The sequence below is a fragment of the Hetaerina americana genome, unplaced genomic scaffold (assembly GCF_022747635.1).
Source record: "Hetaerina americana unplaced genomic scaffold, ioHetAmer1.1.p SCAF_3, whole genome shotgun sequence".
Lineage (NCBI taxonomy): Eukaryota > Metazoa > Arthropoda > Insecta > Odonata > Calopterygidae > Hetaerina > Hetaerina americana.
In genome coordinates, this window is record NW_027286874.1 from 39,761,860 (window position 1) to 39,906,038 (window position 144,179).

The 144,179-nt window shown below is 36.7% G+C and overlaps 3 protein-coding genes across 5 annotated transcripts; 2 read left to right on the forward strand and 1 right to left on the reverse strand.

The window, feature by feature from the left end:
• The first annotated feature begins 3,426 nt into the window (after positions 1–3,426).
• On the forward strand, positions 3,427–8,764 carry LOC139690703 (ubiquitin-conjugating enzyme E2 Z-like). The gene is made up of 5 exons (XM_071588212.1): positions 3,427–3,591; positions 3,789–4,049; positions 4,125–4,236; positions 4,404–4,613; positions 5,500–8,764. The coding sequence occupies exons 1-5, from the start codon at positions 3,488–3,490 to the stop codon at positions 5,701–5,703; spliced, it is 891 nt and encodes a 296-aa protein (XP_071444313.1). The 5' UTR covers positions 3,427–3,487; the 3' UTR covers positions 5,704–8,764.
• Positions 8,765–11,664: 2,900 nt separating this feature from the next.
• On the forward strand, positions 11,665–27,714 carry Tsp97E (Tetraspanin 97E). 2 transcript variants are annotated; one of them, XR_011701486.1, is made up of 7 exons: positions 11,665–11,904; positions 12,126–12,293; positions 12,475–12,573; positions 19,300–19,392; positions 23,551–23,664; positions 24,872–24,997; positions 27,568–27,714. XR_011701486.1 is itself a non-coding variant. In XM_071588099.1 (7 exons), the coding sequence occupies exons 1-6, from the start codon at positions 11,845–11,847 to the stop codon at positions 24,944–24,946; spliced, it is 609 nt and encodes a 202-aa protein (XP_071444200.1). In that variant the 5' UTR covers positions 11,665–11,844; the 3' UTR covers positions 24,947–24,993; positions 27,568–27,714. The 2 variants fall into 2 exon arrangements, 1 of the variants encoding a protein (XP_071444200.1); XM_071588099.1 differs by having other exon boundaries at positions 24,872–24,993.
• A 3,435-nt stretch (positions 27,715–31,149) lies between these two features.
• LOC139690535 (uncharacterized) lies at positions 31,150–115,038 on the reverse strand. 2 transcript variants are annotated; one of them, XM_071588000.1, is made up of 3 exons: positions 114,817–115,038; positions 45,128–45,514; positions 31,150–32,302 (listed from the first exon to the last, which is right to left on the reverse strand). In XM_071588000.1, exons 2-3 carry the CDS (start codon positions 45,183–45,185, stop codon positions 32,148–32,150), a joined length of 213 nt encoding a protein of 70 aa, XP_071444101.1. In that variant the 5' UTR covers positions 45,186–45,514; positions 114,817–115,038; the 3' UTR covers positions 31,150–32,147. The 2 variants fall into 2 exon arrangements, with proteins under 2 accessions (XP_071444101.1, XP_071444100.1); XM_071587999.1 differs by having other exon boundaries at positions 45,034–45,514.
• Between the last annotated feature and the right edge of the window lie 29,141 nt (positions 115,039–144,179).

A 144,179-nucleotide genomic window follows, 5' to 3' on the forward strand; every position in this document is an offset into this window, starting at 1 on the left:
TCAGTGATGATGTCACATTAAAAACCCTATTGAGGATGGTAAAAGAAAACCACCCTAATTATTTGTTCCACAACTTTATGATAGACTTGGTTACAAGAATGAATTCTAGCAACTTTAGGACCAGGCCCATTAGGCCATGAGTCATACTTAGCTGCAGGAGATACATTTGCATGCATTATTTCAATATCTTCATCCTCATTTGTTGATGTTGGCATATGAACTTGTTTTATCACTAGGTCCTTTGGTAATGTTCTCATCCTTCAAGTTATTATTCCATCATGTCCATACATTATTTACCTACCTTGTGTTTTTGTGTCATTTCTCATCATTATTCCTACACATTTTTTTGCTTTATTGATTACCGAGTAAAGTATGATTACTCTCCCACTTCTCATTTCCCTGTCCCTCCCAATTTACTTGAGTCACCCCTATCACATCTATTTTATTTTCCTTTAGTTTTTGTTATTTATTTTTACTTTAGTTAACCCTATCACATCTATTTTATTTTCCCCCATTTCAGTATTAAGGGTTTCCAATTTTGCAGCCTGTTGATACTTCTCTCATTGTTTATCCTGGAGATTCTAGATGGAAGTCATTTTATCTTCAGATAATTTAGCAAAAGAAGATCTATTTGTGTACCTGAGAAAAAAATCTCTTGGGTTTCCTACTGAGTTAATTTATCCATGAAGTTTTGATGTGCAACTTGCCCATTTTCTTCAGGGTTCCCAGATATCTGAAGATAATGGACAAGTTACACCTTGAAGTTTCAGAGGAGGAAATGGAAGAAATTGACTTGGTTGAAAACCATAGAGATTTTCTCCAACAAAATTTGCCTAGGAATCATGAGATCATATTCCATAATGCCTCTCTAGAAATTTGCCCAAGGTCTTTAATAGAGTGGTTTTCCATTCGCTTCTGTGTTCTAATAAGGTGACCTCCATTAGAAGTTCCTCTGCTTCTGAGGCAATCACCCATCTCAAGGGCAATGGAGTACCCTGCCCTTGCTTGTCCATCCTCCCTGGAGTCTATTGGCACTTTGTAATGGGGAGGCCCCTTATTCCAGGGAGACATTTGGTCACTGTGGCCTCACGTAGCAGGGTGCACCAATTGAAGGTGGGGTTGGCATTTGTGAAGGAGGGGTTATCAAAAATGTATCCCTCCCCTTAAACTCCTAATTTCTAATTTACATGTAGACAATGTGATAAGCAAAGTTTTAAAAATGCATTATTTTTTCAATATAACAATTACTTTGAGTTTTAAGCAAATTTAATCCTTTTAACAACTTTATATTACGTCAGCCTCATGTCGAATATGCTCAACATTTGGTCACCTCTTTATTATGTTCTCACTAATGTAATTTGAAAGGATTCAATTTGTAAATGTTGTTTGATAAGATTTGGTAACTAAGCTCTTCACTTAAACTGTCATACCAATGCATTTATTCCAAATTGTTTAAATTTTAGGTGCATATTCTGAACTTGTGAGTTATTCATATAACTACAGTATCTGTTATAATATTTTACTGTAATTAAATTGCTTTGAATCAAAATTAATTTTAGGGGCTTCCACCAGGATATCAAAAAAATTCATTTCACTTATTTCACGCACCATAATCCAATATATTTTTATTGCTGCAATATTTTGAACTTTTCAGCCATAGAATATGAAAAGATTGGACCAAAAGCAAGAGAGAAGATAGTCTCACTATTGATAAATTAATTTCTCTCATCATGCACTAACTGTGATTAGGGTATTTTCCATGGTAATTACTAATTAGGTAATAATGAGGGAGCGCATAAGAGGAAGATTCATTTGGAAGTCACAATACTTTTCTGGTATTACAAAATGAGAGAGTGTGTTCAAATCAAATCGATCTTTATTCATCAAAGAGCAGCACTTGTCAGTATAGATGTTGTCAAAAGAAAAACGTATTAAAACATTCGTTTATTACTGTGGTGAAGAGATACATATGCATCATTATTTCACTCTTTAGAAGCCCAGTTTAAAATATTCACTTGAAGAATACAAGGGGTTTGAAATCAACCAATCCTCAGTTGCATTTTTGAACCTATTATAGCTAGTATGTCTTGCAGTATGGGGAAGTATATTATAGAATTTAAGGCAAGGTTATCCAACTGATTTAAGGTTTTGGATAATCTGCATTGGGTAATGTCTAACATATTTTTTCACCTTGTATCATGGCTGTGTGTATTGCTTGTTAATACATAGTTATTTACACTATCTTTTACATGAATTAAGCTCTGGCTAATGTATATGTTAAAAACCATCATCACTCTTAGCCTGATAAGTAGTGGACGATGGTGATCATCATAGGCCACAGCTTGTGCTAATCCTAACTGCTTTCTTTTGTAATATAAGCAGAGCTTTTGTGTTACTTGCATGTCCCCAAAGCCTTAGGCCATAACTTAGGTGACTTTGGAAAAATGCAAAATAGTTAGGTCTCAAATTTTCTTCAGGAATACAGCTTTGAAGTATCCTGATTAGGAAGAGATTCTTCGAAGTTTTTTGGAGATTGCAGTTACATGACCTTCCCAGGAAAGATTAGAGATTTAAAAAACCTAAGAGCTTGACAGAGCTTTGAGCTTTAACAGCACTTCTAAGATCACAAAGAAGATATTGTGCTCTTTTCACAATTTAAAAATAGATCATTAGCTGAGACCCATTAACTAGCTTGCCGTTGCAATTCTTTCAGTTCTTCATGGGCGTGATCAGGATATTTAAATTTATTTATGAAAGAGTGTTATCTGCATTCAAGATACAATTAGCTGGTATGTTACTTGGTAAGCCATTGATAAGCAGAAATAGCAGAGGATCATAAATTTTAGAATAGGACCATATATTTACACTAGAATTTTGACTTAGGCTATAACTTCTATCGTTTATTTACGGTTTTTTTAATATAACGTCATGAGTTTTAGTTTAGATCCTTGGTTGCCATAATCCTGCAGTTTTTCAATGAGGATTTGGTGATCTAAACAATCGAACGCTGGTTCTTCCCCTAACATCAAATGTTGATCTAACTTTGAAAATATTAGACACTACGCAAAAGCAATCCAGGATCAAGAAAAATATTTTATTCTCTTCGGCATGGTTCCTCGTAGAAAATATCTTTTGACTAGATAGTACCATCGCCTAACCATAAATAGTGCCCCACATTACAAAAATAAGGGAAAACTATATTACAACCTCACTATTAACATACAATTACTGCCCTAGGTTATGAGAAACAAGCGTACTTTAATCATTTCAGCGTCAAATACGGGAAAAAATTGCTTAAGAAAAGAAATATCAGCAATAATTTGAAGTAGTTTTCTTTCACATATTTTAATACTCGTTGCCTCCCGGTATGCTTATGAGACGAAGACGTGGTGCGTAACGCGCTTCATTTGATGATGGAATCTTGTAACTATATTCACAACAGAGATAACGGTGAACGCGATAACAGTCGTCGACGGAAGAGCGAAAAATGTCAGAGACAGCCTATATGAGCGCTTCAGACTGGGATCCTGTGACAAATAATGAAAAGACGAAAGAAACACCAAGTCCTCAGTGTAAAATGCGTATTAAAGGGTGAGGGTTCGTTCAGCGTGTACTTACTTGTTCGTATTATATTGTAGTGTTAGTCCTAGCCTATACACCACACTGCTGTTACTATCAAAGGATATCAGTTAATGTTTCTTCCAGTTGAAAGTAGTAATATGACTGGCAGCAAGTAATTTGGGCGTGTTTATTTTTAAAATATAAGTCCTTGTCAAATTGACTTTCAGAGATTTGATGTCAATCTATAAGGAACCGCCGCCAGGCCTTTTCGTTGTTCCGGATGATAGTGACATGACCATCATTCATGCCTTAATCACTGGACCATTTGATACGCCATATGAAGGCGGTTTCTTTTACTTTTTCATTCGAATCCCACCAGATTATCCATTGCGTCCACCTCGAGTGAAGCTAATGACCACAGGTGCTGGCACAGTTCGTTTCAATCCGAACTTGTACAAATGCGGAAAAATTTGTTTAAGTATATTGGGGTAAGTAGTTTTATGGTCAAATAATGGCGAAATACAATTTAAAGTATAATGGTTACAAGTAGTGTTCCGCTGCAGGACGTTCACGGGACCATGTTGGAGCCCTGCTCAAAATCTCTCTAGCGTACTAATATCAATCCAAAGCCTGATGAACGAAAAGCCCTATCACAATGAACCCGGTTTTGAACGAGTAAGTATTTTTTACTCTTACTTAACTTTCAATATAGACGCTAGCGTGAATGTTACATTTCGCAAAGCATGCGAATCTGATGCGTATATTTTAAATGCGAATGTGTCATGACATTGGATTAATCATTAATAAATAACGGTAAAAAATGCATTCATTATGTATTCTAGGAGAAGTCCCGAGGAGATATTGCAAGATATAATGACATAATTCAACACGAAACCATTCGTGTAGCAGTCATTGGGATGCTGGAGAATGATACATTACTCAACATACCCAAACCGCTAGTTGATTTCATGGAAAAGTATTTCTTTGAATTTTATGAAAATTATGAAAGTATTATTCAAAAAAACATTCATCTTCATGGACACCCAATGCAAGTAAGTCACTTTAACTATGCCCTATTTTAAATAGTTCTGCTCGATCAATCGTAAGATCAATGCTATTTAACTTATGAGAAAGAAAGTTGTGCTGTAGTAGTAATCGAGGTTTTAGCAAGGAGAATTTGGATGAAATGATAAGTATTAATATATCTGAATCATTTGAGATTTTTAAAGTGATGAACGTTGAGAGATTAGGCATGTCGACTTAACTTTCTCCAATATCGAATTAGATGAACATATCATGTGATCTCTCAATTTCCTTTATCCACTTTCATAGCCTTTTTATATTTCTTCTTGCGAGTAATTGTCTTCACCCACCATGCCTAAAACCTTGGTGTTTATCTTCTTTTCTATCCAACTAAATTAATTGAAACATATTAATAAATGCTTACAAAAAAAGTTATCTAAAGATTTCTAAAATTTGTATGTACTGTTTTGACAAGAGTACCCATTTATTTTTTTCTCATATTTTGTTAACTTGTTTTTTTAATGTTCTCTTCCCTGATTGAATTTATTTTGTTTTGTTTGCTTAATTTTCAGTTAGTTTGAAGTCCCATGTGCTATAGCTTTTACAGGGATCAGTTGAGATAACTGAAGGTGTTATTTAAATGAATAAGAAAATAGAAGTTTTGCTCATAATAACAGCATTGTTCAGTTATTAGGCATTTTTGTGAATTAGGGCAAAGCTATGCAATTTCAATACTTGGTGGAAGTAAATTTATAATGCTTCAGAGCTAATTTTAAACATGCATGGATGCACATTAAGCATTTTTTGTCAGAAAAACCTGGAAAAGTTGGGGAATAACTAGGCAGAAGTAGCAGTCCTGCTGCTTCATTTTGGAGCTAATGCTTTATTACATAATGCATTCATTTATATTCCTAGGATCCTTTTGGAGAGGAAAGAGGAGTGTTCATGTACAAAGACCTACTGATTAGACTTAAGAATTTGCATCTAAGGCTGAAAGAGAAAATAACCTCAAAAAAAGAAAATCAGAGGAAGGATGAGTGTTCTAGTCAAGAATCTGATCTAGAAGATGAAGAGACTGCTAGTTGGTATGGCAAAGTGACAAAAATGAACTTGGATTGATTCCAATTCATTGATTTCAACTCACAGGCTGCCTTGCCAATTTCTTTAGGGAATACATTTTCATGTGGACCAAGTTTACTTTTTTTCTTTCACATTCAGACGGTAAATTTGTTAATGATAATTGAATTGATCTGTTTTAAAATGTGTTATTTTATGATCACAACAGTGGCGTCAATGCATACCTCACCTCTTATTTCCTGTTGTGATTTCAATTGTGTACTGTTTATTTCTCTTTTACATATTCAAGGTTAAATATGTCACTCTATTTTTAGCCATATGGTACAATTTTATTAATACAATGAAATGATAGTTAGCTTATTTAATATTTAAATAAGTATAATATATTGATTCCTTTAAAATTGTCGCATTGAGACCAATTATACAATACCATTTTAATTGTCATGATTCAGCTTATCTTGCTTTGCTGATATTTTTCTATGGTTGATTCAGAGTGTTCTTGAATTCTGTTTAAAAGCTGATCCTATTCATATATTACTGACTGCAATTTGTTTTTTTTTTTTGTGTATTCGTTCAGTTGTGGATAAATGATATGATAGTGAAAAGGAGAATAAAAAATGGACTGTTAAAATTGAATGTGTAGATATGGTCATAAGGATGTTTTGTGTAAGTGTACTTTAATTTATTTAAAACAAATTATAGCATTGAATGAATGTTTTGTTGTATTTCTGAATTGATTTTAAGTATTAGAATTTTTAGGATGGGTTTAATTTAGCCCAACTCAGTCTTAACAGTTCTTCTTGAAATCTACAATTTCTTTCAGTATTTTCTACCTTGGTTTATGGCAATTGGTAAATAATATATCTGTTGCTGTTGGTAGCTAGCTTTAAACTCTTCTCATAATTGTGTCTGTGTTGTAAAAAGTACTATGGTATAGTTAATTGAAAAATGAAATCTAAAGAAAACTTATGCAACAAAATATCTAAAAAATTGATGAATCTGTTGATTCAGCACTTGAATTCCAATGTAATCATAAAGATCTTTATATTGAGTTGTCAAATTATATTTTTCAACAGAGTAACAGAACTAAATTTGATTACTGAATAATGGAGTTAGAAATTATACCTGTAGGAAGGCCTTATGTACTATATTTGAATATGGATATGTTTTTAATAGCCATTATAAATGTTCACTTTAGTGCAAAAGGTTCTGTTGACATTTTTGTACCGGTCTGTTATAATTAATTGCCATCTTTTGAGATAAATATGGGTTACCAAATGGATGATAAATATTTAATAAAATAATATTTTTATGAGAAAATTAATGGAAAAATATTAACATGCTTAATAATCATCATGCTTTGCATTTGAAATACAATCCATGAACGAAGTACATAATTTCATTTTATATATTGACCACTGGCCTTGTGCATGAAGCAGTATTACCAGCTCTTTAAATATTCATGAAAGTGATTCACATGAAACTATGTGAGATTGATTAGAAATGTAAATTCGTGAATTCATTTCATTGGGTAATCTGTATTAATAAATTTTGGCCATGTCATAACAAAAGTTGCTGGGGGTTGCTTCATTTTATTTCAAAGTAGATTACTGGCAAACCTATAGGGGTGCTTCCCACCAATAAAGTATGTTTCCCTGTCATATGTGCATGTTTTTGCAAATCACATGGCTGAAACTAGGATGACAGTTAAAAAAATCAAGTAAGTTAATCAAGCCTTGTCTTCTGCTGACAAAGAGGTGCTGAAACCTGTTGCAATTCTGAATAAAATTATGATAGTGTAATACTCACCAATTGTGACCTTAGTCACTATTTTAATTTGTATCTTAGGAAATTGGAGACCAGGGCTTCAATGATAGTGTCATATGTGGTCATAATTTCATTTTGATTAGCATCCAAATAAGAATTCATTCACTTTACAGACTATATGGAGTGAATGAGTAGTTAGTGGATATTATAAAAACTAGGTATAAAAGTAAAGATATAAAGTGATTAAGGCCTTGAGTGACTTCAATGAAGTATTGTGTGAAACAAGGATGCATAGTGTCTCCATGACTTGTCTTTTTGAATTAATGTGTGTCATGTGGATGCAAAGATAAATGTTTGGAGTTTGTCCTTTGGTATGCCTGAGCAGCGTTATTGGCGGAAAACCATGGTTAGCTATACTGAGGTAGTTCAGAAAATAAAATTGAGGATAAATGCAACCAAAAAATGCAGTCATATGCAATAAGGCGGATACGAAGGAAGATTGCAGTGAGAGTATGAAACAAATGAACTAATTAAGGATTGTTTATGAGAGGGTGGTCAGAAGAGCTCTCAGCCTCGTCCATGGATGGCATCACTACTTGCATTATTTTTTTCTCCTGTTGGCACAATTGTTCCTCGGAGATGTGTGAAATTGCTAGCCAATCTACCCAGCAGTTCACTGTAGGCAGTCATTTCAATCAGTCGAGGTATGTGTGTTGTTAGAAATGGAAAAAATCAAATAGCATGCAATGATAAAATTCTCCGTTAAAGGTTACATGCCAACCAAAATTCATTCGAGGATTGTAAATGCATAAGGGGACTCTTTTCCTGCAATTTCCAATGTAAAGAATTGGGAGGCCAAGTTTAAACATGGCCATGATAAGATGACCCACATGTGGGATATTTGAAAAGTCCAACCACGCCAGAAATCAGTGAAAACGTGCACAGTATAATTTTGGAAGATCCTTAAACAAAGGTACATGAAATTGCTAATACTGTAAGGATATCAAGAGAGTGCATCAGTGACATTTTGCATGAGGAATTTTTTGTGCATAAGTAGCTTGCACTTGACGAAGCTTGGTGCAGCAGTCCTCACTATGGATCAAAAGCGCATTCGGATGACAATTTCCAAACGGTGCTTTGTGTGCTTCACAAAAAACAAGATTGATTTCTGCATCTATATGCGGCAATTCATAAAACATGGATACACCATTACATGACTAATTTAGACTAACAAGGGTTTTTTGTTTTTGCCTATCCTATTAGGAAATGGTATGTAATGGCACTCAAATGTGATTAAAGTATGTTGAATGATGTGAATGGCATATTTAGAAGGCAATTTAAGAAGAGGGATAATATTAAAAAATGTTCCAATAATGAAAATTTTTTTTTATATGAGTGAGTTAGATCTATGAAAGAGTACTACTATAATGTATAAAAAAAAGTATTAAGTTAAATGTTAATGAAAATAATTAATTATAGAAAGCAAATTTTTGGATGCCTTGTCTCGAGGTGTTAAGGCATTAGAATACCAAGCAGTATTGAAAAGGTGTTAATTAGTGTATTAAACATCATTATGAATGCTTTATCTTAACTTAAGGACCTCTTTGCATTCTTAAAACTTAAATGATAAACAGCAAGTCAAAGATAACTAGTAATGGATGACTCGGGATCCAGTTATATGCTAGTACTTTTACACTTGGAGAAAAAAATGTTACCAGTTTTTAAATAATATCAAAGCAAAAAGCTGATTCTTTTTGTTGAAACCCCATAATTTACAGAAAAAAATGAGCCATCATACTTTCAAGCAACTCGCACAAATTTCTTTAATAGTTCATTGAATAAATCGTGGAATCTAAATTTTTTTTAAAATTCACAGTACTACCATTTCTAAAATAAAAAGTAAACCTTTGGCTACATGCTAGGAGTTGTTCAAATTAGGTGGTTACCTTTGTAAAATGCATGCTTGTCACTAAAACGTTTGGAAAATACACTGAAAAACCTAGCAATTATGAACCATGCTTGGGAAATGAATTAATGAAAGAAGTGGGGAGGAAGTAATATTTCCTATCACTGATAGAGGTCACAGTTGGGGTATTGGCTCAAGATTTTCTCAAAATATGAAGAAAGATTAACCACTTTGCAAAAGACACTTTCAAAATAATGTGAAAAATCATGCAATTATTACAAATTATGATGAGAGAAAAAAACGGCTTACTGTTAACATCCTTTTTCCTATGTTGTGCAAGTAATTGAATCCCCTAACTACAGTGTCAGAATATTAGGTGGGACTGACCTAAGGATAGATTTAAGGATTTGTTTTTTCCACCAACATGTTATGACCACAATACAGAATTAAGGAAACTTAGGGATGGGGCATGGCAATTGTTAAAGAGAATGTAAGGGCAATATCGATATTGTATGTTTATCTATGAGAGGATCATGAAAGAGAACAGAAAAGTGTCGGAATTGTGGGAAAATTTGTGCTACTTAAAAATCGAACATGAGAATGATTGAATGTATTTTTCCACAAAGCTCCATATTATAAATATTACTCTTCCTGGTGAATTCAAATGATGTTGTAAAAGCTATACCTTTAGCAGAGAGAAGGAACAGTATGTTACTTTATGCAGATGATGTTATCATAATAGCCACCTAAATCATTTCAATTGAAGGTTGATATGAATACGAAGGTGAAATGTGATGCACAGTGACTGTGTCAGAACAATCTTAAAAGGAACTTATGTGTGTCATGTGGATGACTCTGGTGATTGGTGAGCATGAACACATTCTTAGGTCAAATGATTGATGGGCTAAGAAGAAAGGGCATTAAAACAAGTTATGCTGGGTAAAAGTAAACGAAGTGGAGGGAGTTGGCCGTATGGACTTCAAGGGAAGTTGAAACTTTGGTGAGGATAGTTTTTCTTTGCCTGGATTTGTTCATTGAGGCTAGGGAATGGTAAATACATGTCGGTGTATAGTAGAGAAGTTTGTAATGTAGAGGAGAATGGTACAAGTGAAATGAAAGGGAAAATGAGGCCATAGGGAGAGCCTTATGATGTTTCATGAAAATATTCAAGTAGCAAAATTAAATTTGGAGTTTATTGATTGACATTGGAATGTTGCAGATAAATAGAGATTTGAATATTTGGTGAAAAGGAAAACAGTAGGAATTTTGGATGGTATTAAGGGAGTTCGAAAGTTTTTGATTTTAATTTGTAGCTGAAATTTTTTTTAATGAAGGGTGTCAGGTATCTTATATAGCAATGCGGAGTCTCACCATAAAGTTTCAATGAATGCGCCAATAGAGAAATATTCCCCAATGAACATTACCATAAAGCCCTTTAAGGATAAAAACTTCTGCACAGGAAACCCTCTAGGGATTTATTATTCCCATTTGTCATCATCGAGGCATAGCATAACCTGTCTTCTAGGAAGAATTCTAAGCCCTATTGTTATGTTCAATGGGTAGTTTTTAAAATGGCAGGATTCTTAAAAAACCTGAGTACCTTGACCAGTTGATGACTTAAGTAGTGATTGTTAATTAAATTAATTCTAAATAGAAACCAGAGCAACAACAATTGTAGTAATATGTTGCATTTCCATTCAAATAATAAATTTTTGCGATATATTATTTGTGACAATAGGAACATTTTTGAATATTACAGAGGACTAAATTTCAAAGTCCATGTATTTAGCATGAAGGGATGTGTCATATTTCATAAGTGATAGCTTTGGTGTTGGAACACAGATCACCTGATGTAAGTCTTATGCCAATTAATATTTCACAAATATTTTAATACAGATATAATGAAAATAACAATTGAAATTAAATAAAAATGTATGTTTTGCGTGAAGTTTAACTACTGTCTCGTTATAAGTATAAATATTTTTTATCAGATTCAGTGTTTTGTCGAAAAAATAAATAAGGAGCTCCATTGTTTCGGTAACAATTAACAGTATGTACGATTTCTATCAACTTAAAAGTTATTAAAAGATCTAGTCCATTTCAGTGCGAATAATATACTTATTAAGCTGGCTCGATTGAGAAATTGTCAGTAGCGAAATATCTATTGATATTTGATCGATGGCTCGTGAAATTTCATGCCAGCCTATCTTTATTTGCAATATGTGGACCAATCAATAAAAAATATCAACCAACCAACCAATGAAAAATAAATTTCAATATTCGCGCCAAATCTGCTCCAAACTGGACATGTGCAGACAGATTTGCGCCGTTCCACTTCTGCTCATCAGGATAATTTAACGTTCCAACTGTTTCAGCAGTCTAGTCACATCTTTTGACAGGAGCCATCCGGTCACACGTTGCGAAGATATTATCAACTGTTGTTTAAGTTAATTTAAAACTCGAAGTTTTGCTGTGCATTTTGTGACTTCCCGGATTTTCATGTGATAACCATGTGTGGGGGATTTACGTGTTCCAAGAATGCATTGACAGCTTTGAACATCTTATATGTCGTATGTATTAAAAAATGTTGCGATTATTTAGCAAATAACTGCGAAATATGTAATATGGCTGGAACTTCAAGTTCTCTATCACCCAAATTTTATAAACGGATCAATATTACACAACCGTATCGTGTGATTGAATTATAACTCCACTTCCACTGATTTTATTGTGAGCTGTAAGGCGTAGCTGGTATTTATTCTTTTGCGTGAGTATTGTATTGTTTTTACAGCTCGTCGCATCTATTCTCATCGGAGTTGCGGTTTATGGAAGAGCATCTGCATTGGTTACCAACCTACCTATAATCGGAGGAATTTTAGCATGTGGCATCATTCTCATCATTATATCAATACTTGGTTTGATTGGGGCAATAAAACACCACCAAGTGATTTTATTTTTTGTATCCTTTCGGCGATAATTTGCCAGATGAGACTTTTAATTACTGGATCAATATTGTGTATTCTGAATGTTGTGGTTTTAATGGTTTCCCAATCTTTGTGATTCTGTATTGGTGTGCGTATGTGCAATTTCAGCATTTCATAGAATTTCTTCCAGGGTCTGATCCTTAACCTAGTGACCAGTATATGCTTATTTTATTTTTACTGTTTTTGGTGCAATTCAGTGTTGCCTGTGCCTGCCTGGCTGTAAATAGGGACCAACAACGCCAGCTAGCAGAAAGAGTAAGTAATATCACAATATGGGTAATTATTGTTTTTAATAAGAAAATTAAAGAGATGTTTTGGTTAGCCCAGAATACCCTTAGTTTCCAACTTTCTTTCCACTGTCAGTGAAGTTGGAAACGTAGGGTATTCTGAGATTATGCTTGGATAAATTAAATTAGGTGTGGCGTATTGGGATAGTCATATTAACTGAATCCCATTCGAAAAATTCTCAGTATTTATAAATTTTTGAATCAACAACTTCAAGTATAAGTCATTTAGCGAACTTATTTTGACTCTCAATGATTAAGTGCATTTCAATCACGATCAATTTAATGACAATATCAATTTAAATGTAATTAATTTAAATTGTGCACCAATATTTCGGAACTTCAATTTTAATTTAATCAATATTGTATTCTTTGTTACCCCATATTAGTATCACGTAGTTATTCTTAACCTAGAATTAATAGTTATAGTGTAAAGGAAACAATTCTATGTAGTAGTTGTTTGAAGTTAAATATTCAATATAGGTTTATAGCCGTCTTCATTTGTGCTCTCCTAGGATTAAAAAAAACACAGAAATTTTATGAAGAACAAAAGTTAGCCGCCTGCAACCATCCCCAAACTTTCATTTTTGATTGCTAGGTATACATCGCCAAAATATTGGATTTCCTTAGGAAATATTTATTTGGTGATCCAATTACAGTTTGACTATTATAGAATTCCATTTTCGTGGTAAATGTTCTGGTTTTCATTCAGTTTGTAAATAATAGCAATGTATGGTTTCATATTGGAGTAGTCTTTTAAGATATATTATGACCAAGTTAGCGATTAGTATTGTTCTGAAAGTAAATTGTGTTGAATTCCATTTTTCAGTACCAACTTCCTTAAAAGATAATTAATTAAGAGCATTTTCGAGCTTGTCTGTGTTAATTCATTTTTTCTCTGCAACTTTGCTTTCTATGCTGGATAAATGATAACGAAGAGATCACTTTCTGATCGAAGTGACCATTATGAAAAAGAGAAAAAATGAATTGGAACTGAGAGCAAAATTAATTAAATTGTTTTGTTACCTCTCTTTATTTAGTAATCTGCCTAGGTTGCAAATGAAACCAAACATTTGACTAATGTTTATTTTATAAACATAGGGTCAAAGTAGCCTAAAACCGTTATTCTGTAATAAACGCAATTCTGATGTTTTCAATGAATTAATTGAAAACTTCAGCATTTTTAGATTTTCTTGCCATGTTCATTGACATTGATTAACTCCTAAATTTGTAAACATCTTTTTGTGAAAAATAGAGAATTTTCAAGATGTTAACTTAAATAACAGAAATAGATGTAACTTTTCAGCCACGTTCATTTAATTTTAAATAAAATTTCTGGGGAGACTAAGGGAGGTAAAACCCCATTGTACATAAGATAGCCATTTATGAAAACAGTAAATTATTGTGTGAAAACTTTTCACCCAATGAATAGCAAGCTAATTACTTAATAATGCAGTTTCTTAGACTATGGTACAAGGTGCCCATTTTAGTTGGTTTTGAATGACAATTTGTGTCACAATAATTTATACATGACAATAGTTCGCTGAACAGTGAATGCAAAATTATAAGAGTAAAGATAAAAATAATATACTTCTTTCCAAGGCACTTATGTGTTCATTTCTCATTCAGTAAAGTAGTGCTATAACCTAAAGAAAATATATTGCCTATAAAAAAAATACAGGGTTTTAAATTTTTGCTGCTCTTAGATCAGCATCTAAGGTCAAGGTAAATACATATTTGGTGTTAATATCTGGGAACCTTTCACAAAATGATAAATATAATCTTTAGTTTGGTTGCCGACTTTGGTTTTGATTGTTTGAAGTTAAGCTCAGCGGAAGGGATCTCTAAATGATTAATCATTTGCTGAGATTATTTTGCTCTGACATGTAAGAAATCTATTTCACTGCTCACGTATGAATGTTTTAGACATACTATATAAAATGAAATACAAGGGTGTTTTATGAGACAGGTGAATAACTTTTGTGGGTGAAGGAAAAAATGATTTTGTTGATTTTTTATTTGGTTGCCTTAACAGAAAGAATGAAATACTACCTTGATCAAAAAGTTCCCGGAATAACCACCGTGTGGCGCTCCCATCGTTCCGATTTGAGTTCTGTTTTTTTGTTAAATTGGTACATCTGTTGTTGATATTCCCTTTAAATCTTAGTGTCATAACTTGACATTTGCAAAAGTTACGTAGCCAAGAGTACATCTATCTCTCTGTGTGTTGGCGATTTTTTACAATTTCAGAAATGGATTTAAATTTGCAACAACGAACTTGTATTAAATTTTGCGTAAAAAACGGATTTAGTGGCGCACGGACGTTGGAAATGTTGGAAAAGTGTTTCAGCAACGATTCTCTAAAAAAAACGGTCGTTTACCAGTGGCACGAGCGGTTCAGAAGTGGTGGTGAGTCAATCGAAGATGATGAACGCAGTGGCAGACCATCGACATCGAAAGTCGGTGAAAAAATTGATAAAGTTAAAGAAATGTTGGTCAATAACCGCAAATTAACCATCAGAGAAATAGCGGAGGACTTGAACATTGCCTATGGATCCGCCCAAGACATTGTGGTTAATGATTTGGGTTTCCGTCGTGTAGCAGCAAAGTTGGTGCCAAAAGACCTCAATTTCATGCAAAAAAGAGACCGTGTTGACGTCGCAAAAGACATGATTTGCGAGGCTGAATCCGATCCCACATTCATCAAAAGGATCATTACTGGAGACGAGACGTGGGTTTATGAGTACGACACGCAATCCAGACATCAGGCAAGTGAATGGCGTTCACCAAATGAGCCGAGACCAAAAAAACCACGTCGTTTTCAGTCAAAAAAGAAGGCAATGCTGACGGTTTTCATGGATTACAACGGTGTAGTGCATCATGAATTTTTGCCAGAAGGCCAGACAGTAAACAAAGAGTATTATTTGGGCGTTATGAGACGTTTGCGTGAAGCAATTCGCCGAAAGAGACCAGAAATGTGGGCAGAAAACTCGTGGATTTTGCACCAGGATAACGCACCGTCGCACAGTGCTATCATTATTCGTAATTTTTTGACGAAAAATGCAACAAATACCATCCAACAGCCACCGAATCCACCTGATTTGGCTCCCTGTGACTTCTTTCTGTTCAATCGAGTTAAAAAACCATTACGGGGAACGCGTTTTAGCAGCCGAGAGGAAGTAATGGAAAAATCGCAGGAAGCACTGATGGACATACCGAAAACCGACCGTAACTTTTGCAAATGTCAAGTTATGACACTAAGATTTAAAGGGAATATCAACAACAGATGTACCAATTTAACAAAAAAAACAGAACTCAAATCGGAACGATGGGAGCGCCACACGGTGGTTATTCCGGGAACTTTTTGATCAAGGTAGTATATGTATATTTTAGAAGGATGGTACATAACTTGTTGAGGTGGTGGGGAGTGTGATATATAACAGTTTTTTCATCTATGAACATATGCTAAGAAACCCTTACCTTTGTACATCAGTATGATAATAATAAATTTTATTTGTCCAGTGATCAAGTTGTGACAACTTTTACATTTGGAATGAGACACGTCAGGGGAAAGTAACAAAGTTCATGCATTGGATACCAGACACATATCAGGCATTATTAAGAAATTCAGCAATTGAATAAAACATTTTTAATTTTAAGAACCTAGTGGAATGTCCATAAAATTTGGACCAGCGCCTATATATGTTGTGCTTAAATATAAAATGTGCAGCTGCTTATTCTGCCTTGTAGAATATTTATGGATACCGCAATTTTTCACATACTCAGATTTCTTTTTGTATGTACTAATACATGAAAAATAAAAATGGCACTGGCAATATATCCAGTTTTTTAAATAGGGGACGGCAAGGGGCATGGTGTTTAGCAAAAGTCATAAGCTGAATGGCTTTTTATTGGACTCTGAAAATGGCCAAGGCCTTAGATAATGAACTCCAGTAAAGGATACTATGGGCTATGTGAGAATAAAGGGGATCAAGATTGGTGCGGTGGCTATCAAACTGGCTTCCCACCCAGAGGGATCAGGTTCAAATCCTGGCAGTGTTGAATATTTTTCAGAGGTATCTCGATCCCTACTTGAGGTGCTTTGTGGAGGGCATTTTGAGTGAGTGCGCCGTCCGTCGGATGGGACGTTAAGCTGTGGACCCCTTGGCACCTGTCGTTCAGAGTAAGCTAATGTCAACGCCGGGTTTCTCTCCACCCTTTATCCCTCCCTGTTCATCCCTAATGGTGCAAATTACCTCAGCAGTCTGTTGCCTCCCCTAAATACTATTACTGCTGAGAATAAAATTCTCCATAGCATAGTGCACAGAGAATAGCTACTGAAACAGTTGATCTCATAGGCCTTATTAAGAAGCAGGCTGAGCTTAACTAAATAGTTAAAGTTTTGTGTGTTTATCCGAAGAGATTTGAACATTGATGGGGTAGCACCGTTTATGTGTTGAAAACTATGTACAAGGTCATTTATATAAGAAAGAAACATGACAGGCTCAAGAATAGAGCCTTGAGAAATACTTGTATTAAGGATTTTCTCGGGGAAATAAAAATGCACCATTTTTAGAAATTACCATGTGTTGTATTCTATCAAATAGGTAGGGTTTGATCCAAACATTAGGAATGCCGTGAATACCCATCCTGTGGAGTTTCTTGAGAAGTAATTGGTGGTCAACACAGTCAAAAGCTTTCCTAGCGATATATTTTTGTAATTTACTTCCAGATTCTTGTGTTACAAAAGACAGTGTTTGGATTGACTGAAGTTTACTGAACTATTAGGTCATGTACCTGGTGATGGCTAAGTGAGCCAAAACCCATATCCTATAATATAATTTTCTTTTAGTGGAGAATTGGGTTGCATATTTAGGGCTTGCAATTTTATTTGAAGTTATTTTGAATAATGGGTAGCTATTGTAGGTGGCAGGATGGCGGGGGTTTGAGATAAGAGTGAGAGGTGGTCCTTACCATATTTTTCTTATGAGTTCAGTGCAGCCTTTATTAAAACCTTCATGCTAGTCTTTTAGTTGATGATATAACTTTATACTCTCATAATATATGTATATTTTTCGGATGCATTCTTTATTTTCCTGAATTACAGGGGTAATTGTCAATATTTCTGGTGTAGTAGTAATTTATATCCCAATTTATTCGAAAAGTTCTCTCAAATTTTAAAGCTGGTCTACTTGTATCTTTGAATTAGTAAAAGTACTTTCATTTTTACTCTTTTCTCAAATTGTTAGCCAGTTCAGTGTTTTAATTATCTACAATTTGAGTCCATTTTGTCTTATTTAAATTTACTTTCCTTGCTTATTCGCAAGTATGCATATTCCATCTAAGTGTCCATCAATTGTGAAATCCTTAGATTAATTAACTGCTGCAGTCCCCCTTCCACAAGATATTGCAAAATGAAATTGGGTTAAGATACTGAAACCATTCTTAATTTTCCTTATGATAATATTTTGTCCAATTTTAATTTGGGATCCCTCAATGAAAAGTGTATTTTCACTACTTTGATTTGCTGATTAAACTCTGCTGATGCATTTTCCAGTTGGTGTTCTGTTGAAAAATTTTTAGTGTAAAAGTTTATCAATGAGGTTCTCTCTCTACCACTTATTTCTTTGCTATCAATGTTATGCAATACATTATTGAAATCCATTTAAGATATTATTCTGTTAAGTATGAAAAGTGTTCAACTTTGCTATATATTATTTCAATAGTTGAATGCAAAGAGTGAAGCACATGACTGGAAGTAGTTGTTTCTTGGAAAATTTCAGGATTGTAAAAATTAAATATATTGTTTAAATAATGATGTCCAAAGAGTTAAAATTCCTCATGATACTTGTTAATATTCCAAGATGATACTCTTTCATAATGTTTAATAAGTTAACATATATAATCAGGTTGTCTTTTATGCTGGTCCTCACTGAGAACACATCACTTACACAGTGCTGCCTTCAATCTAATTTTTTTACATATTCCATAACCAAAGTGAATAGTTTATCTTCCATGTCTATAATTGGCCCTTCCAAAAGTGGCAAAATAGGGGAGCCCATTGCCAAATAGTCCACATTGCTTATATCCTGTCAAACCTTCCTTTGGCTATTTTATTATGAATGTCATTGACTTCATTAATAGCCATCTACCTCATTAATTCACTTACCCTTTCTCTGCATATCATAGACATCTTAGTTTGAGTACCATTTAATCATTTCCAAACAGCATGGGGGGATCAGGATGGTGTGGTGGCTAACATACAGGCTTCCCAGCATGAGGGCCCGGGTTCGAATCCCACCGATTCTTTTCAGTGGTATCCTGATACCTACTTGAGGTGCTTTGTGGAGAGCACTTAGAGTGAATACAAAATCTGTTGGAAGGGACGTTAAACTGCAGACCCTTTGGTGATTTTCAACGAGAGTAGGCTAATGCCAACTGGCTTCAATGCCGGGTTTCTATCCACCCTTCCTTTCCGATACATCCCTAATGGTGCCAACGACCTTAGCTGTCTGTCGCCTCCCCTAAAACTACTACTTCTACCAAATAGTATGGACTGCAGTTAAATAATTATGCTACAATAAATGCGATATCAAATGATCTTATATTTCTTAATTTGCTAAATTCTGTTTCCACAAAATAAGTATGCTTCTACCATATGATTCTTATATTTAAAAGTCTATTTTTTTATTCCCAGGGCTGGGATCAGGTGGATGATGACCTTCGTGTAAATGTTCAGAAAGTGTTTGGCTGCTGTTATTCGAATCAGACATCCACACAAAAATCTTGTGTAAGTGAATATTTTTGTGTAGCTTACAGACTGCTTTTAGCATGAATGGTTTAAATAAATTTCTTCTTTGTTGTACATAAATTGTTTGCCACTGATTTTGGCTGTTATAATAATTTTACGAGCATGTACATGGACATTTTCTGTGAAAATGTTTCAAAAAGTTAGGGTGACTATTATTGATAAAAATATAAATGAAGCATTTTTTTTAAGGTGCTATCAGGTAGGTATTACATTTTAGGCAGTTAATGCCTTCTATTTTAAATCATGTACATTATAAATGTTCACAATTAGTAAAAAGAATATTTAAATGAATAATTAAACTTGGTAACTTTTCATAAAACTTGAATAATTTATAGATTAAAATCTCATTTTTCAATCATGCTAGTTAGAAGTAAGCCCTGTCATATTTTCATGTCTTCAGTCAAAGTCGAAGATATATGTGTATGTGGTGTTTTTAGAAATTAAGCATTTTTGAATAAGGTATGAAAAATCAATTTTGATATTTTTCTTAACAAAATTAAATGCCCAGCAATTATCAGAGCTTACATAGGTGCCACATCCTAGAAATAATATTACTGTAGGCAGTAAGAAATCAAGGGAAGGTCTTCGGAAAAAAAACCTTGCATTACTGTGCAGCAAGCAAGTTATGCTCTATGAGAGGAGATTCTTACTGCATACTGTCAGTAGTGCTGTTTTACTGTAATTCTTTTATGACAAGTTTTATTCTATTGCTATGTTCAGTGTTCTCTTTTGGAATTCCTCACACTATACTGATGCAATTTTTAAAATAGGAAAGAGAGGTGCAAAAAACTTCACATTAAACCTCTTCCATGTGTGTGCAGCATGTTGCAGTTATCTATATAATAAGGGGATGTATATTACAGACACATCTGATTACTTTGTCTAAATTAGGTATGTATTCTTTATCATGAGTTCCATTAGTTAGCAGTGAATAAAATATTTATGGGCCACTGACAATTTAACATAGATATCCAAGTCAGAAAGTGTTGGAATGTCACCTTGAATTACATGATCATGGTGTCTTCATGATGAACTTTCTTCACATCTATATCATCTGAAAAAACTGACCAGAGCAATGCCCATTTAAAAACTAATGTTACCTTTTTCAAATATCAAACTGCACTTTTGTTTAATTGGCTACCAACATTATAACATAGGTAGTATAGTTCAAGAAACACACTTCTGGTCTCAATCAAGTACCATATTTCCCAGCCCATAAGATGCACCCTGATTCTTCTAGTTAGAATACACGAAAAATACTTGGGTCAGACAGAAAAGATGAAAGCATGTTGATGTTAACATTTAATGCAGAGAAAATTGAATTGTTACATTAAAAAATTAAGTTACCCATGTATCAATGTGTATTCATCATTGGATCCTGGCAATTCATCATCACTGGGCCAAAATACATTTTAATGTTCTGAAGCATAATTCATGCCTTTAAGTTTAAATTCAATACTTTATGACCGTCTTCTCTCTTTAGATCCCATGAGGTTATAATCATTTTATCTTTTTATGAAATTCTTATTTTCTGTCAGTATTCTGATATTATCTAAATATGTATCAAAAGCGACCATTTTCTATGCCTTTATGGCACTCTCATACTATGTAATGTTGAATGCCTGTAGACTCTTGAGTTTATCGGGGGGTATACAATGTATGTACATATATATGGATTAACAGAGGGGCGACAACCCCAATAGCCCTATGCATATTAACTTTTACAGCCGCACCACATGTGAGATAAAGCTAAGCATGGTACATTGCATAAATTTAAGATTGATTTGGGAATTTTTTCAGGAAGTACGTTCAATAATATATGAAAACTCTGTTGTGTACTACTGACTGAAAACAGTGATATTATCAAGATTTGTGATAAAGGTAACCCTTTTCTATGCCTGGTGCAGGAAAAAATACTAAAATATAAATATTTTTCAGGTAGATCAGTTTGTGCTTATTTATATCTGTGCACTCCTGGCCCATTAGACGCAGGCTGATTTTAGAGCGCATTTTGGAGAAAAAAAGTATGTGTTATGGGCCAGGAAATACAGTAACAGGGAGTAGGTTACCAAAGTATTGCTTTCCTAATAAATACCATTACATTTTTCCATGTAAAATTATTAGTATTTATTAGTGTACTATTTAAGTTAGGTTTTGGATGGACACAGCCTGAATACTCCTACATTTCTTAGCCTTACCTAACAAGACACAACCAGTTCTTCAATTCCTCTCATATTTTATCTCCTGTTATTCCATTAACATGTTTATCCTTTTCCTGTCCCTGTCTTGCTTGTCTAATGTCCTCCTCTCTATCAGTATTCAGCATATCATCACCAGTCAAAATACTTTACAGCCGTATTTTCTGCCTTCTTTGCATTTCTCCCAACAATGCTCACTGCTTAGTACTTCATTTGATATCCTATCCATCAACTTGACCTTCTCTGTCTTTCTCCACACCTACATCCTGAAAATGTGATCTCCACCTGCCATCTTGCTTCAGGGACTTACTTTCCAAGCATAGAAAAACATGTCTACTTCCAAAGTGTCTACTAGTCTCTTTTAACCTCCTTACTTAATCATCCCTGTCATTTATTCCATCCTTAGGGTTAGGTGGTAGAAGAGACTCCATAATCTCCATCTTGCCCCAAAATAAAGAAGACAAATCTATCCTTGTGAAAGCTTTTTTGCCCAATACAATTCTTCTTATATCCTTATGATAGGGACCATCTTGATTCGAGATACTTCCATGATATGTGAACTATTTTACCTGCTCTAGTTTTCTGTCTCTCCTGTCTGTTAATGCTTAACTTAGTCTTCATCTTTCTCAAAAACCTTATGACCTTCAATTTGCTTACACTACTGCTCATCCCATATATCAAACATTTTCTAATGTGCTCAAGAATGGCTGTACCCTTATAATGACTGGCTAAAGCTTGGCAATCCCCAACCTAACTGATTTTATGTATTCCCTGTGGACTTAAATTCTTATCCCCAGTTCCTCCCATGCCATTATTACCATTACATCTGGCTAAAGGTTGAAAAGCATGGGTGACGATAGCATCCTTGACTAACTTCTCTTCCTAACGCGGCATATCCTAGCTCTCCATCTACTGCACTCACCTGAGGAGTTTGACACATGTGCAAGCTATGGATAATTCATATATTCCTCCAATTCCTCATCATAAAGTCTACTAATTAGCATATGCTCTTCCCTCCATGTTTTCCCAAATCCATAGTGACCAAAATAGTAGTTAGGTTGGAATGTTATTTATCCCCATGGCATTGCTTGATTTCAAATCACTTAATATCCTTTCTATCTTGCAATTTAGTTTACCTGGTCCTTAGCTATGTCCATCTATGTATAATTTTCTTCCTGTGCCTTAACTTGATGGCCTTATATCTTTACCATATAGATCCTCAATGTATTCTTTCCATCTATATCAAATCAACTCTTTACATTTTAAATATTATCAAAAAAAGTAATAATTAGTGATTACCAAATTCCTACCTTAAATAGGTATTGGAAACAGAAAATATACAAAATAAAATATTATTCTGAATGAAATTTAAAAAAAATAGAGCAATCAGATAGTATTAATAATAAAAGTAATACCTTTAACAGCTTAATTCACTTATTGTCATGGATATTGTTTTTCTTACGAATATTAAATTTTAAAGTGCTCACATCCTCTTAACTAGTCTTTCTAAGTATTCAAGTTATGATTGTTATGGCATTAATTCTACTGATCACTATCAAATGAATGTAAGAGCTACAAAATCAGCTGAATCCTCGGGAAGTAAAGAACATTCAAACACAAACCCAGGGACTATGAACTGAGTAACAAATTCTGCTTAGTGGGTGAATTTCTTCAATTAAAAATTTTTTTAAAAATTATTCCACACACTTTGCCGTGCCCTATATTAAACCTATCAAATTGCTGGATAAGTAAATATACTGTTATTGTGTGCCTGTAGAATTTTCTGTCTTGGGAGAAGGCTGTGAGGAGGTGCCACCGTTTCTGAGACAGAAACTCATAAGATTAACTCGGCATTTCATTATATGGTTTTCATTTTCTAATGACTTCAGATTCTAAAGTATTTTCATCTGAATTTGAATCTATTTTCTTCTCTTTCTAGCCTGCATCTTGTTCATCTTCATCTTGTCCTCCATGCTTGGAGATACTTCTGGATACCATTAATTATGCATTCAAATTGTGTGGTGGCATTGGATTATTTTTTAGCTTCACAGAGGTAAGTATCAGTTAACAGGATAATGGGACATATTTTTATATTTAGAAAAATAGTATTTAATATAGTATCTACGAGGTTAAGGTGACAAGTTCTCGGCTTGACTACGAATGACTACGATTTTCAGTTAAAAAATAATTTTATTTTTCTACATAGTCTCCCTTGACTTCAACACACTTAGTCCAGCATCTACAACATTAGTATGTTGTTGTTCTCCAACGTCCAGTGATAGTCAGGAAGGCTGTGAAAATATCCATCTACGGCCCTCATCTCAGCATCTTCATTGGATGTGAAACGCTTCCCAGAAAAAAATGTCTTCCAGTTTGGGAACAGATTGAAGTCTGACGATGCTAGATCGGGAGAATAGAGTGGATGGTTGAGCAAATCGTACCCCAAATCCTGTAGTTCTCCCATCACCAAGGCCCCTTTGTGAGCTGGTGTGATGTCCTGGTGAAAGATTTTTTTTTCTTGATTTTGGGGTTTATAGCCCAAGAGCAAGCAAGGAAGTCAAGAAATATGTCGGAAGCCTATCTAAACTTGGAGGGATTTCATCTATTGTGAGAATCAGATCTGCTGGAACTAATAGTTATACAGCAAAATTCCAAGTCCCTTGGGGGCTTTAAACTTCATTTTCCTGCCCCATTCACTGATTTTATTTAACCCGTTCTCTGGTTTTGATTGGGCATGGAATTAGATTGAACTACTGTTAAATAGAGAATTCCAAAAGTACTAATCAACTTTTAATATTAAATTGAAAAATGTTTGATACAATATAATATACTGTTACCCCCTCGCTATATGATTACATATATGTTTATGAATGTTTGCAACCTGTCTGTTGATTTCCATAATTTAAACGTGTAATTTAAGATTTGACTACTTTTAAGTTTTTCTATTGTTAGGAAGGACACTTATCTTTCTTGCTTTTTTTCTACTCTCCAATTATTGTTCTGTTTTCTTTGAAATTTTTTAACATTTTTTACTCCTTGTTTATTCTCAGTTTGTATTAATTCCTCTATTAGTAGGGCATATGCATGCAAATAAGTATCTAACCTTTTGGTATTACATCATCTAATACTAGCTATTTATAAAGACCATTCAAGTTAAATTTGACTTGTAAAAACATGGTAAAAGTTCTTTGATATAGTCTCATATTTATGTGACTGATTTTTCACTAATAATGTACCTGTTTACATTTTCTTTATTCCAGTTTCTTGGAGTATGGTTAACTGTTCGTTACCGAAACCAGAAAGATCCCCGGGCTAACCCCAGTGCTTATCTCTAATTCATTACCACATCATAGTTTCCTGTGTAATTGGACTGACCATCGATGTAGGTATTTGTCATATATCACATTAAAATATATTGCATATTCCCCTTATTAGTGCATATGCCACTTTTTAATGCCTTGAAAATTTAAAAATAGTTAACTCTGCAATAGCTATAAAGTTGAAGCTGTTCCTGGAATAGTTAGTTTTTAGTGACTGAAACACAAAATTTTATTTGTCTGGCAAAACTATGAACCAATATGCCTTTAATTTTAATGACATCATTCATGACCCTAATGTGAACCAATGGAATTGGTAGCTCAACATAAATTGAATTAAACTACAGACTCATCTATTCCAATCTGTGATCTTACCAGTTAAGCGTTAACTCTCTGTATTTGTGTTTGCCTGGCGAAAGTCATTTGGTCTACTGTTGTTTCAATTATTAGGGCCACTAAGATGAACTGACTTGCAAGCAGTGAAAAGTAAAATTTTATAGAATTGTGGCATTGTTTTAAATTTTGGCCTTTGTTATTTGTCTGACCCATGTGCTGTGTGAGTGGATGGAATGTGAGAAAATGACTGGCAGTGAGCATTGGTTTTCATATGCTGCCGTAACTGTAGCGCTGCAGCCTGTGTTGAGAGTTAAGAGAAGGGCAACTTTTGCTACTCCACAACCTGTAGCAACAATCATCAGCCAGATTGTCTGTGCAACCGGATGAATGCAAAAGCAGTTGCAATAAAGCATACATTTATCCATCCTGGTGATCTTTGCATCTCATAATGGCTATATTCTCTTCGTGCAGACTTCAAGTACATCTTTTGTCTTTGTATTTCACTCCTGCTGCCCTCAATATCTGCAAAAATGGTTCCACTCAACTTTTCAAAGACCTTCTCAGAGTCAATAAATGCTATGAATCAGTTTGCAATGTAATAATTGTTAAGACATACACTCTAGGCAAGTTCAAAGCTTAATGTTTAAATCTGCTCACATATTTTTGTGTGGGTTTTTTAGTAATGGCATGAATATGAACCTTTTGAACTCTTCAAGTCACAAAATAGTTGTAGTATACAGCACACAACAGATTGTTTGCTAGAAGTTATACTTTACATTGACCCATGTCAGTGTAATTGTAATTTCATCATCACCAAATTATTTCTCCTTCATTGCCATAATTGCCTGATTTAACTGCTTGCAGTAGGGAGTCTCCAGTATCCCTAGGTCCACATTCTCTGTCCTAAATAATGAACATTCACATGGTGCCCCCAGTTTTTCCAAGTATTTTTTCCATGTCTCAGCTGCATTGTCTTGTTCAGGTACTAGGTTGTTATCTTTTTCATTGAACCATGATAGTTTACTGTCCTGTTGCGAAAGGATTTTTCTCCTTCAAGGTTGTTTCTAGTATACCTGCCTTAATTAATTCTTCTACCTCCCAACTTCTTCTCTGCGAAAGTGCTACTCTTTTCTTTCTATTAATCTCTTATTTCCTTTTGCCTTCATGTGCATTATTACTTTAAAGTTCTCTCTGCTGCTTAATCAGTTTACTCGTTCATGGTTTGAACTATTAGCCTTCCAAGGACTTCAACATTGGTTTAGTATTATCTGTCTTAATGGTGTTTCTCTTTCTCCGAATCTCCTCTCTCTCTAGCAAATCTTTAATTTACTTTTTTCTTTTGGCTTTTTCCCTTTATTAAATTTAAATGAAAATTATGGTGGCCATAAATATCGGAGCTAGAGAACCTTGAAGTCTTTAATTTACTCTTGTCTGTTTTTGACATTTGGATAATGCATTTGATCTCCAGGATTCCTACAAGTGGGTTTTATGTGGATGGTGTCGCAAGTGTGTGTTAGATAGGGCAGTTTCTGATACTGAATTCCTCCAGCTCATCTCTTAGCTCATTCCATGCATCAAGTTTGAATTGGTCTCCAATGTCATTTCAGTCTTATTTGTTATTAGGAACCATTGAAAGTATCTAATGATTAACATGATTATTTCACAAAAAAATTCTGATATTTTCAACTGTTTGAACTGCTTCTGCCTATCAATATCATGCACTTTGTTTTTACATTTTTGCGGTTTGCCAAGCTGAGCATTGGCTTGTAGCAATAAGTCATTTCTTATAGTGTGAATAGCACAGACTATCCTGGGATGAAGGTAGGGAAAATTCTTCATCCTGTGTTCTCTTCGTCATCACTTTAATCGAGGTGGGAGATAGGTCATGGGTCTATGGTCAAAACCCTGAAACAAAAGCCCAGTCTTCCTGACAGTCAGTTGACAAGATAAAGGAGAATGTGATGAGGCAGCTGATGATAATTCCAGAAAAGGACTGCAGATTGTTTTGAGAATTGGAAGAGATACTAGGATAAGTGTGTGAAGTCCCAAGTGCTGTACTTCGAAAGGGACGAAGGCCTCATTGTTCTAGATGGGCTATTTTTCTCAAGCAGTGCATGGATGGATAGTTTCGAGACATACCTCTAATTATATGGTTTGGGACCCAGATTATGAACACTTCATTTAAAAATTTTCAATTGTGTATCCCAATATTGTCCTCAGGCCAAGTAAAGCCCTTAGAAATATAATTTTGAACCTTCATTACATGCCAGAATGCTCAAGTGATTGTGTTTTTTCCATTACAGGTTATTTCTTCAGTAATTACCTATAGATTTCATAACCAGGTCAACCCAGAAACCAAAGCTCCACTTGTATATTTCAATACCAAAGATAATAAATTATGGTATAAGAAATGGATTTGGGTCATTTTAATATGAACAAGGCCAAAGAAAAAACAAAAGCATTTCCTTAGTTTACAGGTATTTTGCATTGTTATTTGAATGATATATACAAATATAAATATATACGCTATAATTTTCTGTTAATTTATGTGTGTATGAATTTTAATGATTTATAAATCATGCTTATATAGCATCAGAGGAGGTGAATGTATGGTGTTATTTTCTAGTCCATTGTGCTTTCTAGAATGAAGATGTTTTTGAAAAGTTCATTCTTTGCGCTTTTTTGTCTTTGTGTGTGTATTGTGCTTGTAAACATAAATTGTGTTTATTCCTTGTACATCGTATGAACCAAATAAAATGACATTTTTTCAATACGTTCTGTTCCTCTGTATAAGTTTCTTTGAAAAAAATAGTCTAAAAGAGAAGCCAAAATGGTTTTATGCCTACGAGTCAATGCCTTCTGTTTAAATTTTAATAGCAAATCTGATTTAATAATGAGTTTGATTTTTCAAATGTCTTACGATTTCATTGCATATAGTAATTGCTACAAATTTTTTTGCTGATTTTCTCAAATTGAGAAATATATTTTTTAATATGGTTGATGTAATTTTACTTTCGACTGATCATTAATGTTACCTTTATGTGCTGAACTTCACTTTCTTAAAGTTTGGTATACATTTGGGGATGTTCTTGAATGATTATATTTAGACAACAATAATTTTCCATATGTGCTTGGATTTTCTATTACACTTCATTACTAGCCAAAAGGAGCCTTTGAAGCCGGAAAGTGCATCTTATGGGCCAGGAAATATGGTATATATCTCATTTGGGGTCTTCTGTTGTTATTCTTTCCTATCATTTTTCCTAAAAAACAATCTTCATCAGGCCCTCTCTTCTCATTTTGTACCTGGTATGATTATCCCTTCTTTTTTAAAGTTTTAATCGGGCTTCCATCTTCTACTTTTCTCAAATAAGAACTAATATCTAGCTTCTGTAGCTCAAGTCAAATTTTCAATAACTCAAAAATATTTTAATTACACAGGTGCTTGTTGAATTTTTGCTAACTTGAACTGTTTTCACCATGCCTGGAAACAATTACTCTTTAAGTGAATCACCAGTACGGTATAGCCATTTATTAAATGTGATCTTTATGGTAACATTTAAAAATGATTATTTTATCTTTCAAAATAAATGGCTGCAATTTGAACAGTTGCATTTTATTCCCTTATCAAATTGCTTAAAAGTCCCATTCATATGCTGGCAAATGTCATTCCTGTATTCATGGAATAGAAATGTTTTCTTTTGGTCCCCTCGACAATAGAAGAATACCAATATAGACAAAATATCATGCACAGTAGCTTGGTCATTATCAGAGGAAGTCAACAAGTATTTAGCCTGTGGACATGAAATTTCTTTCTATTACATTTTGGAAATCACTTTTTGAGATCGAAATGAGGTACAGTGAAATTATTCCATTCTTGTATGGCCAAATTCTGCAGAAAGAATCAAAATGGCAATATTTTTCATTAATGCAATGAAGTAATGCAATTCACCATCTCTTTAGTCTTGAGTCTGTTGGGGTAGCTTGAAATGGAATTAATTTCTTTGGTCCAGCAAACACCTGATTTCACATGAAGGACATTTCTACAGAATAATTTGAGAAGAGGAGCCCGTCACACAAATCCAATGGTTGCAGTGGCAGTGTATAAGGAATGTACTAAGCCCTATGATTTCTTTCGTATTTCACAATGACAAGCCAAGGTCAGCCTTGTATGGATGGAGCAGTCACACTTGTTAACACCACCTTCTCTTCCTAAACAACTGGACGTTTCTCCAAGGGAGCAGGGTTAAATTACTGGATGTAAGGAAATGCATACAGAAATGTAAATGTACCTTTTCTCTGCCAGTTTGGGGGTACACTCAGTCTTTCTTAGTTTTCAGCGACATACATGAGAGAGGTTTATGGCTCAAATCTGGAAAAAAATATATTTTTTTATTATTTTCTCTGATTTGAGAATCTTTGTTAGCTTGGGACAAAGAAAGCTGCACAAAATTTCACATTTTTAACTCAAAATGGTGAAATTTTGAAAATGTAACCAAGCCAAGCTAGGGAAATCTATCAATTCCCCTAGTGCCCCTTAGGCATTTTTTTGTTGTGCCACCTTTTTATTTACATTTTATCTCAATGCTAAGAAATCTCTGCATGCCATGCATAGGCAAAATTTACCACAGAATTACCTCCCTGCATAATATTCTGCGAGAGGAGCCTTTGTGTAACCCAGAGAAAAAAAGTTAAATCTACTTAAGAATTTTAACCAGGTGTTCAGAAACATTTTTTAAAATTTGCAGTATGTAGACAGGAAATTTACATTAACTTACTTAGTAATGGATGGAGAAGGGTTGGTACAGCCTTTCAAGGTATTGCATTCCATCAAATGTCTTCATTATTTCACAGTTACTTTTCCAGGTATATTGTCTAATTTATCTTTCATTACTAGCTATAATTCATTTTAAGTTTTCCTCCTTTATAAGATTCCTTCCATTTTGAGCTTTAGTAAACAGGCTAAATTAGGTTCATGCCATCCCTTTTTTTCTTGTAATGGTTTCCATAGAGTTCTCTTTTTGTCGAATTTATACAGTAATTATTTATTAGTTATATAGTATATTTATTTTATTTTCATGATTCTTTTACCACACCGCATTTTTGTTACTTCTTCTGTTCTCCATTACTGATGTTGCATACACTTCATAGCCATTTTTGCATTGCTTGTGGCATATTTCCTTACGTATCTGTTAGCACATCCTTACATATATGCTCCTCTGCTTAGTATTTACTTCCTGTTGCTTTTTTTATCTCACAGGTGATCCAGTTACCTATTTAATGAATTTTTTCCAGCTGCTGAAGTTGGTCTGTGGAAAGATTTTTTGGAAAATAAACATCTTTCCATGGCATTGGGCAAGTCATTTTTTTTAGGAAAAATGGCTAAGAAATTCCATTAACCCAAGAAGGATACTGAAGAGAAACAATGGCAATCAAGGGTAGCAAAATCAAAGTGTTCATTCATGATTCCATTGCCACAAAAGACAACTGGTGCTTGCTGAGGAAATATCGGAGGGAAAAGAGACCATCAGTGAAGTGGATGGAGATGTAGGGGAATGTTGGGAATAAAATCTGGGTGGACATGGATTTTGTAACAATGAGTATGTTAGGCTACCCTTAGGTAGGTTTTGGATAAACGTCCAGATTTAAGATGATAGCATCTCTTGCGGGAATACACACCAAGTTTCACCCAGATAAGCTTTATAATCTGTGATCAGTGATACTTTGGATCAAACAAGTCCAGTGATTTGCAAAAAAAATGGCTGACGGGATAACACAAAGAAATAAGGGGTCCTTCCCCAGGGTCAAAATGTTTATTTTTTGTAGAAAAAAAAACATGGTCTCATGCTTGCATATTTTATTTGAAGTTCAATCAAATTCGGCTGATACTATTATGTGTAGTGTAGGTTTCATAATACTTAAGACTTACTGTGATGGCAAAATTTTGTTGGATGGTGCAGTTTACAAAATGCAGCACACTTATGACCAGGGTTCCAGAAGATTTCCAAGTCATCTGCAGCAATGATATTGGTTGATAATATTTTTTAATTAAATAAAACAGCATGGCTTTATTTAGTTTTTATATTTTTTTGATGGGCATCCATTTTCTATAGAAAGATAGTGGAGTAATTGATATACCAAAAAAAATATACATTTCTATACAATTGGTGTACATGTATGACCTGGCATGCCTTAAGGAAGTTAACACACAGAAATTTGGGAGAAGTTTGCTTAGGTCTTTCCTATTTCATCTTAGTCATTTTTTATGCTGTATTTCATTTCCTGCTGTTGTTTGTCCTCTTATTTAATTTCTTTATGAGTAAAATTATATAGTATCTTTTTACTTAAATTTTGTACTATTTGACCTACTTTTTTGAGTATTTTAACTTGGTCAATTGGAAATTGTGCATATGCCATTATTTAATAATAGATTCAAACAGAATATTAATTTATGCTGAAAAATAAATTTTGTGCTCAATAGGCATGTGTTATAATGTGAGTGGTAGCAAACTATGCATTGATTTAGCAAATGAGACCCTAAGCCTCCTATTTGATGAGTTTTTCCTAAAGGTATTTTGACTTTAGCATCGAGAAAATTTTATAGAAGTTGGCAAGTATTTGAATAATTTGTTTTAAAATATATGTATTCTTCTATGATTAACCTTACCCTTGTTGTTTCAGATCACTTATTCTAAAATCATTTACAAACATCTTTTTTTTTGGCATTGGTTGAAATTTTGATACAATGAGTTGTTGACATATTTTTTGACACATTTTTAAAAACAAAGTTTTGGCAACTATATAATTTAAAGTTGAAATTATCTAAATTGGTGTTTTGTTTCTCATTTTCTGCCACAGCGTTTAGCCTTGAATGGCTGATGACTTATGCTGTGATATAGTATTCATGAGGTCGCCTGCTACTTCTGCATTTTTCTCGAAGGATGTAACAAAGTGCAATTGTAATCAGTAAGGCAATTGTTATGCCCATACCAATGCTGACCCAAATTATCTCTTCATTGATTCCAGAGTGATTTCTGCCTGAAAAGAAAGTTATTGTACTTCTGAGCATTTTTTAATAAAACAAAAGGAAACAGTGAATTCATGCTAGCACCAATTGGAAAAGAAACTTCAATCCTTGTGTAAATACCCATATCTAGAGAATACATAACATAATAGGGTATAACTACAATGGTAACTATACTCTAATTATAGCTTTAATGATTTAGTTATAATTTTTGTTTTTACTATGGGGTTTTCATGATAGGTAAGTGATTTCTTACAAATCAGAATTTATTACGTAATTATGACAATTATTCATTAATGTTATAAGAATATTTGGCCCTTATATTAATGTGTGTGTAGCTGCCAAAGAAGAAAAATTGTTTTATTAAGAAACAGCTGAATCAGATATGAATGAGTAATGCTGTAAGAAAATGTAATATTTCATACAATATTTGCAAAAAAAAATATATGTATATGTATGTATATATATATATATATATATATATATATATATATATATATATATATATATATATATATATATATATATATGTATATATAGTATATACATACATTGGCACCATTTAAAACCTCCTCCCTAAGGCCCTCCGGTTTTTCCCAGCCCCCAGCCACCACAGAAGGGTCCCAACACCTCCCTTGCCATCGACAATTCTCATGACATTGTAAACCTTTCCAATACCATCCTTTCTGATGGTGAACTTTCCATTCTAAGTAATGGCCTATCCTTCTCTCCTACACCACAAGTTAACCATGTCAACATACTAACGGATACCCTCAATTTTTGCTGAAACCTTTGATGGTACGCCTTCTGGAAATTGCTAAGCAATCCTTCCAATCATATAAGCACCAATCCCGCACTTGACAAGTTCCTCCATACTTCAACTCATGAACCAAAACCCCTTCCAAGTAACTGTTCTGTTGAAATTTTCATATGCCTACTTCTCCACTGAGTCTCAAATAAATCCTTCGTGGAATCTCTCAAACCTAAAAATAATCTCTCCATGAACAAACTTCATACCCTAAAAAACCTTATATTCCAATCCCAACATCATAGTCATCCCTGCTGATTGAGGCTTCTCAGTGGTAACTTTATACACCATTGATTACATTTCCAAAGCCCTTGGTCAACTCAATGATACATCTACCTACACCACTCTCACCAACAACCAGACACCAACTTCCCAAACAGAAATGTGGTCTTTCTTCCTCCAATTTGGACCAGAAGAATGCCTCACTTCCCAAGACATATCCCTACTCTCACCCCGAAACCCTAGAACACCCCAGTTTTATCTCCTCCGAAAAGTGCACAAACCTAACATCCCCTGTTTCCCTATAGTATCCAGTTTGAACTCTCTCGCCCATAGAATCCCTGCTTTCCTTGACCTCCCCCTACAATCTCTTGTACTTTCCTTGCCCCCCTTCACAAAAGACACATACCACTTCCTCCACCGTTTAAATTCTGACTCCATCCCCCCCATACCTCCAACTTACTTAAGGCCACCATCAATATTACTTCCCTAAATACCTCTATTCCCCATGCAGAAGGCTTATCCTCTCTCTAATATTATCTTTCTCTACGTCCCCCACCCCAACGCCTTTCAACCGAATTTCTCCTCAATCTAGCCACTTTCATCATGACAAAAAACACATTTTTATTCCAAAATTGTTTCTATTTCAAACTTAAGGCACAACGGTGGGAAGAAGGATGGTGCCATCATACGCCTATCTCTTCATGGGCCAACTTGAAGAGATTTTCCTGTCACAGCAAACCCTCCAACCTCTTTTCTGGGTCCACTACACAGACCACATTTTTATCCTCTGGACTCACTGCTTTGAGTCAGTCAATAATTTCGTATCGACCCTAAAATCTTTTTTCACAGTTAAATTCACCTATTTCCTTTCTGAATCCATCATCACCTTTCTTGACACATACATCTCACTTCACAATAACAAATTCACCACTTCAGTACCTACCAAAGCCACTAACCATCAACAATACCTACACTTTACCAGCACACCAAACTCGATTCTCACACCAAACTTCTCACACCAAACTCGATTCTCAACTCTCTCTATCCACGGACACCAGATTTCCAACTCACCACCCACAACAAATACCTCTAAAATCTACACCATGCATTTCACAAATACAGTTACCCAGAAAAGGTCCAACAAAATAAAATCCACCGCTCTACCCAACCTCATACACCACAGAAAAACAACCCCATATCTGATGCAGGACTCAACCTTTGTACTACCTATTTCCCCGGATCCCTCAGACTAAAATCCTGTCTTAAAGAACTGTTTCCTATGTAACACGATAATGGTGCTACCTCATCCTAACAGCCTCAGTGCCCCTCTCTCTCATACAGATGACCCACCAATCTTAGAAAAATTCTGAGATCCAATAACCCTTTGGCACCCTCCTGACAAATTTCCTCATCTTTCCCCTACTTACAACCACTCCCGATGTAAAATGTGTCCGCCGATCAGATCTGCTCCCCTCTCCCCACATCCCCTCATTGCCCCCTCACCTTATTTCTATGCTAATTGCCTCTTGAAAAACATTATTAATCTTTTGTCATGCAAAAAATGCTCTTCATTTTACATAGGTGAATGCATTACTCCCTTGTCCATCCGAATGAAAAATCACAGGTACTCTTGTAATTCTGCCTCGCTCTCTTCTCTTCCCATCCCTTCACATGCAGATTCCCATACCTTTCCTTCAACCAGTGTTTCTTCCTACCCACCCTAGAATCCCTGCCTGATTCAGCAACCAATATAGAGGTGAGAACTCTTGAATCCACATATATACTAGCTTTCCGAACTTTTGAAATTCCTAATTTTAACTACCATCTTTAATTCCTTTCACAGCATACCATGCACCTCCCCCCTACCCATATTCCCCCTGTCCGAGGCCTTTCTTACATACACACACACACATTTACACGCATACAAACAGACACTTAGAGGAAATGTTGATCAGCAACAAAACTACTTACTAAAGATATAATTAAAATATAGACATAGAAAAAAGGTACTTGGATATATTTTGTGTTTTGGCAGTCAGGCCATTATTGTCAGAAGTGAACTGACTGCTTACATCCCTTGTTCATAACCGAATATTTCTAAAATTGTTCATGTATATGGTCAAATGCATACTCTGAAAGCTATGTTGATATATGAATTTTCAATGTGTGGGCTCTTAAGATAGGGGGAGAATATTTTTTTTTATTTGCTTCACTTATTATGTACAATTTTAAATTCATGCTACATATTTTTATGAATATGTATTATTGTGGCACTATTTTAATTAATGTGACTTCAGTATTTTGTCAGCAGCACCTATTGCCATTTAAAATGAGTGTAGTTCAGCAATGCCTGCTTCCATGAAAAATAATTTCCCTTAAGGTGTTTTTTCATATTGGGAACAGGAAAACATCACTTGGGGCTAAATCTGGACTGAAGTGAAGATGAGGAGCATGCTTTGCTTTGATTTTCATGAGATCTAAAGTAACAACATTTGCAGTGTGTGACCATAACCATGTAAGTGAGAGTTAAAATGAAAATATTTAATTTCATGCATTTTAGAATTATTGTTGGAAAATATCAATTAAAATAGGTAATCAAAACTAGTTAATATTTTTTCTTCTGGTTTTGTGCTTATGTTTAAATCTTATACCATTGGGTAGTTTATTTATGGTTCTGAAATAGTGAATGAATATTGAGCTAATCCTCATCTTAATTCTTCTTTGGCATACCTTCAGTTGTCTACTTTTGACTCAGCCTCTTGCTTTTGAATCATGTTTAAACTTTGAATGAATCATGAAATTTTGAATGGGTTAAATATATTTAATGTGTAGCATGAAGGCATCTTAGGGAAGTTGCAATTGATATTAATTTTAATTAATCAATGATAACATTTATGGGCACATTAGGAATTATCGTACTACTTAGCGGCATAAATATGTATTATTAATCTGAAGATAATATTGTAATTAAAAAGAATTCTTTTCAGGCCTATTGACATACAGGTAGTCCTTTCTTTAGGACAGATTAGAAAATCGAATATAAGCAAAAGGTTTCTTGAAAACATTACTCATTTTACTGACTTTTATACTGAGTGTAACCGCACCCATGCAATCCACAATAGTCCTGGTCATTATTACAACCAGGTTCACCATGCTTGTGCATTGAGTGATTGCATACTCATTCAGATGCCATGATATACTTCAGAGATTAATGTGAGTCACAAGAATCAGGACTGCATGTTCTTGAGTAATAAGCATGCTTGATTTTCCTTTTAATATAAAGTTTCATAATTTCATGAAAAAATATCATCTCTATTTCAAATCCTGAACCATCAATGTTATCAATTAATATCTCCCATCCAGGGGCCTACACATTCACTAGCAAGGGAATATTACTTAGAAATCAATGGACTGATTACCAATTGAATAATATTTTGTAACCAGTGACATGAGCTGATTGAATAATTAAAAAGATAAAATAGGCTATCCCAAAGGAAATTTACCTTTTAATTTATTTTTAAATTTAATGAATTTTAATTTTTTATTAGATGATTATTTCACCCACGTCCTTTACATTTACTAATTAATTTTAAATCTGCGCCAATTTCCATGGACTCATTTTGATTATAATGACGTAATACCCCTAAACATATGACATTGTCTCAATGACTTAATCTATCCATACTTACATGTGTGTGGCATGAAGACTTATCAACTTCCTACGAGGTAACTATAAGAATGTAAAGGAATTATAATTACTACAGTAATCAACCCAAAAGTTGGATTGATAGGTGAGGGTAAGACTCACCTCATACTAAGCTGTACAGCATTTGAAATTCACACATCAGGGTAATTGGGTCAGTTCCTTTTCCTGTGACATCTTCTGGTTTCCCAGAAAGATCTGATGAATGAAAAACCACCCAGTTTGGGTGAGACCTGGGCTATCTAAATTCTCTGGGAATCCAACCTAAAATCTACAGTCTATAGCTGAATTCTCCATGCAATAAGCTTTCTCTATTTGTATTTATTCACATTTACCAATAATAATTTCCATTAGCAATAAGTTTCATTATAAATATTGTTATGAAATACAGCGGAATACTTTTATTTATGGGATCATAGATTTGTCCAGTCAATCCAGGAAACCTGATAGATACATGTTGAACAGAATGTAAAAGTGAAACACACACACACACACCTACATATGGTGTTCACATGCACACACACTCACATATATAGACAGACATTCCTTAATTGGCATATATATTGGTTTGGTTCCCCTTTTTCGTGTGAATAATTAAAACTTCATGTCACTGGTTAAATATATCTATATCATAGGCATTGATTCCCACATTTTTGTTCAACCTGTAAAACAATGCACATATCAAATGATTTTCCAGTTTCAGGACATATCCAAATTGCAAACATCCTGACATAAGCAATCCAAGTCATCTTAAACATAATATAATTTATATGTTTAGAATGACAGTGCATACATAGCAAATAAACACAACGGATTCCTTTACAAGAAAATGCTCTGGCCCAGCTCTTGTCTTTTCCTTTGCATTACAGTCAATGGAAAATTGAATGGTTCCAGTTATCTCACATGAGAGTTGATAATATTTGTAAATGGATGTAATATATCCTGATTGGTTGCCAAGTTTGAAAAAAATTCATCTTGTGAAATTCATTAAAAATACTTTAAACAATTGTTTTAGATAGAATATCTAAAAAAAACTGTTGACGTAGTTTATTCATAATTGCTATTGTGGAAAATACAATACCTGTACTGTGGAAATCAGTACCTCTACATATATTCCTCCCTTTTGTCTAAATTAGGCATTTTGTAGGCATGTAAATGTACGAGTGTGCTTTAAATAAATTATGTAAGTGTAATGGCACCAGTGTTATATTTTTTAATATTAGTGTTAGACTAATTAAAAGCTATAAATAATAATAAAGTATCTATATGAAACATGCAGCCATGCAAATGAAGAACACATAAACAATTTATGTTACTGAAAGTGTCAAAAGAATGTCTAAGACTGTCTAATTTAGGTGTACTTGTGAGGATGGGACGTGACTGAACTAACACCGCTTCATAAAACTTAGTATGGAAAGTACAATGGAAAAAACTTAGTATCTCAACACGAATAACTCTTCTGGAAGGCGAAAATGCATTAATAATTCTATATGATGAGATTTGATGAGGAATTGAAGTAGGAGGCAATTCAATGGACTTGATTATCATCATACTAAACATATGGATGTACATATACGTATATAAAAAACCATAAACAGAGTAATCAACCTGAAGGTTGGTTTGGTAGGTGATGGTAGAGTTCACCCAGTACTAAACCCAACGGCATGTGAAAATCCCACATCAGGGTAGGGGGGCCAGTTCCTTACCCCCTGCTGGTTATGGTTTCCCAGAAATATCTGGTACCCAAAAAATCACACAGCTTGGGTTAAGCTGATGGTGCCCAGAGAGGCCAGTCTTAACAACCTTAATCCCTCCAGGAAGCATCTCTACTTATATTACAATGGCTGCCGCCCACGCGCGTAAAATGATCCATTCTGTACGGCTTATCCCACCGAACGTATAGAATTTTTCGACTGGACCTTACTAATTTTCTCGAGACTATTAAAACGGAGATAAACTCTTAAAATCTTGATAGCTGTATCCTGTGAGCCTCCTCCCGTTTCTCACCGCTCTAGAAAAATGGCCATAATAGCAACACTAACGAATGCCTCCCCCCCACTACCCAGACGAAGAGAAACAAAGAAAACACTTGGTGATTTACGATAAATCCCATCATATCCAATGCAAATTAATCCGCTTCAGACTTGATTCCCTTCTGCCCTCCCCTGACGTTCCGCTACCCGCACAACCGCCAAGACGGGCCAACATTTACAATTCCAACGCACACACTAGCCCCTCTTCTTCCATTCCTTACTTTACTCCTTTGCTCTCTTCTACTGCCCTCCTACAGTCCCCCCACTCTTTTCAATACGAGCAGAAATTGTCTCTCTAAAAATTAATATATTTCCAATGCAATTTGTGAACGTATTTATACGTTGGAAAAAATACCATTTCCCCATTCCTCCACATGAACATATCATGTTTACATCACGATCACCGCACGTAAAATATTTGCATCAGCCGAGCCCTTCTCACACCTACACAGGCCTATTCCCAAAAAAAAACAATCGACTGCTTCATGGTCCCCTTTTTACAAAAACTTACTCCCCACGCCTCCAATGTAGACGTACGAACCCACGAACTGTGGATCGCAGTCTCTTTTAAAAACTGTGGGTGAAACCTCCTTCAATGATAAATTACCATCCGATAATAAAAAAAACCAATACACTCCTCTTTCCCCCACATCTCCTCCCTTGCCCACATTTCTCCCTATTCTAAAACCCAACCAGCGCTCACGCTGATCATTAATACGTAATGTGATCACTGTTAAATTTACTACGTAGGATCAAAGAGCTCGTTAGATTTCTTTAGGTCAACGGTTTATTATCCTACGTTGCCCTTATTAGCACAATAGACTCACGATGAACCAGGATGCTCCAAAGCAAAGCTTATCCTGCAAAACCACGTAATTATTTGGAATCGAATAGGGAACCACTGGAAAACGATGAACAAAAGCCAAGCTTATTAACCAACGACGTTCGAAATCGTGGTCACATAGTTTAGTCAACTTTAGTCAGGTAGAGGAGAGCAGAAACGTATCATATTGTTTGTAGTTCACATAAAAAATATCTAATTGATTGCATACATAAAACTATGTGTCGTATGTAATTTGGTATCTGAAGGCGAACGCTGAAAAATGTTTCGCAAAAGACAGTCTTGATTGCGTAATTTCATCTACCCCGTATTCTAGTTCGCTGAGTGAATCATGACAACATACGTGTTTATGCACGCACTTAATAGCGATCGAGAGCGTTATTTAATTGACGTTCATATCTCCGAAAGTTCGCCAAGCATAATGTTCACAAGCTGGTAGTACCCGTTTTATTGTTTCCTAACAGTCTTATATTCATTCTAAAAATATTTTCATAAAAAAGGGTATTTCCTCGAATATACCGAAGTCAAAGTTTTTGTCGTAGTTCGCAATGAAAAAATTACCCATCGGTCTAAATTTGAGCTTCAGAGAGTAATGCTTTTAGTTGTCAGGGCTATACAGTGTGTCATAGAGAATTAAAGTTTGTATGATGTTCATCATATTAAAAAGGTGTATGAAATTCTGATTTGATGAATGCCTTTTTTATTTTCTATAAAATTTTCAGGTAAATAAAAAATCGGTATATTAATTAAACAGGTGTTTGCAAATAATTCTGTGGCGTATTCCGATGCTCAACTCTTTGAATTCCGACAATGTAAATAAAGAATTCTCCAGATGTTTGACCAACGCCGCGAACTAAAATCCATCTAATAGGGAAAAGAAGAACTCTACCCTCAGTTCTTTGAATTGATTATGAGAGAGGTGGCTGAAAAGTGATAGTTAAACACTTTTGAGGGAACAAAGCGTCCATGACAATTTGTTGGTGTTTCATATGGCTTATAGAACCAATGCCTTTCGTAGGATATGTTGTAAAATGTGGAATTGCAGTGATATGGAAAGAGGAGACGGCGCGAAGCAACGGCAGTGATCAATTTACTTAAGCGTGAGTGTCTTTAGGCGTGGTGTCCATTCGGTGGAGCGAATACATGGTGGAGCATCCGTCGGGAAAAGTTTGGGCGGTCGACTTAAACTCGAGCAGATACAGCACGTGAGTACATGCGACATATTAAAGTTAATTTTTGCGCATGTCTTTCCTAGTATACTCAGAGATTCATGCCTATATGAATATGAAATAAATTCAAATGCATGCATTACCGATACCCTTGAACGTATTTTACAATCTTTGCAGAGAAATATTTGCAGCTTATTTGGTTGAATGGCAATCTAAAACTTCTGAATCAATTGACGTATATTCAGTTTTGTTTTCCCTTACAAGATGTTTCATTTGAATAGCACTAGAGTAACTAAATAACTTATAATTTGTAATATAATGCAACGAATAGCTCAAATTCCAGTCTTTTAGAAGACATACTCATCATTACTTTATCTCGAATTTTGAATTGATATAGTTATATTTACTCGCAACTGTATTCACTATGGGTAGTCTACCAAGAGGATATTCTGTCAACACTATTGTCGATATTGTGAGATGTAGGATAGATTGGTCCCTTATATTAATGCAGGATATTTATGAAGTTGACTTGGGAAATTGCTTTCATTTTGAGATTTAATGCAAAAAACCGTGCAAGGAGTCAAGATGACTAAAGAGCTTTGAATTGAAGGAAGTGTATCAGAAAACCACAAGACTGAATGTGAAAAGTTAAGAGATTAAGGAGGAATACCATAGCAGTTGGGATTAGGGAGGAGGAGAAGTGTTATCAAGTCTGCAGTGAGTTTTGACCAGAAGCGTAATTCATAAAATTTTGCTTCATACGTATTGATCCATGAAGAAGGTCAGGACAAAAAAATAGTGTTTCTCCTAGAAGTAGGATTCACTCCTCTAATACAGAAGTGAAAATTGTATCCTATTTGGACGGAGAAGGATTGTAATTCCCGCATAGGAGTGCAGAGAATAAGGAAAAGAGAGAGTGAAGGAAAAGCTATGCAGGGAAGACGAAATACGTCACGAGTGTTAGGAATAATAACTGGAAAGAAATGCGCTAGTTATATTTATTTAATATGCAATGGAAAGACTATGACTATGAAAAAAGACTATAACAGATTTCCGATTAGGATATGCAATTAAAGGGATAAGACATTCGTCGGATCAAAAATGGAGGATTATTTTTCGTATTAATGGTTTTATCAACGCTAAGCTTTCATAACTATAAGGATACCAATTTTAATTTCATCTTCACAGTCCCTCGATGTTAATTAAATATTAAGGACACCCATAGGGGAAACGTAGCTAATTTATAAGATATTTTGCATGCCTTTGTGCTCCGTAGATGCTTTATTTACAATGTACAACTATTGGGGTACTAAAGTTATCTGCATTAAAATGTGTTCTCCCAGTGATATTCCAGGGAAGAAATATTATTCATACAGTTAAGGTTCGATTCTTTCATCGGGGTCCCTGCATGGAATTTGGGGGACGGGGTAGAGAGGAATAGTCCGGGATTATAAGACTACTCAGGAAGAGTAAAGTTTAAAATTTTTCAAGGTCTTGAATTATTTTAAAATTAAAATATGTTACATTGGTATGTTCCCTTAAGGATATTACTTATGACTGTAAACATACCTGCGTATCAATTTTCCAAAATCCATAGTTGAAATGAATGTTTAAGTAAGGAATTCAATACCTGTACATAGCTTGCTGAATAATGTGATCTTGGTGCGGAGAGGGAGGGAGGGTAGGAGTTGGCCGGACAGCGAGGGAATGGATGGGAAATGTTTGCGGTTGTAGGTTAGGCTGTGGTGACTTTTCGAAAAGTTGAAAATATATAGAGTACGTTCATCAGAGAAAGTTCACCAGTCTCTTTTCGGGGAAAAACATTGATGACATTTTAGATACGATTTCTTTATGCTTGTATCATATTCTAAGGCTATCCATTTCTGCCGTCGGTGACTGTATTCATTCAATCTAGGTGATCGTACCTTCAGGATGAAAGTGGTCCAAAAAATTTGGTTCCTGTGTCAACTTGGTATTTTAGGCTTCAACCTTCTATTAAAAATACTAGTTCGCTCCTCATCTCATTGATTTTCCTATTCCATGAAAGCGAATGATTAACTTTTTGACGCAACCTCTCTGTAGAAGGTCAGTGAGCGCCTGGTCGGGATCCGGATATTTCCGAACTGGATCCGAAATAATTTCCATGCGTAATATTTTTACCCTGCCCTTTATTTGATTGGTTCCTTTATCCAATTTAGAACCCTTTAAAGCCCTATAAAGGTTTGATAGATTAAGAAAAATTCTACTGAGACCGTAGGATACTATATTTTAATTAACCCAGTGCATAACTGAATTTCTAATGATTAACCATATCTTATTTTCATTTGCGGTAATCTTGGGTAGCACCTTTCATCCACATTAAATATTTTATTTCGCTTTATAATTTGGCTTTCTTCGGCGAAACATTCTTGGCCCTAAACCTAGGGTAACAGTTGACATTCGATGTCAAGTATCAACATCGTGATGCATTTTCCCTAGTTCACATTTGTATGAAACTTTCTACGATACGATTTGTGGCGTTTATTTCTCACGATAGCTTCCGTAAAAATGAAGAAAGGGGCTGAGTGATGTAGCATCTTGATGCATGGGTGACGTTTTTCTCTTTATGATGAAGGAGGATTGTAAACCTCCCAGACATTTACATACGAGGGTTCTTTGGAAAATACGTGTGTCCCCGATTACATTCCATTATTAGCTAAAAAATACTCCCTTGCCTATTGAATATTCTCTTCCTCTTACGCTGCATGAATCCCATTTTCCGGATCTATGGAGAGTACTCATCTACTATTCATTTCACATTCCCATCCCTCTATCTGTTTTACAGATAAACCTTACCAATTTAGTCATTCTTGACAGGTGAACTAGGCTTATTAATTGTCATTATTATTATGATTATTTAACCTTAAACGATTTGTGCCACTTTATTCTGTTAAGTTTTAATGAAGTTGAATGGAATTATTTGGCGATTCTAGATATTTATAATTTATCTTGTGCTTGTTATTTATTGATATGCAGACTGCCTCCATTATTTTTTGCTCTTGCTTGCTTTATTTGGCTACGCTTTGATGATTTTTATTCAAAGGTTTGGTATGAAATTAATTAGTAATACTTTTGAATGAATTCATTTTTCCAAGTGCATAAATGAATCATTTGCCTTCTGTCGTATATTAATGAAGGACAAATTCATGCTTCAATTAAATGAGTCACAAGAAATAGTATTGCCTTCAGTCTGTCGCTGACAGTTCAACTTTAAATACAAATAATATGGGAAATATGATCAGTAGCATTCAAACTTTAGGAATAATGGTTAAGAGATTTGGGAATTTCATGTGATTTAGTCAGGTTTTGCACGGAGTCACTACTGATGAGCTGAAAGCATGATTGAAATGCATGTCTCAATGTTTATATGTTCTGAAATGAAATTAAGAAAACAAGCTCACTATTGTGTTTTACTAGGACTTGTTTTTGTTGCTTGTCCATCATATTATACTTTAGATTTGTTGAACTCGTAAAAGTGAAAGTTTTTCGAGATATTAGGTCTGGGCACATGCGATTATCCCGATCACTCTCATGACATTGAACAACCAAAATAAAAAGAACCCGTATCCCACGTTGAGGAACAAGCTTTTCATTAATTTGAAGGTCTTAAGCTCAACCTTGTGAAAATTGATGATCACCGAATGACCTTTGCATATCTGAACAATAAATTTTTTTCGTTACTACTAATTTTTACGCATGGGCGACGACCCAAATCTACGGGAATGAATCCTATTTCCAATACAGATTTCAGAATGAGTCTCCGTGATCAGTGAGAACCTAATTTTGATTCTTAGGTTAATGGGGACGAACTTAGTTGGAAAAACATGGGTTAGTGACCACGGTGTCATATTTCGATCTGCGTGAGTGTCATTGAAAGAAGAATGAGAAGAAGAAGAAATAGAACGGGGACAGCTGGACCAAAGCGCTTACTGGATCCGTACGAACTTCGGGTATCCCAGAGAGCGACCGACGGACTCCTGCCGCCTTTCCCCATTGTATTCTCTGCTTGGGAAGTAGTGCTCACTGTTTCGGATAGTTGAGATTATCCCGATCTTGCCCGCGACCCGGCCGCCGACTGGCATCCTGTGCCGGTGGGCGACTTCAAGGCGTCACTGTTTCCCCCTTTCCACTCCACTCGCCTCCCGACCCCGTCTCGGGAAGGGGCGGGGGAGAGGAGGGGCGAGACGGGCGGGGGGATGTAGAGACGCTTCGCTACGGCGAGGGGCGGAGGAGGGCGGCCTCGCACCGGGGGCGCCGCCGGCTTCTTCCCTCGCCTCCTGCTCCTCCGCCGCCTCCTCTCTTCCTCCTCTCCGACTCCTCCGCCGACCGGCCGCCTCCGCCCCCTGGGTGGGCGCTCGGGGGCGGAAGCATCGACGTCGCCGCCGCTCGACTCCCGCTGCTCTCGGGCTCCCTGTGGTACCGGGGAGAAAGAAAGAAATCTCATATCAGCGGCGCCCGCGTGCCATGGCACAACCCACCCGCCTCCCTTTCCTCGCAATGTGGCATGCCTTCGAGCGATAGATGAAGAGCGTTAGGCCAGTAGAGAACCTCACGATGAGTGTTGCTTTTAGCCATGAAGTGCTCCCATTTATGATGAAGCGTTTCCTCTTACTATATAGTATTCGTCTCACCCGTTGAACCACACTCGATGGGATTAAGGCTTAAAGGGCCAACGCGAACACGAGGAGTTGGAGCAAAGAAATGTGTCATGAACTCTTCATTGCTTCCATACTCGCCACTGATTATTGAGCTAAGTATGTTTATTTTGCCCATCTGCCGCGCTCTTCTGTGTCGTATAATATATAAATTTACATATTGATTAATCGAAGAAAAAAGGACGGACCGAGTAGCTTAATAAGATGTAAAATCTATGAAAAACTGATGAAAAATGAAAATGAACATATTCTAAATTTCAAATAATCTTGATAATAAACCTTACCTGCAAATCTATTCGAGCCCTTTCCTAACAGAGTGCTTAATTTTAAGAAAATATGTAAGGAATAAATGTGATAATTTGATTGATGTGTAGTGTAAAATTATATGTAACAGATTATTTTTTTTAATTTATCTCTTTCTTTTCTTGCTGATTAATTGATGTTAATGAAATGGGGATTTTCTTGTTTTGTGATAGAGATTTGTGTTTTGAAGTTTCCTTCATACTTTTGTTTAATGACTGATTTTACCTATTATCTTTTGTGATTACTTGGGACTTGTGTGCCACCTGACACTGTCTGTCCGCACTTGTGGATTTTAATAAATAAATAATAAAAAACAAAAATAAGACGGAACGGTCAGTAGCAGACCTGGATGTAAAAACACACGAAGAAGTCAGCCGATGTGAGATTTGTGTAGTCAGAACCACAGAAACAAACTATGACTGAATGAATAAATTTTAAGATTTTTTTGCGAAATAATCTTTTGTCTGTTTCAGTATTCATAAATAGCGAGAATCAATTCTTGTCTAGTATCTAATGCCTGTAGAGTATGTATTAGTATATAGTACATCTGTATAATCTGTTTCAGGGTTATTGCCCAGTACCTCCTAGTTTATATTAGATGGGCCGAGTGAAAATGAAGGAATAATGATTTCACTATAAATTTGTATGTAAATCCCAAGGTCTCACAGATAAATACCACAATATCGCATGAATTCAATACTTTAAACGGACTACCGCTTACATTGAAAGGTGATAAGGCCGCTCTAATTTGAATGAATACAATTCGCGGATTCACATTCTAATTATTTCTTATTCAATATTCAAAATTCTAATCACGAGATAAGATGCTCCTGAAAACGACGTGATCTTGAAACACATAATTGATAAGATATAATGACAATGCGGCAGTAAAAAATTATATTATTTAACAATAAATTTGCCAGAATCCAATGGAAAAATTTTCAATCATTTAGGCTTTATGTAATTGCCAATAAAATATTGTTTCTTAAAATAATTCTTCAAGTTACTTAATTACTCCGAGTGAAGCAGTCTGGCGATGGTGGTTATTATTGAGACGGGAGTTTGTGATGTTCTGTGTGAGTCTTGTTTTAGTCGGGAAGCTTCACACTTTTAGCGGTAATTTACCGAGTCTTCGGAAGTACAGATGTGCTAAATTAGTTTTCAAAATAAAAGCCACCTCCATTGTGCAGGTATTCCTGTAATTCACACCATATGAAGATTTAGTTTCCCCCGCTAGCACTGTGAGCGATATTACATCCTCGCCACTTCATAGGGAATACGCCTGTTTAGGGCACGTCTCCAAGGAATGATGGCAGATTCTAATGGGTGAAATTGAAGCATATAATGAAATAATAATAATTCTACTATTCTACGCAGCGATTTATTGCGCTCAGACGTTTCAGTGGCAATTCATCATCTTTGGATGCATAACACATCATTCAAGATGACGTGGTATTAGCATTGACACGTTGTACGAAATAAATCTCTGTCGAAGAGTACCTATTTCATTGCTTCTGAAGACATTCCTAAGTTGGCCGCGTTTTTTAAAAGTGTCTGTCAAGACGTACTTTGGATGATTTCCTCTCGATATGACGCAGCTATCAAACTCTCAACACAGCGGGGTGATCCTTTTGCAAAACAAAAAATAAGCTTGCTGGGCCCCTTTGGCGGCAATGTAGGTTGTTTTATAGGGAAGAATGCCTTTGTAAGCTTGGCAATATTGTGACCAACGTACCTGGCACAACTCAAGGGACGACATTTGCTTCTCCAGGTCATTCTTTTTCAACTATGCAGTATACTCCTAGGCATCATTCATGGTTGCATGGTTATAATTAGTTCGTTGACAATATTTTTGTTATGCTGGATGGCATTATTGAATACTTTATTGCACCCGGAATGAATGATTTTCTTTTCAGTGTAGGAGCTTTGAAATGTACTGCAAAAAAAGATTTGAAAATATTTCAATTATCAATTTTGGCAGTTCAGTCAATTTTAATGACGTTCGTTTAGTGTAATAATGACTATCTCACACAATAGGTCAATTCCTATTCTATTTCCCTCATTTAATATTAAATTTTTTTGAAGGGTTTCTTTTTGCATACCGCTTCCTTCTCTGTATGTGATCGTGATCGTGATCGTCTCAAGGTCATCCTTTTTGAATTCATCAGGTCATTATCAGCGGCCTTCCTAATGAGATGGATGCTCATTAGCCTCTCCGATGGGGAAAATTCGACATCCTTTGGAAAAGGATTCTCGGAATTCATCGAATTTGGCAAACTTGAAACTCAAAATGAGCTCACTTTCTCAAAGGAAGGCTTTATGTTCATTAAAAAATACTAAAAGCTTTATCTGGGACACTAATTCGTAACGAACTAAGAACACAACAGTGATTTTATAGTTTCTAGTTGACAAAGTTATCAATTTATTTGTCATCATTTTCATGGGTTTTCATGAATATAGCAAACGATATGTGATAGTTTGTGCATGAATTTCAAAACACGAGAACTTATGAAGTCACACGAGAAACGCCGACAAGATATCGATTAGAACAAAGATTATGCGGAATATTTGGATCATTACCAACTTTTCCATTCGGTGAATAAAAACGGTTAACGATAGTTTTGTAAATATCTTGGGCCTTACATGCTGAAATATTTAAATTGAAATTATTCTAATATCTACGTCAATTACATTTCATATAAATTACATTCCATAAAAACAAGAACGATTCTCTAGAATGTTTAAGGAATATTGCACATGAAAATGGCAGTATTATTCCCTATATCCTATTGAGCCTTCGCCACATTTGATAGCTACCTAATCTCATGGTTTCGCTCAGATAGGAACCTTCAAGAATATTTGTCACAGTGTGAATTTATTGTTTACTCTTTGCTTTGCCAGCGGTTTTGTTAATATGTGGTGATTTATGATTTTTCTGTTTGCTTTTAAAAATTTCAAAGAAATAGTAAGGACTATAACCACAGTGTTTAATGTTTATCCTATTTTAGCAGCAGGGATTTTTCATGATTTCTGAGGCACATATAAAAACTTGTGGCAAATTTGATTTAGTTCATATGTTTCAAATTGATCTCATAGAATTGTGGCACAATGAGAGAAAATTGACATTAGAGTAAAGAATTTCTCGTGAAACATGTGGACTTACAAAGAATTATAAGACTTACAAACAAGCTGTGAAGGATCAGATTTAGATATCAAATTGACTTCGGCCTTGTCAGATAAGAGGGCAAGACAGATAAGTCGCCATGGAATTGAATAATAAAAAAGGATGACTGCCAGAGGACTTGGAGAAGAGCAAAATGATGTCAGTAGTCAGAGAAAATGAGAACTGAGAGATGTGAGGTGAATCAAACTTGATCTTCTGTCAAATTCACTCAAAACCACTTACACAAACAAGTATTTTGGGGCAAAAGTTAGTGCTTACTGAAGAGGACCTCTTGGAATAGCATTTCGACTACAGGAAAAAAGGTGAACGGGAATGAATAATGATAATGATCCAAGTATTCGGCATAATCTTCATTCTAATCGATATATTGTAACCATTTCTCGTGTGACTCCATAATTTCCTACGTTTTAAAATTCGTATACTCGTTGGAAAAAATCATATATATCAAATGGGATCGTAGATTTTCGCGGCGTTCAGATGAAAGACTCTCCATTCTCGGGATGTCACCGCGTAGGTTGTTTTGTCACTTCGACTTGAAGACGCTCATTGAAACACGGGCGAAACTGTTGTCAGAAGAACAACCTACGCGGTGACATCCCGAGAATGGAGAGTCTTTCATATATATCAAATGCATGACATTCGTATTCTTGGAGAAAGATTTTGGTACCTCGGAATGAACCATGACATTGGAGAAACAAAAATTCCACTGTAAATAATTATTGACGATAATGGTTCCACCACCGAGTGGTATCATCCTGAAACATAGCTGGAAGAGGCAACAAAAATACGGTTGAGAAGGGCATCAAAGAAATTAGTTGAAAGAAGAAAAAACAATATTGAGTCGTTTCGCTTACAACATTTTAATAAAAAGCAGTGAATCAAGAAAATCTCTAGGTCTTATTGAAGTGAATGCCACTATTACTCCAACAATGTTGTATATGGTCCTTTATGAAAGTAATACGCATGTTTTTATTGTGACGCGACTATCCATGGCAGCGCAGTAAAATTAGTCTGGAAATATGGTGGGGGGTCTGCCCTTTCAAGGCAGCTAATTTTTAGTTTCCTCGGAGAAGTTTGAGCGGAAAGTCGTGCCTCCGCGTGAAGTACATTTTTCGATTTGGTAACACGGCAAAGACACGGTCAAGCTCCACCATGACAATGCCCTCAGCCACATGTATTTCATCGTTACCAACTTCCTAGCGCGGAGCACCATGGGAACCCCCAGCCCCCTTACAGTCCCGACTTGGCTCCGTGCGGCTTTTTTGTTTTGCCGACTGAAGAGAGAGAAGAAAGGAAAGCATTGGGAGACCGTGGAAAACATGCAAAAGCATGTAACAACGCTCCTGAAAGTCATTCCTATCGAGGTGTTTCAGGGTGCCTTCCAGGCGTGGCAGACACGTCTCCACAAGTGCATTGATGCAGGGGGAGAGTATTTTGAATAATTTTAAGCATTTGACAAGTACGATCCATTCATCTAATTTTCCCAGAGATTAGAATAAAGTCATGTGAATTGCATTCATAATGAACCATGCATGACAGTCAGTAGGAAAAATATTTCAATTTTAGCACGGGGGAGTGGGGAGCTGAAGGCAGACGCACTATAAAGGAAACAAACAAGACGGTTAATCTTTTATATACCCCGAAGACAGCATCATATGGAATAAAATTCAGATACGGGTGCTGTCATTGGCCATTAAAAGTGAAGTAAGAAGAGATAAAGGAGTGATGGTAAAAGTAGAGGTCAACAAGGCTTGATAACCCAGTGGGATTTTCTGCTTACTAGATAATCCATTGACGATGGGCGCCTACAGGACCATTTTAACATTGTCGTATTATCTTGTTGTTAAGCGCGGCTTAAGGGGATGAGGGTGGTCACCGGGTTGGGTTATAAAGAAAGATGAGGTTAGATGGGGGGAAGGGTTCCAGGAAAAAAACGTTTAATGGGAAAGCTCAAATGAGAGGAAAAAGAGGAAGTCGCATGGAGTAGAAGTATCTTATGGGATGGAAGAAGCTCGGTGGACAAAAACCACAAATTGAAGAATCTAGCAGTACATTTGAACATACAAATATGCTGAACAGCAATAATTTTGCACGAATAAGGTAAGTTCAAGAAAGATTAAGTATTACGTGAAAATATTCACGTGGAGTGTGACTCTATGATCAAAAGACACAGCCTTTTAGGAAGAGGGATCGAATAGAAGCTTTCTAAAACTGCTATTGAAGATAGATAAGGAAGATAAAGTGGTCAGATGAATAGATAGACGAAAATATGTTTGCAAAATTAAAATGAATAAGTGGGGCACTTTACGGAAAAGAAGAATAAGATAAATTAAACTCTGCTTGAAGTACTGTGAATAGATGATGCGCAAAATAGAAGGGGAAATAGAGGGAAAAGTTAAATGAGGGAAATTGAAAGATAGATATGCATGAAACTGATATAACGAGGCATATGATGCGGAACAGCAATGAAGTAAGATAATGGCTATGGATATGGAAAAAATGAAGGGCTGCAGAGAGGCAAAGTTACGGCACCCAGGTGCTTGCCCTCGATCTCGAGTGGGAAGTTGCAGCCGGAGAGCAAGGGGAGAGAGAAAACTGTCAAGAGTCTCTAGGTTTTACTCATGGATTTTTCCTCGAAGGTTAGGTCTTTTTGAGGGGCTATTTTTGTAAGGACTTTAACTAGCTCATAGAATCAATTGTTGTTCATTCCGGTCACGTGCTACTGAATTTATTACGTGCTTCCTTCGTCTGACTAACCCGAACCGCCCAAAAGTATCTCACACACCAGTGGTGAGCACTCCCGCTAAATTTGCAGCCATATCAGACTCGTTTTTTTTGTTCATGGTCGGTTACACCGATGTAATTACGCTCTCGTGATACGGTCTTGGGTCTGAAAATCCCATGCCTTAAGTGTCATTGAGCTATAATACAGCTCGCTCCCTTTTCTTTCTTCCCCTTTCTCAACCTAATAAAGCAAGAAGCACTTTTTATTTTATCGTGAACATTTCTAATGAATATGAATAAATGTGCTTCCTGAGTTTTTTCTCATGAAATTAGATAATTTCTAAATTACCCTATTCACTAGAGTCGTCTTTAATTTGAGATTGCACCAAAGGGGAGTAATATCTCCCGGGAAATGTTTAATTACTTTTAAAGTGATGTTTTTTATTTCTGTGTCACAAAATTGTTTTTGCCCGATATCTTTCTCTGAGACCAGGCCATAGCATTTAATCCGCCGAGACAAGTATAAAGTATTTAAAATGCTGAAGTATATAGGTGAAGTATTCAATGATTATTTTTTTGCACGAACTTATTGAAGGATCATTCATAACTTTTCAGATTTAACAGTTTCCAGTTTACACAGCCAACCCAAATATTTTCAAGGTTTTCTGTGTCCCTGTCTTGGTCGCTTGATTTCCCTGTATTTTACGGTTTGATAAAAAAATGTGACTTTACCAGTGAATTAAGGAAGTGTCATAATTTATAAATTGATATAAAAATGATAAAAAGTAAGGATGTAATCACAGTACTTTGTATAAATCTCTATAATACTCATGCGTCTTCAATTGAAAAATATTAGATAAAAACTTTTAGCGTCCAGAAAGAACACATGACATATTTATTAATCCTTATAAGCTCAAGTTTATAAATTAACATCTTAAGAGAAACTTTATCGAAGAATTTTTTTGAAATTCAGATATATATTCCATGTTATTTATTTTTTTGTAGCTTAACAATTGCTCCACATCAAATGTTTTTTCGAATTACCTAGATCTCTTGAATAAGTACTGCGTGTTAGTAAATTTTATGATCTGAGATATTTCATCAGTAGGCTAAGGACTATACATTCTATAAGTTTGAAAGTTAGTACTCCTTTGACACGTACGAGTAAGTATTTATTCGAGCCTTCTCTATTTCCGTCTTCGGGACTTGATTACGTAGAGGCCGATAAACAATATTTTCTTACGTAATGTCTGGAATGCATTTTATTGAGCATGATTTTGTCATAATTTCAGAACTCATAAATCCCCTAGAATCCCAATTAAATAAATATTTGGGTATTTGGTGTTTGTGGGGTTAGTCCAGGGCAACTGTTACGCAATTCACTTCTTACGATTTACATCGTCTCCTAATTAGTAGATCTAAAGAAACGAAAGATGCAACGGGGGCATAGGAGAGGAATAATATATTCCCCAAGGGGTATCGTTGGGTAAGATTTGTTTTCTTGCAAAATGAGAAGACACCATCTATTGCGTGAAACTTACTTTTGTCTTTTTTGAAGCAACATATGCCTAGTGTTTTTGTTTTAAAGTCATTACGGCCTCATTTTTTCTCTTATTTCATACGCAATCCTTTTCACTGATAATTTTATTGATTTAATTTTTCATCGAATGAGAAAAAATGTACGGCCTAAGCCATTAGATAAGCAGCTCCCTGGCTCCGTCCATTTCGCTTAGAAAATTCTCTTTTAAATGCACATGATGTAACACAAAGTTAAAACAAATTATTTATATATATAATATATTCAGTCTTGTCGTTATAATTGTTACGTTAAGTTTTTGTGGTTCCCGCAAAAATCTTCAAAATCTCAATGACCTTTCCTTTACCATATTCCTCTTGCTCACCTCTTACGCCCCCGAGGTTTGCTCCTATTTTTGGTGAATTTTGTCAACAGATTTTCTGCGTAATAATATATTAGACGAATCAGAATAACATAGGTGTTAGATACTTTTTCATTTTTTACACCCAGTAGCAACTTAAAATTGGAATATCATGCATTTTAGTTATTCAAATAAAATGTTTAAATGAGTTTATATACATACATGTGCTCTGTATTTGAAGCGTTGCAAGATTATATGTACATGTGCTGTAAATGAAAATTTTCATTTACGTCTGCATCATTTTCTCTTCCTCGTCTTCAAGTAGAAGTGATGTAGTGTTTTAGAATATTTTTATTGCGATAACGCAATTCGAGTACGGATTGAGATGAAATAGCTTGCTTTTGTTCGAGTTTCAGAGTGAGGGAATTAGGATAAAAAATCATGAGGGCGCTCTGCGAGAAGTTGTTGGCGTGAAAGCAGAGAAGTTGTTGGTGTGAAAGCAATAAAAGATTTGATATGAATAGCAAACTCGATATGAAGTAGAGAGGGCGAACGAAAATCTGGGTGTAAGGAATGGTGAATACGATAAAGACGAGGTGGGAAAAGTTTGAAAGAGAGGAAATGATGAAAGGAAAAGAATACGAGTTATTTTTCAATTTATGACGAAAGTCCACACGGCCGTGACTCAAACATTTTTTTTTCCACGAGGCCCATTCAATGGGCCGTTCACACGAAAGTTTTCAAATTTAGAACTTCATGCTGAGTTTTTCATTGACAGGGAAAGAACGTATGTTAGCCTATGTAAAATGGAATGGACAGCTAAAAACGTTGTCGAGGTAATATCGTTCCATCTTCGAGGGATGTCGAAAAAATGTTTCAATAAATTATGAGAGAGGTTCCTACTTTCCATTTTATGTTATTAATGTAAACATTTGATGCTTTTAGAATGTGAATTGCTCGATGCTACACAATTTAGGGACAAATTTTACGAATTCCTGGCTCAGTCGCTAAAATTTATTATTTTTGCGAAACGTTGTGAAAATATTGAAGGCTGGTTGTTACTCACTTATTTATAATGACGTATAATAATAACTATTGAAAAAATATTTAGATATCCTCAATGGGCTTGCATTTACTGGGTGAAGAGATCAGCTTCGGGAATAATGCTTTGAAGGATTCTGCTGAAGACGTATCTAGTTATTATTTTTTTTACTGTACGACATTTTTACATTCAGCTCCAACTAGGATTCATGAATTTGCATCACAGTGCAATGAAAAGTTGATTGAAATTTGTTTTATTTCATAAATAACATACTGCCTTATATTTAATGACAATTCCTGTGTCGTCGTTTTTTAAGTAACACAATAGTATTATCTTTCGTTTGTGATAACGTAAATTTATTCATCTTCACTTTTGGTTGGTCTTATAAAGTGTCTTTCCAAACATTCTTGTATGTGCTGGGTGGTTAATATTAAGATGTGATTGGAACATCCATCTTCCCCGAAGAAGAAGTTATCGGCTAAGTGGAGAAGAGTCGAGGAGGGAAAATACGCAACAATGAAAATTTATGAGATCTCTTCCTTTGCATTTACACCTTCCATTTATCTTTCCTTGCCTAGAAAAAATATTATTTCTGTTTAAGGCTAATTTAAGAGTAATTAGTGGTTCTTCTCTTCAAAATAAAATCCGAAGTCTAGGTAAAGAGAGATAATTTTTTCATAATACTACGCAAAAAACTGTTGTGCATTCCAAATTACTACTAAGGCTCCAAGCTAATTTAATACATAGGACCAGCGTACGCTCCATAGAATTAATATTTTAATCCCTGAAAAATTATTGAACTAATAAAACCATGCATTATTATGTGGAAATATTTGAATATTTCCCCTTTAATTCCATCTGGTTCAATAATAATCATCATGAACTGACACCATTATCACTATAAATTGTCGATGTACCTCAAAATAAAATTAGAACAGTTTATCTATACCGAAATTGTGAACAACAATATTTTTTGCCCCAAATTGAGAAAATATTATCAGTAATGGTGATGAGCTTGAGATGTCCATTGTTGAGAACTCGATATTGTTTATAAAGTTTGTTTTTATTTATACTTTGATTAGAAAATATGTTTTAAATACGAATACGATTGATTTACCTCGGCTCGAGTAAAATAATGGGACAATTTTCAAAAAGGCTGAATGAAACCATTTCGTATTGGGAGTGAGATACCCTGACAGTGAAGTGTTCACCCTTAAAATAATGCGTCTCCTAGGTAGCACCGGGACGCCCGTATTGCAGACGCCCCGAAATCCCATAAGTGCCCCCTCCCAGGTGCCTTCATCTCCACGGAGACTTCGTCTCCGGCGTGCCTGGAATTTCGTGTGCATTTCTGATCACGGCCACGCGATACCCCTCTCTCCCTCCATGAGCTGAAATCGCGCCGGACAGATGATAGACAGGCTAAAACATGTATGCGTGTCACGAGGCTTGCCCGTAGATTGACACGCAAACATAATGCATTTGAGAGTACTTTTTTGCCCTTAGCGCTGAACCCCCCCTCTCCCTCCGCTCACTCAATAAGGCATGAGAAATGATGTGGTGGATAAAGGGCGACGGCTTGTGGAGGAAAAACGTGGAAGAAGAAGCGATGTGGGAGAGGAGAGAGATATGATGAAGGGAAAAGAATAATGGTTGGAGACCGAGGACACGGGTCGGAGGGAGGATTGAGTGGGTAAAGGAGGGAGGTGAGGGGAAGAGAGGCTGGAATATGTGGGTGGATACGAGTGCCGAGACGCCGCGGGAGAGAGAGGCTTTAGAGAAGAGAGTGGGGCTGAAAGGGTTAGGGAGGTAGTCAGGGACTCGGGGAAGAGGAGGGGGAAAGGAAAGGATGGCTGACCGAGGCGGAGGGGAGGAGTGGATGGATAGGGGTCCTCTAGGGTATTTTGCGGATTTGCTTGGGGAGGGAGTCGTTGCTTGAGGGCGAGGATTATTGAATAGGGCCGGGGGTTGTGGCATTTTGATCCAGCCTCTCCCCGGGGCCATTGCTAACGGAGCCTTCTCGGAATGATCCCGGGTAGCTTTCCTATCCCTTCTCTTCCCCCCTCCCAGAGCGTTGTAAATTTTTTTCTCACACCGCAGCCACCGTTAGTGTGCAACTTTGCGACGTTTGACGGTGCCTGTATCCGGTGGTCTACGGAGGCGTCACCCGGATGGAAAGAGGCTCCCTCGACCATCGCGGAGGAATTTTTCCAATTTGCCGCTTCAGATCGCCGCGCTTTTTGGAATGACGCAGATGTTTACCTCCTCATTTTTATTCCGCTGACTCTATTTGCTATGGTCATCGTGATAAGCCTGATGCTTTCATTTGACCTCTCCCCTCATCTTTCCCTTTTTCTCTCTTTCATCCGTTCCTCTATCACGTCTTGTGGTAGATTAGTTTCAAAATGAACGGTCCAAGTTCCTTGTTTTCTTAACCTTATCGCGATTCACTTATCTTGCAAGTTATATATGTAGTTTTGAAAGGTTTTTAAACCAAGTTTTGGTACGGTCTTGGAAAATCTGTAAACCTTGAGAAGGAAGGGCATTGAAGTTAGAGCCATGGAAAAATCTGAATAATTCCCCAAAGTGCTTAGAATTTATAAAAAAGATTTTGCACAAGTTCCCCCATAAAGTGCCTTATTTATGCGATGATTATAAAAATTAAAAATCTTCAAAAATTCCGTCAAAGTCAAGCATATGATTGAAAAGTAAGTGGAAAATGTATTTGCAGTGGGCAAAGTCATTGCAGTGAATTACTTATTAATTTTGATTAGTATTTCGATTAATTTAGGGTTTTTATGGCAAGGAAAGTACTTCCTCTCTAATCTAATGTAAATACATGATGAAAGAAGCGCAGAACTAAATAATTATAATTGATATGATTTTAGGCTTATTTAAATTTAGTTCTTAAATCAGAAAAAACACACTAAATAAATTTGCAAGGTGATGTATTTGCAGAACTGAGATAATAGGGCACTATTCCCATAAAATATCGTTGCTTTCATTGAATTTCTGTCGGGAAAATTATATTTTGGACTCGAAAAAATGACTAAGGAAAATTTATAAATCTCATCCTTATGATGGGTAATTATTTTTATAATGCTTTACTCATCAGAAACCGAGTTAGAATGATGTTCTTCTTTAAGGCTGAATTCATAGTTCCAAAATTTTGCTTCAAGTAATTGGTATTCGTGAAATGAAATTAAAGGAAATAATAATAGATAAGCTTTCATTGCAATGCTATTGAACATTTTCTTTCCATCTACGGTTCTCTTCCCCCAGGATTATAGACATATTAAATCTCCACTTGGGCAGAAATTGAAGTTTCTCAAACTCTGCTATCCAAAATAGTCTGCCATCGATCGATTTGGTGCAAATTTTACGTCCAAAGTTTCTGTGCAAAACCTCAAGTATATTCCTCTGGGGACATAAATTAAGCCGACGGCCGACGGAGTGGCGGAAACACTATCTCCTTTAGTTTCCTCTCCGTTTCGCCCAAGTTCTCCTCTCAGATATCATACGCAGAAAGCGGCAGGATTTGGCTTTTGTTTGTCTTGCGAAGGGATTGGGGAAGGTTAAAATAGAGTGTCACCAAGATGGAGAGTTTGGCACGGTCGCAAGCTGTATTTCAGTAATAGTTCTTCAAAGCTCGGAATATAGACACTGGGTGAGCATGTGAACCATGGGGAATCAAGGCCTTCTTTGTTTAACAGTGCAGTAGAATAAATCATACTGATGCTATGATGAAACTCAAGATATTATTTACCAATAGCACATGAAAAGGATAGGGAATTGGTTTTTGCAGGCTTCCGGGTAAAGGCTCACGAGAGCGTACGTGGCAGCTATATCAGCAGAAAGACTGTAAGTATTTATGGGGAAAAGGAAATCATGTTTACGTCTGCGCATGATTATGCTTACTCTAATTTAAAGAAGGAAAAAATACATATTATAATGACCTCTAGCAAGTTTAAAATTTGGCGATAGTACTTTCATTAGAGAAATGGTTGTTCTCTTCAAATTTATTTTTAGATAATCCATATTAGAAGGTTACATTTAAAGATATACTACGTAGACCTAACGTTAGTCTTAATGAACGCCTTTATAAATGAATCTAGGTGAAATTTATTGATGTGTTGGGTGCAATTTATTAAGATATATTGATGATGCATTAGCGCATGAGTGATTAGCGTTGTGGTTTCTTATTGACTTTGTACAAGTGACGTACAAGTATATCCATAACAGTAAAAAATTCGTACTTTTTCACTCTCTTCCTCAACTCAGCGACTGGTTTCTTGTCATTAAGATATTCATTATTTTAAATATTTACTTGTTATAAGTAGTTTTTATAAGAAATTTATAAATTATATGACTTATGCAAATTATTTGCCCTGTATTAGTTTTTATGCGTAAAATTTGAACTATCAAATTTGTATATATTCTATTGTTTCAGGCTTCACTTCGTGGAAGTATTTAATATCCATACTAAAAAGAAAGACTCGTACTTTTCCACAGATTTTATTATACGCTCTGTCTGTTTTGCAAATTTGTACCTGATGATGCTGCAAGTCGGTGAAACGCGTCGTACCATATAATAAAATCTGTGGAAAAGTATGAGTCTTTCTTTTTAGTATGGATCTCAAATTCGTAATTTAGATGTATAATTTTCATGAAATATTTATAATGAATAAAAACTCTTAATTATTGGAGCAAATGCTTACGCAGCGTTTCTTAGTACTAGAATTATTATTCAGGAATTCATCTGTTTAGGTCAGCGTTATGAGGAAAGCGGTCTTCCCCGTTACATTAGGAGTCTTCTGTGACTGAGAGAAATTGTTTTTACCTAGCGTTGACCTACGCAGCTTATTTCTCTAAAATGAAATTAGGTTGTAACGATTCCTTTCATATCATTGAATTCTTGCTGAAAATTTATCATGAATTGAAGGTTTGTTGTCTGGATGTATTTCTGTGATAAATTAATCTTCACTCTGCTTCTGTTTTCAATGGGAAAGAAATGGCAACGGTGAATCTTTTTATACACGCGGATTAAACTCAGATCGTACTTCCCAGTCCAGCTATGTACCTGCAACCTCGCCCTGTAACTTGTCAAGCTACACGAGCGCGCTTTAAATTTATTATTCTACGGCCTCTTTAGAACCGATAATTGACATAAAACCGTCACCACGTGATATGTGAGAATTAGTCAGTTTTGAATTATCCTTCAAGCTCCTAAATGAAACTTGTGGATATAAAATTTTCTTTTGTCCAACTACAAAGTAAGCGAAGTCAGCGAAAAGGTAAGGATTTCTTTGCCGAGTAAAGCAGTTAATCAGGATTAATGGATTTTGCAGGAGTTTTACCAAGTCGTTGAGTCGCTGGTTGAAGTTCGAGCCTTATCCGAGACACAAGCCCTTTTGAAAAGAGAGAGAGGAACGGAGCGAGGGAGGGAATAAGAAAAACCACTAGCGTGGAGCAAAAGGTGTCGAGAATGTCATCGGGTGCCTCGGGATGATAAGAAAGATTTGGGTCGTCGGAATTCAGAGGACGTGTGAGACGTTGTGGGAAGCAAGGGGGCTGGGATCAGGTCACAGGAGACGTCTCTAAGCTCCCTGTTGGGGAGGAGGTCTAGTGTGGGGAAGAAGGGTAAGCGTAGGAAGGAAGTTGGGAGATCTCGGGCTGGGCGTAGGATTGGAGAGTTCATGGTGAGGGAGACGGTGTTGGGAGGGAGGCTCGTGTGGAGAAGGGGTGGGAGGTTTACGGCGAGAGAGAAGTGTGTTGAGTTGACGCAGGTTTTGGGCGACGGCCGTTGCATTGCACGTGGAAAGGGCGAGTAAGGATGACCTAGGAGGATGAGGGGAGCGCGATGGCAAGGGTTGTTTGAGAGGGAGAGCGGGAGGGGTAAGGGCAGAGAGTAGCGTCACGGCGCTGCGGGAGAGTTAGCTGACTCCGCGAATGCATATTCAGGCAGGTATCTCATGTGGAATTCATCAGTTTGCGATCGGACTCACGAGATACATTCCGCTTCCAACTGGAGGGTGTCGGTCGTCGTTGAGGGTCAATGATTTCAGACGAAAGGATGATTTTGCGCCCTTCTAATCTCGTATTTTCCATTTGGGAGATTATGATGAAAAGTATTGGTGGAATTGTTTCCGATGCATATATACCTACAGTATTGTCTTTTATAAATATATATTTGCTGAATAAATATGTGTACCTAAATTCATATAGATTATATTAAACAGAGTGAAAGTGATTCAGAAGTAATATATCTTTTCGGTAGTCAAAGGAAGTGAACTGAAAGTGTGTACCCACTAAAATAATGATAAATAGTTATTTTTATTTACGTTTGGCGTATGAATTATGAAACACATTAGCCAATCACGTTTATTTCATTTCTTTTATTAAGAAGAAACAACAGAATAAAGCAACCCATTTTGACCATTGGTATATATTAATAAGAATGTTTAACATTCGCAGCTCAAAAATGGTAGTAAAAGAGACTAATTCACTTCTAGCGTGGTATCTGTGGAACACGACTGAGATAAATAAATAGAATTCATGAAATTCTTTGCGATAAATCTCAAAATTCGTCAATGCAACAACCATGTACTTGGAAAGAATGTAAAACCCAAAGCCATACACTTAAGTGTACGGCTTTGGTTTTTACATTCTTTCCATGCACTCGGCCGAAGTACGTTCTTTATCTATTTAACCATGTACTTACTTCTGTAAAATCATTTACGATTTCATTGCAAACGAAAAACGCTTTTTACCACTACACCGAAAGAAACTACGTGTTAACGGCCTCTTCAATTGCACTCTGGATTATCGGTAAGCCATTTTTTTGAAAGGGTACCAGCATGTCTAGTGAGATTTATCAGGTTTTATTGAGGTAACTACGTGGCCGCATTCGCGAAAAGATAGTACGATGTCAATGACAGAAAGTAATTCCGTGTCCGTTACTAATGGGATCACCGGATCGGAAAATGGATTCATCCTCACGCACGGCACATGGGCTCATAGCGTTAGTCTCCTCCGACGTACTCGGCGTCCTTCCCTCGCACCCTCTCGGACTCGCTCCTCTCCCTCTTCCGCCATCTCTCTCCCATCTCCATCTCTCCCTTTCTCGTCGCCCTGAAACTCCTTTTTTTTGGCTACGCGTCACACACACCCTCTTCCCCCCACCTCCCTCCCTTTCACCCTCCCGCTATGCTCCCTCTGTCCGCCCGTCCAGGTTGAGAGGAGCTCGGGGTTTGGCGATTGGGCGAGAGAAGGAGCGAATGGCGGGGGAAGGCAAGGGGGAAGGGGCAGATCCGTGGGTCGTTATGGGTGCGCTGTGTCCTGCCCTCTCGAGTTTGAAGGGTTTTTCGGGAACGAATGTACGATTTTGATGAGGCCTCAATAAATCTGTAAGTACCCTGAGCCGCAGATCTCCGCTGCGGAACCCGAGCCGCCGGACGGATCTAACAATGATTCCCCGGGATTTTCGAGCACTGTCACAGCGTGCGGACATTTCTGCGTCAGAGGGTCGTCCTTGCTGAGGTTATTCAAATATTTTCCGGGCAGATTGTCATCAGTCCTGGATGATGAATTGCACGTGTTTTTGTTTTCAATCACTCATCACTCTGCAATGCCTGGCGTATCTAACTTTTGGTTGTTAAAACATTCCCGTTGGAATCTTGCCCAATAGAAACACAACCTTTTAAATTTGCTACACAATGAAAACAAAGAATGAGTCAACATTAATCTCTAATGTTCGTTGAGTTTAAATTCCTTGTATTATTAGAACTGTAATAGAGTATTTTCGTTGTGTAAATATTCTACATTGCGCTCAAAAATGAAAGCAATTATGCAATTACATGAAGTAATTTATGTTGCGCATTTCATTTCACCGGCATAGGCTAAAGTTACCCCAGGCATTTTATAATTCCCACATTAATTGGAGTAAAGAAAGATCATAGCTCATTCAATCTTGTTTTTAACGTCCAAGAAAGAGATTCTTGGTTTTTTTATACGGACCCCTGTGTAACTTATGGTCTCCAAAATTTTTTGAGAACGGTATTCTGCGCCCCTGCTCTGCTCCCCAACCTCTTGGCGTAAAAATATATCATATGGTTTTCACATTTATATGAAGCGTGGTAGAAAGTTATGCAATGCCTCGTTCTCATTATTCAATTACCGCTTTTAGTATTTTGACACGGAAGCATTAAACTATATTTAATGCTTTATGAAATCATGATTTATGGTTACTGTGTTTAAGAAGTTACGAGAGTAAAATTTTCACCCAGAAGATAGATTTATCTTCAGGTGTTACTTTAGCCATTCTCGTGCTGAAACTTGATGTTTTACCATGATGGAAGTCAATTTCAATAAGCCTCCCATTTAATGTACCGAAACTAGAGGTAGATAGCCTATGTGTAATATAGAAAAGGAGTTATTTTTATTCCATTAATATGTATAACTATGTAATACAATATTAAGGGTATCGATATGGTGCGGTTGCTGACGTAGAGGCTTTCCACCGAGAGGGCTAGGTTTCAAATCTTAGAAACAACAAATATTTTTCAGCGGTATCGCGATCCCTACTTGAGGTACTTTGTGGAGAGTATTTTGAGTGAGTGCGACGTCCTTCGGATGGGACGTTAAACTGCGGAACCCTGGCGCCTTTCGACAAGAGTAGCCTAATGCCGACGCCGGTTTTCTCTCCACATTTCCATTCCCGTCCATCCCTAATGGCACAAACGACCTTAGCTGTTAATCGCCTCCCATGAAAAATACTCCTACTGCAATATTAAAAAACATAAGTTTAGAAATTCGGGTACCGTATCTCAGAAAATTTTCCCCACATCGCAGAATAACTTATAGATTGATGAAAACATTTTCAACTTTTTGCACGAATTATTTGCTGTTACATCATTAATAACGAAGTTATAACAAAAAATATGATCAAAGGAGATAAATTATGTACTCGGGTTGTTTTCAGCACAAGACGTAACTGGTAACTTGGAGTTAAAGTGAAACTTATCTCTCTGCGCATTAAAAAGGATAAAAACAATTTCCGCGAAGGTTCCATAGTTTATTTTTTACGAGAGAAACGTGGCAAATAAACTATGAATACAGATATTTTATATGCCCACTATGAAATTTGACAAAGAATATACGATGCACTTGACAACAAAATTAATAATAATTGACTTTTATTAACAAAAAATAACGTGAATCTTTCTCTGAGTATTTCATTCGTATTGTATAGACTTGAAGCCGAGGTCAAGTCGGTAACCATATTTTACCAAAAAAGTGTCATTATATGCTTAAGTATGGAATATTCTTAATAATCTTAAAAATTTCTGAGTTTGTCAAACTTCTTCCACAAACGTAACACAATCACAAATTTGTCAGCCACTTCCCGATAAATATTTGACCAAACCTCTCTTTTCTTCCCTTAAATTTTGAAATTATTGAACATTATGAATTGGCCTGCTATTTGTTCAATTGCCAGCTAGTTGTATGACGCGATGGAATATTCAGTAACTGTTGTTCGGATTATTATTGCACAAAATTTGGGAACCCTATGAATGATATCACAGTTATTTCAGCCCTTGCTCCTTCCATGCCATATTTTGCCCCGGGTTTCTTGAGGCTTTTGTGTGTCGTAATATATGAACTCAGCCCTTGAGCAAAAGTGATCTATTTGAAAAATATTTGGCATTTCTTATGACAGTGTCTCGGCAGAGTTTGGTTAGATTGCCACTCAAACCGACATAAAAATATCCAACAAGTCTGCCTTTAGAAGTGGAGCGCCTAGTTCAACCCCCTTCTCCGTTATTGTTATTTTTTTCCTGAAACGACAAAAACATTCAGACTGACTGTGAGTAGTCCCTACCCCTTGCGCGAGACTGCTTTTTCAACGTCTCTTCAGAGAATTGCGGTTTTCGTATTTCAATGTTTACTTGTGAAGTCAACCATTATTAGGTCAAAAAAGGGTTGCACGATTTCTGTCTCTCACAAATACAATATATCAGGTTGCATTCTAAAGGTTACTTTGTGTAAAATGAGTTGACATTTTTTTAATCATTCGAGAACAAAGAAATTTGATTTTTTGACATTAGTTACCAAACTTCTGAATGCGATTAAACTCATTCCCAAGGAGTCACATCTGAAAGTCGAAACGCAGCTGCAGTTAAGTGGGTGTCACTAAAACTCATCACACCTGGAAATTACACGACAAAGTAGCACTACGAATAGAGTTGTCACATTCTGTGTGCTCAGTTAAGTGTTGATGGCGCAAGAAAATAAATATAAGACCAATTTAAATGTATAACAACTTCAGGGCTGGTGTGGTACATATAGACCGATGGCGATAATTCTTAATCAGTCAATTCAATAGTTTACTTGATATGTTAGAAACTTCAATGGGATATTCTACAAATACATTTATAATACTGCTAACGAAATAAAGACTCAATTTTTAATCGTTTTTGTACTATCACGGGCCTAAACCTTAATAGGTGAATTTCATCATGAACTTCAAACAAAATTTCTAAAATTACTTCTATTTGAGATTAAGGTTTTAGATAACTTAGCAATTCATATCAATACGGAGTGATTTTATTCATATGTATTCCATGCATACATCATAATCATACAAACATTTTTGAAATGCAGTGAAATATATTTGCGTTGGAAATACGAAGTAGGACCTAATTGTATTCGTTGTAGGTACGCCCAATTTTTTCATTTTGGAAAAGAAATTAATCGCGTAAAGGCAATCTAAGGTTCCTCACTATGTCAACGTAGAAAATGTCCTTAATATTGGAAAAAAATTACAAAAGATCGCCTCTGTCGTGTAAACCTTGATTCACTCGAATGAAATGCTATAATAAGGTATTTAGATATACATTACGTGATTAGCAGTTAAAATAAGAATTTTTCGAATGCATATACTCTTTAAATTAACCAAAAATGTGGCATCCGAGGATATTAGAGACACATATTATTAATGCAGAAGTGAATAGTTGAAGAGCAATACTTTAAACATAAAGGAATATATCATGGAATTTCATTAATGAAAGAATATAAATCATAGAAATGAAAATAAAAAATTTGGCCCAACCAAAAATCTTAGTATCTTTCATGGAATTGGAAATCTCGATTTTTTCTGCGATTCATTCCTTAAGTTTTACCACGTTAACGTATACTACCTTGATCAAAAATTTCCCGGAATTTATTCAGAAAATTAAAAATACAAGTTTATTCATCTAAATCTATATTGTCCCCTTCAAAGTAATCCCCATCGACTGCAACACACTTATGCCAGCGCTTGATCCAATCCTCGAAACATTTTTTATATTCGGTTTTCGGTATGTCCATCAGTGCTTCCTGCGATTTTTCCATTACTTCCTCTCGGCTGCTAAAACGCGTTCCCCGTAATGGTTTTTTAACTCGATTGAACAGAAAGAAGTCACAGGGAGCCAAATCAGGTGAATTCGGTGGCTGTTGGATGGTATTTGTTGCATTTTTCGTCAAAAAATTACGAATAATGATAGCACTGTGCGACGGTGCGTTATCATGGTGCAAAATCCACGAGTTTTCTGCCCACATTTCTGGTCTCTTTCGGCGAATTGCTTCACGCAAACGTCTCATAACGCCCAAATAATACTCTTTGTTTACTGTCTGGCCTTCTGGCAAAAATTCATGATGCACTACACCGTTGTAATCCATGAAAACCGTCAGCATTGCCTTCTTTTTTGACTGAAAACGACGTGGTTTTTTTGGTCTCGGCTCATTTGGTGAACGCCATTCACTTGCCTGATGTCTGGATTGCGTGTCGTACTCATAAACCCACGTCTCGTCTCCAGTAATGATCCTTTTGATGAATGTGGGATCGGATTCAGCCTCGCAAATCATGTCTTTTGCGACGTCAACACGGTCTCTTTTTTGCATGAAATTGAGGTCTTTTGGCATGCTACACGACAGAAACCCAAATCATTAACCACAATGTCTTGGGCGGATCCATAGGCAATGTTCAAGTCCTCCGCTATTTCTCTGATGGTTAATTTGCGGTTATTGACCAACATTTCTTTTACTTTATCAATTTTTTCACCGACTTTCGATGTCGATGGTCTGCCACTGCGTTCATCATCTTCGATTGACTCACGACCACTTCTGAACCGCTCGTGCCACTGGTAAACGACCGTTTTTTTAGAGAATCGTTGCCGAAACACTTTTCCAACATTTCCAACGTCCGTGCGCCACTAAATCCGTTTTTTACGCAAAATTTAATACAAGTTCGTTGTTGCAAATTTAAATCCATTTCTGCAATTGTAAAAAATCGCCAACACACACAGAGATAGATGTACTCTTGGCTACGTAACTTTTGCAAATGTCAAGTTATGACACTAAGATTTAAAGGGAATATCAACAACAGATGTACCAATTTAACAAAAAAAACAGAACTCAAATCGGAACGATGGGAGCGCCACACGGTGGTTATTCCGGGAACTTTTTGATCAAGGTAGTATGTAATGGGAGAATTAAATGGAATATTGCATCCTGTGATGATGCAACCCAAAGTACGGATATGTTATGCGTGTCGCCGCACATGTAGGATGTTAAATTTCAATGTGTGTATCCCTAAACCTCTTAATCGTTGTACTGGCTGATCATATTTGGTGATATCAGCCGGTATATATGTATACATTTCAGATTTGAAGAAGGAAGTGGAATATTCACCGGTTTTTACGAGTATATATTTTTTGGATCTCCTTGGAGGTATATAAATATTTTTTGGAACTCCTCTGTCGGTATAACGGGGACTCATCGCCCGCGGATTCCTTTTTTTTCATTTTCAACGGGCGCGTCCTTGCATAGAATAAATAATACGGTAACAATTTATGGATCGCGGTAAGAAATAAAAATGAGAAGAATGAATAAAAATTAGCAAATTTCGACCCAAACATCGCGTGTGCGCATAGCAAATGAACTTCGCCTCCGACAAAAACAATAAATGCACGCAGAAGTGAGTATCAAGCAGTTATTTGTCATTTTAAAGGTTCACGCGGAAAAATGCATTACGTTTAGAAGTTGCTAAGGTTTAAACTTATTTATCTTATGTTCCTTATTATGCCGATAATGGAGTTGGAATTACATATTGCAATTCCGGTTGCTTTGGTGAAATATGGGGAATTGGATAGCGAAGTTCACTTGCTTGTTTACCGGGAATGGCAAGAGTTCTTTTTAAGGATTAAGGTAATGGAATATTCTGTGATTACTCTGCTTTTAGTTTGTCAACTATTAGGGCCACATATTGTGAAAAAACGTAAACCGTATGCAAACTCTCAATTACTAAGGACTAGCTTTAAGGAAAGCAATTATAATCCACGAAGAACCTAACTAAATTCTGATCGAAAAATACGGAAGATTAGTAACAATTCTTTCAAGAAAATAAGAAATCAAATAAGTTTCATAATGAAAGCGACTAACGTTATTTCCTGTCACTACGCCCAGTGTGAAAGAAAACTATACAATCAGCCAGTTATGGTGCACATCCCTCGATACCAGTTATCGTGTAACTTTGGAAAAGTGGATTGAATTTTTCCAATCCACAGCGCGCCGAATGGGCTGTCAAACCAATCGATTGAGTGCTTGCTGCTGGTTGATAACTTATTCCGTAGCCCCTCATTTGATTTCCCGCCCCATGGTAAGCTGCTCCCTTCTGAAGGATATGTAACGAATGTATCAGTTGACTAGCATGAACCAATGGGAGACGGCCGTTAGATAAATTATTTTCCTTAGGGAGAAGATTAAAACATATGATTTTTTTTAAAAATATGACCTGTGGAAATTATTCAACTCTATTTTATTCATCTGACCCAATACATATTGAGAAACTCTTCTTGTAACGCAATGGCAGTTTGCACGATCTATTCTGCGTAATTTATACGGCCTGAGAGAGCCTCTGCTTCGAAAACTTTACGTGCTTAGGCTTATTCCCAAGTGAAAGGCTCATCCCTAAATAATATTTTATTTATACATATGATCGGCTGTAGTTATACACATTTAAACAATACAAAGCGCTAGTCAGCTGTTCTTCGTATTCCTTTTCAATTAAATTTCCACAGCTGATTAACTACGTCTTCTTGAAGGGAATTGCGAATTAGTCTACTTTATTTTCTTACTTTCTGTGCGTTAAAATCCTATTAATAAGCATAATGAGTTCCTTTATCCATCGAAGGTTAATAAATTTCAAGTTTTAATGATGAAAATTTTTAATTCCTCGATTTTGGGGTAACGATGGCAACGCCCAGTGCATGAAGAAATATGGTATTAAGCTCTATAAACAACAATAATTGTAGGTTTTGATTCTTCGTAGACTCAGTTATTTCTCATCACGGACGCATGCAGGATAAACGCTATGAAACCGTATGGAATCCATACAGAATGCAAGCTCTGACCCTCTTGCGTACACTGCGAGCGTGTTATCCACAGAATTACTCGTAGGCCGTATGGAAGTAGATCAACCAGAGAACTAGTTGGATTGAATTCGAGCCTTGGACCGAGGAGGTGTTACCTGTATTACCCCGAAAGCCGTGCAATCAACGATATTCCAACCTTTCCCATTTTGAGAATTGAATACTATTGCTTGGCTATTTCATAATGATGAAAAATGAGCAGATAGCAAGTATTATTCAGAAAGCATATAGAAAGTTATAATGCTATTCTTATACGTTATCTTATCCTCATTTTTCCTTTTTTTAACTTACCTGAATCATAGAACAAATTAATGTAAATACCGTGACACATTTTTTCGTCGATGGTTCTCTCTGAGGTTATTTTGAATAAGACAATGATTTAGCTGCTTTTAAAAAATGCTGAACTGGTAACATAATTACTAAGTTTTACAGTGTCATCACGGGGTAGAATCTAATAGGCAACATATCATCATAACATGGCTTCCAAATTCCTGAAATTAATACAATTTGGGAAAATACCATGCTAAATTGTTTTTTAACCTCAATACCGAGAGTGAGGATAGAAATATTTCATTCGGTAACGCAAACTAGATTATATACTTTATATTTCTACTTTACATGGTATCCTGTGGCGCAAAGATTCCTGATATGGAAGCTAAGCAAATGGATCTCTGTGGTATAACCCCGTGATTTTCTGGAAATTAATTTGATTCATTTAATGCAATTAAAAATCAATTAGAAATAATTTAAGCGAAAGTACGCTTTGGATAAACAATAAATGGGTAGAGTTTACTGCATAGAGATAAAAAAATTATAAATTCAAGTATATTTTTGGGAAAATATGACAACATTTGAAGCAGCAAAATAAAATATTTTTTTTATATTGGAAATAAAAAGAAAACCTAGCGATGGAAAAAGTGTATCACAGTAGAGTTCAAATAGTCAAAAATCACAATTTTTCTGGGTAATTCTCTCAGGAGGCAAAACCACGACATACCTTAAGTTTATGGATACCTTAAAATTATGGAGTGCCTCCACGAAGTATAGCTGGAAACTAAGTCATGTAGGGTAATGATAATGGCAGGGAATATATCCTGCTGTACATGCAACACACCATAGTGTATCAGTCTTGCGGGTTGTATTACTGTAGGAAACTATTTTTTTCTGCTATTATCATCTTCGATAATAATCAAAAATACTGCATGAAGGGTTAAGTTGTTAACTTTATTGACAAATAGAATAGGTAGAACATTTGAATAGCTGTAATGAGCCTGCGATAGAGGTATGAATTATGAACAGGTGATTTAGGGGTAAGAAAATATGAGAGTTTGTGACTGTTAAGAAGGGAGGTTTAGTCTAATCTTTGATATTAATTTTTATTAAACCAAGGAAGTATTGGTGGATTATTAAACTGGAAATAGATTGAGTATGGCAGCGGATTCTGTAATTTCACTATTTAAGTAAACTCCACCATTTTAAATTATTTTGAACACTCCTTTGAAATACATGGAAAAATGTGGAGATACAATGATTTAATGCCATGAATGCGGTGGTTAGTGAAGTTAGGTTGATAGCTAGGCTGTAGAAGCCCAGCATTGCTTAGAATAGGGATCCATCAAATGTTAACTTTTACCTCTACACGTGTAGTAGATATAGCCTGAGTCCAGGGGGGAGCAAATCCAGTAATTTTGTACCTTAAGATGCTTATTTCATTAATGAATATAATGTTAACAAATAAATACAGTAAGATAAACGTTTGAAAATGGAAAGCAAAAATATTTTATCTTTTAAAGAGTTACATGTACTTCTAGTTGAGCAACGAATAATAATTGATATGACAATTTTAGCAGTCATATTCATGAATTATTCCTGATTAAATTTAAAAATTGTAATAATTAACATAATAAAGAGAGAAAATTGCAAATATAAGCAAAAAATGCAAATAAAAACCAATCTGCCTGAATTATTAAGTTTGTTCAGCATGTTGAAATTATTTGCATTCCTACACCGAAAATTTAATGCTAAACTTTCTCGTTTATTGGAACACTGTGCTCAATTTGTCCAATTGAAATACACTGGGAGAAAATGCTGAAAGGCACCGAACAAAACTCGTTGAAAATATTACAAGCATGTAACCATTGCACTTGACGGAAGTGTGTGAAAAATAAAATCAAAATATATGAAAAATGATATTTTACTCGCTTTATTGTGTTCAAATTATAAATATTTTGTAATATTTCACTTAAATAACCATTCATAAAGTCTTTGATAGTGTTGTTATTTAGTGATCTAAGAATTAAAATTTTCTTCAGGGTTTGTATTTTGAATGTTAATGCATTTTATGATAAAATAAAGATAGTAGTTATCTTGAAACTATTTTTCGGAATCATCCCAATGAAATGTCGAGACCAATGCAAATAGTAGACAGATTTCTCTTTCACAAATATGCTATAAAAAGGTCTCAATCCAAACTAATCTTTGATATTAATTTTTATTAAACCAAGGAAGTATTGGTGGATTATTAAACTGGAAATAGATTGAGTATGGCAGCGGATTCTGTAATTTCACTATTTAAGTAAACTCCACCATTTTAAATTATTTTGAACACTCCTTTGAAATACATGGAAAAATAGGTAAGTCGTTAAAAAAATTGGCTCGAAATTACTCAAACACTTTGTTGCTTAACATCAAAGGAGCAATATAAATGATATCATGTATCACGAGGAAGGTAAAATATTTTGATTGTATTTAATCCTAACATTATAACAGATAAAAAAGATTGCACAAAATAATAGGACTGACAGGCACATTAGACAGAATGTGCTCGTAAAATATGGCTTTTCACGTTTGGTGAAGTATACCGCACACAGACAAGACGATCAATAAAAACCAGGGGCGCAGAGCATAATAAATTCGAACGCTCGGCCATCTCTGAGGATGTAGCGGGAGGCCGTGAATAAACGTGGACGGCACAAAGGCCAGTTATCTCTAAATGAAGTTTTACAAAATTGTGACGAATAATAAGTGAAATTGGAATAAGAAATTGGGAAATATATTTATCATTGTCCAACGGGTACAAAAATAGACAGCTATAGCTTCAGTTACTTTCTTTGGAAAGGGTCAACAACCGGTAACTTACTCCTTTCCCCAATACGACATAGTGAGTCATAACTAAACACACAGGACAGCTAACATATCTGGGGGCTAATGTCGTGGTTAGGGAATATTGATTTTAGTGAAATAACGAGACGCATGAAGAAATGGAAATGTATTTGTTAAAACCACACCGCAACTGAGCGAGAGCAGACCCCTGAATTAAACTATGTAGCTCTGTCGGACATTGACAAGTTTCATTAATGAAGAACGTCGATGTACATGGTCTTTTCGGAGCCGACCCGGATGTTTCGATGGACAGCTGCTTCGTCGTCTAATGCGTTGGCCTCGATTCTGAATTTATATCAACTCTTTATTTATATCGTCTAGTAGTTGATTGCCTTTAGTTACATTAAAGTTGCTACGACATGACTTACTTAAGGAGCACGATATTACCATTCTTGAATTGTATAATTGATTTGTTCCTATAGACATCATTTTTCAGAATTAAAAAAATAGTCTATGGAGTAGAGAGAGTGGGAAGCATCTTTTGGATTCTTTGCATTTTATTCTTGTAAACGTTCACAGAAGATGTACGATGGTGATGAATTAAGATCACCAGTATGAGTTTTAGGGGCTAAAATAAAACATTGAGGTGAAATATTAAATATATACGCGCATCTGGCTGTGAGGGCGTTGGCGGTTTTCCCTCTTTATTTTGATGGCAAATTTTTCAACGAGTTGCATATGCTGAGCAATAGCAGAATTAACCCTTCTTCCTAGTGGTCTTTCAATTGGAAACTCATGAACGCCTGGACTCACTTATATAAGGTCAACTTTATTAACAAGGTATTTCATTAACTCCTTAAAATATATATTCGTGATCGGTCTTTTGCCCCGCAAGATCATCTCAGCAATTCATGCGCAGGAGTACAGAAAATAGGAAAAAATTTGTTATTAATCTACAATGTATAACAGAATACATTGGGCTAATTTGAACAATATCAATAGAGAAGAGGACAATTATTTTTCATTTTTATATAAAAAAAACCTAAAAATTTCAAAAAGTAACATTTGTTGAATCTCGTTTTTGTAACTGTCGCATATAATTGGAGATGGCGGCACGAAATTCTTCCATTTCTGCCAGATAAAGCCAACGAAATAGTTGGCGAAAATATATAACACTTGCACATATCATAACCAAAAAACTTGTTTAATACAAATTTGAAACGACCTGAATAATTAAGCTCAGTTATACTATATTAAGCCCATCCCGAGGGGGGACAGTGACCATGTAGGGAATTATTAGTTTCCATCGTCAATAAATAATTAAAGACTGTTTGACTATTGATAAAATAGACCCATGATTGAATAGGTTAATGAAATTCAACACATAAACACTAAAGAAATTATTTGCGTAAGACAAATTTGATAACACCTCATTTACTTAAAAAATGTCATTTACACAATATTTACTGACATATTCCTATTGACCAATTTCCTCAATGGTATTGCGTCATCATTTGGGGAACAAGCAGATATTTTCAACCTTCTGAATGGCAATTTGAACGTAATGGCGTACTAAAGAATAGTAGTCGTATGAGGGATGTGGTATAGGTTCTCCACCCTTAGTCTAAACCGTAAGGGAGAATTTATATGATGAACATGCTATTGCTCTAAATTAAGGCAGGAAGAACAGATGTATATAAGGAAATATACTGGAGAATTAATGAATGAATAATATATAATTGAACAACAAGTGAAAAAAAATCTGATTTATCTTCTACCAAGTTTATTAAGCATGGGATAATTTTAAAATGATCGTTTCACTTACTTGGACGGTGTTTTACCCCGTCCAAGAAAGTAAAACTCTCCTTCATTGTTTGTTACCTCCCATTATAAAATGTGTGCCTCGAAGAATCATGGCTATTGGAATTTGCTCTCTCGTTTTATGGATGTTTCGGCATTCATGACGGCGGTAAAAGCATGGTGAATAAAAAATTATTTTTTTATGGTTCCCGTTACTTTGCATCGCCAGATCTAATAACATAAAAGCACTTACATACTAATATCAAACTAAGTTTCCGATTTCACTGTAATAGCTATTGTAACTTTTGTTTGATGATGCATATGATCATTTACAATGTTCCAAATATCTCTCAGGAAATTGTGAAAATGCTTGAGAAGGCAGAAACCTGTCCTGAGTTTGTGTTTCAGGATCAATTAAGCATTAAGATATTAACATCAGTACTTTCCTTAGTGTAAAAGGAATAAAAAAATATATTACATAGTTTAAATGAATACTAATCGCATAGTTATAGGATTCTGAAATTTTATTTTCAGGAAAATTGTAGTCTCGGTTTACAAATTTGTTTTAAAGATATTTTATTACTATGTTTCGAAGCACGAAGGCTTTTTATAGGATCACGTAGAACTCACCAGTATTTAGCCCTAGAAGGCACACAGAGTGGGGTTGCAGCAATTCTTTTCTCTATGCCACCGGTGGTTTTAAGGAAATTCTGGTACTGGAAAAACCTAACAATTTGAGTACTTCTGAGGGTGACATGATGCGTCACCCAACATCGAACTCGGGGCCTCCATTCAGAAACCCAGGCTTGTAACAATACGCCAAATGCACATCCACTTTCAGAGGGATCATTTATAAGAGAAATGCACAGTGAATAATAGTGTATCACTGCGCAGTATGAAATCCTAGTTTCACTAATTGACCAAGACACGGCTACTGCAAAGAATTGGATAAAACTATTTTTGAGATAACATGCGCCGAATTCGTGAGATTTCCTTGCACCTATTATAATTACACGCAATGCTATAAATATTCCCTTTGCATATGATGTAATATTTTCTTTATGGAATTAGTTTTGTCCGAAACGTGAATTTTACTTCGTATGTATGTTGAATTAGTAAATGTAAATTGATTTAATCTCCATATAATGGCTTTCCTGCTCTTTTGAAATACATCGTTGAGTAACGATTGTATGTATCAATAATGTTTTTTTCTATTACTGTTCTTAAAAAAAGTAATACAACGACAGGAGTAGGACCTCAACACTTCAAGACTAAGAATTCACTTCCAATTCCACTCCCATAACTATCGTCATTTAATGAGTGTTTTATTGACCTTCGTATGTTATTTTCAGTTGCTTTGTAGGACCGTTCGAGGTTGCTTTCAGTTGCTTTATGGTCTCTTGAATCTCCATTCCGAATTTGGTGTTTAGCGTCATCAATAATGTTGTGTGCTGAAAATAGAGGTAACTAACAGAAATATTAGAAAAGAAAATATGTTCTGTAAATGATGTTTAGGTTAGGATCGAGTGCGTAGTGATCTAGATAACAGATCTGAGTTTCTGTTTCTCGTTGTGAGCACAATAATGCCACGTCAAGAGACCGCTTTAGCTTGAAAAATACAGAAAAATGACAGTGATAGATTATTGTTTGAAAGGAGAGGTTTCATGAGAGAGTTTAAAGATGATGGTCTAGTCTATTCTGAGAAATTGTGAGTGGAAGAAATCATTTTCTGCACCAGAGGAAAAGACATACAGCTCAATCATATGGCATAACGGCATAGGAAACTAAATGATTCTTGAAGTTTGCCGGACATTGGTGGACAAAGTGCCGTCAATTTTTGATACAATCTACCGACTCCGAGTAGATTTGTGATTTAACCGCAACCTCAGCCAAATTATGCTTTTAGGGTAATACTAAGAAATGTAAAATCCTCATTCAATTCAATTTAACTGACTCGATCTTACAGAATTTGGTCTTATCTTAGAATCCAAATGCACTGATATTGGTAAACGCAATTCGTATTTAAGTTGAAACACAGGAAGGCATGCAATTTGTTTTTATATGTCTTCCATGCAGGCAAAATAAGGTTGCGTTATTCTTTTGACATCAATAAAGTTCCTTGAATATTGTTTTTTTCTGAATAGTTCGGAGGTATAGAATGCCTTATATGCGTAGAATTTCTGTTAATCAACTCTCGGGAATCGATCGTGGATACATCGTTGACATGATGAAGCGGGACCGGTTAACATAGAAGAAATCTATTTTGATGGAGATTCGGAATTCATTTTAATTACAGTGTATTTTATGATCATATTATTATATCTATTGGAGGAATAATGATGACCCTTATTCAGCAGGTTATGCAATAATATGTGATCGACACCAGAAAAAAGAATACCAACATAGGTTTAATTAACTTTTGTCAAATGTGTACGATCAGCAAATTTATTTTTACCTTTTGATTTTCAGATACATATGGGTTTAGTGATGAAGTGTAGTCAACATCTTGGATATGTTCCCTTGCGAATTTTTGTGAATACAACTTCTCATTATCTGAGTTATTGTGTTCAGGATCTTTTTTTATCACCGATCCGCTGCTTATCTGCTGCTCAACTCTCAAATGTTTTTGTAGACAGATCGGATTCTTTTAAAGAAATATTGACTCAGAAATATTATTTTTCTTCGTAAATCATATTGGAAAACTCCATTTCAATTATATTACTTTCAGTTTGTTTAGCAAGTTAATGTAGTTGCTTTATTAGAGTTGGTCTATGATATTTATGTTGAGTTTCAACTTGCTTTAGGTGGTCTATAGAACCATGTAAATTTGTAAAAATTATCTATATATCCGCCATATTGTCATGATTCTGCTGTGAGATTCATATCGCTATTTACTTTAGTACAAAATTCACTTATATAAATGAGTTTGTTTGCATAAATTGATATTCTTTAACGGACGTGGTATGATATAGCAGCATTTCCTAACTCGATGCAAAATCCTACTCTTCAATAATTGAGATAAAAATACACCAAAATGTTGATAACCGCCAACGAAGCCAAGGAAGCCTGTGTACTGTATCAAATTATTTCTTTTGGACTGTCATGGAAAAGAAGCTGAATTTCTTAAATCATGACCACTCTTCAAAGCTATGCAAACCTTTATTAATAGATGAGCCACGATTTAGCATCCCGTAGGAAAACACCGAACAATTCTAAAACAAGTAGTTTCGTAAATAAATATCGTTAGATTTTAGTATGTTTGAAATAGTATTTGACGAATGCTAAAATCAACTTATTTCTTTTCATCGTGTTTATTCAAATGGCTGAAGTAATCGAAGAGAGCAGAAATCAATAATTTGATAAACTAAAGGCCTGTTTACCGAGTTTGCTATTTACCTATTGGTTACTTCTTTTAAAATATTTGAAATAATATATATTGATACTTTAATATTTGTAATCCCTTCATCGTATCTGTCAAAGGGAAAGTTAAATGTAAACCTCAAGTGCACTAATGTTACTATTGGTTAGGCAAATTCCAAAATTTAAGCATTGTCCATCTGCGAAACTAAATATTGTTCCAATGCTATGAATCATGAACTTGTTCAAGAGTGCTCAATTCCCAGGAGCAGGAAAACCGCCACGATTCTCTCCCCTCTCTTGTCAGTCTCTCAGAGCGGGTGGACTCCATTCTTAAATTTTAATCTTGCATGAATGCATCCTATAGAGTGGTATTATCAAGGCAAGATTCTTCAAAGACGCAACAGAGATGTGATAGGTCAAATAGACGTGACAAGTCTTGATGTGTGCTTTTTATCGGTCGGAGCTGAATTTCATCCACAGAAGAAGTATCCCAACCCATCACCCCACACCTGAAATTATAGATTTAATAAAATGATATTCTTTGGTTTTCCCAAAATACGACTGATAAATACAATAAAATAAGTAGCCACTGACAGCAATTATCATCTTTATATTAAATCCCAACACCGAAAGAGGGCTTACAATCTGGAACGAATGCTTTTTTTCAGCTAATTTAGTTAGCTCTGCTCTTAGCGTTATTAGTCACCCAAGATCCAAACATAACGTTGCCACTAAAACGCAATGAGAGTGGAGGAACACATTTGGACAAGCACAATTTTTGTGGAATTTGTGAGAATAAAATATATTGTTGCCACCAGAAATCTCTCTTTATTGACACGGAATGGAATTATAAATAAAAAGGGAGTAAAATGAATCTTAAAATAATTCGTTATTTAGTTATGCATACTTTCTAACTCCCTTAATTTTATCCAAAATGCCTATTCATTTCCTCCCTCTACTTCCTTTCCCAATTTATAGCAACAAAAACCTTGATCGTATATCGTTGTGTAAAACTGCGATATTCTTCAAAGTCTTATGGTGACATCCAAGCATCTGACATTGTGCACATGGTTCAAGTAGCATTGATCGCGTATTAAGACACACGAAGGTACTACTCGGAAAGAAAGATGGCTAAGCATGGGAATCCATCATTTGCCTTTTAGCAGGGTTTAAGAAATATTTATCTTAAAATAATATAAATATCTCAACTTTTTACCTCGTAGGTAAATTAAAATCCCGCGAAAAAGGACCATAGGGATCATTATAAAATTTAGAAACAAGTTTGTTACTTTCTTCCTTCACTTATCCTTACCATCAAGGGTTGACTTTTGAGGCCACCATTTATAGTCACACTCTAAGACTGCTCAACACGTCTTACCTATTACTTTTGGGTCTAAATCATACTTTCATGCATAAAAGCTGTTCTTTTGATGCGCTCCATCTATCTGATAAGCTCTTTCCCTTCATAGTAACTCTGTATATTCGTCCTGTCGTCCTTATTTATGCCAAAAGTTTCAACTGACATGCTCTCTGAGTAAAGTGCGATACAAGACGTAAGACTCTTACGGGGAATTGACACTCTACTCAATCCATTCTGCTCGATATCCAGGCATATAAAGCTATTGAGTAAGGATCAAATTCCTTTAATGTTTAAAAGTTTTTTTGCCTGGATATAACAACACCGTACGAATATGGAATTTTTACCTTCTGTGAAGATTTAAGAGTGTGATAAGAGGCCTTTTAGAGGACTAGAGATCCACAAAGTTGAAGCGTACCGTGACAGAGGAGAGGAAGAGGATGTGGAGTCCTAATTCAAAAGGGACCACTATAACGGCCACAAGAGGCCTAAGTGAATCCACGTGGAGCTTAACAAATATCTCGTTTGCGTATGTAGATGAGTCTTCTTCTATTCCTTGTGTGAAGTTTTTACAGTACAGGAAAACCACGGAAATAACGCGAGAGATGTTGTTTGGATTGGTTTATATCTTAATTATAAATGGATAGTCTTTGTGAATGTCAATGAAGAATTCGTAATTACTATTGTTATTTATTCTGAATATAGAATAACATATTGGGCGACAAATTGCACTCAAGTCAGTGGACAGTATATTCTTTCCTTGTTGGTTCCTTGATCTCATGATGTTATGGCATGGAATATGTTAAGTTTACATCTGAAATTTCGAAGGCAATCTGTTTAAAAATACAATATATCGTTAATAGGAATATTAATTCAGTTGGAATATGTTTAAACGTGAAATACATTTAGGGTGCGTTCCTAAAGCAATACAATTACATTTCCCCCGCCGCTCTTATTGGTTGACGTGGAATCAAACCTCTTGGAGTACATGGCGAAGACGCTCAGCTTTACCGCGAAACCAGTCTTAATGCTCTCCAAGCTGTGGAAGCGGCAGGACATCAGTTATTGTAAACCTCTGCACGCCGACCGTGTCACGAAAGACCAATCGCGCGAAACTATAAAGTAAACTTATGCGACGTATTTAAATGAACCTGATTATTTGGACAAAGTCATCACTGGTGATGAAACCTGGGTTTCTTAATACGACCCATAAACAAGACACTAGAGCTCTGAGTGGCACACCGACCAGTCCCCCTAGCCCAAAAAGGCAAGAATGAGCTAATCAAAAGTAAAAACAACGCTCATTGTCTTTTTCGACGGAAAAGGAGTGCTCTTAAGGAGTTTATCCCTCAAGAAAAGACAGTTAACGCTGCCTACTACGCAGATGTGCAGGAAATACTGCGAAAAAGGGTCATCAGGACGAGAAAAGGCATATCCGCTACCTGGAAACTCCGTCACAACGCGCCACGAGTCCGCGAGTTCCTAGCCAAAAACCAGGTACAAAAGCTTCCCCAATCCCCATTATAGTCCTGACGTCGCCCCAGCAGACTTCTTTTTGCTCCCTTTGATTAAGGCAGCCCTGAAAGGAACCCGTTTTTCGTCCATAGAAGAGATCCAATCAGCCGAGACGAAGACCTTGCGAGAGGCTCACGAAGACGCCTTCCAGGGCGCGTACTGGTCATGGCAGAGTCGCTGGAAAAAATGTGTAGAGGCCCGAGGACAGTACTATGAAGAATTTAAGTGTTTCTGCAAATCTTTTCAATAAATTACTGAAAAAAATAATTGCATTACCTCTGGAACTCACCCTGCATATATTAACAATCATTAATGTACTCGTAATATCCACTTCAATTTATCGTTTGATCTAATATGTGAAAAGGAGAAAACGTTTATGTAAATTATACATAGTGCTGATAATAGTTCTACAAAATTCTGAAAAATTTTGATTTTGGATTTTTTGTTGACCGATAATTTAAAGTCCTCGTCTAAAGTTGATCATTTTATCTCGATCGTTTACTCTGTGGAGGAAAATTATGCATTCTATTCCGTGAAAGATATTTAAGATTTTAAGTACTAATTACTCCTAAAATATTATGGTTTTTATATTATTTGGCTAAATTTTGAAATTGAAATGGATAAATTTTAATATTAAGCGAAAACTATTATACTAGGATGCACTTACACTTCCTAATGGTCTTGGATAACTAACAATTTATAAATTTCTGCAAAATAATCGTTGTGATAATTATAAAACGAATTAATAATAACGGGAAAATTTTCAGAAATGTAAAGCCCTTATATCTCTTGCATATTTCCATGTACTACCATAGTTGCTTAAGATACTTTCGCAATTTTTTACAGATATTCTTTTAGTCAGTTGCGTTATTCTTTGTTCGATGTTATGAATTCCATGTACAGTTTATCAAATATTGTTTTAACGTGTATTTTAAATAGCATCATTAATATAATCATATTAATACTATATAAGAGAGTTGGCTTTAAATATTAAGTTGTATGTATTTATCAAGCATATGGCATTATACTGACTCATAATATGTGAGAGTGCAGGCACACAACTGCGATTAGCTTAAAAGAGATTTAATTTTAAAAGTGAAGTTTTCAAATGTGAGTTCATCACTGTAGAGCGTTTATTTAATTTATTCAAGCCATCTGCATAAAGGGTGCGGCAACGATTTTTTGCTTGAAAGTCCGAAATCAATAATAATTGGATTTATTTTTCATACTTCACTTACAGCTCTTACCAAAAGCAAAATTCGTAAATCTGAGTTTTTTCTTCGTGGGGCATCCTGTTCACACACTCCCTTCTCTCATAATTTTTGCTCCAGCTCTTTCGCCAAGGCTGTTTTTTTGTCCGACTTCCTTTGTTCAGCACCCTATAGCCATTGAAGTTTTATCTTTTCGTTCTGCAGAGTGAAGCTAATGTAAAAAAAGCGTTTCAAGCAGGAAATTTTAGATAGATTAATAGCTTCGGCAAGATCAGCCCGAATGAATAATCTTTCCGCTGACGACGTTATTTGGCACAGTATCAAATGTCCATTCCATAGAAATCGTCATTGATGGGAATGTATAGTTTTCCATAGTACCTTGCAATTTTTTGCTTATCGTTAGAAATTCATAAACTTTATTCTAGGTTTGTTGTTATTCACAATTTATATTATCTGAATAGTTACAACGGACTTTTTACTAATAATATTGTTACTTATAAAGGTTATGACGTTATTGTTACTGGATAAAGTTTGTTAATAATGTCAATGTTAATCGTTACTACCAATATTGCTTGTGTGATTTATATTAATTTTAAATATTAGCAATATTCGATTAATTCCTTTTTCAGCTTTGTTTTCCATTTTTTTAGTTGCCATAACTCCTTTGCGTGTAAAAGTACAGGTTGATTAAGGAAAGTTTAATAACACTTAGTCAGCAGTAAAAAAACTTTCAAATTAAAAAAAATTAATTTTCTTTGAATGGCAGCTAGACATTGAATTCAAAACTTTTCGAGTGAACTAAGCATAAGGAATCATTTCAAAACCTTTATTATTAGGGTTACTCTAGTGTGATTTTTATTTCAAAGTTATTTGTATCGTAATTTTAGGGAATGAAAATTTTTGTTAACTTCAAAAACGGTCGTTAAGAACGGGGTATCCCAAATTTTCTTAGAAATCCTTCGATTCAATGGAGTGAGAAGATATTTTTGCAAAGCAAGCAAGAGGGAAACTGTCCTGACATGAATGGCAGTCGTCTTTGAAAAGTAATCAATGCGCCTGGTTCTTATGATAAATAGAAATACAACTCCCCCTTCTTTGGGAATATGCCCAGGCATTGTAAAAATAGTTTCAGCTTTCAACATGTCAATTTTCGACCATTGGGTACACATCGTTTTCGTCATTAGCCGTGCATAAATTCATTAAATTTTAAAGTAATGGAATTTTGCCATTATTGTCCATCATGAAATTAACTCAGTCAAATTTGTTTGTAGCAATCTCCCAAAATCTCATATTCTCTTCACATAATTTTTTTTCATAAATAGCCCTTTTACACATTTCTTTCCCTTCCATCTCTTTCCTTAACTCCTTTTATTGTGACTTTCAACATGTTATTTAAAAAGTCAATATGCCTCAGAATTTTAGGATATTATATTCATCTGCTCCCTTTCAATTTTCAGGATATGAGAAAAAATACCCATTTTTGGTGGGGCTTTATAAATAGTGACGATATTTGATAGCAGCAGAGATTTTTCTGCGTGTTTTCTTTCTTAAAATTCATAACGTTACCAAATTCATCAACATAATAATTTTAAAAGTTCAACCAAAATGTTTTGAAATGAAGCTGATCTTTTTTTCATCACTAATTGATTGGTTCTCCCTTTAAAAGACGTGTTACCTTTTTTATTACTATGTTTATCACTTTCACTTTATTTATTGACTTGGCTGAAACTTTTCCGTGTTACCTTCAATTGCAGTAAACTTCGTCGGTTTAATAAATGTTTAATTTTACATATCTTATACATGCTTCGATTAGTAGGAAAATTCAAAAGTTTTATCAGTCTATTAGTCTATCTTGCAGACAATGTTTTGCACGCGACGCGTATTTTTCATTCCATAGCACCCAGTTCTATCTCAAGAATTCATTTCATTCGCCCGTAGTAGATGTCAATGTCTTCCTATATTATTAAAAATGTATGGATTCAAAATTCGCTAAAAATTCCTTCGATATAGTGTAGACGTTTTCGAAAAAATATATAGCTATTTATTATTTCCAACTGATGTTCTTTCTATCAAAAGAATACTGCTTTGTTATCCAAGTCAATTGAAGAGATCCAATTTATGGTATCGAATAAAATTTTCTCATTAACTCTGTCGGGGGAAGCTCAAACGAACATTTGCCATCGATTAATAATTCGTTAGAAGGAATGGGCCGCGTATACCGTTCCGTTGTCATCCCTTTCATCTTAACTCCTCTTATCTAACTATAGCCTTCCAATTCAGCCAGAATCGAGGCGCACATTTAATGGAAGGTAACTACAAACGGGAATTGTTACCATTTAGTCAAAGAGTAAAGAGTTAGAGAGATATAGAGAGGGAGGGATAGGCTAGGGGTTATTATGCGGTGGAGCGGGTAGGAAGACGTTGCCGAGGGAGGGCGGTGAGGCGGTGGAGAAAGGATTAAGCGCCGGGGGTGGGATTTGGCAACAGAGCGAAGCAGCGGAGTCTTCACGGCAGACTTGCGACGGGCCATCCATTTCCAGGGTCCTCCCACCATCCAAAACCAACATTCTTCCCACCTCTCCCCACTCCGACTCCCCCGCCCACCATTCCGCCTCCCGGTACACTCTCCTTCCCGTTTCCTCCAATGTATCCCGGCCCTCCTCCCCGTGAGCCCCCAATGGGGCCGCCGCCGTCACAGATTCCTTCTACGCATATGGCCACTCGGTCACACGATCGCACGCCTCATTTCCACTCTCCCTCTTCCCGACGGATATGCTCTCGATCCCCTCGGAGCCATCCACTCTTACCGATCGTCCTCAATCTCTTTTTGCTCTCTAAAGTCGGCCGGGCGCTCTCTGATTTCTCCTTTCCCCTCTATCCTCCCGCCATCTCCCCCTTGCCACCAACACCGCAATCTCTCGTCCCCCATCCTCCCTCTCCTCAACCCATCGCCTATGTTTGTATTTGAGCGCACAAACCCATATTATATCGCTCGAGTTATTTTCGCATCCGGCGCGATGGTTATCGAAGGCTTCGTTACGGATCCATTTTGTCTTCGCGGTATTTTCCTCGGTGGTAGCTCCTAAGGCTGGAGGAAGTGTTTTTCGCCCATCTCTCCCTCGCGGCAACCTTAGGCTCATTCCATTTTCAGCTATTCCCCCAGTCGGAATTCAGGGCTCAAGAAACTAGCCTCTTTTTTCTGTACGATAGTTTCCAACTTATTTTCCCCATGCCTTTTCCCTACGCGGGAGCAAACAAGCCGGAAGACGAGAATCGTAAACTTGGCATCTCCTCCGCCATGACAGAATTGTGAGACGAGGGCTTAATTTAACTACTTGTTTGCTTTCTCTAAAAAACGAAGGCCTTTTTTTCTTACGCATGCAAGGAACGTGTCATCGACTGTATCGTTGACGAAACGTCACTCAGCAAAACGTGACGAGGCGGATAATTTCCGGGGAACACTACGGCGTCTTCATAGCTCATGTCCCTGTCTCCTTCCATATTTGCTGTCTGGTGTATCTAATCTGCCCGGTGTCACGGCCGGCCTTATTAACTCCTCTCCCAGTGTCCATCAATTCGCTCGCCCAAGTCCCACACTCAAAGCTCTGAATAAGTCTTCCTTTGCTTCCACTCCCGAGAAACATCCTTCGCATCCTTTTCCCTCCCCTCGCTCTCATTTGCCGAATGAATTTCTTCCTCGATTGGACCCTCTCTCTCCCTCCCCTCTGTCCTCCCTCCACCTCACTCTCGTAAATTCCACCCCCTTCTACCCCTGCACTCCTTCTTTCTCCCGCCTTAATCTTCTTCCACTCCCTACATCTCCCTCTCACTTGTATCTCTCGCCCTGGCCTGCTTTCCTTTCCCCTTCGACCCTCGCCGCTCCGCCTCTTGCACCCTCTCCATCCCTTCTCCTTCGCTCCTCTCTGCTCCGTCCCCTCGCCCTTCCTTTCTCTAACCTCTCTCCTCATCACTATCATCCATTTCCCCTCCGTATACACAAAGCAGCTCAACGCTTCTCGAAAATGCGCTCCTACGTCCAAGCGGGACGTGGATATCTCACTTGCAGTGAAACAGTTTCTCTTTCTCAATCCCGCTGAGCACACAGAAGCGAGATGGGTTCTCCAGGAGAAGAAGGAAAATTGTCACGTGTGCTTGTCGTGGATAGTTATTCCGTGAAGAAATAGATGATGAAATATATATTGTTTTATCTGTGAATTTGTCGAATTCAACAATGAGTTTTCGATATATCATGACGGCAAAATAAAAATAATTCGGTTATCAAAAATGAATGCCGGCATTTATTTATATTCATCGATGTGAACTCAATAATTTGGCAGCATTACAGCGTTATGTTAATCTAGAAATAAATGTCCAGGCTAATACATGTATTTTATAATGATTAATATTATTATACCCTTCAAGGTTACTTTGCCATTACAATGTCTGCTGCCGTCGTCAAATAATGCCAGTGATTGAATAAAAATGCTATAAGCGAGTTTATATCTTTATCTGTATTCGCTTTTTATGCTGAAGATATCTTTTCTGAGATTGACTTATCTCCAGCACTCCCTTTCGGATGCAATTAATTTGCAAGGTAAAAAGCGAAAAGTGGTGAATAAATTAGTTTTTTCCAGAAAATATAAAGAGAGAGATGGGAAGGGAATATAAGGATGGTGGAAAAGTTTTGCTAGTTTACTTTAAAGGTAAGAATTTTGTGAAACCCTCTCCCGAAAAAATTTAAGTGGAAGGGAGAAAATTTTGAAGGGAAAGGATTAAGTTCGGATGGGAACATAAAATGAAAGAGGAGGAGGGTGGGTGACGTATCGACGGAGCTGACAACGGAAAACTAAGAGAATTCTCTTGATCATTTGGGAAAGAGGGTTGCTTGCCTTCCGTAGGTTGGCAGGAGACAAAATAAAAGGTCTGTTATGAATGGATGTCTAAGTCATGTCATATTTGTATACACGAGGTAACCCAAGTCCCTATTACAAGATCTCAAAGAACGCTGGATTGACGGAATTAAAGAATAAGAACCAGCTCTTAATTTTATTTTAGTAAATTAATGGCCGCTGCATTGAAAAATTACGCAATATATAAAATGTCTAAAAAAAAACAATATCCGATTATTGATTTTCCCGTCTATTAAAGATTTGGTATTAGATCCACTGCTAGATTTGTCGTTATAAATATATTGCTAACTATTCTTAAAATGATAAAAACAATTTTTAGCACCATTATGTATAATTTCAATTCTAAACAATGTTAAAACAGGATGATAATAGAGTTGCTCTGGCTTATGGCAAGTAACTTTAATATCAACAGCAGTGTGAGGTGATATGACCAAATTATTTAAGTAATTTAAGAAAACATTATAACTCCATAGATTGAACAAACGTTCTCTCAAAAATGGTGAGAAATGATCCAACTATTAATTGAGGTAGCAGTAGACTCCAGGCATTGTGGAGGTTAATCACAAGTTCTATAATTAATCTCATTTAATGTTTGTATTATTTTTTGTTGAAAAACTTGTTTAAAAAAATGAATATTTGACTATCCTCTATCACAATGATTTTCTTAATACGCCTTCAAATCTTTAATCTAATAGACATTTTTATCCGGCAAGACTCCCTAATGCAAGTTGCCGGATATTACCGGGTACGAATATTTATTCTGCTAAACCATCAGACGCTTATCTTCTCTTCCTTCAACGGGACTTGCCTCTCGAGATAAACACGAATCTTGGATGAAAAGTAAACATTAAAAGGTCTCATCCGACTTTGCTTATCATATTTGAAGAAAACATTTCTCACTCTTCTTATCTATTGCGTAAATATTTAAGCGTCTGCCACTTTGCTACACTTGCGAAAATCTTTATTACCAAAGCATAAATTTCTACCTTTCCAAAGGACTTTTAAAAATAATACACATTCCTCCACGATTAAAAAAATGAAATCTAGAAAATCAAGTTACTTTAATCCGGGATAACTGGAACCACAGGTAGGTTTATAGGATTACAGTAAATTTTTCTCTGTAAAAAAAATTTAACTCGTGAAATCAAATGAACGTGTTGCTTGCAATTACATGAAGGTAGTGTTGGATACATTACCAAAAAATTAATAAAATAATAACCAGCCTCCACTATGAAAAATCAATGATTCACGCGAATATTCTGTACAGATTCACTCATTAAATAACATGCACTGCGGTTGTCTTCAAATGAGAAGCCTGCGATTAGCAAGCGTTGCACGCTCAATCACGGAATGCGGTCTACACTGTCGCACCAGAGGTCACGCTGCTGGTCCATGAAAGGAACGGGGAACCAAAAAAACCTCACAGTTATAAATGGGATGGGTGAAAAAATGACTAGAGAGCTAGTGATCATTTGTTACTGCGATGGAGTCTTGTCACTAGAATTATTCATCGTGTTGTTTTAATTCGTGTGAGTAAATTCATTTTTTTTATTTCATAGTAAATGTGTTCTGGTTAAGGCTGGATTCATAGGAGAATATTAGGGGTAATTACCCCGTCCTGTAATTTCTGAGTTCACGACAAAATTAGCTTTTTATTCTCGTCCATCACTCAGTGTGCGTGGAATGTTAAATACAAGGCATGAATAATTAATTACAATCCGCATTAACCGCCTTCATTCGCCCTATAAATGTATCCGTATATTAAGATGCATGAAAGACTGCCGTTTGTTAACAATGGAACCGTAGCCATGAGATATTTTTAGTAAATTTAAACATAATTGGCAATGAGCGGCAGAGACTGATTGTGATTTTTTATATCTTAGATCGCTAATAACTAAATAATAGAAAACGTGATTTATTCTGGGGAAATAGATTGTCTTTAGTTAAAAGTAAGTAATTTTAAAAATGCTTTTTATCGTTCCTAAGAGTGATTTGAATTTTGATTATTATTAGATCTAAGTACCTAAATATGAATATCATCATTTATCATCATATCCTCATTTTGAATTTGATTTTATGCCAAAAAAAGTTCTGCGATTTTAATCTCTGTTCCGTTTTATGAAAGTGTATTTTGCGGCTTATTCATGGAGAAGAAATAACGACATTTCTATACAATAAATTACGGTAGTCAAAGAATATAAATTAATCAAAAGGTTCGTCTTCTTTTTGGGTCTGAATATTACAAAGGACGATTCCACGAGAAATACTTTTTTCGCGGATTTTCTTTCACTTTTTTATGGGAGACTTGAACTGCCATCTCGTCTCTTTTGATCCCTCCTTTCCGTAACGAGCTCCCGAGAACTGGTTGGATTATACTAATCAGATTTCCAAAGATTTTAGTGTAATTCTACCATCCAGTTTGCTTTCAGGTCTCGAATACATCATGAGTTACTCTTTTTGCTGTGAGACAACAAACACTAAAAGATTTTTACGAGTGAGAAAATCGAGTACCTACGCTATCTAAAGCCTTACGTCCTGTTTTTTTTATTTCAACGCGTATAAAAAGAAGAGTACACGTGGGGACTCAATTTTCACATCCGTGCAATAAAAATACTCATTTTGCGAAAGCGATTTTATTCAGTGATCAGGTGCACTTGATATCTTTGGGAAAATCAATAAAGACTCCATTTCATCCCTTTCGTGAACGCGGCCTTTGAGTTGCACTAACTGTTATTCAGCCTCACGTTCTTTGACGCTTCTATTCATTAGCACTACACGTATTTTCCATCAAAGATCCTTTGGTGCGGAATGTCGTTTCAATCACAAATTTGTGCAAACACCAGGAATGGACTGTGTATCTATCACTGAAGTAAACCATAAAGCATACTCCATCTTGCGCTGGGCACGATTTAGCTTTTAACCGGATAGACAGATATAATGGTGCGACAGGTACATGTAGGCTCTCAAAAGATTTGCTCTAAAGCTAGTTTTTTGTTTGCGAGTAATCCGAGCCATCTTACATGTTTATTTTTTAAATTTCAACTCAAATTGAATTCATTTATCTTATATGCGTCAATTTACATTTTTCCTAAAATGCTAAATCATCAGAGCAATATAAACAAATTGGGGATATATTTTCAATGATTTTATGGATAATTTGTGGATATTTTCAGCTCATTTTACGCTATTAATTAAGTATGAACAAAAATTGCATTTCCTACTTGAATTAAAAATGTAAAAGTTTTCTTTCTGTCCTGCTGTGAACAGAATATTTACTTTAAAATCAATTTTTTGAAAGCCTTAGTTAAAAAGGTTATTTTCTCACACAATATAAAATCCTCAATTGAGAACCAGCTTTTTGTAAGCAAAGTCAAGAAAAATTAGTATTTTGATTCTAAAAATGTCTTCATTTTGTAAGAGAATTGATTGATAAAGTGTGTGACGACTGACCAACAATTACAATGGTCCACTAAAAATTAATTAATTACGACCTAGTTTTCGATGTCACTACATCGAAATCTAAGGAATGAGAACATCATCTCCGTGTTACCTGAAGATAATATACTATGTAGATTCATAAATAATGTGGAATAAATAAAAATAATTCAGGATAAAATTTAAATTATTATGCATTAAAAATTCTAAAGGGACTTCATCGTACATCGGTGATGTTCAGAGGAACGAATTTCGACTAATATTGTTCTTTGCTTGAATGCACTATAAAACGTTATAGCGATACATTTTTTTTTACCTACCCTTGAGAAATACAACTTGGCACCCGAGGCTACAATAAACCTTTCTACAATACTTCCTTTCTCTCTTCTTTCCGTCCAACACGCCAGTCCTAATCCTAACCCATTCTCGCCTGCCTAATTTTCTCTTCTCTCTTCCGCAGTCTGTAATATCCCATCGCTAATACTCAAACCCCATCAAAATGTTCTGTATCCATCTTTTCTGATTTATTTGGATTTCCGCAAAGATTTCATCCTTTCCTCGACTCATTACTTCATCGCTTGTTTTATGTCCATTTCACATTTTCCATCCTACTCCAAACCCACACTTTGATAACCTCCAATCTTCGCCTATCATCTTGCTTCACTGACCACTTTTCCACGCCGCTCAAAACCAAGACCCATATCATAAAGTTTTAACAAGCCTTTTCCTAACACCCTTATTCAACGTGCCTGTCATCAAAACTCTCTTTTCTGTGAAGGCTTACTTGCTCAACACAGTTCTTCTTACGTTCCTACTGCTTTGACCATTTAGTCCGAAACACTTCCTAAATAAGTATACTGTTCCACCTGTACTAGCTTATCAACTGAGTTCCTATATAAAAAGGGAAAATCAGCAATATAAGAGGAATTACCACCAATAAGCTTAATTTCACAAGTAGCTAAAGCGGGCCTTAGAATCATCAATAAGAGGATAAAGAGCAGGGAAATGAAATAATTAGGGAATGATCAGTTTGGATTCAGAAAGGGGAGAGCTACGCGTGATGCCATAGCAATAATGAGGTGACTAATAGAGAGGAACATAGAATACAGTCAGGATTCACTTGTCTGTTTGGTGGATTAAGAAAAGGCGTTTTATACCGGGGTGCTCCCATAAGTACCCGGCCTGAACTATAGATGACCGTAGTTATTTAAAAAATATCACTGTATTAGAACTTATCCGATCTATAAAGCATTTGGTTCAAGTTTGAAGACACCACGTTGTTTAGTATTTTTTTTTGTAGTCATCAATAGTGACCATTTTCAGTGAACTTGTGAATATGGAGAAAATTGGCCATCGTTATGTGATACAAAACTTTGATTTTAAAGGCCTCAGCCCAACCAAAATAAAAGCTGAACTGGATTCCACTCTGGGTGAGTCTGCTCCTTCGTTTACAATAGTAAATATTGAGTAGCAGAGTTTAAACGAAGCCGTACCAGCTGTCAAGACGAGCATCGAATTGGTCGACCAAATGAGGTGATGACTCTAGAAACGGTGAAGAAAATCCACAAAGTGATACTGGATTATCGTCCACTGAAAGTGCGCGGGCTAGCAGACATAGTACGCATTTCAAAAAGTGAGGTACATCGCATATTAACTGAAAATTTGGACATGAGAAAGCGTGCAAGATGACTGCCGCGTTTGCTCACAGTCGAGCAAAACCAGTGCCGTGAATTTTTGCGCCGTTTCATAACCGTAGATTAAACATGGGTCCATTACTTCACACCCGAGGCAGAAGAACAATCAAAACAATGGATTCAAAAGGGAGAACCACCTCCAAAGAAGGCGAACACCGTTTCATCTGAAGGCAAGGTCATAGCGTCTGTCTTTTGGGATGCGCGTGGGATAATTTTCATAGACTATCTTGATAAAGGAAAAACTATCAACGGCGAGTATTAATTGAACTTATTGCAACGTTTGAGCGAAGAAATCAAGCAAAGGCGGCCGCATTTTCCAAAGATGAAAGTGTTTTTTCGTCAAGACAATGCACTAGCTCACAAATCCGTTGTTGCATAGGTCAAAATTCATGAGTTAAAGTTTGAATTGCTTCCTCATGCACCATATTTGCCAGATTTATCCCCCTCAGATTACTATATTTTATGTTCGCAAACTTGAAATAATGGCTCGGTGGTCAAAGATTTTCCAACCGTGAAGAAGTGATGTCGGCAGTTAATGGCTATTTTTAGGAGCAACACAGTTTTTATTATTAAAAGGGTATCGAACTTATTGAGCATCGCTGGGAAAAGTGTATGGAGCTGAAAGAAGATTACGTTGAAAATAAGTACTTTTCTCCCAAACTTTTTGTTTTCTTTGTTGGGTTGGGTACTTCTGGGACCATCTTCGTAGGGTAAATTGAGTATAATTAATTAATGTATTGCAGAAAATTGGAGCATACTTGGCGGGATAGGAGACTCATCCGCAACCTGTACATGTCACCGACTGCGCAGATAAGAGTGGGGGATTGAGAGTGCGGATGGACAGTGCTAGGAAGAGGGTTTTCCATTATCATCTTTTCCGTTGAAAATATATGTGAGGAAATGTTTTAATAGGCATGGGAAGACCTGGGGATAATAATTAAAGTCCATAGTGGACCATTAAGAGATCAGTGAGGTTTGCTAAAAATTAAGCTTAATATTGGTCTAATTACTTTATCATATAGGTCGTCTAGGTATTTCTTTCATCCCTCTTGAATATTGGCTGGTTCAGCGGATAACTTTTCTTACTTATGCTTGATTGTTTGCACGTATTTTACGGTATTGTATCCACTTTCATATAAAGGATATCGATTTCATCATTCCTTTGTAAACTTTCCGTTATCCTTGCACTGTCTTCCGTCATGTTTCTTTTACCTTACTATCGTAAGGTAAAATAAATAAAAACGGTTTTCCAACTTAGTTTATTATTAAAATCTTTTTACATTCTTTCACTAAATTCTGTGCTTCAGTATTTCTTCCAGTTCCTACTCTTATATTTATTTCTAATTATCTAGTCGGTAATAACTGGATTCCTGGGCCTTTATCTATTGACTATTCCTATAGTTTAGTTTGTGGCTTTCGATGACCCCTTGTATATGTTTCCAATTCTCTTCTGTGTTTCCTTTATCTCTTCCTTACTTATAATTTTATGTCCTGCCTGCTGATGCTCCTTCCTTATTGTCCTGGTCAATGTTCCTATATTTAAGTTACTCAGTTGTCCTCACTTTTATATCATATCGAATCTGGAGTAACCATTTATTATCATTTGAGTAAAATCTGAATCCGCATCTTCTCCTAGTGAACAGAGTGAAGTAATCACTCTGTTCTTTAATCTGCACCTAACTATAAAATAGTATAAATGTATTTTACCTCTATTCGGAGGAATTTTCCATGCACTCTTATGACTATTATGATGTTTAAACCAAATGTAATATATGATTAAACTCTGCCTCCTGTAGAATTGAATTACTTTCTACCCGCAGTTATTCTTTCTTCCTTAACAACGATATGTTCCAATAAACCATTACTGTCAAATGCTTCCTTCCGGGAATAGAGCCACCATTATTTTCTGTAATAATGGCATACCCTATCGACTTACCCTTCCCTTTAATTGCTTGGTGTAATGTTTACCTGGACAATGACCAAGTCCATGGGTTCAGCTTTTACTTCTACAAATAGTATTTTACCATTCCCTTTCTCTATGTTTGCTGCACTTCTTCCTTACTTTTTGTCCAATACTATTGCTACCTCTCACTGGTTCTCTTCCCTTCCGCCGTATACTACTCTAGCTCCAGTAATCGCTGCTATCCTTCTATTTTGTCCATTATTGATTCATAGGTTAAAAATGAGGTAGTATCCCGTTGCCTTCCTCATTAGTGTTTTTAACGTGATACAATTACTCAAATGAGCACCTCACTTCAGTTAGACACCATTGCAGTCATTTCGCATAGAAACAGGCGCTGCGTGGCCCTACCATGGGTGACGCTACTAGAAGCAATTGTCTTGCTCCCGCCAGTATAGCTCCAGGGGCCATCGGAACGCACAATTCCTCCCACCACGTCAACGTTGTAGTCTAGAACACGAAGATGTTTTTTCACTGATTGATCATGCAAATAATTGTTGTATATATTACTACCCAGGTGTATTGATTCACATATTGGAGCTGCATGGGCAGCCAATCTATCATCATTCACGGCTGATTGATTTATTTCTCAAAATCGATTGATGAAGCCCCATTTTTTGTCTTTTATGGATCTTACTTGGGATTTTAGGTATGGATATCTTATTGAAAGAAATATATTTATTATACATGACCTTTAAAACATTTAAATATGTTCTATGCTCAAGTACCTGAAGATGATTGTAGCTATAACACCCGTTACGCCCACCTATTAAAAAATATTAAAAGGAATTAAGACTTTATTTTTAACTCTAGTGGCAATGAATAAGGAAAAAAGGATTATTGAGATTGATTGATGAGCATGGTGTGTTAAATTTCAGCAAATGTGTAATTTAGCACAAGGGATTAGTCATTGCTGAATTTAGAGTACATTACATAGGTAATATGGCGAAATAAAGTTAAAAAGAAATTTCTGTTCATTTTGCCTGTTACCAACCGACGAAGGAAGTTTGTAGTTGGGTCCTGAAATTGGGAAAATAATCACTTATAAGCAATTACATAGGCGATAATATTTTTAGAATATTTTTATCGATTTTTTCTTTTGCTGTGTTCACAAATTGTGCATGAGAAAAAAATAATCCATCCTTGGGTACGGTAATCATTTAAAATTTTGGTCTCGCCAGCTAGAGTTTTTGGGTTGAAGTTATTCTCTCTTTGCACGTACTAGGAATATGGGATACGCCACTTTCCAATTGTTCATTTCATGCACGTAATATATATATAGATATATATATATATATATATTTATATGTATATATATTCCCTCCCAGCATTCCCTCCACACCTCCCCTCCCCGCCCATACCTCTTTCCCCTCTCCACAGCAACAGCATATTTTCAGTCTCTCTTGAAGAAGGCCTCTGAGAGGGCCGAAAGCTCGAACAATTTACCGTGTGAGTGTCCTTTTAAATGTTGCTATTCTATTCTATTTGTGTTATATTGTGTCAGCCCATTATTGTGCCGCTCGTGTGAGTTTTTCCGTACAATTGTTATATATATATATATACCTTAAGGGGCTTCAATTCTGAGTTCCCGAACAATCGTGTTCCCCCCATTCAACCTTTGAATTATTGAAATAATTTAACGAATATTTTCAAACATGCTTCGTCATCGAGAGAGATAAAGTTATTCACTTACTTAGCTTTACTTACTATATACCTACTCTTTCGTGTCTTTAGGTCCACGGGTGATTCGATTTTTCTCCGAAGCACATTACCATGAATATTTCACATTTAACTGGATGTCCCACTCCTAACATGAGCGTAGGTTAATATGTAGATGTGTTGCCTAGTAGTATTATCACTAAGATTGCTTAAAATACTTTCGCTGTCATCCTTATTGCTTATGCCCGGTGCATGGTTATACCAACAGCTATTAAATAGTCTTATTTTTTTCTTCCCAAAACGTTTTCTTGCTTTTAATGTTAAAATATGCATTTTGTGCATAAAACTTTCAATAGTCATAAATTGTAGTTACATACATGTCTTTATAATTTGTCAGTTTCTTTGTTGCGTTTATTTGTCTTAATTTCTTTAAGATTTTCTGTTTTAACTATATAAAATATTTTTTGTTCCGATTAATTTTTTTAACAAATATATTTAGAATACGGACTAAGTTGCGAGAGAGTTAACAAATTTCTGCACAATATTTTGAGCATATGACAATGGAAATTGCGCTATGTCTAAATTTAATGTTGTCATAATAAAAACGTATTTCATCTTTTAGTAGATTACTGCCTCTAGCTCCTTCAGACTTAACTTCATACGAGTATAGGGACTCGTATTATAAAACTACCTGCATGTTATCATGACATAAGTTTTGAAAATTAAAATTTCCATTGAAGTAAAAGAATAAGATTAGAAGTAAGATAAGAGTCCCTCTAGCGTCCCATTTTTTAAAGGTCATTTGAATGTTAGTTCTGTGAATCGTTTTTACATCAAGAATCTAGAATTTTAAATATCGCCAAGTATAGAGACTATGTTTTCAATTACCTCAGAAATGTCTCCTTTTACTGTAAGCAAGGAATTTTTCATTTATTGATTGGAATTATTGTAAGCAATTCCATAGAATTCAATAAGGTAGACTAAAAAGATTCTGAAAAAAATTTGGCTTGATTTTGAGTAACTTGAACTCACTAAGGATATCTTGATGTGGATTTTATGAAAACGTTTCGCCGATTAATACTTAAATGATTAAGTTGTGACTATAATAGAACTAGTTTGTTGTAGAACAGTGCTATTTTTTCCTAGCGAGGACGTTTGGGTGTGACTTAAAATGGTAAATTAAAAAGTATAATTGAGGTAATTATAAACATGTTCACCAATTGAAATAATGCTTTTATCCTCACTTGCTTTTGATAGTTGTTTTGATCGAAGCATATAAGCATCCTTAAGACTTTAGAGGGATCAAGTATATTATGTCAAAAATTTAAAGGATATAGCTTGCCCCTGTAACGTTATATTGATCGATTATGACGAGATGTCTCTATACTCCTACCGCCTTTCACTTTTTGAGATAGCGCAAGGTCTCAGATTAAATGCCGCAGGATCGTATCATTTGTTGTCTCGTAAATTAATTAACTGATTTTTTTTCAATTCAATTACAGCATTTAATGAAATTTAGTCAAATAAAGATTTTAAGAAGAGATCAATGCGACAAGTTCTCGAGAAATTTACGCATGTCTGACCTAATTTCCGTTCTTGATGCATCGTTCGTTATTTTGGATATTTGATTTTCGTTAGAAATATTCTTACTTATTATTCATATTTATTGCATAATTGATATTTGTATTTTAAGTAGCCTAATGATAGTATGTCGTACAGACGATAGCAGAAGTCGTGAACTGAAATTGTGACCTACCCATGTCACCTCTGAGTCTCTTTGAACCACAAAGCAGAATGGCCTCAAAAGGACCTTAAACAAAGGAACAAAGGCCTTGTTTAGTGAGACTGGATTGTAGTTTCTCCTAATTCCTTGGATCCTCATAAAGCTTCTGGAATACCATTTAACATAAAATTACTGGAATAATTGCATTTTTATTCTTATGAGAGATACTTTAAAACCGTCGGCGCATCAGGCAGTGCTCCCCTCATTTAGTTTAATGGCAGTGAAATCTCGTTAAGGCTCCTGAAGGAAGATTTCAAAAATCCAATTACGTGTTAAAAGCACTCCATTTCACGGAGTCAGTAGTTAACACAAAAACAGAGGGGTTGAGTTTGGCAGAGGGTTGAGGGTGGGGGTTTGAAACTGTGATAAAATTGGGGTCGACGTCCATTAACCCAGCAACCGTTCCACTCTTTCAATACTCGACTCGTTTTCCCACTCCGTCTTCACCTCCACCCTCCACTTTTCCCCTCGTCTACTCTTCGCCCCCCTGAACTGTCCAACAACCCTGGAGTTCTCTGCACTGCCCGCGAAACCACTTTTAACGTTCGTGCTCCTCACGTCCCGTCACACCGACCGGTCCCCCACACTCTTCCCCCGTGTGCCAGACTGAATTCTACCATCTCCTCCTCTTCCCTGGACGCAACCAGACACGTCCTCGTCCGTGACTTCCCACGGAGAGACTGTGTGTCCCGCACACTTGCATGCACGCAAAAATTGTCTCTCTCGTCCGCCTAGTGGGATTCCTTCAAAGAGGTGAAGGGAGGAGAGGGGTTTGAATGGGAACTCTGGGAAGTGCTGCCAGTTGACTTCCTCGAGAAGAATAAGGGTTTTGAGTGGGTGGGTTTAACGGCGAGGTGTTGTTCGGAAATGGGTGGGGAGGGGGAGAGAGAGAGAAGCACAGGGGATGTAGTGGTTAAGTGAGGAGACTAGCAGGAGGATGTTAAAGAGACCGCCTCACGGAAGGAGAAATGGCCGTCGACGGAAATGGCTTGGTCGGTGGCAAGAGTTGGGCGGGGGCGGGGGGAGTTTTTCCATTTTGAGCGTGATCAAACAAGCAGGAAGAAATATATTTTTCTTTGTTGACTTAAGTCCCTTTCACCCCCTCCTCATTTCATTTTGCCCAATAACGCAATCAAACCTTTATATTAAAATTCATTGAATACTTTTCATCAAAATGTAATGAACTCCACCTTTTAAAAATAAAGAAATTGAAATCGAATGATCACAGCGGGAGTCGCTGTATTATTTTAGGATAAGAACATCGGGATGGGAGGTCACTCAACCACTGCCTCTGGAGCAATAACTCCTCGGGGAAAATATCTACTCTGGCCAAAAAAGGATGGAAACACTTTACCCTCCACCTCAGTGGAAGCCCCGATTCTCGGTGGGGGGGGGGGAGAAGACCGAGGCGAAGGGGCAATGAAGCGGGATGGTTTTCGTGAAAAATAAATAGCGCACTTTGGGGAGGATGAACGGGGGTGGGATATTTGGAGGAGAGGGGAGCGGGTGGTGTTGGAAGACAGGGTGTGGCCCCGACTACCAACGCGCAGGAGGAACACACCCACCTCGAAATCCGGATGCGGGATGCGAGGCGGGAAATGGTGACGCGAGGGAGCGGAGGCTGAAATTAAGGGAGTGGGGTTTCGCGTTCCCGCTCCCGCTCACTCATCATTCCCCTTCCATCTCCGCTGAGAGAAGTCCCGAGGATCAATCTGGCGGCAATTTGTCAAAACTCAAAGAGAAAGAGCGCGAGTCACTCCTCGAGATCATTTCCGGAGGAATACTGCGCACGGCATAAACCTCTTGAGGGACAAATGTTGAGGCGGAGGGATATCGAGGAAAATTTTGGGCGGAAGTGGGGTGGGAACGGGTGGGAGAAGGGGAGGTAACGACGATGAAGGAGCTGTTTTTATGGCGGGGAGGGAAAAGGGGACGGGAAAAAGGGAGCGTTCACATTCAGGTGGGGGACGAAAATGTTGGGAGTCGGAGGAAGGTTGTTCGACGGACGCCGTCTCGATGGGTCAGGGCAACAGGGGAGTGTGCGACAGGAGAGGGCACGAAAGAGAGAGAGGTTAAAGAGAGGGATGTCGCTGATTTATTGCTTCATCATTGATCTTTTCCCGCTCCGCACAATCTCTGGCCCGTTTGATAATTCGGCAGTCGTTGGGATCGGCGAAGGAGGGCGGGGTGAGGGCGAAGGTTTTGTTGGGCACAGGGTGGTGTGGGTAGGGGGGGAAGATATGTTATGCCCGGGGCTTGCTCCGCACCCGTTTGTTGCTCCCGGATGTCACTGATATCTCTCTTTCATTACTCCTTTGTTAACTCTTACCAAAACAATTTTGGTGTGTTATTTCATGAAGCCTGCGCGTCCCGAATTGGGAAATCCGATAAAGACCTCCTATTGGGAAGTTGAGTGAGTGAATTAAATTATCGGATGACTCAGTGGCGGTAAATAAAACAGTTCTCATTTGGGAATTTCCGGTTTCACTCGGAAACATTAATTTAATGGCTCACCTAAAATGAAGTGACTCCGAACCCGATATTGAAAAAAGCGTTTTTTTCATGCTATGTGTATTCCTCTAAAGAAAAATTTAAAGGTATCTATTATGTAAGAGTTTTTAGTTAAGTATTGCTACTCTTATTTAATCATCGTTTATATAATAATCTGAATTAGTTAAAACAAATAACTGTCTAAACTCATAATAAGGGCATTACTTGTGGATTCTTTTGTGAATGTGCACAAATCCATTCAAATTAATGTAAAACTACTTTAAATCGGATGGCTTGCGTTGCGACGTAATTATTGCGTACATATAATTTTTCTTGTGTGCTACTTGGTTTCATTAACATGACGACAATTTTATGGACGGAATATAGAGTGCAGGTGTGGGTATTTTTGTGGTAGTGTAAAAAGCATAAATCATGGAGTCATACCTAAAATCAGCAATAATAAAAGATCGAACTTATGTAATATTTATTATCTCTTAAAAGGTCTATGGAGAAATTACTTTTTGCTGAGACCATTTTTCAGAAATTAGGAAGCTTTTTCCTTTCTTTGTTGGAATTTCAATGACAATATGAATCAATATATCCGAAATCTCAACATCTGAAAGTTTCTGCTGAAAGTTGAAATAATATATAGTACAAACTGAAGCATTTTTACGTTTAGATATTAAGTCTACGCTCATATCATCATTGAAGACCTGAAAATAAAGTTCAGGATCAAAGCAAACGCTAAATTAAGCAGAGCCAAACCAAATGCGAATGAAATTGGGCAAGAGCTGAGATGGGTATTTTTCCCCTTGTGTACATTTTAAATGGTTAGTCAACTCTATGCTAATTGTTTTAAAATCTCATCTTCATATAGATTGAAGAATGATGCTCATAGGCAGTGCATGAAGTTTTGAATAGCCAAACACCTTTTGGTTTTATTAGAAAATTTCTATCATTTTTTAATAGAATATTTTGTGAAATATTTCAAAAAATAGGCATAGAACTTGAGACGTAACAATTTAAGATACATTTTCGGTAGACTATTGGGAATTGTCGAGTTATATGTGAGCGGATTTGATAAAACTAAATCATCTTCAGTATCAAGATAACTGTATACGAGGAACACAATTTCAAGTTGTGCAAAATCTATATTTATTAAAATTCCAAGAAAATACGGGAGATGGTGCTACATTAACTTTTATCAGTGTCATCCGCTAAATGTGTTTTAAAATGCAACAATTTCAGAACAAAACTATTTTAGCCAGTTAAGCTACCGAGGCGTTCTCTTTCAATCCGAAATTTTAGGGGCTTTAAAGGAACAAGGCACTCGACCAGAAATCGAGGGATCCAGGTTCGGATGCCGGTCAAAACGAATGATTTTTACACTTTGAAATTGTTTCATTGTAATATATTTAGTGGACCAAATATTACCTTCAGGCTAATTAACCTAAGCATTTGGAAGAACTACTTGCTTAGAATCACGTTATGTTATTATCCTATGAAATACTCCCGGCTATCCATTACAGCTGCGAAACGACGCCATCCCCTAGATTAAGGAACTATTATTTGTGAAGAGACTTCATTTAGCAATGAAAAATAAAGGAAAGAGAGAAAAGTACTAAGTACTAATACGTCACCTGTCATATGCGCTTTATACTCCTCCTTGGCCATTATTGTTAAGTGAGAAATTACGATTAGAAAGAGTATACTATATTATATATTAGTATATTAGTATATTGTTATAATTACAAATATTACACACCTACCGTTTATAAAGAGAACTTTACTAATTGTTGCTGATAAAATCGGAAAAACATTCGAATAAAAAACATTTTTCTATTATTCTACGGGCTGAAGCCAGCTGAAACTAGGAAATACTCGTACATGATAGAAAATCAGATACAAATTTCATTCACCATATCTTACAAGGCAAAATGTCGCATTACAATGTGAAACGAATTTCTTCTCAATTCCTACTTCCCAAAAACTATTACTTTGGCACCGAGTTTTGAATTAAACATAGTCCCGTCATCGATTCGCCGAATAAGGGATGCGTGTCGTATATGTTCGGTTGTCCAAATATCTGTAAGAAGAGCTCTGACCCTACCCTGCAGTCGCTACTCCAGCGATTGCGAGGAAGGCGTGAGCTGAATAGGAGATGCGAGTTTTCAGGCAGATGCTAAAGAGATCAATGGACCTGACGAAAGGGACTTTTTGGGGAAGGAGATAGAGAGAGAGAGAGTGAGGGAGAGGGAAAGAGAGAAAGATGGAGTTGGAGGTGAATTTGAGTGAAAGAAGAGGGGTGCATTGAATAAATTGTTAGGGGAAGGCAATAAAAGGACAAGGCGCAGCAGCGTAAGAGCGAGAGAAGAGAATCCTAATGGAGATGACGAGAAGCGAGAGGAATGGTAGGGAGAGGAGAGCGATGGTGTGTTGGAAGAGTATCGAGCGAAAACAGTGGAGGAGGAGAGAGGAAGGATGGGTGGCGATGAAATAGAATGAGTGGAAAGTGACATTATGCACCGTACATTCCCAGCACATCCCTCGGGTTCAAGTAGTTCACGAGTGGGAACACTGCAGCTATGTCCCCATATTCCGCATTATTTTGTTCAGGATTCAGCGCAGGAAACGTTGCACGAGCGACATGCTGGCGGCAATCCCATTGGTTTTGACGAAACTCCGTTAGGAATCAAGGCTTTGCATAGAGAGAATCCAGTCGCAACTTTTTTTCCTCTTTGATGTATTCTTTGTGGGGGCTGCAGGAGAGCAATTGTCTCTCTCTCTCTCTCTCTTTAATTCGCTCCTTGTGGTTTTTCCTGAAATTTTATTCGATTATTTAGAGCTCCTGCCAATTTGTATCGATCAGGTGTAAAATATCGTCTAATTTTTTCAAAGTAAAAACAACATAATTTCATCGTCCGTTTTAGGAGCAAATAATTTAAAAAATTCTTCGGAAATGAATCGTCAAGATTTTATTTTCCTTCGAAGTGAAATGTGAAGCGCTGAAAATCATTATCAGCTTCATGATCTGGAAATGTTTTCTCTTCAGTTTGCTTTTCCTTGTTTTTTTAAATTATTTTTTGGGACATGTTGGCATTGTATCAGGATTTTTTTCAGACTCAGGTTATTCATTTGCATTTACTAGAAGAATAGTAGTTACAATACCCGCTGAAATTCAATTAAACCACTCCATATTTTTTGTGCTTACTGTGAGACTCGAGCATTTTAGTAAGAGATTGTCTGTCATATTAAATCTATTCAACACGCATACTATCAGAAAAACTATTTGTCTTCTAAAAAAAGTTATCATTAGGCGGTCTCTTGTCCAACTACATATCGTGGGGAAAGAAGTTATATTAACTATATAATCTTACCATCTTTTCTAAGCTTAACTCTAACTTTATTTAAGTTAACTCTCAAAACTTCATTCATGAAAAGCATTTTATTATTCCTCTATACGTTAGGGGATTCTAATTTGGATGCATGGGGAATTTTAACGATTCAGAAATATTTATTCGCTCAAATACAAGGAAAACATTAAAAGTAAACATCAAGGTCGCACGCTTATCAAGGAAGAAATACATGGTAAATAATAAAAAATATAATTTAATTATTGAACTATAGCTCTTGCAATCTTTATCTTACCTTGTGTTATCTAGAATGCAATTTAATATATATTTTTTCATGAGGGCTATTCAAAAAGGAGTAACCATAAACTTTTCATTTAATTGTGATAAAATTGTATGTCTTAGCTACGTGAGCTATATGATATATTTTCATTGATTTGAAGTATAGCGACAGCGGTGGCCGTTGCAATTTTAAAAATGTTCACTTTGCCTTCGTCGGCTTCTGATGATGGAAAATTACCCACCATAAGGTGTTTCTGCACATCGGGGAACAGAAAAGTCAGATGGGGCTGGTTTTGGACAATGGGTAGGATAAGAGTCACATATCCCATTAATTTTCGCGAAATATTGTACATTCTGATAAGCAGTGAACGTTTAGTCAAATTTCTAAAAGAATTAATTTAATTTTTTTGGAGTATATGTTTCCTTCATTGTTTATCTTCATACGTATGCCACAAAATCATATGCAAATGGCTGTATTTCTGACTAATGTTGTGAATTGGGTGTTGGTGAATTAGGTTTAATCTCGCTGTGCGCACCCAAGACTCAAAGTGAAAACATAGCACATCTGAAATGTAAAACATGGCCGAGGTAATGTGAAACCTGGGATGGCGGTGTCAAGATTACCATGGGAGCGGGAATGGAACGCAAATGCTTATCAGTGATGATGGCGGTAGGAAGCAAGAGAGAGGAAGGGGGCACAGTGAGTGGGGAGTGACCGAGTTGGAGGTGGAGAGGTGGCGCCGCCTCAGGATCGGGGATGATCGGCGGGTGAGGGCGATCGGGCTGAGGGTTCGGCCCGGGCGGTGGGCAGCGATGGCCCCACTAGGGCGGAGCAACCCCGCCCCGTCTCCCAGGCTCCACTACTCCGCTATGCAAATGCCCCCCATTTAGTTTGGGGTTCCAGTAGGGCGTGCACGGGGGCGTAATAGTGATGCCCCAGGGGTAGCAAGCGTTATCCTTCAAATTGAGTATTTTCCCGAGCATTTTTTTCTTCTCTGAAGCTTAATCGTGAAATGGGAAAGAAAAAAATACTGACGGTAACCATTCAGTGAGTAGTCATTTGTATTTAACCTTGATAAAGTTCGTCCATGGACGAAGTTCAGTTGTTCCGTCCTCTTTTGATCCATTTTTTCCTCGTGTCGTGTTCTTATTTGACCGCAAAACGAAACTAACCGGGCAAGTTGAGAATGCACGAGAGCGTATCGCGTAGACTTCATGAATTTTAACTGGGCTTGATTGATTTCAGTTTATTATTTTATAGCTAAGTAATTTTAATGTATGGATTCCAGTTTCGTTTTCAACCTATTCTTGAAGAGCTTTTAATGAACTCTTTTCAACTGGGAGTAATTTCTCAATCATAATTTGTGTAAACGTACATTATTAAATAAATTACACCTTGTCACTCTTTTAGGAAATGTTCTTTCGTGTTACACGAAACGTTAACAACATAAGGCTTTACACGGAACAATTTAATCTTTCTGAATAAATACTCCCTTTTCCATGAAATTCATATTCTTACGGAAAATGAACGGACCGGTGTTTTATGATTTCAATCATTTGAAATCAGGACTAATGGAAACGTTTCAATAAAGCGCTTATTGTCTCCAGGGTTTACCTTTTTCCCTTTAATAAGGCTTCCATCGGTGGAATTAGGGATTTATCCGCGTGTGGTACCTATATACTGTGGAGTTTACCGACTCGGGGGTAATATCGACTGATGGAAACTTTATAATTTCCTTGTATTGGTTATCTAAAACTTATAAGTATCTCCTCTTTTATAAAATGCTCATTAAATATGGATCTTTGAAATAATATGAAGCCAGCATTTTATAAAATGTCGTCCATTCTCTTTAGCTCTCCTTTCTCTTATCCACAATTGCTAGCTTAATCTTAACCTGGTAGTCAAGTACCAAAGAAAAATTTTCTCTTTTGTAAAATTTCCCAATTAACTACCTTGTCAACGTTATCGCTTTCATAATGGAAAAAAGTAATTATGGGTGGGAATCTGAAAGTTGACTTAATTTCTGCATGAAATTTTTTCATCACCAAAATCCTCGCTCTATGAACTATGATTTCTTTTGCTAACCCCCGTTCATAAATAAGGAAAGGGCCTTGGTTCTCAAAGTTTTCTCTAATGAAATTAAATCCCTGAGGGAGAAGGTAATAAAGTTTTCCTTTTCTCTTACGCCTCCTCGAGCCGTGTGGAGCTGAGCGACTCCGCAACCCTCACGTTCAGTGTGTGCTGCGGGTGGAGTAAGTTCTAGACGACCTCAAACTCTCTCTAGTCCTCGCCGCACCGTGCGCCGTGCCGTGGCGGAAGGGGGCGAAAGGCTACATGCTGCTCCCCACTTATTCAACCGGGCGTGCACGGTTTACTTGCTACAGCCGTGAAAACCGAGGATCCGCATTGGGGTATCCCAGGGAAATGCTTTGCTTCTCTCGACACGATCGCCCACGACATCGGCGGATGCCCGAAATCACTCAAACGGGACGTCGCTCTCGTCATTTCTGAAAGCGCCGACCACTTCCCCGACCGTTATCTAACCGGTTACCTCTCATGGACAACGTGAATGGGTCTCGTTCACAAACAATCGAAATACGTTGTCAGTCTTTCAAAGATACCGCTCATTTGGAAAATTCTGAACCAAATTTACTTGCATTGTGAAAAGTATGGGTTTTACAGCGTTGGCAAAAAAGTATTTCAATTTAGATCCTTCTTAGTGGAACTAACTCAACTTATGGGTTGTATTTTAGCTATGAGAAGTATGGCCCCTTTGGGAATATTTATTTTAGCTGTCTGACGAAAGAACGCGGGAGACAAAAGAAATATCTCCCACGTTATTTCTCTTATTTTGAGCAGAACGTCAATTAAGTACTGTTTGTATGTATCTGAATTAATGTTAATAATGCCTTATAACTAAGATAACGATGAACTAGATATTGTCACTTGATTTAAAATCAATCAAAAATAACATTCACGCTGTACGCGTACATAGCGTGTTTATTCAACCATGCAGCCAAAAACCTTATTATGGGAAGGTACAAAAATCGATTCTAGTCTAACTTGCGCGTATCAGCCACTCATATTTTCAAATTCTCTTTATATTTTACAATCGCTTTGTGTTTAATGTGGTAAAGTGGCAATCAACAATGAAACTTAAGGTCTTTGTCTTTTACAGATATTTTTATCAGAAAAAGTCATACTTTGAGCTTATCATTTCAGATAATTTCAATCGTTTTCCAAAACGAAGATCGCTAATAATTATAAGTTTGGTTTATATTAAAGTGAAATGAGTAATGAGTGAAAAGAATGTATCCCAAGCCGATCCCTAAAAATAGCTTGGAAACATTTTGGGAAAACGCTTTTGAAGATATTGTACTGAAGTATTACGGTCATGAACGGGGAACCTAGAAAAAATGTTAAAATTGATTTTTTCGATGGGAACGTGAGAGGTAAATATGGATTTTAGCATACCTATAGGTACGTTTCTTTTGTATGAATTTAATTTTCCACAACCTCATTTTAATCGACCGAACGTGTGAGATTCGGCAGACGATGTGTTCCAATTTCTTTTCAATTATAACGCGCTGAACCGTCCGAAGGTTCAATATGATACAAACGGCTCTCGAAATTCAAAAACCATACCTTATGGAACTTATACCTGTACAAGGCTAAAAAATGAATATTTGCTCCATATCACTCTCCCTTTTCATGCCGCTGCAATTTCACATCTGCATATCCTACGCTTGGGATTATTTTCTGAGTACTTGTAACATAAACAATTCATTTTGTTGTGAAAGCTCCTCTCCTTCAAAAACAGTTTTTACTTGTTATTTTTACCCTAATACAATCAATCAACTGTAAGCATTCATGTATTGCCCTCCGGTTCTTTATCAAATGAACTGCATTTCGCGGTGAAAGTAAAATTGTTTGAGAACAATTATTTTTATTAAAATTATTGGAATTCAAAGATTTAAACATCGGAATGTGTCATTTTATTATCAGTGAACATGAAAGTTTGATATAACCTTGTAATCTTATGGGATAATGTAATCAGTAGTTATCAGATTAAAATTATTAGAGATTTAATTTCAATTCAATGTTTCAAAAAAATTATGAAATGATAATTTTTTGTGATAGCCCTAACAAATTGAATGAATTTTTAATGAGCTTTTAATTTTAGTCCATAGGTATTTTTTCCTTTTTATTTGTGCCAACAGCTATCGCCTTATATTGCTAAGAATACGGAACGTATTTTTGCTGAAAGCAACTATAATTATTTAAAATTTTCAATGCGTAAGGGTTTTGTCAAGAGTCAGCAATTAATTTCGAATAGAGTAGTTCCATTGATATATTCATACGTACTCCAAATTGGAAAATATTTAAGTTTGAAGGTATTTCCTTTGCTAAAATTTTGTTAAATGGCGAACTACTCTATTTTTCTGAACTTTAACTGATAAGTTAAGATCATTTTTTCGTTCTCCGGTTCCAAAAATAATTTTTCTACAATGTCATTTCTGCATAACTTGTAGCATAAAACGGTATGTTTAGCGCATATTTCATGTCTGAAAGAAGAAAATATAAGGGTCTCCGTTTTTTCATCCCCTACGCTCTTAATCTACTCCCTGTTTTTGGAGATATCCTGTTCAATCATTCTTTTCGAGACCGTGTTAGAATTAATGTAGTTTATGGATACTGGAATAAGCATTTATAAACAATCACACAGTGGGTATTTAAAGTCTGCACAATAGTTCCATTTATTCTATCTTGGTCGTTTTTTTTAGACCTTTGGATGGCAGAAGAGATATTCCATTACGTGCTCGTGAGCAAGAAATAAATTTGACCATTTGATATATATGAGGCAAATTGTACCTGTCGAATTTCTTTTCGTCGTGTTGAAATGCGTTTAAAATTCTTCATATTTCATTTCAAGATTTCCTTTCACCGTTGGGTTTCTTTAATTTTCATTTCCTTTTCTGTCTTACTATATACAATTATTTTTCGTTTTATCTCTCAGTTCTCCTATTGGGATCATATCTGGGGAATTGTCTCCACTCTGAGGTTTCAATGAATCATATCTTCTCCTGGGTATTGTTTTTAATTTTTTTCCTTTCTTTCTGTAATATTTTCTCCAGCAGCAGCAACATCCTTTTTCTCTCCTATCGCTGAAATACGCTTTAATATTAATTAACCACCTTACTAGATTTGATGGCTTTTGTCCAAACGCAGTTGACAGAGACCAATCAAATCAAATGTATCCCAATGTGTGCCAATGTATAAAATTTTGAAAGCGTCAGTAAATATCAGGAAAAAATATTTTAAGGCAGTAAATATGCATTATAAGTTAGTAGGATTGGAAAATGGAAAATTTTCATCATAGAAACTTCACTCTCTGGACAGTGCACTGTGTGATCTGTGGCCAGCTTCTGATTAGAGCTTTGGCTTAAATGAATAAGCCTATACCACTTATACTCCAGAGATATAAGTATATTACCGTTGCTAATTTATTGCCATTCCAATATTATTGTTGCAAAGACATAATATAGTGTAGTAGAAAAAAAGATAAATTTTATGGGGCCACTGTTCCACACTGATTTGTTTGAGCATTGCTTTATCTCAATTTTATAATTTTTATTCAAAGTTACAGATTAATACGTCAACGGAAGCAATGGTTTTAATTAGTGGGAGATATTCTTAAAATGCTGTCTCTATGACATCTTTATTTGCTCATACTCTGAAGAGTTACCATAATACATTGTATCCGTTTTTCAACCATTTGAAATGTAATACATATTCATGTAGCCTTCCAGAAGTGGTGAGTGACGCTTTCAGTCCCAGGGCGTTTTACGCTGTTCATTGACTGCTAACCACGAGCGCACCCCGTCAACATAGATTCTCATTATGTTTCGCTCATGAGTAGCGATAAAACCCGTTGATGAAGGCGTTGGTCGTTACTCGGCTTTAATTCAAACAAATCCCAAACCGTCTCTACACGTTGTTATGCCTCCAGACACTTCCCAAGTAATGTCCAACGTCTATGCCTTACAGAAGGTAGGCACCGTCGTTGAGGGTGCCATTTCCCTCTTGAAACGGGGGAAGTGGCCAATCGGTGGCTTTAATCAACTCACGTCAAGCCAAATGCGCCTCCTTTCTATGTCACCGGCAATTCCTTTGACACTTCAAGAGGCCTCCGATAGCCGATTGTTTAGGGCATCTCTCTTTCCCTTGAGATTCCCTATTCTTCTACTCAGTTGAGCAAACAGTACCCTCGTTATCTAGCGTTGGTTCGCCGGCCCTCCCTCATCCTCCTCAAACACCCCATCTCTCCCCTTTCGCCCCACCTCCTCGCGTCCCTTCCTCGGCGCCTCGGCCAATACCGCCGCTGCTGCTGTCTACGGTGGCGATGATTGCAATATGAACCCGGGACCGCTCTCCGTTTCCACCCGCTTACTTTTTATTTCCCCACCGAACAACTTTTATTCCCAATCGCCCTTTTGATTCCGTCCACCCTTCAATGGACGAGAACGGGAGTCGCTCCATGTCGTCCCTTTTAAGGTCTCCTCTTCGAATGCGCCATATCTCTGCGTTACGCGTGAGGGGCTTCAGAGGATGTTTCGGCGAATTTGAGAGAAATTGGCAATTTTCGTGGTAAAATGAAAAAGAGTATTAAGTGCGCGCTTACATTCCAGCTATTAATTCCAGGGTCCAATTTATTTTTCTATTTTGTAGAATAGTGAGACTCAAAAGGTCTGTTACGATCGGGAAGTGATCACAACAGGCATTAATAGAGACCGGAAATTAACTCCAAAACTATTAGGGTTTGAAATTTTGTGTCAGTCTTAAGGATTGTGCCAGGTGGGTGGCTATTATTTCCGCGTACACTCTTAAATATAAACTCTGATACTGTAAATATTAATTTGAAATTCAGTTCACTCACTTTAAATACTTGTACTTTACTACACCCTGCCATATACAAAACCCCGGGTGGATGCATACAGTTCCGCAAAATATTGCTGAGCATCAATTAACGGTTTCATTAGAACAAGCATGAATATAAAAACATTAATACCGTAATTCCATATTTGTAGTTTTTACCTCTGTAAATTAAATTTATCAAAATTTAAATTTTTTCATGAGAGTTTTTTAATATTTTGTCACCTCTTGCTCATTTTCCAACCCCGATTCCTTTTTTAATCTTCGTTGTACATATTTGCAACTAAGTTTGGAAAAGAGTGATAGTGTCCCTAAAGTTATCAGCAAAAGCGTTCTCTCGAGAATATAGGGCTGTGACACGTGTTTTCCCAACCCATCCGAGCGCCCGCATCGTCACTCCCGATGGCATTTTCCCACGACTCTCCCGTTTCCCATCCGTCTCAAACCTACTCTACTTTCTATCCCTGCACATTAGTCTCTGGAAAGCCTCACCCTGCGCTCTGGGTGTTTGTCGTGCCCATCAGATTAAAGGGAAAATAAAACCACACCTTCTGCCCTTACCACAGAAAAGTAATCTAATATTCCTCGAGCTATCTTGAAAAGTTTTACCTCGTCTTCCAGTCACCAGATTGATAAATGTTCCTCGTCGTAATTTAAATCTCCTTTTTTTAGTTCAAATGAATATTGGTGGTAAGAAACTTTTGTGTTTCAAGAAAGTAATCGTTTTAGTACAGCTTAAGGATTGATGACAGATGTAGTTCCTAGTTTTCATTGAACGCTAAAAATTATATTCATTTCGTAAACGGCCTACTTCCATTATTTTTCGTTTTTTCTATCATTAGAATAATACATATTTGCGACCATGGAATTATTTTCCTCACCCTTGAAGGGAGTTGGGAAAATAAAAAGATCCAATAGTTTTGTGTAATTTTAGGGAATGCAGAATATATGTTCTGCATTCCCTAAAATATGTACATGTATAATATATATTATGCACACACATATTTTTTAAACCTTCACTTGGATTTTAGAGATGACTTAAAACTGTTAATGCTGTTCCTTGATTTTTATTGAATTTTACAGGCAAAAAATTATACCGATGGTTTTACGTGTGTTCATTTTTTCACGAAAAGTATTGTTTTTATGTTCAAATATATAAAAATACAGCAACCATGACGCTGAAGATATTATACTGTAATTATTATTACCATAAACACATAAAATGCTAGCTAAATCAGTATCATGCTCTTCCTCTGACTGCTTTTCATTTTTTTTGCATAGGCATATCTTAATCACTTTGGTTTCTGTAACCCCTACAATAGGTTTTTAACAGTTTTAAATTATTCCATGGGTTTATCGGCTTTAAGATTCCATTAATTTAAATCAGGATACATACAGCAATATTTTCACACCCCATAATGTCCTTGTGCAAATTTATTTTATGTTTGCGTATGTTAAGTTTTATTTGTAACTGTAACGACGCATATTTACAAACATGCATGATTTTTAATGGTACCAAATTGTACTGCGAGCAATTAACCTCGAAACTGCCAAATCCTTCCCCTTTCGTCCATTTGACTCACTCTCGTTCGTCTTCTCTTCAGTGCTCGAAACAAACGAATGTGTTAGAGTCAAGGAAGATAAATAAGGCCTTTTGTTCCCTATGGAGACGTTACTTTGCCGTGTTCTGAGTAGATTTCATCCGTAGATTTAAAGGATTACATGGTTTTATGTTCCGAAGTCACCGCTTCTGTTCCTGTCCATCGCCCATTGTTTCATTGCCAGCTGTTGCATTTTTTTACTTCCGCTACAACCATGTATTCTCTCGCTCCCTCCTAATCCCGATATCAAGCTGACGTGAAAGAAAGCTTCCATGTTCATTTGTTAATTGGATTCACAGGTTCCCCGCGGATCGATTCGGTGGTGACCCACGAAATTATTTCGCTCGTATTCTTCAATTTCAGGCCCACACTGCTGTGGTAGTGGAAGTCGTGCTTTTGAAGTCTGCGAACGCTCTTTATACGCTCATTGAGTTATTTAATTTCAGTAATGCTTCTCAGGTCGGAGTGTTTTACTGTTTACCCTTCATACGGTACGTGATGAGTTAGTGGCACGTGCGGACAAAAATAAATAGGTACCTTTAAAATTATGTAAAAATTAATTAATAAGTCTTAGTCTCGAGAGAATTATCAAATCAATTCAGTAATATACTGCTTAGTTTTTAGAGTTTGGAAATATTTTCCTTTGAAGGCTCCATGGAGTAATGATTATTTACTTATTTAAGTATTTGTTCTACGATGCTGTAGATATGCATTATAATTTTAATCTTAAATAAGAACCCATTTCTTATAAGCATTCACATCTCCTTTTGAACCATGTTTAGTAGACGTGTATGAAGCATTTGAAGCACAGTATAGTCTATAGTCATTCCTATCATCAAGAAGTCCGAAAATATTTCCTTTGATGAATATATTCCATTTTAACTTTCTGCTGCGATGTTACTCTGAGAATGATTCCTTCTTACGACGTGTCAGCCTCTCACGATGCGGCTGAACGACGACCACAAGCATTCATTCCGTTCTAATGACTTCGAAAGGGGGAGAGTTTGGTCTTTACTCTTCATTAGAGCTCCACATTGTTCTTCCCTCGCCATTACCTTTGACAGGAGTCAACTTCTACTTCTGTTCCCTCTAATTTAGAAATATCTATCTTCGTTAACTCGACCTGTGAATTTTATGGACTTGCAGGGAATGAATTTTCTTTCCGTAATCGAATCCTCTTATTCCGATGCTATAAACTTCCTCACGGTGGTTTCTCTTCGACTACAGTAATTATTTAATTGATAGTTATTTCCAAGTATCTTCCTCCCTCTCTCAATATTCTACTTCATACAATAGATGCCGCTCGTAAGAAAGTTAAATGAGTATTCTCATTTTTTTGATTACTTACTTCAACAATATTTTCCCTATCAAATTATTGACAGAAATATGTTTTTATTAATATTTGACCATCCAAATGTTTGCATTTTCTCAAAAAATTTAAAACAAATAATATTCTTTGAAATAAACTGTAAAATTAGGTTCTAAATGATTGTTGCAGTATATCTTAGTTACTCTTCAAAGCTGAAAACATGAATTATCAAAACGGAAGTTAAATTATCGAGTGATGAATCCAAGCAAAATTAGTTCCTAATTAAACTAATCCAATGATATGTTTGACGGTTATTTGACTGAATATTATGATCAACGCTAGTGATTACTTAGCAAGAAATGATACCTTGATTCAGGGGAGAATTTTAAGATAATTCATACGGTCCGTGCGTGAAGAAAATATTGGAATTTTGGGTCCATTCGTTCGTCACATTCTATATACTTGTAAATGTAAAAAAAACCTAATTGTTGGAAAAAGAAAGTTTTTTTTAGTATTCTTAATGGTGTTAATTAATCTATAAAAATACAAAAAAGAATAGCCTTATTTTTGCAAATAAGAAAGAATCTAATGATTGATCGAAAAGTGTATCCACTTCTTGATGGTATCAAGAAAGTTAACTTGGTTATTTTAAATTTAAAAACAATTTATAACACATGATGACTGCCGCGTTTGAGCAAGCTTATTTTCTTCTAAAAGATTTCATACTGCATTCCTAGGGTGAACCTGAGGTGGCCTTAGGAAATGATAGGCAAAATAATTAATGAAAATAATTTACAGATTCTGTAAATTGAGAAGCAAGCCATATGCTTTGACCTTTTTGCAAATATTCAACGCTTTAATAGGATAAATTGGCACAAAAACTGCAAATCTCCATACAATAAGGCAATTATTGCACCTTAGCACATTGAGATCATTCAAATAAACCTAACGCATAAATAAAGAGAATTCATTTCTCGCACGATCGTAAATTTCTTTATTTGGAATTGCGATGTCATATAGCTAGTGGAGCCCATTAAACTTCCAATTCATTCCCCGCGCACGTTTGTTATAGCTGTCGTTAATTACATTCAAATCTGCTCGAACGGAACGTAGGACGGAAATGGTGCGGATGCTAGGTGGTAAATTTCAAATTTCCCTTGATTACGGTAGAAGGTCCTTTAATTAAAAACGTTTATTAACTCACCCAATTTTCCGTCCACATTTGAATGCTCGGTGACTCGCATCGAAATGTCGTGTCAATCCGCATTCAACCTCACATACTCGCAATTTGAATTAATCAATTCTCATTCCGCATTATATTCAACAGAAAAAAACGGTAAAATATAACGTTTGAAAAACCAGAGATGAATTTAATAAAATTGTCAAAGATTTTAAGAAGAAAGGAGCGCATTGTCATTTTAAATTTTTATGCATGGACCGCAGACATTTGCGTCGACGAAACTATTAATTTGATGAGAAACTTAGTTGGAAGGACCGAATTTGGATGGTCGCAGTCCACCACAATTGGTAGGGATGATGGCCACAGGTCATTCAGCCTGGGGGCGACGGACCTGGACTCATTTTCGACTTTTTTTGTCCCCTCCCCCTGGGCATCGAACACAATTCCCACGACTTCAAATCAATGACGGTGGGACAAGCGGTGCAAGTGCAACACGTTGCCCCTTTTTTTCCACCCCTATAAACGCACCTTTTCCGGAACAAAAGTTCCCTCGGTCGTTGCCCGGGTGGCGGGAACCCTGTCACCCCGCAGCCGCCGCCTCGAGCGTCCCCTGCCGAGCGCGCGCCTCCTCTTCCTCCGCTGCTCCTCGGCGCCTCCTCGCGTGCTCCACTCGCAGCCTCTACCGTCTCACCCGCCGCTCTCTCTCGACCTCGGTCGACGAGTAACCGCCTCGACGCCTAGCTCAGCGCCGGCGACTAGCAGACGGACCCCCGGCACACGCACGCACCTCTCACCCCGTCGCCCCCTGGACCCCTCCCCACCCGCCGAATCCCACCCACCGCGCGCCGGTTTCCCAGATCTCTGCTCTCTCCCCCCTCCCCGTCTTTTTACACCCACCCCCGGACTCGCTCCCTCCCCGGCCGAGTTCATCCCCCATCCCAGCATCACCGCCTCTCCCCACCCCCACTGTTTCCACCCTGCTCTCATCCCACCTCTCCATTCCCTCCTCCTTCTCGCCGTTTCCTCCCCGCTTCCTCTCTCTCCTACTCGCTCCTCCACACAAAACATCTCCCCATAACTTCCTCACAAGCCCTCTGGGCACCTCCGGTTCGTCGTGTGCTAACTTCTTATCGTCTCCACCCCTTGCCTCCTTCGGCGCACCACTCTCTTGCCCGCTCTCTTCCTCCTGCCCTCGCCGTTTCCTCGTTAACTTCTTCTCTCATCATTTCACCTCGATTCCGGAGGGTGCACCGTGCCGCGATACCACCCCACTTGTCTCTTTCTCTCATCCCGAGGCCATCCCTTCACCCCGCTAAACTTCCCTCACCGGCTCCCACTCTTGAATCACTCTCTCTCCTCCGTCATTCATCATCAGCATATACGTATACTCCCCACTTTCATCTCTCCGTTTTCCTTCGCTCCTTTTCCAGCTGCTCACGCACTTGTCCCAACGCTCCCAACCCGTACCTCAACCCCCCCCGCGACCTGCGGGGCGCGTCCGACACCCCTATTATCCTCTTCCCATCGCTCCCACACCCCCTTTCGCCCCGCACCCGTCCCCTGTCCCGATCCAACTTCCCCGCCACCCCTTCCCTCCCCTTTCTCTCAACCCTCCCCCCTCTTTCTCGTCCGTCCACCACCCCTCTCCCCCCTCAATCGATTGTCCCATCCCATCCTTCCCTGGCAACCCTTTCCTCCTCCTCCTTCTCTGCACAGACCCTCCAACAGCTCCGCCACCTGGCGGCGGGTGGTGTAAACTCGGTGGCATCGTGCGCTCTCGAGCATCTCTTTCGCCCTTTTTCCCTTGTTCGCCAGGAAATATTGTCTTCCTTTGAGGGCGGTGAGAGATCAAAGGAAAATTTCATGACGGGTGTTCTGGGTGTCTGTCTCCCTCTCGTTTTATTCCCATCCCTCGGGAAGGGTGCCATCGGCCATGTGGAGTTCGGTCCCGTTCGCTATTTATCTTGAACTTTGAAAGTTTTCCGAATTACGCAGTACGTCAGCTTAAAAAAGTAATGTTCAAAAGTCACCGGGGGAAGTGTTGGGACTATCGCTTCGGATTTAAATTGCGACGTAGGTGGGAGTTTTTTCGTTTCCTTTTTCAAAATTATCTGAACCTCATTCTGTCTGCACTTAATGGGGCTCTGTGTGAAAGGCGCGGCTCATTTTAGTCGTTTCTGGTGGGCTTGAGTGGTTTCCGATTTTGTTCGCCCGGTTGTTCCGAAAGTTATTTATTCAGCTTATTTACTCAAGAGTTTCAAGCTCTTCCAGAATATGCAATTGGGAAGAGTAAATCTGAGCAAACATTGTTTACCTGAAATTGGATTTTATGGATTGTTTGCAGAGGATGTTGAGTTACCCATAACTTAATATTTACTAGACTTTTTATGGGAGTTTTTTTATTATTTGGGAAAACTAACTTTTGCAGTCTCTCGGATTACAGCTTTGTTTACCTTATTTAGAACTTTGGAACATTTGGTTTTTGAAATACTGAATAAATCATTGTAAGTTGAGTACCATTAGTTCAACAGTGTTATTTTTCTTTTAGGAAAGTATTTTGAATGTAAATCAAAGAAAATACTTCGCCAGAACGTAAAACAAAATTACAACCTCCAGGCGAAAAGGTTTCATTCGAGATTATTTCTTGACGGAAGCTATTTATGTTTATCCATCACTGCAAAATGAGAACTTTTGAGTCTCAGTTTTTATAGAAGCATTTGAAAAAGTTCATTCCAAATTCTGAAGCTATTGGAGATCTGTTATCAAGGCATTATATTTTTCAACAAGAGTTATTTTTTAACAAATAAATTTCAAGGGGGCCATTATTCTATTTCAATTCACTTCAATGTTGTTGAATAGCATACTTCACCCTCATTTTCCTCTAATAAACGCATTTTCCCCGACAGAACGCTGAACCATAATGGTAATTAAATAATCCATATTAAATTATGGCTATAAAAGGACAACACCATTAATTATTTGTGGATATTGTGCGTTCTACACTCAGAGTAATATTTCTCGTTTGTGTTTTAACAACATATATTTAAACAGTAGAAAATTACAGTGCCACCCTAATGGAATAATATTATAATATTCTTTCCATTAAACCTTTGATTTTTGGTTTCCATTTATCAATTCATGCAGCCTTTTCACACTCCTAATCCCATAAACAAGAACTCATTGCTTGTATTACCCGTGTCATCCAGGACCTAAGAGTATTTACTTTTCTTTGATCGTTAAAAAAAATGATTCGTGCGAACGCAATAGGTTTTTAAGGAGCAATACTGAGACATATCAAACGAAAATATCGTAAAATGGTGTTCTGAAATTTACGAGTTGTCCGCTTTGAAACTTATTCCAACGGTAAGGAGAAATAGATAAGATAAAGACGGAATACTGTAGCTGAGGAAGAATCACTTGGCTTCGTGCCGCAAAAAGGAACGAATTTATTTCTCAATTGATTTAAAACCTCCTGCGTTCGGCATGAGCAATCCCTTGAAAGTAGGATTTATTTGCGATAAAGCCGTAAGGAATCTACATCTTTGAGCTTTCTAACTCCGTGTCAGATGAGGAAGTGTAATACGTTAACTTTGCGATCAAAACTGACAGAATATTTTATACAAATTTACCTGACAAAGGACCCTGTCAATAACATGAGCTTAAGGATGGGAACAGCAAGGGGAAAGAACATGAGTGAGGCTCAGAAGATAACACAGCGTGCATAAGCTAGAAAAATCGGCATTGCACGTTCACCATCCATCGAATTCTTTTCCATAGATTATCCGTTTGGTTCTTTTTCTTTTGCCATCGAAAAATTTTCAGCTACTCCCTGTGGCATTCGGCCGCAGAAATTCCCTCAGAAATGTTACTATCCTTGGGCACCTCTGTCCTTAGTACCAAACTTTAGAAGATATTAATGAAGTGTTCATTAGACACTGTTACCAGTAGCAAAATAAGCATTTCAGCTTAAAATTATATCGTTTCTGCATTATTTTTTTCTACGCCGAAAGTAAGAGTCTTAAAATCATTTTTCATTGCGTCAGTCCTCCAATTATGGTTTCCAAGACCTTTTACTTTCCTGATAATGGGCGCCAATAGTTAAGCTCCCTAGCACGATCATATAAATCGTAACTAACTTACAGTTTCCTAAAATTTCCAGCACAAATGTCGGCCTCAAATAATGTGCCACGCCACGTACAACCCTAGGGTCACTGCATACCACCATTGGTATGCAGTGGTGCTATGACCAATCACGCAAATGACGAGTATATCAAATATATGTTCCTTGATGTCCGTAATTTTAAGTCAAGAAATTGCCTACACACTGGTATAAGATTTCAGTTGAAAGTAGTCCTTCTGTTCTACTGTCCTATAAGTTTACATTTGCTCCACCGAAAGCAATAATTCCTTAACATAGTCTTCTCGCAATTATCAGATTATATGCATTATTATAATCTGTAATGTATCTTTTACTGATAGACAGGAGTGAGAGGTGGATGGATGGGTGGAGGAGAACTCACTTGAGGAATTAGTTTTCCGCGTCGATTTGACACAGAGAGTCCGCACATAGACACTCTCATGCGACAGACAGTCCCATTATAATTTTCTCATCTATTCTAAACACTAAACGAAGTGCATATTGAAAAATAAGATGCAAAGGTGAAATAAATAATTTAATATTATTGTTAATTATTGATATTATTTGAACAGAAGCACTGTTTAAAAAATATGCATGGTCTTTATTTTTTAATTAAAGCATATTTTTTTGCACTCTCTACGTTCGGGTCATTTAAAAGTTGAGTGATTTTGTTTCCGATGAAACCCTTTCCATCCAGTTCTTTCTGGATTTTTGAGCATTAGGATCAACCTGGGCTAGAGTTCGTTAGCGATCAATCCGTGTCAACTATTCTATAATCTAATGCTTCTGTGGAGGCAGGAGCACAATTGACGCAGGTGACCTCTTTTAATTGATCAACTTATTTCATTGACGTTGTCCATGATCTCGGTTTCCTTCCCCAAGGCTTAATGCAATGAAATAAACATTCAATACCGTCAGATTCTCAGTGAATAATGCATCAAGGGATTCGCATCATGTGCCTCCGGCGTACGGAAGTATTTTCGTGAACCCATTCGAGACTATTTATGCGCGACAATTTGCGACTGCGAACACACGTGCCGTGCTCGTCCGATAGCCTGCTGCAAACGTGCCTCGGAGGTAATCGTAGTCAGACGGTCGAGTGGAATTTCTCTTTTTCCCTGGACGTTCGGGTCGGTCTAAAGAATCTATCATTTTAAAATGAAAAATTCAGTATCAGTACAGTGGATGCATTCACTACTGTGGATGCATTCAGTACTGTGGATCATTTCCTCGGTAGGCTGTTCGTCTCACAATAATATATTTTCCTTATCAAAGCGAATTAATAATACCTATCAGATATATACATCGATTATACGGAAACACTCACACGAGCAGTATAATATTGGGAAGGCACAATAGAACACAAATAAAATAGTAACACTTAAAAGGACACTCACACGGTAAATTGTTTAAGCTTTCAGCCTTCTCCGAGGCCTTCTTCAAGTAAGACTCAGTGTTTTAAGTGTTAATATTTTATTTGTGTTCTATTGTGCCGTCCCAAAATATATATATATATATATATATATATATATATATATATATATATATATATATATATATATATATAGTATATTGGGACGGCACGTGAAGAAGGGAAAAATATTCCCAGTTTGTTTGTTTCGATGAAAGGAATTTTTTTAATAAAAAATATATATATAGGGTGGGCAACATAACTTATTTTTTTAGTTATGTTTTCGCACCCTGTATAAACCATAAACACAGTAATCAACCCGAAGGTCGGTTTGTTAGTTGATGGTAGAGTTCACCTAGTACTAAGCCCAATGGTGTGTGAAATTCACAAATCAGGGTAGGGGGGGCAGTTCCTTTCTCTGTGCCAGTTACAGTTTCCTAGGAAGATCTGGAATCCGAAAAATCACATAGCTTGTGTGGAGCTGCCGGTGCTCAGAGAGGCTTGCCCGGGAATTGAGCCCGGGCTCTCCGGTCAGCAGCCCAACTTTCTACCCTTGGACTACCGCAACCCATATCTATATTTTTACATCATGCTTACAATTTCTGTGGGTCATGTACTTGTTCCCCTATTTTAGAATACATAGTGGGATATCTGTATACGCGAGAAAATTATTTTTTTAATTAAAAATTAAATAAAAAAGAAATCTTGCAATTACTAGATATCGCCGCGCTAATTCTGTACTCTAGTTATTTCCATTTCGTATTTAGCTAGTAGGAAACTTTTGTTTTTACTTTTTATTGTATCCAGCTTTATACAATTATGGATCCACAAGTTCAGTATCCCATGAAGTTCTTACCACATATCGCTTAAAAATGCTGAAATTTCCGGAATTAATGATAGAAGTAAGCGTACAATAGGACAGGGGAAGTCAGTAGTTAGATTATAATTCTAGTTCTGGTCATTATGCATCTAAACATTCCTTATAGCTACGAATTCCCATGTTTAACATTAAAATTCTAGGAAAAAGAGTTTCTAAATCGACAATTACAGGTCTATGTATGTCTATTTTCAGGAGTAAAAGAGATATTCTTGGATGACATTGAAAGCAATACGGATGTAGTGACAACAAGCATTGAAAAGGATAACAATGGAGAGAGTATTAGGACTGCAACGACAGTGTTATACCTTTAGAAGATAATGACGATCATAATCTGTGTACCAAATTACTCCAAAAATACTTGAGTTTTAATAAAGATATTTTTCACTTGCCTATGCAGCATATTTTTGTCCACTGTAGGTGAAACGTAGTCGACCGTTGACCGAATGATTTTGCTTTTAACTGTAGATGCTAGCAAACTGAAATTATCTGGGTACGTACTTAGTTTATCTGAGAAAGGACACGTGCGCCACGTATGCTTTTTGCGATGACCTGGACATCTCGGCCTCCCGCTTTCCTGATAGCACGATTTTGCATGCTGTCGGGATTAATGCAAGACGAGTCACCCCCACCTGTCCAACAACCCTTCGGGTCGATAACTATGAAGATGCCAACTCGGTCAGCTCGGTGAGTAATGCGCTCCCGGCCAACTTGAAAGTCGGTGGTTGAAGTCTCGATCTACAAGTGAATGCCACGTTGTTATGCGAAGTATCATATTGCTAATGAAGTCACATGATCTCAGCCTTCGATGATCCTAAAAATCCGACTCACTGCTAATAATAACTCTATCTAATTCCACGCTTTGAAATAATTTTATTGTGGATGGGTATAGAAGTAATGATGACTTTTGGAGAACTCAATCTAGTGTAAAAAGGAAGCCACGTGGCTGGAGAGATATTCATTTTAAGTTTTGTCTTGAACTTGAAAATTTTTCTTTTTTTGGATATTAAGACATATAATTAGTGAGTAGAGAGGACGTCCATGATTCAAACACAGTATATAAAAGGCTAACCAATCAGTCTCACTTCCACTTATCTTTTTGACTCGTTAATTCATCCCGAATGATCATCAGATAAATAAAAAGTTTAGCCTATTAATTATAATTGAAGACCTTCCACGAATGTCTACGTATTGATTCCTTCACTCGCCAGCTCGGTTAGACTGGTGGATAACGCTCTCCCCTGCTAACTTAAAGGTCCCGGGTTCGAGCTCCGACTCTTGCATGGGTGCTGTGTCAATTCTGGTGTTTCGACTCCTGGAATATCTGATGACAAGCTAAAGTTGAAACCTGAAGCAAAAAATAAACTTGATCACTTTCTTTTCTGCTATTTAAGTATTTCAATTTTATTTTGAAAGAGTGCTAGCTCTCCCGAATTCAATGCCTATTTTCTGTACAGATTTCCGGCAACGACTCTCTATAATTTCTTGGATACTTTTCAACTTTATTCACTTTAAGCATTTTGAATATGGGCACAGCAGTTGGAACACTAATATCTAAGTTAACTGTCTCGGCTAAGTGATTCGCATTTCGGGAAGTTGAGAGCACATTTCTTACCCCTTACCATGATGAGACTTTAGGGACTTAGCGTAGTGGGATGGAACGTACGATGCGTCTTTTGGGACTGTTTGCTATTCTCTCAACCCCAGAAAGTTTTTATTGCCCTTCCACCGATCAATATAACTGGATGTTCTCTGGAAGTTCCATTAATTTGTCTTAAAACCGTCTTAATTATCATCGTAACTGTTCTCACCCTCCTAACACCCTCAATCTACTGAAATAATTTAGCTAAACGTTTAAACCAAAAGATTTTGTTGCTAATTTGTATAGTTTTACTTTGAGAGACATATGTATATTTCACCCAAAAAATAATTAAATATTGATTGCCATAATTATGTTGAAAATTTATTAAGGCTCGATTTCATGAAAATGTATTCGTTACTCTTAATCTCTCCTTAACGTTACTGTAGCGCCTATTATTTTCATAGAGCCATTCGCTACAAAATTCACTGTTACATTGGGCACATAATTGCCCTTCACTGTTAGGCTGTGCGTGTTATCAGATATTTTGTTACTTGAAAATGTCGAGTTAATCATTTCTGTAATGCCATTGTGTACGACGTGTTTTTCTTTACTCATTCTTACATATTAATCATCATCATGCTGATTTTATTATATCATTATTTAAAAACATTATTCCCATTTCTTGTGATCAAATTGTGTACGTTAACGCTAACGCTCACGTGTAATTGCTCTAGAAGTGTTTATATACAAAATTTTATGAATCTTTTTCTGATACCCTTTCGAATTGTATCAGTATTAAATTTACCTATTGAAAGAGAAAATTAAGGAATAAAAGCAACTGCTCTAAAATTTGATGGACTTTTATATTTTCTAAAAAAGTAAGAATATAATCAAATTTGGATAAATTAGCGAAATTATTAAGCCATGGATTAAGAAGCTAATTAAAATAAATATATTTGATTAAAGATAATGGTGGAACTTATTTATTTAAGTTGATGGAAAAAATCACTTTATCAACAGCAATGAGAGTCGGAATCTATGTAACGCTAAGTCCAAATTTTGAAGGTGATTTAAAATACTTTTCTTTTCTCTACTGAGCAAGGCATTGCAATTCTTTAATGGTACCCAAACGAGAACTCTCTCACAACGACGTGGTTGTTAATCAACAGCGATTTACCCCGAAGATACCCGTGTTTATCTCCTCTGGTGGGCTCCTCTATATACATTGTGTATAAAGGGCTTCCAAAGAAAAGGTAGCTCCACTGAGTAGGTTTGAAGGTGCCGCGTGGTTTCGAAATGTCCCTAGAAGAATTTTCTTAAGGTCGTGGAATTCAGCACCGAGTTCACCGAGAGAGTATTTCCAGTGGAGACAGCCGGCGACGGAAATACGATCATTTTGAGAGATACAGAGCATAAAGAAGAAGGTACTCGTATCATCAACTACATTCTTATCTCAATAAACGTCACATTCACTTCCATTCCGCGCCATAATCTTTTTATTTTGCTGCGAGAATAAATGAGCGGGTCAAAGTAACTTTGTTCAACCGGTGTGTCATAACATGGTACTTGCATTTTACGCGCATACATATACCATACTTGCATTTCCATAGTGGATTTCAATTTTCTGCAGAGATGTTACAATTTGACTGCCTTAATTCATGATACAGCAGTCAGCCGGAAACGGCTACTCTATTGTACACCCATTCCCACACTGCCAGCCTTTGTCTCTGATGTTTGACGGTGGTCGTGTATCAGATCTTGTCGCTCCTCCAGATGCCTCCGTCGCGCTTTGCGTAGATGCGATATTAAAGGAATCACACGGGATAATTGAGACTGGTTCCAAGGGCAGCTGGATGATCCACAACTGGTCAATCTGTGTGGAAAATGCAAAAAATAAAGGAGCAAATATTTGGGCCGTCTTCCTAAACTGGGAATGGTTAATGTATTTACGTTTCCTTGACCGGGACTTGAACCCCGAATCTTTCACCTTGCAGGGCCGAAGCTAATAACCATTTGAGCTATCGAGGAAATGTAAATTACATGTAAACTGGAATCTTTGGGGGATTGATGCACCCAAGGGTTCCGATTTTTCGGCCAGGAAATGGTGTTCGGAAGCTTCTTCACCCAACAAAGGAGAAATGGACGAGTACAAAAAAAGAAAGTATAGTTCGGAAAGCAATCATACAATGTCATAAAGGATGGAATATCATGCATTTCAAGTGTCACGAAGCGTGCCATGAAGTGAATTTACGAGAAGAAAAAGATATGAACCGAATGAAAAACTCCCAAGCAACGATAATTTACCGGAGACCTTGACTAGAGGAATCATAAGAGGGGGAAAGGATATCTGCAGAGGAGAAGGGCAAGGATGAACTACGAGGAGCAGGTGATGGGAAATGTTGGCTCAAGGAGGTGCAAGGGAATGAAGAGATTGACCGGGAGAATAGTGATGCAGATTTATTTGGAAGTAGTGGCCACCCGAAACCTACCTTAATCGTATATTTATAATATATATATATATATATATATATATATATATATATATATCTTCTCAATGAAACGCTCTTCGGTGACGCACAAACATATGAAAACACATGTAGATTTTTAAACCATAGAAATACAAAGGAAGGACACTCACATATGTAGTTTTGACGTTTCGACGGCGAGGCCGTCGTCTTCAGGTTAAAAAATCTACATTTGTGTTTATGTATATATATAATATATGTATACACACATACAAATATAGCACTTAGTAGTGACGTACACGCATAAAGTTTACTATTTGCATTGTTCACCTCACAATGGCGTTTAATGTGCAGAACCATGGCCAATTACGTGTTTGAACCAGGAAGCAGCATGACTTTTTACTTGTGTGTTCTCTTCTGCAGCCTTTAATTCAGTTTAGTGGCTTACAAATTGTTGAACCACAGTGCAGTGGATAGAGCGCTTTGCTGGTAACCGTAGGGTTTGAGTTCAATTTTCGATGAGTTTGGGCACCACCAGGTTTAACCTGTGTAATTTTTCCTGAAGTTGAGATTTTCCTGTAGGTGCTAACGGATCATCCCGAGAAACTTCAGGTGGCACAGAGAAAGAGAGTAACCCCTCCTGATCCTTATAAACGCTCCACAGGAATTTAGTACGAGGTGAACTCTAGCCCCAACTCTCAAACCAACCTTCGGGTTAAATACTGTGGTTAGTGGTGGATGGCTAGTTTTACAAAAGTAATACTGCATTTAAAATAAAGATTCTATTTTTCGAGTGACTCGTTTAACAAAGAGCATGATAAATGAAAAATGTAAAATATCATTCCCTGAATTATTTGGGTTCACGTCCTTTCACAGTACAATTCAATTTAATTTCAAAATGAATCAGTAATTGGGAAACAATTCCAAAAGTTGAATTTTCGAGCAATGCAGTAAAATTACTTTCGAAAACATTCACGGGTCATTCGGAAAATTGTCACTTTATGCCGCAAAATTGAAAATTTCTAATCGACCGAGTGATGCGCAATTTTGTTTCATGTTTCTTATCGTAAATTTGGAAGAATTCAGAAGTGACATTCATAGGAAAAAATATTCATAACAATATCCGAATGGTACAAATAAAGCACTCTACATATACTATTTGAATTCAATCCGACATTGTTCTCCTATAAAAAATGTCTGACAGAGAATCGTGGAAAGATGGGCTTTTCTTCAAGGCAACCAAAAAAGTGTTCTCAAAAGAGATGAAAGCTCGTGCACGCCATTCTCGTAACTTAATATTCCACTGGTTTTTTTGACCTTTTTAGGACGGTGAAGCCTAGTTGTTAATATGTACTTTCTGCCGGAATAGTAGAGGTACTTTAATAAATAATTCATTTTTGTCCAAGGTGCTTCAAAACTACTAATAAAAAACTACGCGCCACCGGCAAAAAGTCTCGAGTCACCAACAGTATGGAAGAAAACAAGCGCATGAAAAATTGAGGCGAAATTCCTACATCTACAAAAAAATGACTAACTTAAAATCACATTCTCCTAGTTCGCCGCGTTATTCCATCGTATTCTACGTCGTGTCCTTAATTTATAATATAGAAATTCCCCAAGAAAATTGAATGGACTGAAAAACTTCTTAACATACTCCTTAGGTTAATAAATCTTTCGTTAGTCGTAATTTTGGTAAATCCTATTTATTTTTTCGTCAAGTTTGCATACTATCTTCGTTGACATCGTTAAGACATGCTAAAAAACTAATAAAAAAACATCTGGCAATCTTCTCTGGGGCCAATAAATAGTTGAAAAACCAAATTTGTTCGATAAGCGTGTGCATAAGCATGGAATCCATGTGTTTATGTTTGATTTAACCTTTTAAGCTCATGATTTTGACTTGTTATATTAGATACAGCTTCATTAGTCTCATGCTTTTGTTATGAAATGTGCGGGGCCTCATGAGGACGACAGGGTTGACTTTTGTGAACCGCACGAATCTCTCCTGATTGGAGAAAATCTGGCTGTAAACCATCCATTTGTCAGCTGCGGTCGTAAAAGTAGTTCATTTCATCCATTCATCAATCATCCGTAACCATTCAAACACATTAATCAATGTGAAGTTTGTTTTGTTAGGTGAGGGTGGAGCTAATTCAATACTAAGCTTAACTGGCGATTGGAATTCACACATCAGGGTAGGTGGGGGCAGTTCCTTTCCAAGTTCCATCCGTGATATCCCAGAAAGTTCTACTATTCGAAATATTTAACAGCTAGTGTGAAGTTTAGGGTGGCCTGTGGGCCCTCAACCAGGTCCTATGTTCAACCAGCGCTAATGCGGCAGCCAGCGGCAGTAGACCAGCAGTTTACCGTACTCTCGTGTCTGTCACCCTTAAGGCGTTCCTAAACTATGACTTTTATTTTCTCACTGGCAGTAAAATAATAAATTATCTCAGCATTATTTCCCTGCTCTTATAAACTTTTCAATTGTAATTAATTTTAAAGGCCATAAATTACCATAATGTACTGCATAATTGTACACTTCATCGAGTAATGTTCTTGTAATGCGTCGATTTCACAAATTCATTTGTAAGGTATTATGGAAAAAATGCGTGTTTTTCTCAGAACAAATCTATCGCGGGACCTTTCCCTGTGAAGTTTTCCAATCGGAATCTCTTCAAAAATGGAAGAACTCCGTGCGAATTGCTCTTTTTAAACTCTTTTTTTCCGCATGGAATTTATAATTCCACAGCCCCCGAGATAATTCCATTAGTCAGAGAGGTGTCGGCACCGTGGGAATTTATTGGAGCACTTAATCATTACATAGCTGATCGATTTATTTCTGTGTCACTGCTCACCAAGGAATTGGAGCGCAGGAGGAAAATATCCTTTATTCGAAAATTACGAATGCGATGAAAAATTTCGTTAAATCCGAAGAGGAATGTGTTCGCGTTAATTCCTCTCGCGCGGAAGGAATAACCGCTATTGACGACGGGAACTCATCAAACGCGGAATAGAGTTTTGCGAGAAACATCAGACGGAGTAGATTTAGGCTAGAGATCGCGTATATAGTCCTTAATTTGAAATAATATAAAACTTAAACTCTAATTCTTGTTTTTTTATGATCATCCAAAACTGGAATATCTAGAGTCAGCCTTTCCAAAAAGAAAAACGCATTCGCAGAGTTCGCACCCCGCTTGCACCTCATGGCTTCTTTTTACCACTTGAAAGTTTTCTCAATTTTCTTCGCCACTCATAGTCTTCGCCAAAGCAAAGCTCTCCACAGACAAAATTAGAATGGCAAACAGAGATTTCTGATTGTTTTCGAATAAACCCCACAGCCAATAATGGGTCAAAACCCTGTGCCATAAAAAAAGTAACAGGGACAAATTCCTGATTGAATTTTTTCTTATAGGAATCGAGTCGTTTCTTTTTTAATGGAAATCCTCTGCTGATATTATTTCTTGAAAAAAATTGAAAAATATATATATTTCATATCCACATGTGACATATTTTAATGCAGTTCACAAAGACAGTTTGCCATCTCTAATCCTCTTTTTGATTGAAATATTAAAATAAATAAAAACATTTATTACAACTGTGACCTAAAAATAATGTTTAAATGTCAAATCAAATGTCCGTTTAAAAACGCGCGTCGAACGAACTTAATTATTGAAAACATTATATTAATCGATCCAAAAACCCACTCGGGCAAATAGTGCGTCTTTATACGCCATATCCACTTGCACCCACTCAATCCGCTGGCACGGGCTCCTATATGTCCGTCGAAAGCTTTGAGGAATACAGGTGCATGTATGTCAACTCTAGCAGAGTACAATATTCCCTGTGTCGCGACGTAGTCCACTCTATTACGTGAAGGGATACTAATACTGTATGCATCAAAGCCTTTGATGTACAGGTCTAAATAATTATTTATCTATTTCGTTCATAACATCGGCAAGGTCAAAGGAAGAGGGCGTGAACTATTTATTCGCTGTGGACTTGTAAATCGATGTTCCTGTAGCCGATGCTGGCTTATTGCGAAACTCGGTAACGATATTTCAGTAAACTAGGTAACCATTCAGACTACTGCGAGCCTGACAACGGGGAAGACAATAGTATTGAAGTACTACCCATTGTCATTTTAATTTCCCCTTCATTCATTGTCGGCTACCCAATTCACGATCCCCATTTCAAGACGGTCAAGTGGGAATTATCTATCCTTTTAATCGCGACGGTTTTTATCTTTTTCTACAGAATCACATCCTGTCTCCGCCGACAATGTTTGCCATGGACCGCGGTCAGTACTTTGATACTGTTGTGTTGATTTTCACACTTTGATACTGTTGGTCACCTAGTTGACCGAAATATCAGTATTGAGTTTCGTAATAAATCAATATTGGGTTTACGATCTTCACCTAATCAACAATGATTTCAATGTGTGCACAGCATTTGAAACGTGGTAAAGTGCAAAATAATTGAAGCGGAGGTCACAGATTAAGTTCTACCCAAACCCATAGTGAAAAAATAACATCTCTAGTGAGTGAACTGTCGAGACCGTTCGATTTTCAAGTGTTTTCGACGAAAACCATCATGGCACTGGCAGCCATTACCGATAAAATTTGGTAACACGATGTATCTATAAATTATTTTGACGCAATTACAAATTTCTTTCTCGGTTTATTAAATACCAAAAATTTGCGATTGTTGGCAACCAAAAGTTTTCTAGGAAATAATTTCAACTTTCCCTGACGTACCCTTGATAAATATATTGGCAAAATCTTATGACTTTCTTTGAAATTTTTGCTGCCATTTTTAATTATATTGTGAATTCCATACAATAAGTTTGTGCACAAGAGTATAATACTGCTAACATTTATCATTATTAATGGTTTATTTTTAAACCAGGTTAAAAAAGGTCCTATCGTTTCTTGGTGGCGTGGTAGACTTGACGATGGGGCGATCGGCTGTTGGCTGATTAACTCAGATTAAAACCAGTTAGGACACTATGACCAAAGTCCGGGCAGTATTTGGATACTTAAGGTAACTTAACTACATGGGAAGTGGGAAAATCCTATGTTAACTTCATCCGTTGTTAGAATCCATGTATGTAGTCTATCTTCAATTACCAAAGCAACCTATCTTCAATCATCAAATATACACGATTGAATGTAAATAGTAAAAAGGAGTGTGGTTCATATCTAAACGTTTTTGCCGAAGATCGATTGGTTCCCCTTTTTATTTTAAACTCGTCCTTTCCACACATATTTGAATATCAAAGTAATATTTTTTAGACAATATTATAAAATCAAGATAATCCCGTAATTTGATACATTTGTTTTTCCCGTGATTTTTGCTTTATAATGCATCACTCTTCCTCATTGATGGTTGACGTTTCGACCAAAATACCAGTATAGGAGTTATTTTTCTTCAATTTAGTTATATTTGCTCAGGATTTTTCTTAAAAAATTAAATGTTCGAGATTTTTTACCACGAGTCGTTTATTTAAGCCACCAAAAGTGAAAAAAAGCTCTCCCAAAGTTGTACTTCCTCAGCTAATTCATTAAAAGTAACTTCTCTAAATCATTGCTCTTTTTCGCACATGACTGACAACAAGCGTGCTCTAAAATGAAAACATAGGTCGGTCTTGAAGAGTTTTGAAATTGTTTTGCAAGCATTATTTCATTTAACGCTCAAACTTTTAGTTACCATCTCTCACTCAGTAGTGAGGAGGATTATGGACGTGTTTTCAAAATTTTGTTGAGCTATAAATTCCGATTTCATTCATGAAATCATTTATTTTGGTTTACAAACATTTTAATGAAAAATAAATAAAACTTTAATAATAACATTTTCAGTCTTCTAACTGTGGCATAACACTGCGAAAAGAGTTATACTCTCAATATTTATCTCATATTAATTTAACCAAAGGCATTTACTATTTCAATCGCATTTTTTCCAATGAAAATATTGAATTTTTTCCTGTAGTGCTTCTAGTGGCACTAGAAATGCAGTAGTCCTGTATTGTGGTAGTGATGTAGTAGTGCGACTCCATTGAACAACTACAACCGCTCCATACAACAACAACTCATAATGACCTCTTTAGCACTTACTGGCTTGGTTTCGGTGTCACCTGTAACTCCCACCCCTGCCCTGTGTCGTCATAAATTTTTATTGAGTTAAAAATTACCATTTGGATATGAAGAAAGGACTACGACTTTCATTAAATGAAGTTTATTAGACATATGTATAGGGTATATGGGTCCCCCAAAAGTCAAATTTAGGTGTTTTTCGGTATAATAAAAGGTTCAGGTGACTGTTTATTCGAAAAAATAGGTATACTATATCAGTTTATTCAGGCCAGTGATGACTGATGTTCTGCAAAAATGAATTCCTGAAAATTTAGTTTAAGTTAATGTAACCGTTATCAGGCTCTTACAATTTGTGTTAGTAATGGGAAACAGAGCAATCCATTTTATTGGAACTTTTTGTAAGTTATGTACATTTGCCGCACTACGTAGCTTTTAACATGCGTCTTTCAAGTGGTAGTGATAAATGTCTTTGGAATGAATTCCGCTGCGTACATATTTTAACAAACATGAAATTTACATGAAATAATGACTGGAAAATGTGAAAGTATTCCATGAATTTTATTCCTGTCATTTCTTAAGTTATCCATTATTAAATCTTAAATCGCCGGGGGCCTAAGACTCTCGTAAATCCGCTTAAAATTAAATTCCTGATACTAAATAACAGAGACGTCAAGTGAAGTATTTGTCTCATATATGATCTTAATTTTCTTAATTTCACTTCCGCTGTTCATAAGTTTCAGTATTAGCATAAGTATCCCCCCATAGTGAGAAAATCGTCGCACAATAATGGTACATTCGTCTTATTTCGTTTTTACTTTTAATCACAGCTGAGGTGAAAAACAATGTCATAGTGGAAACATTAGAGTGCTTACAGCCCATGGTGACAGAGTAAGCCACGTGATTGATGAAACCGTAAACTCGGGTGAATGATCACTGATTGGATTTTGGCCACGCCCAGTAAAATTTTCCCGGAAGCCAAATGATAGCCATAATACCTAGTCAATTTATATCCGCTACGATGACGTGAACGAAAGGCAGATAGTCATTTATACTATGATTTAGTTTGTTTCAATGATTTATTTAATCCATTTGAATTAAAACACATACATTAAGCCATAAAATTAAAATTGTTTTCAGCGTTGAAGACAATTTCCATAATTTTATAAAGGAATGAAATAAATTAACTCTCCCACCGTTTAGTTCAAGGGTTGCGGAGTTGAATCCCGTCTTAGCCAGGGATAGGTTCTGGGAACGTTGGTGAGAAGGGCGTACAAAGGGCAAAGTAATTAGCTAATGAGTCCCTGGGTAATAAAAAGAAATAGGGATTAAATTCTTTTGTGGCTGGAAATGAACTTTCGCATTAAAGAATTTTTATTCATATGGAGTAGATGCAACATACTGGGGGATCAAAGTGAACTCGAATTAAAATTGCAGAGACAGAAAATACAAATGAATGGATGTCACTGGGGATCAGGAAAAAACTTTTCGCTACTTAGGACAGCATTTTGCTACTTAACCAACTACTTGGAATCATGAAAAGGGTTGATATCTGAAGTAATTGGAATAAAATTTTAAATAATTTTCTTCAATTTTAATGGAAGTGTGGCCAAAAGAAAATTGTGAATCTTTTTATTATAATATGAAATTTTTATCTTTTAAGACGAGAATGCCGAGAAATATATTTTCCTGCTTATAAGGTGGTGGTAAAGACATCACACGGGAGTTTCTGTTTCACAAAATGTAAATGCCTCCTAACTTTAGAAATAAACAGGTTTTGGAAAAAGAGTCATCGTTTTCATCACACACTTGGCAGTGCCATATTGCGTCGGTGATTCTTAATTACATTCCTTTTTCTCTAGAATGGGGGAAAACCATTTCTAAGAAAAAACCTCACTACGTGTAGATGGGAAGTTTTCAATTTCTCCCTTGCCGGGGTTAAGCAGTCCTTAAATAAAATTATCCAATTTCCCCCACTCTCTTTCTCTGAAAATAAAACTATCCCTTTTATTAAATTGAATTGCTACTCATAGTTAATATCACACTTTCAAAACTAAGGTTCAAACTCCATGTTTGGATTGTTTCAACCGTACTGGGGAATTTGGTTTTAAAATTAACTTTTCATAATTTCGGTAATAATGGTTTGCTGAACGGGAAAGATTTTATGAATCTGATTAGGCGTTTGGCTAGATTTCAAGTTTTGTTATTCAAATTGATTGTTTAATTTCCCTACCAAAATATGAAGACGAGAGGAGGGTCTTATTTAATGCATGCATACATTATTCATAGATTTTCTTTCCTCCAAAAAATCTTACGTAAGAGATAGTAATATTATTTATGGATATCCGTCCACATTATTTTCTTTCTTTCAACGAGAACTTGGGATGATTAAGCTTAACCTGTTTCCCTGGCAAAGCTGGAGTTGAACTGTGGCTTACACCTTAGTAAAAGTTGAGGTCTCAGGGGGAATCCAGCAAAAATGGAAATCTAATTTGCAGCGAGTCGTATCTCCTTATACTTTTGAATGTTATTTAGGTACTTAACTTTGCAGCACTTTTAAAAATATAAGTTTGGAATATTAGATGGAAGGCTGGTAGTGTCAATGGCAAAATGAGAATTTAACCCATTCCTTAAAATGACTGTTAATCGTCGACACCTTGATCATCACAAATTCATCTTTTTACAATGGGTTCAAATATTTTCTTAGCATATATAATTTCTTTAAATAGCGCTATTATTGAGAATCACATTGGCGTTATCTTTCCAACTGAATACTTGTTCAGTAACAATTGAATAGTTGTTTTCATTGGTACACGTATTATTACATCCTATTTTTTATGAAAATAATTATGAATTAGTAAATTAATTTTTCCGCTTACTATCACTATAAATACTAAATTAATTGAGGTCTGAACACAACAGTTATCAATAAACTTTTGTTCGTGTTAAAATTAAGTGGTAACTTTTATTATATAATTGTATATTATTTTATTTAATAAATAATCATGTTAATTAGAACTTAGGAGTACAGTAGTGAGTAGTTCTAGGTCCTATTAAACCTTTCTTCAACCCGGTAGATTGCTACTAAAAAGTAAAATTCTAAATAAAGATTTTCTATTATTCCGTTTATAAGTATGCCGTGATGATTTAATTCGGCTAAGGCTATTTTTCAATTTAAATTGCTTTTAAAATATCTTTGTTGCCCCATAATTTCTGTAATAATATATAAAACACAATGATAAACTGAAAATAAAACAAAACAGTACAAGGCTTTATTATCTTTAATTTTTGTGAATTAGCAGGCGGACAGTTTTTCTGTGTCAACTACATGTATGTGTTGTATATTTGTACAGTTGATTTGAAGTCTTATTTTTCTATTGTTTGAATTAAGTTTGTATATCAAAAACATATTTGCTCTTGATTTTCTCAATCCTCCAGCAGTCTCCATTTGAGGAGGCAAGTTTGATAAAATGGAATTTTTCATGAGGAAGCATTTTAGTACACGTTTTAATTTAAAACATTCGTCCCGGACGTCTTTGTGCTGATATCTCCGCTCGCTTTCACTTATTTTCCTTTCCAAGGACTTCATTCCCCTTGGCTGTTCTCTCCTGCAGCGTGTTTGTAAAACGCTGGAATCCGGCAGTCACTCCTCTTCATGATTCAATGTTAATTGTGGACTCACCCTCAAAATCCATCCGTTCCATGAAAACCATCCAGCCATGGGGTTTGCTTTTGATTTCGTTCCAAATAGTCACAACCCCCGAAAGGAATTTCCTTAATCTCGTCAAAAAAAACTGAGCACCAAAAGAAATTACCTCAGTTTTCACAGGATATTGAATTTTTTCCGCTTGGTAAGAGAAGTGAGATATACTTTATTTTTTTTAAGAGACATAGTTCTGAAAATCACAAATGAAAAACATATTATTTCTTCTAATTGGTAGTCTATAGAATGCATTCTGGAGAATTGTGATTCAAATGTTTACATCAGGATTCACGTTCACGTAAGGATTCCTTGGGACTAACGCTGGAGTTCCCCATAAAAAGGGATAATCAAAGCTCTCAGTATGCATAAATCATATTTGTAGACTTACTTTTCTTATCAGTTTACATAATCACTCTAAAAGGTTTTCACTCATGAGTATTTAGCGTCAATCGCAGTTATATTATCTACGAATGATGAATACTTATTTTGTGTCAAGCACTGTGGCATAACTCTTTTCCTGTCAATACATATGCTGCTGAGGTGTTTTATATGTTTGCAGAAGATATCGGCCTATTTTTAGCTTGATCTGTCACATTTAAGCATTTTTAGCTTGACACATTTCCTCTTAAATTAATTGATTTAGAACACGAAAATTATTATTTCTAATGCGAGGCATAGATGTACTTTTATATAAAACCATAAACACAGTCATCAACCCTAAGGTCGGTTTGGTTGGTGATGGTAGAGTTCACCCAGTACTAAGACCTATCCGGCGAATGAAATTCACACATCAGGGTAGGGGGCCCAGTTCCTTTCCCTGTACCGGTTATGGTTTCCCAGGAAGACCTGGTACCCGAAAAATCACATAGCTTGGGTGGAGCTGCAGGTACTTGTATATATGAGCACAATTATGATTTTAGTAATTAGAATGAATTTTGACAAAACTAGGCAAGTAAGTTGATAAGAGTTCGCTCCAAGGAAGTTATTTATGGGGATAATTAAAAAGTAAAGCTGAGCATATAAAACTAGTTCCTGCTCCTAGAAAAAGCCGTGCTGCATCTGAGACTGATAAAGAGTACAAAAATTTCAATTGATAAATTCCCACAATAACTAAAATATACGGGTCGAGCACCCGGGAGTTTGCAAGAAATTCGCGGGAAAGATGATTGAACTTTTGACAATTCGTATATTTTCTTCCCGCACTTTCCGAGGTGTATTACAGCTGCACGGTAGCTCATCCTTCGTGAAACTCAATAAATATGATATTTATTGAAAGTACCGGTACGGCGGTTCTTCGCATATACATTGACCTTTATATTAAAACCCGCGTCACCTTTAATTCTTTACAGATGTTTTTTTAAAGCCCAAAAAACACCCGCCTTCACCCCATGAGCTAAAAATTGAAGGCGAGAACTAAATGACTTCATACCTGACTGGGTAACCTTTTCATGAGCTCAAAACACATTCATTGTGTATTTCCATGTATTTTTTATTGAGTTGTGAGTGTACGGACGGAGCATTATTTCATACATTGCTCTCAGAGTCTTTTGGCAGCTAGGGAATGAAGTCGAATTTCATTAATGAGCTCCGGAGATTCTCTTTTTTTTCACCATAAGGAATTTTGTAGTCTAACTTACTTTTTATCATTCCCCTAGGGAAGGATTTCGTGAATAATTAACATGTTTCCCTTTAAAGATTTCTTAAAGGATTACGTTCAATTAAGACGTTTGGTGGTGGATTAGACCTTTTATTAAATCCCAAAAATCAAATTATATATAATTAATTCCTGTAAGGGGGGGGCTCTTTTTTACCACAAACACTTGGGGAATTCCCATTTCAGCCGTCCCCAAGTTCCTTTAATTGAAAGCCTGGGCTTAATTCTTTCTCATACCCTCGCGCGGACGGCCTTGAAGTTATGCGATATCGTTCTGTACATTTCAATTAACGGTTGAAGAAGCTTCCTCTAATTTGCATACCTTCTCGGTAAATTTCGGTTAGTTAACTCGCAGGCGGTGCCCTCCAGTCCCATTCTTACCTCTTGATTTTTCGTCTAATACGGTTCCAGTCCAGGAAAAACCCGCGCTCGGGACGTCTGAATCCAGGGAAGCGCTCGTCGCTCTATCCTTCCCTCTTACCACTACCTCCTTTTCCCTCTCTCCAACCCGCCCACGTTCATGCATAAGGACAGCCTTTAAGGACCAGAACTCAACCCTTTTGTCCTCCGGATGAGATCGATGACTCAGTTCAGGTGTGAGAAGGTCTCTTACTAGAGAAGGAAGCCCGTCATAAGGAACGAGGAATCTGGATGCTGTCATTCCCGACTACCTCATCACAAAAGCATCCCGGTGACCAGGCCACAAGGCCTCCTCCGCTGCCATTGCCTGAGCCCAGAGAAACCTCATTTCTCTCGTGGGTCGAGGGAGGAACACCCGCCTCCCCGTCACTTCTCCCCCCACGCTTCCCTTCTTTGTGGTTGGCGATGGAGGGGAGCGAGCTCCTTCCTCTCTTTCTCTATTTTTATCTCCGCAATTTCCTTTTACGACTCCCCCTATCTTAGCCCCACCCCGTTCCTCGTTCTATCCCTCGTAAACTCCCCCCAGCCCACCAACCACTAACCGCTCAACCCTCCCAGCACACCCTCTCATTCCATCACCTCACTTGCTCTCTCTCTCTCTCGCTCGCTCTCTCCCTTTAAAGGGCAAATGAAAGAGATCCCGAGTTTTCAATTTTCTCGGTGAAAATCTTCCCATTCCTCATTCTATCCCTCGCCATTTCGTCGCCTCCTCCGCGAAGAGTTAATATTTGATGGCTTGTAACTGGTGGGGCCTAGTTGTCGGAGTAATTTTCCTCGTCGGATTAGTGGAGCAATTTGAGTAGCTCTTCATATTCCTTTATCCGCCATCAAATAGTGAAAGCGTGCACGTGTGCTCAAGTTTCGTATGATCCCCCTTAATTATATTTATATCGTAGGGCTGTAGCCATGCACATACTTACCGTTAACATGAGTAATATTGGTGGATAATTTTATTAAAATCTCCAAGGCAGATGTGTTTTCCTCTAAATTCATTTGCATTTGAGCACAGTGTTTTGAGAGGTGCTGATTTTTCATGACGTCGTCAACCGTTATCTCCCGCGTTATTCCATATAACATTCTGTCGCTCTTTCCCACGAGATTCCCTTCTCTTCACGGGGAGGGGTCCCTTCCACAAGGACTTTTTTTGTAACTGCTGCCTTCCGGCCTTTTATTTTCCTTATCCCCCGTTTGCTCCTCGGGTCAAATGAGAGAAGTAATCCGATGTTCTCAGTCCCAACCGAGGGGACTCGTTTCTCCGACTACCCTCTCAGTTTCCTTATTCTTTTTTTTCAGTCCTTATCTGACCTTTTCTTTCTCCCCTACTTTCCTAATTTCTTTCTCCCTCCGTTACGTTATTTCTCCACCTATTTTACCTATATTCTTTCCCCATCCCTCCCTCTCTCTCTCTCTCGCTCTATCTTCTTCTCCTTTCAACTCGTCTGCCTTGCGAGACCTCCGCGTCTCCTCTCCCTCTCCTAAACCCTATCCTTTTCCTTCCCTTCATCCTACCTCCCCAGAGAATCGTCCCGTCCCTTCGAATTTCCGATTCTCCAATCGCGCACCTTCTGTCCCTCGTCATCCGCCTGACTCCCTCGCCGCCAATTCGGCCGACACCCTTCGGACACATCCAGACCATTTCCTTCCATTCCTCCTTAGGTTCCGTCCTGTTCATACTCTTGCTCTCTTCATCTCCCTCACGCTCAACCCATTTCCACGCTCGTCCCGTGTGCTTTTTTCTGGCTTTTTAATCCTCCCGGGTGTCCCCCCTTCTCGCTTCCTCGAGCGCTTTAAATCACACCCTTTATGTTAATTACCCTTGGTGGACTTGGATCTTCCGCAGATTCCTTCTCCCCTACCTCCTATCGTCCCTTCCCAATTGTAAACTTTTCGTTATCTTGTAACGCTTTTTTTCTCGCCCTTTGCTGTTATTTCTACTAAAATGACGTGTTTGCTCTACAGAGATCTCTGGGTTCACATTAAAGTCAGGTTGATGCGGAAAAGTGATATATTAAGGCAGGAAATTGTTCCCCATAAAATTTAAGACGCCATCTGTGGGGTTAATTGCAGGCCGGGTGTACTCATTAAAATAAGATGGGGCTCCATGATGCACTCCCTGGTTTGGTTCTGATATTACATAAAATCTTGAGATGTTATGAAGTTCGAAGAACAAATCAGATAAACACACCGCTTTAGTTGCCAGACGAGCGCGTGCAACGGGAATAGTAGCAATGTAAACGATTTGCATACTTAAGGAAAAGGCAACGGGTATAATGAATTTTAGACAACGTACTTTCTTTGCCTATCCGTTCCCGTCCATCATATCATAATTACGTATTCACCCGGGCCCCTCCCTCTTTAACCCGTCTTTTTCAGCCTGTAATCTCCACTACCGCTCCCAACACCTTCTTATTCCCCTCTCCATCGAGTTCCTTTTCCAATTCCCTAGGCCCTCTCTCCCTTCCCGAGTACTGGCGGCTGGCAGCAACAATGCGACACCGGTAGAGTTTCCATTTTCCCGCCTGCTGTCCCAACAGTCTCTCTTCCTTAATGTCACTCTTGGCCGTCTCTCTCCTTTTGAAATCCCTTTTTCCTCCATACACACACACACACTCACCCACACAAACCCTTCCCCCGCCCAGCAACCCACCAGTCTCGCTCGCATCATCTGGAATGCCTCTCCGGAATTGGCCTCCTACTTCAGGCACCTTTTTTTACCTCCTATTTTTTCCGGCTGATGAATTTCCACTCCTCTTTCCGTTGGCGATGATATTGGTAGTCTTTTTGGGCTCATAGCAAATTTCCATTCGCCTCTCCCCCGTGTACCTCAAAGGACCACTCGATCTCGAGACACGTACCGAGAACCTGATCCTCTGTTGGGGGAAGGTGTGCCGTCGGTGTTTTCTTTGAAATTTATCGTCGCAACAATATTTTTCTGCTGTAGTTTATGGAAACTGTGGGATTTTGACGATAATAATACTGATGTGCGTCGCCGACGTATTGCGCTTAAATATGTATCGAACGCTCCTCACGTTCTCGAGACTGTTTAAAATTCGAAGGCTCATCTTTGTCAAGTGAAAACCTTGTAGAAGGACTAATATTTGGATAGAAATGAAAACCTTTGAGTGTGATATTGCAGAATAGTACACGAGAAATTCCTCAGCTACATGCATTTGTACTCATACTACAGGTATATCACTTCCGTAAGTTCTTGATTGATGAATATTTCCTTTCCTTTTATTCTTTTTGCTTATTCCAGTTACGTGTATCATTCGCGTAATGGAATTCATTCCGCCTGCACCACCCCTCGCAAATTCTTAGCGCCGGAAAGACGTGCATATGTTGCAATGCATATTCATAAATTCATGTTCACTGATTCAATAGTACTTCATATTTCCAATGGAGATATATTACGAGTTGATGATATAATTGTCGTCAAATTGTGACGTCAAATAGCATAATTAGGGAAGTAAATGCCATTGAAAGAATTGTAAAGTTCGGACTAAATTTTTCATCTTATTTGAACTACTTTGTGTTCGGTTTCTGAAACACTGCACTTTCGGTTGAATATACCAATAGTTTTCTATAAGTCATTGTATTTAAACAAATCTATTCCCAGAAATTTATAAGTTTTATCTTGAACTTGATATTAAACCACTTGGCTTTTCCAAATGGAATTTTTTTATTTACCATCTGGGTTTCGTTATGATGTTATACCATAATTAAACCTAGGTTAGTAAATATTTTTTTTTCTTTTTGGAAAAGCCAAGTGGTTTAATTTCAAGTTTAATATGAAGATTATCTACCATGTGACGCCAGAAAAAAAACTTAACTTAATTAATCAAGTATTTATTTACCTTGCTTCCTAAGGATATCAATACCTGTATAACCTTCAAATCTCTTTTCAGGGTTGGTTAAGTCAAAAAAAGTGTTAATTTAGTGCCAGGGGTAATTGAGAACATTTGTACGAAGTCTATATGAATTGAAAAATAATAATCTTAAGAAATTGATATTGCATCCTTCCCCTCTCAAACGAAGTAAATCCGCGTTTTCGTTGAATTGAGCTATTAGGTATTTTTTCAGCAAAACGGTTCTCTTAATTCTCACACACGATTCACTAAGATATGCATGTACCTGTTTTAGGCTAGGGTCACTTGAAAAAATCATGTTGTACTTCATTTAAACCTTCAAACACGTATAAAAGACGAACACAGGAGAGGATTCTTGAGGAATAATTGGATGGCTCGCCATATAAAATAATTCAATCCCACCGAGGGAATTTATATGGTATGAACTAATTTCTTTATTGCTGCCTCTTTTCCTATAATAATTTCTTCTATTCACTGGAAACCCTCTTAATGATTTTCTAGTGGTGATATCCGATTAAATTACCTGCGAAAATGGGCTGGTTTTGAGAAGTGTGATGTGATTTGATACATGCCCTATATTTGACGCTCATCATCGTCATCGTAGCATTGGTGTAAATTATATGAATGAACATAAATTTTAATCCTAATATTTAATGGCGAATGTAGATTTAGCATCTAAATACCTTCAAAATAGCTCGCATCAAATAACCAGCCATTTCCGTCAATTCCAACTGAGTCCCCTACCAATCGGACATCAGAGGGAAAGATAGTTTTCACGGAACTTGTATAATGCTTCAGAATTCTTACTGTTTCATTCCTAGAAAGTTTAAAAAGCAAGAATTAAATAACTAAAAACTATTTCTCTATAAAAATTCAAAATCTGGTTAGTATTTTGAAAGCCTCTCATAAATATATATTATATCAAGGTCTTTGGTATGAAAACGTTATTTATATAAAGATAGTCATACGGACTGTGTAATGGATTTCGGTGGGGATCATTCACAGAGAGGCCCAAGCTTAATTCTCAGCGCCACTGACTATAGGAAGATCACTATTTTATGCATTCATGCGTTCGAATCTAAACTTATCAGACAAATAACTACTCTGCGAGTAGTTTTGATGTATTTGGCAATGTATCAATGCAGGTTGAGTGATAGATGTACTGACTGAGTAAATTGACTTCGAACAAAAAAATATTAGAAAGATTTATGAATTATTTTGAATAATCTTTAGGTTAATCATTTTGTGAAAACATTTGCATTGTCGCCTCAAATATCTTCAATGCATAAAACAAAATATGACGCACGAGTATATCGTAAAGTTAAATTTATTTGCAAATCTCAATTTTTTTACTTTTGTAATTTTTCGGAGCGTAAAAGAAATAAATTGGAAATTCTTTGCTCGTGTTCCATGATAGTGCCAATATGCATCTCTTTTTTCATTCAGTTTGATGCTTTCCATAATAACTGTATCGTTGACCTATTTCCAACTGCGAATTTATATTTCATTTTAATTTCACATCAATGTCGTTATGACTAGGAGCTATTTTCAAAATACTGCATTCCGAAATGTATTTTTTCCAATTTTTATGTGATTGTGTAAACAAAGCAAATCACCAGAACCTGAGTGAAATCTATCGCCACGGTGTGTTTAATCGAATAGCCCCGCATATCATTCTACCCTTGATTCTAATAGTGGAATCTTTAGTGTGAACAACACGATAACATTTTTATACATCCTAAATGTTTTGTTCAATCTTTTTTGGATTGATTTCATCAGTGTTTTTCTATGCGAATACGGTTTTTTTCAGTGTTATTATTTTTTTAACCTGGCAAAGCGGGAAAGTAATGTTAAAGTAACTTTCCCTTCATTAAAATGCATTATAAATGTTCCCGTGATGCCCTTCAGGAACCACAAACTTATAGATGATGACCTTTCCAGCATAATAAACAAACTTCGAAGTCAATAGGTCTCGATGAAGACGTATATGCTTTCTGTGAAGATAGTATGTTGATCCGTGTTGGTGATACGGTAGTATTGGTGACTTGTAAACTTCATTTAGTAGTCGTGGTAAACACCTATGATCCTCACGAGGGCATCTTTGATCAAAATATGAATGCTAGTGACCGTTATGGCCATGTTAATGAACATTGAGATTCACATTTCCGTGGCATATATTCCTCGAGTAGATCCTGAAAACATAAGCGCACATCAGTTCATGTTGATTGATTTATAAATAATTAATCCTTGAGAATTAATAACCCCTTTACCGAGTTCTTTTGGGTATGTTAAGGCAAGTTGGTGTATTAATATCATCAAAATGAGTTTATGTAGTTTTGAAAATCCAGATAAGAATTTATTAATGATCCAGAAGATATTTTAATAAATTAGATAAAGCTCATACTACCTATTTATTTCAAGGCCCAACTCTCAAAAAGATCGCTTTTGGTTCGTCTACATATTCCCTTTGCACTTCCAACGCAGTTACTGATTAAATTTTAAATTATACACTCTTTTAATGTCCGCACTATCACCCTCGGGCTGCTTTCTTTCGAAATCCGTCATCTTAATCAAGTCGATGGGCATTGTCGTAGAACAGGTGGCTGAATGTAATCCAGGTTAATGCTAGAACTAGTGTTTACGTTGAAAATATTGCTCCATTTTCACCTTTTAACCGATATCCTTTTTTGTATTTAGTCTGAAAAATACCCGAATATTTTGCAATAAGCTATGAATACTTACTTACCAGATTATCTCGGATATATTTTATTTGCGAGGAACTTATAGAAAAGGGCGGTTATTTAAGGCGCTCGCCAAGTAATTCTTGATTTTTCATAGTTTTTACTCAAAAAATGCATAAAGTTTGAACATTTTTATCTGCTTAAGATGATTCTTTCGTTAAAGAATAGATAACTCCCTCTCGTATACCGTTCGTGTATATATCACTGATTTTGATTAAATTTCAATATATTAAAAAATAAATTTTCTGACTATCGCTTATGATTCCCCGGATCCCACGTACTTTTATAAAAACAAAATTTATTTAAAAACACATTTTACAAACAAATATCACGACATTTTGACAAAAAAATTCACCAAAACAAACATTAAAGATAGTTATCTCCAAACATTGAAAAATAATTGTGAGCATTTCCGTCATAAATATTTTCTAAAATTTCGGTGAAGGTGCATAATCAGTTTATGGCACCATTGGTCACATCATTAAAAATGCGTGTGTTTTTGTGTCACCTGCCGCAAATTTATATTCATCTTTGAAAGTCATGAATATGATTAACGTAAATAAAGCAAGAACTCGAACTTAATGGAATCATCATAACGGAAACGTTTCTCCGCCTCCCACGTCGTGTGAGCGTTACCAGATAATTTAACTGAAACTCGGGCATCAGGTGCTTTATCGACTGAGTAAGAAGGTGGTCCCGTAGAATGCGCTGTTTTGACTACATTACGCGGAGTGTAATTGGGATGCGGTATATTCAGTTTAGGGAACCGATGAAAGATGTCTATTCTAAGATGAGTGCGCATGTTCCACGACTAAGCGACATACTTCCTGGGTGCCGAGGCCCGAGCCGAAATTTCACTTGCAAATTCAAATGCACTATGCGTTGAAGTTTTATTGATGAATAACTCTTTCAGAATTCAAATTTTGGATCGATAGAAGCGCATTGATT

Excerpts from the sequence above, each read along its gene's own strand:
- LOC139690703 (XM_071588212.1), top strand. The coding sequence starts at position 3,488 with ATGTCAGAGACAGCCTATATGAGCGCTTCAGACTGGGATCCTGTGACA. Across the intron at positions 3,592-3,788 it reads TGTAAAATGCGTATTAAAGG|AGATTTGATGTCAATCTATA; the intron begins GTGAGGGTTCGT and ends ATTGACTTTCAG. Across the intron at positions 4,050-4,124 it reads ATTTGTTTAAGTATATTGGG|GACGTTCACGGGACCATGTT; the intron begins GTAAGTAGTTTT and ends GTTCCGCTGCAG.
- Tsp97E (XM_071588099.1), top strand. The coding sequence starts at position 11,845 with ATGTGTGGGGGATTTACGTGTTCCAAGAATGCATTGACAGCTTTGAAC. Across the intron at positions 11,905-12,125 it reads CTTTGAACATCTTATATGTC|CTCGTCGCATCTATTCTCAT; the intron begins GTATGTATTAAA and ends TTGTTTTTACAG. Across the intron at positions 23,665-24,871 it reads TATTTTTTAGCTTCACAGAG|TTTCTTGGAGTATGGTTAAC; the intron begins GTAAGTATCAGT and ends TCTTTATTCCAG.
- LOC139690535 (XM_071587999.1), bottom strand. The coding sequence starts at position 45,097 with ATGGGGAAAGGCGGCAGGAGTCCGTCGGTCGCTCTCTGGGATACCCGA. Across the intron at positions 32,303-45,033 it reads CCGAAGTTCGTACGGATCCA|GCAGAAATCACTCTGGAATC; the intron begins GTAAGCGCTTTG and ends CTTTCTTTTCAG.